This window comes from Bubalus kerabau, chromosome 22 (assembly GCF_029407905.1).
Source record: "Bubalus kerabau isolate K-KA32 ecotype Philippines breed swamp buffalo chromosome 22, PCC_UOA_SB_1v2, whole genome shotgun sequence".
Taxonomy (NCBI): Eukaryota; Metazoa; Chordata; class Mammalia; order Artiodactyla; family Bovidae; genus Bubalus; species Bubalus kerabau.
This window is the reverse complement of record NC_073645.1, coordinates 53113720-53221191: the sequence shown is the minus strand read 5'-3', so window position 1 is coordinate 53221191 and position 107472 is coordinate 53113720. Positions and strand designations below refer to the sequence as shown.

Genomic DNA, 107472 nt, shown 5'->3' with positions numbered 1-107472 from the left:
CCTACCGTCACTGAGGTCTCATCTCCGTGCCTGGCAGGCGCCTCTGTCCTGGGCGGGACCTGCCCAGCACCCACAGTGAGCCACTCTCCGCTCCTGGCCCCGGCCCTCCCCCCAGTGCTGGGCACCCAGCTGAGGGGTGGCCAAGGCCCTCAGAAGCACATGCTGACTGGTGCCTGCAGAGACCTACCCTAGCCCGGAACTTGGAAGGCAAACACCCAGCTGCCCAGCGGAGATAAACCTCTCGTGTGTGCGCCTGCAGGTGCTCCCTGTCCAGGGCAGGTGGCCTCCCCGCCAAAGACAATACTTTCCAGGGGCCTGAAAATGGCCAGGCTTGGGCTGCAAGGCTTGCCTTAGCATCAGAGCTCCAAAAGGAGACAGAGATGGGAAGATTCACTTTGAAGAGAGGATGGGGGACAAGTACAGAAACCTAGATGGTGCAGAAAATTGGCTTGGCCATTTTAAAGATTTCAGGAGAAATTGTATAGAACCACCTCAGAAGCGAGGGTTCTCCCCCAGAATCCTTCCTCCCGACGTGGTCCTCACCCTTGACAAGCCAGCTGCGAGTACACATTCCTGTTCAAGGGGAGGGAAGTGTGGCCGTGAAGGGGGTGCTGAGGGCAGAGCATCAGGCAGTGGAGACCCTCTCAGGCCCTGACACTGGGTGGACTCTTCCCTGCTGAACTCTGGACTTCCTTGGAACAGAGAGCTCTTGATTTCTTCCAGTGTCTCCCTTTAGGAATGGAAACGTCTGTCCCATGCTGGTCCCACCACTGCATTTTGGAAGCAGATAACTTGCTTCTAGAGTCACAGGTCCACTAACGGAGAACTTTGTGTTAGGCTGGGTCAAGCCTTGAGTCTCACCCAGACCCGAGGTACACGATGGGTCTTGCACTTCTGAGCTGATGACATTTAGACGAGATTTTTGGACTCAGAGTTGAAGCTCTAATGGTGAGACTTCGTGGATGCTGGGATGTAGTGAATGTATTCTGCACGTGGGGTGGGCTTAGATTTGGGGACCAGGCAGTGGCCTGTATGACCTTATTTGGAAAGAGAGTAATTAAGTTAAAGATCCTGCATTAATGTGTTCATATGCTCAGTTGTGTCGGACTTTGTGACCCCATGGACTGTGGCCTGCCAGGCTCCTCTGTCCATGGGGTTTCCCAGGCAAGAATACTGGAGTGGGTTGCCATTTCCTTCTCCAGCGGATCTTTCCAACGCAGGGATCGTATCAGTGTCTCTTGCGTTGGCGGGTGGATTCTTTACCACTAATACCACACAATTATCCTACATTAAGGTGAGTCCTAAGTCCTATAACAAATGTCCTTTTTTTTTTTAACAAAAAAAAAACTTATTTATTTGGCTGTGCTGGGTCTCTTCGGAGAAGGCAATGGCACCCCACTCCAGTACTCTTGCCTGGAAAATCCATGGACGGAGGAGCCTGGTAGGCTGCGGTCCATGGAGTCGCTAAGAGTTGGATACGACTGAGCTACTTCACTTTCACTTTTTACTTTCATGCATTGGAGAAGGAAATGGCAACCCACTCCAGTGTTCTTGCCTGAATCCCAGGGACAGGGGAGCCTGGTGGGCTGCCGTCTATGGGGTCGCAAAGAGTCAGACACGACTGAAGCAACTTAGCAGCAGAAACAGCAGCTGGGTCTCTTCGCTGCGGCATGTGGGATCTAGTTTCCTGACTAGGGATCGAACCTGGGCCCTCTGCACTGAGATTGCAGAGACTTAGCCACTGGACCACCAGGGAGTCCCACAAATGTCCTTGTAAGGGAAGAAAAGGGGAGAAGACACAGGTGAAAAGGTGACGTGACGATGGAGGTAGAGCTTGGAATGATGCCTCTGCGGACGGTGAGATGCCAGCAGCCGCCAGGAGCTAGAAGAGACGTCTCAGGGCCTCCAGAGGGGACCGCCCTGCTGACACCTTGATTTCTGGCTTCTGGGCTCCAGAACCAGAGAAAACACCTTTGTGCTGTTTTCGCCCACGAGTCTGTAGTCCTTTGTCCCAGCAGCTGGTACACTGGGTGTCTGACGAGGTTAAGCGCTGACTGTGCTGATGCCTGGTACCATGACAACAGCGGGGAAGGATTCCTCCCAGAGGCTGTGGGGCCTGTTCTCCGCGGTGCGTTTTCCTCTCCTGGTTCTTGCTCTCTGGAGTCACAGAAGCCGGGCAGCCCTATGACCTCGAGAGTCAGTACGGTCACCAGGCAACCCAGTCACCCAGCACTCGGTCCCCACATCCTTGCTTCCACATGGCCTTTGTCCCGTGTCCCACCAGGGCTCAGTCTGATGGCCCTGTGGTCAGGGATGACCTGGTTTTCTACTTCCTGCTGCGAAGGGGACTCATGGATTCCCCACATGTGTGAGCAACTCTGACTGGAACCCTATTTGGGCTTGCTTCCTGTTTCCTGGGGTCCGTTCTGGTATGTCCCCAGCAGGAAACTGTGCATTCAAACTGAACCATCTGAGGGGAGCTTAATAACAGGGACTATTTACAAAGGTGCAGGCAGCGTGTTAATTTCAGAATGAGGCTGTAAGACAAGGTACACATGAGAACGGGAGACTGCTAACAACCACATCCTCTCAGGAAGCACAGCTTTCTGGATGAATTATAGGCTGATGCACATTTATGCTAGGGTTTCAGGAGCTGAGCTGTGAGTATAAATCAGACTCCTGCTGCTCTGCACAGGCCCTGTCTAAGCGGGCCCCAGCTGTCCCCCAGAGGCACTGGCCACTTCCTGTCCTCGCACACTAGCTCATTTCAATCTCAGGGGCAGTGTCCTCACAGCTCCTGGGCTCCAGGCCTTCACCAGGTCACCAGCTGGGACCCCTGCGGGCCATCCCAGCTGCGGTGGTCCCGTGACCACGTGCTGCCCAGGATCCGGTGCGGGAGCTCCACGGGCAGGCTGACAGGGACACGTTTCTCTGGTGACTGTGCCACCCATAATCTCCTCTCACTGGCACAGCGTGGAGAGGACCCTGTCCTCACCTCGCCCACCTTCCTGTTCAGCGTGGGGAACTCGCCTCCCTGGGGTTGAACTCAAGGTAGGATGCACCGCCACCTTATGCTGTGGCAAGTGCACCCCCAAACCTCAGTGACTTCCCACAGGGGCCGAGTTCTCCCTTGTTCTGCTCATCCACTGCTGGTTGGAAGGTGGTCCCCCAGTGATCCTGACTCCTTCTGAGCCAAGGGGCGTGTGCGGCCAATCTGGACACTGGCCCTAAAGTGTGGCTCAGAAATGACCCAGATCACCTCTGCTCACCTTGCGTTGTTGGTCAGTCAGCCCACACTGGTCAAGGGGCTCCACGGAATTTCAAAGGTGGAGTCGGTGACAGGCCTAGTCCTACCGCAGAGGAACAGCCAAGACTGGGAGACACAACCTGCGGGGGTAGGGGGGGCGGCGCGGGGCGGCTCCAGGGCCAGTGTGGCTGAAGGGTGTCCACGGAGGAACGGGGGGCCCTGGGCGGGGGGCGGGGGCAGAGATTCGCAGGTCCCCGCGTCCTGGCTTGCAGGTCGGGTGGCTGGTCTGCCCTCATCCAGGGGCAGCAGAGACCCTTTCGGGACTTCCTGGGGAAGGAACCTAAGGAGGCGAAGGCTTCCAAAAGTCAGTCAGAGAACTCAACAAAAGCAAGCCCTCAGTGACCAAGTGTCAAGCATGCAGGGCTGGGTGGTACCGGGAGCCATCTCCGTAGGCCGTCTGCTGTGCTTTACCGGCGAGGTCTCTCCTGGCCCTGCGATGGGGGTGCGGGGAGGTCAAACCGAGCCCCGACACCCCCACTCCTCGCGCAATATGCCGCACACGGCTCCCGGGCCGGCCCGAGGCGCAGATATGCTCGGGGAGCTTCTCGTCCCGACCCGTGCCCGGCCGGCCACACTGAGAGCCCGACCGGAGGGAGACCCAACCACAGCGACCCAACCAGGGGATCCGAGGGCGCGGGCGCAGGTGCTCAGCGTCGCCTCGACCTCGAGCGCGCCCGTGCGTGCGTGTGCGCGCGAGCTCGCCGCGGGGTCTGGGCCGGCCGCGCGGGGAGGGGCTCCCGCCCCGGACCCGCTCCCGCCGCACCCCTCTTTCCCTGCGGCCCTGGTGCAGCCGCAGCGTTGAATCGGCCCCGGACGTGGGGCCGCAAGGCGGTGATCTGGCCTTGACCTCCGTACAGCCGTTTCCCGCTGCCCCTTCGCGGGTCCCGAGCGCGGCCTCGCCAAACTCAGAACCTCAGGATGAGGTTTAAGGCGCCCCGGGTCGGGCGGCAGCAGCTCGCGGGCCGCCTTTATCCACCAAGGCCAGAGGGACCCCTTTCTTGTCTCCAGTCTGTGCCGCCGCGGCGCTGTGCGCGGCACCCGCCCCTGCGTGGTGGGCCGCGGGTACCCTCTCGCTCAGGCCCCGCCCCGCCCCCGACCCCGCCCCCGCCCCGCCCCGCCCCGACCCCGACCCGCTCTAGCTCCGCCCCTAACTGGCCCCGCCCCCGGCTCCTGCCTGTCGGCCCCGTCCCCTCACTAGCTCCGCCTCCGGCCCCGCCTTCCGGCCCCGCCCTCCCCACTCCTGCCTGACGGCCCCGCCCCTGGCCCTCGCCCCGCCCCGGCTCCTACCTCCCGGCTCCGCCCCCGCGCTAGCTCCGCCCCGCGCTAGCTCCGCCCCGGCTCCTGCCTGCCGGCCCCGCCCCGGCCCCGCCCCCGGCCCTCGCAGTCGGCTGAGCTGACCGGGCTGCCGGGACCCGGGAGCGCCGAGCTCGGGGCGCAAGGCGGGCGCTGCCTGTCGTTCCCGCTCCCGCTCCCCGCCCGCCGGGCGGGCCATGCCCCGGACTCCGGCCGCGGTGCGCACTTCGGTCCGGCCATGAGGAGCGGCGCCGAGCGCAGGGGCAGCAGCGCCGCGGCGCCCCCCGGCTCGCCGCCCCTCGGCCGCGGGCGCCTCGCCGGCCCCGACGCGCCCCCGGCCCCGCCGCCGCCCACCTCCGGCCAGCCCCGAGCCCGGGACTCCAGCGATGCCCGCGCGCAGCCGCGCCCCCTGTTTCAGTGGAGCAAGTGGAAGAAGAGGATGGGGTCCTCCATGTCGGCGGCCGCAGCGCGGAGGCCGGTGTTTGACGACAAGGAGGACGGTGAGAAGGGCCGCGCGGCTGGGACCTGGGGAGCGCACTGGGGCCCGCGCCGCCGGGGAGCCCGCGCGCTCTCGCAGGGGGGCTGCTGCGGGAGGGTTTCCGTGCGTCGGGGCACCAAGGTTCCCGGGGCGGGAAGACGTTCCGGGGCGTCTCGGTTTCCGAGGAAACTCGCGGACGGTGCCTGCGGTGCCCACGCGCGTCCCGCGTGTCCGGCCGCGGCGCGGCGGGCGGAGCAGGCCCTCCAGCCGCGGGGAGTGAGGGTCGGTGGACCCCACTGCAGCCAGGGCGCCGTGTCTGCGTTTTCCTTTACCGTGCAGTGCGCGCGCTCGGTTGCCCCTCTGCACCTGAGGGGTGCCCAGTTCGCCAAGGGAGACACCCGACCACAGGTGGCGCGGGGGCCCGGCCCTCGGAGTTCTCAGGGCCGGCGACCGCGCCGCGTGGCTCCGGGCGTGCCCACCTTTGCACTCAGATGTGTGGTGGAGGCTTGCCTCTGTGCGAAAAGCTTCCCTTCTGGGAACTAGTTTGCCCTGAGTTCCCCCTGCAGGTAAGGCTGGTGACCTGGAGGTGGGCGCCAGTGGGAAGCAGGAGACCGAGGCAGGCCTGTGGGCACGCCTCCCTGAGCCCTGCTGGGCACAGGGCTTTTCCCTTAGCACCCCCGGGGGAGGTGGCAGTGCCCGCCCCTGAGCACCGTGACACTTCCGTAGGCAAGCATGCAGCTCTTCTCTCAGATGTCATGCAGATAAGTTCAATGCTATAAGATGACACATTTGATTCTTTTTGACATTTTCTTAAAATAGTAGAAATATGCATTTTTCATTTGTAGGCAGCCTGCAGCGGGTAGGATGGATCTTTTATAATTTTAGAGCACAGCTTAGCCAAGGAGCCCAAGCTATTTATTTCTGATAAATAATTTAAGCATTATAGGAAATTACAATACTGTGACCTAAGGCAAGTGTTGGAGAATGTGCAGCCTGGCGGCAGTCCTCACAGAGGGAAGGGGAGCCTGCTGCCTGGCAGGGTGGGGGAGGTCTGGAGGAAGCTGGGTTCCAATGAGCCCGGTCATGGTCAGCGGGCAGGGGGCCTGGGTGTCTGGACATGATCAAGGGGGGAGGCCTTCAGGACCGACCACGCCCGCACAGTGTATTCTGGGGAGACCTGTCTTTGTGTTCTGAACTTTAGGGCACAACTTACCGCTGGGGATGTTTCATATGTTGCATGTTTTTGAGTGTAAATATTCTAAGTGTAGAAAGCCCAGGGTGAATTAGGAAGGAATCAGGAAGCACACTGCATCTAGCTCTGGCTGTAGGGGCAGGATCAGAAGACATCTGATTTCAGGACCCGCCGGTGTCGGCCCAGAGCCGGCCCTCTCTCATGTCTTTGCATTTTGCTGTCCAAGGCAGAAAATGCAGGCAGAGAGGCATTGATGTAGCCCAGTGGCTGCCTTCAGCTTCGAACAGTAGAATTTTACTACCTATTCAGAGGGTTAGGTTTCAGAATCCAAGGAACATTAGAGGCAAAAAGAGCACAGAATGCATCTGTGGTTCTTGAATCTGATGTGGGAATTATTTCACACCTTCTCCCCCCTCCGCCGTCCCCATTCGCCTGAAGCAGGACAGCAGAGGTGCCGGCTATTCCGGGCTTGTGCAGGTGGGAGCTGGCTTCGGCAACAGGTGCACGCTCTTCAGCACATGTGCCTGTCAGTCACTCGCCCACCCCTGGGCTCAGTGGCCAGGTCTCCAAACTGAACACCTCAGGATGAGACCCAGCTGGGCTTTGGTGAGATTAGAGGGCCAGGACTGACCCTGGGTCTGATCGCCGTGGATGTGATCCTGGGGGCGGCCACTTTATTCCAGTTTTATTCTGTCTTTGTGCCATCGTCAGGGTGCACACGGCTCGGGGATCATAGTACGTGTTTGCAAAGAAAATGTGTGCAGCTCTTGGCCTGAAGGCTGTGGGTTTGTTTACATGCAAAGAGCAGGCTTTGGAAAGGAGGAGGGCCGGTCTTCCAGGAGGGCAAGGCTGCACCCCACCTTTCTCTGAGGGCGGGCAGCTGTCCTCCCCGGACAAGGTCCCACACTTCTCGGCCCTGTGCCGGTGAGCCGAAAGAGGAAACGGTGCTATGCTGAGGGCTTGCGTTTACTGGGACTGCCCGGTTGCCATGGTGATATGAGACCTTCTGATGAATTTTTTAGATTAAAACACCCAATTAGTGTATCAAATTTGGTATGCAGAGAAAAAGAAAAAAGAAAATAAGAGTGCAGTTTAACGGTGTGCCAGGTAGATGCCAACTGAAAAGCAGAATTGTGACTCGTTGGGCCTTGAAGGTCCCGCGTCCCCAAGGTGTCTGAGCCCGTGATCAGCCTGTGCTGGGCCGTGTTCAGAGTCCTCTGGGCCTCCTCCTCGCACCGGGCCCTTTCCCTCTGCCCGCAGCCCCGCGCCTCCGCTCGTCCCACCCTCATGGCTTCGGGAGCACTTGATTCAGGGGTGGACCTTGCGGGGCCTGCAGTCTGCTGCTCTGCCCAGCCTGCCGTGTGCTGGTCAGACACCCTCATCCCTCTTGTCTGGATGTCTTCCAGCACCTTCCCCAAGCAGCTGGGTGACAAGTAACCTGGGGTGGTGGGCACCTGCCCTTCTTGGCAGTCTGGCTGTTCTAAAGCCTAACATGGAATTAGGTTGCAAGTGGGGAACAACCGGCCGTCCGGGAGGCTTGCCTTCACCTGGAGACCTGGAACTAAAGCTCCATGGGGTGGCAGAGGGCCAGTCCTCGGCGTGTAGGGTGGGGTGGGCGGTAAGGTGGGACTTGGGGCTCCCGGAGTCTCATAACCTTTTATGAAACTTATAGAACCTTTTTTAAATTATAGAGGGATTAAAGTGTATAAATTTCTGAAAAGTTTAGACTTCCCTAAAATTGTCCTAAATAGGAAAAGCGAGGCTTTGGTAACTTTAGCCCAGAAAGGCCTCTGAGCGTACGCCTGCCCCAGCCCCTGCCTAGAATGCACTCACACACCAGTCGTGTAGAGACACACTTTATGGCTTTGGTGCAGAAATGGGATTGTGCTCCATTCAGGGTTTTGTCTAAACCTGCTGTTTTTACTTAGCGAGGTGTTGTGACGTCTCGTTGATCTAAAGGATCCCTTGTTGGCTAAATTTCCAAGGGCTGTTCTTAGTCCTGTGAACTAGACACAAAGGATGCTCTTAAAAACTGTGGGTGCCTCCCTGCCCCCAAATCCAGGTTGGATTTGTTGGGGGTGGGGCTGGGGGATGCTGGAGCTCAGGGATCAATATGTAAACAACTCAGCAGCGAGTGTTCTTGTGTGTTCATCGTGGTACACTCGACATTGTTTCCTTAGGGCACATTCCTGGGGATGACATTGCTGAGTCAGGAGTGCACATAGAAGGCAGCTTGCTGCATCCACCAGCTCCCTGGGGACGAGCCGTCCTGGGACGCGCTGCTGTCCCGGGTGCTTGTTACATGGTGGTGACCCAGTGGGCGTGGCTGCGGCAGGTGCAGGGTGCCTGGAGAAATGAGGAGGTGGGGAGTCTGGTGTTGGACAAGGAAGCATGACTGTGGTGAACACGGAGGGCGGGAGGAGAGGGGAGGAGGGAGGAGAGGGGAGGAGGACGCCCTCCTGTCCCCCCTCCCTGCCTCTGGGTGCTGGTGACAGCCTTGCTGTTTGACCACCTGAGAGCCTGCATCACTGCTTTGCTCGCTGCTGAGGTTGGCCATCTTTGTCTTTCCATGTTTGCATTCTGCTTTCCTGAGTCGCCAGCTCCTAGCCCTGCCCTGATGAGAGACGCTTGTTCAATCCCTGGGTCGGGAAGCAGCCCACTCCAGTGTTCTTGCCTGGAGAATCCCACGCACAGAGGAGGTGGCGGGCAGCAGTCCATGGGGTCGCTGTGGACACGACTGAAGCGACGTTGCCCGCCGCACGCACCCCTGCGCCTAGCCTCCCGCTCGGCTGTTGGCTGCCCTGTGCTTTCCACGGTTCGCAGGATGGAAGAGCCGAGGGGTGGTCGTTCATCTTTCTATGCTGCTAGTTTTTTTTTCCCCCCACGTGCATCCACTTAATTTTTGTGCGGTCAGATTCATCAAGACCCTCCTTCCTGGCGGTTTTCTGCCTCCATGTCCGGTTACACCAGTATGTGATGCTCATTCAGTCTTAAAACCCTGCACTTTCTTCTAGTGCTTCTGTGGTTTCACTTTTTACGTTGCAACTTTTGGTCATTTTGGACTCACACTGGACATGGTGAGAAGGGCTTTTCCTCCCGTGGGCCCTGTTCGTGCTTAGACCGGGCACATTCATTGCCTGTTTTTGTTGAATTGTGAACAAGATCTTTGCACCCATCACGTTCCACACTGGTTGGTGCTGGTATGAAGGAAAACTTAACTTTCAAAGATGTCTGTCCTGAGTGTGGTTTTCTGCGGAGGCTCCTCATGGCTCTTGAGTTGATTTTCCCAGACTTCTTGTTTGGTTGGTCGAGTCACCTGCCAAGAACGACTCGGTGACTTCAAGGTGTGTGTGCCAACCCTTCCTTGCTGTATGCCCAGAGCTGGGGGCAGCGGAGTGCACAGTGCTGAGAGCGTGGGGGCTGGCCCGGTGGTTCTGAAGCATCAGTCCGGCCCTGTCACTGAGTCCTCGTCCAGCGGTGAGTGGACCTGACTTAGAATAGGTGCCTCTCCCTTCCTTCCCGACCCTGGGGAGCGGGGCTGGCCGGGGCGGGGGCAGCTCTCTGTGAGGCCCAGGCTGATGGCAGTTCACCCCCTCCCCCACAACGCGGGGGCCTTGGTGGCAGAAACGCAGTGGCTGCAGAGCCTGGGGTCCTCTACCAGCCAGCGAGGGTCCCTGGCTCCCCGGTGCAGGGCCGGGTGTCCCGGGGGCCGTGGGGCAGCCCTGAGCTTGACGTGTTTGCGAGGCTGACGAGGCTGGTCCGGGATGGACCAGGGACTCGCTGTCGTGCTTTTTATGTAACAAATGTCAGCTCTGAGTGTCTATCCATCTGGCTGTGTGTTTTAAAATGCTAAAAATAAGTTGATTTTCTTTTAAACATTTAACCACCCGTCTTTCCAGTTGAGGAGGGATACAAGGATGCACGGGAGGTGAGCCTTGTCTGGGGCTGCTCTCTGAGGATGAGCCCTCCCGAGGCCCCAGGTCGGTCAGAGGGAGGCAAGGCGTTTATTCGGAGCAGGGTCGGGGCGGCTCGGAGGAGCTTCCCAAACTGCCAGGGCCCCCAGTCCCTGGGACCCTGTGAAAGTGCAGATGCTGGTTTGTCGGGCCTCAGGTGAGGCCTCGGGTTCTGTATTTCCATCCAACATCCCACCCACCCCGGGGAGGGCAGCGGCGCTAGACGCAGAGGGGACCCGCTCTGGGTGGGGGGCTTGGTAAGGATAGTGTGGGGGGCGGGGACCGGGGGCGTGGTCCCTGGGCAGCAGCCCCGAGGCACAGGGGCACCAGGGTGCTGCTCGCCCTGTGCTCCGTGGGGTGATGCCGTTGGCCACGGGTGGTACCTCGTCTGCATGCAGGCTGGCTCTCCCTGCCGAGGGAGCTCTTTAGTTTTGCTCTTATTTCTGTGTTGCTCTTTTTCTCTGTTGACCACGTGGACACACGCACTTGGAACAGCAGTGGCGCTTTGGGTCCTGCATTTGCAGCCGATGCCACAGCCTGAACTTCTTCCTTCCCTGATGAGCACTCAGCCTCCGCCCACTCCCACCCAGCCTGGGGGAGGCGTGTTGCCAGAAGCAGGTGGCTCAGGGCTGCGCCCACCCCCGGCCACTGTGTCCTCTCGTCCTGGCTGCTCTGACGGCCCAGCCCTGCCCGCCTGCCACCCCCGGCCCAGTGGTTCCCCGCTCAGGGCCTGTGCCCCGTGGCCTTGGGCCAGATTCCCCTTTGGGTGGGATGCTCAGAACCAGATTTGGTGTTTGTTCTTCTGACGTCGCGTTTCCTGTCCAATCAGAGTTTTCCTCCTTGTGTGCTTCTCAGTCCCTGCCTCGCTCTGACATCTCTGGATAAATCTATGGAGAGGGAAGACTTTGGTGACCAGCATCTCTACTAGCTGGCGAGAGTCCAGTGGACACTGGACCTTGCTGCTCCTGACAGCTGTTGGCATGCTTCCTCTAGCCCTGTCCCTGCTTCCCCGGGGCGGGGGGAGGTGGTCACCCGTCACCCTCTCTAGACCTCTGTCCCGCCCCAGGGGGTGGACGCATGCTGACCGGCGCCCTGGAGGCCACAGTGGGCTCCTCTCTCTTCCCTAAACGCTGGCTGTGGCCAGCATGCAGAATTACTTTAATGCTCAGAATTTGAGACAATTGGGGAGAAGCTACAATTAATAAAATCATTGTTATTTTTAAAAACCAGGATGCTTGCTTCATCAAAAGCTATTTTCTCATTGACCTGAAATCTCTTATTTAGAAACCAGGGCGCTGGGCAAGATCAGCGTGCCCCACCCAGCCCCTAGGTCACTCCCCCCACCCCCCGCCCTCCACACCCCCGGGTGTGACTGAGTGTGTGGTGGGCTCCAGCACTTGGCCGGCGCAGGCCCCGCAGAGTCGATGCCGTGCAAACCCGGCTTGGTGTTATTTACGTCCTGAAGCCAAGGAGATGGTGTGGGTGGGCGTCCGTGTCGCCCCCAATTTATTGAAAATAGCCAAGCGCTTCCGGTTTCTGGGGTGTAGACGCGCTCTGCATCTCTGTCTCCACTCGCCAGGCAGGACCTGTCACTGACACCAGGGACGTGCAGTGCCGTGTGCTCGGGTCTGGAGTCTGTTGGGCTTCTCAGACATGAGTCTCCACTTCCTGCTCCCGCCCTGAGGGGTCCGTGGTGCTGGGTGCTGCTTCCCAGCCTCCTGCCTCAGACTCGGGCCCGGGAAGCCGGGAGTGGGATCTTGGCCCCGGTCGCTCACCCCAGGACAGTCTGTTATCCGCGTGTGTGCGTGCTCAGTCGCTTCAGTCGTGTCCCACTCCGTGCGACCCACTCACTGTAGCCCACCAGGCTCCTCCGTCCTTGGGATTCTCCAGGCACAGATACTGGAGTGAGTTGCCATGCTCTCCTCCAGGGGCTCTTCCCAGCTGAGGGATCAAACCCGCCTCTCTTACGTCTCCTGCATTGGCAGGAGGGTTCTTTACCACGAGCGCCCCCAGGCAGCCTGTTTACTCTTTGTGTCTGGTAGTAAACAACCCCCAGACTCAGTGACTTAGCAACAATATTTATACTGTGTTTCCTGATTCTGCGGCTGGGAATCTGGGCGGGTCACCTGCTCCATGTGACATCCGTGGAGCTGGGAAAACCTGCTGGCCTCCCCATCACAGCCCCCTGGTCAGCTCAGCCACCCGGGGCTGGTGGCAGGCTCAGCGGGAGTCATGTCGCTGGTGGGGGGTGGTCCCTGGGGTCTCAGCTCCTGTGGGGCGGCTGCCCCATCAGTTATCTGTGACCACGTACCACTTTGCCCCCAGACAGAAACGGAGCGGCTGGACGCAGCGACATCAGCGCCTCTTTTTGGGAGCTGGCCGCTCGGGGTGGCCCGGATTGGGGCTGTGCTGGGCTGCGGGGGCCACGCGTGTTTGCATCGTCCTCGAGTCCCCTGTTTTCTTTTTATTCTTTGTGTCAAGGTCATCTTGTGTCTATGAAGTCCTCTTTTAGCTCCTTAGGCAGACAGCACGGGGCTGAGAGGAGGGCAGAGGGAGAGGGGCACACAGGAGGCAGATGGGAGGGGTGAAGAGTCACGAGCTGAAGGAAGGGTGGACCCAGCACCCACGTCGGTGCCCGGCTTGTGCCCATGTCATGGCCCTGCCTGGCGTTGGCCCAGAGGGGCAGGTGGGCAGCCTTGGGGGTGGTGGCCACCCTCCGGGACAGGACGCTGAGCAGGGGGCCTGGGCACTCTTTCTGGTGGAACTCGAGTCAGATGGGGGTCCTGGGCCGTGTGGGGCCCGCAGCACTCAGAGCTGCAGACAGGAAGCGGCTTGGTCCCTGCAGAGCCCCAAAGCTGGACCTGGTACAGACCCTGGGGGTGGGTGGGGCGAGGAGGAAGGGAGCGAGAGTTTGGGGCCAACGCCTGCTGTCCCCCGTCAAGCATCAGCGACCTCACCGCGTCCACTCAGCCACGGAGCGCCACGGACCCGCTCCAGCCTGGAGACGCGCCCCAGTTTGGGTGATGGATGATGCAGCTGGCCGTCCAGCCGCAGACGCTGCTGCTGGGTGATCTTTTATTCCTTTTAGCTTTTTATTATATAACAAAAGGTGACAAGAAAAGTATTAAGAAATTCGGTGTCTTATGTAATCTCAGCGCTAAGATAACCATTTGTGCCTTTTCACACCCCCTTCCAGTCCATACTTGAACACTCACGGAATATATATGACTTTTAAAGTAAACTTTATTTAGAACATTTTTAGCTTCACAGAAAATTTACAGAAAAGTCGTGAAGGTGGCGCAGAGGGTTCTTATATATCCCGCACCTCATTTCCCCTGATGTTAACGTTAACATAGGGCATTTGTCATGACTAGGGAGCCAGGGGGGAGACAATATTGTACTAGTCAGGGTTCTCTAGACAAACACCAGACAAATAGAATAATAACGTGTGTGTGTGTGTGTGTAAACGAACATTTTTGTTGTTCTGTCCCTCAGTCGTGTTGGATTCTTTGTGACCCTGTGGACTGCACCATGCCAGGCTTCCCTGTCCTTCACTATCTCCCGGAGGTTGCTCAAACTCATGTCCATCAAGTCGGTGATGCCATCCAACCATCTCATCCTCTGTCGTCCCTTTTTCCTCCTGCCTTCAATCTTTCCCAGCATCAGGGTCTTTTCCAATGAGTCAGCTCTTCGCATCAGATGGCCAAAGTATTGGAGCTCCAGCTTCAGCATCCATTCTTCCAATGACTATTCAGGACTGATTTCCTTTAGAATGGACTGGTTGGATCTCCTTGCAGTCCAAGGGGACTCTCAAGAGTCTTCTCCAACACCAGAGTTCAAAAACATCAATTCTTCGGTGCTCAGGCTTCTTTATGGTCCAATTCTCACATCCGTACATGACTACTGGAAAAACCATAGCTTTGATTATACAGACCTTTGTTGGCAAAGTGATGTGTCTACTTTTAAATACGCTTCCCAGGTTTGTCATAGCTCTTCTTCCAAAGACCGTCTTCAAGTGCCCACCCACATCAGGGAGGGCCGCCTCCTCTGCTGAGTCCGTGGTTCAACTGCTAATCTTGCCCAGAAGCTCCCTCCAGAACAGGCGCAGAGCACTTTAACCTAGGTGCTCCGGGCCAGTCAGCGTGACATGTGAAATGAACCACCGTAACTCTGAGAAATACTGAAGTCATGGTTTATTCAGTTTTGCTGTTTTTTTTTAACTGAACATTCTTTTTCTGTTCCGCGGTCCCATCCAGGATCCACATGACATCTCACTGTCCGTCTTTAGGCCCCTGTGAGCTGAGTCAGTTTCTTAGACTGTGCTTGTTTTGATGACCTTGACAGTTTTGGGTCTTTGGAAGAAAGACTACGGGAAAAATGCTCTTCTCGTCACGTCCTGTTGGGGGTGCAGATGCTCAGCTGGGCTTACTGCTGCTGACGTTGGTCTTGACCACCTGGCCAAGGTTGTGTCTGTCAGGCGTCTTCACCGTCGGGGTCTCCGTCCCCCGTCCACGCTGTGCCATCCCTGTGGGACAGGAGGCTGGGGTCCGCCTCCTCTAGGGGCAGGTATCTACATGAAATTGCTTGGGATTCTTTGCACAGAAGCCTTGTGTGTTCTTCTGCTTGCTTTGTGGTTCAGTCATTCACTCGAGCCCTTGCAGACTCATGGATCTCTGTTCTATGCTTTGCGTTGCGATCCGAGCCCTCGTGTTTGACTTACTTTCTGCTCGGGCTGGCCAGCTCCGGCCATCAGAAGCTTCCCTGGCGCCTTGGGCCTGCTGCCCTTACTGTTTGCTGTCTTTGCTTCTTTCTGAGCACTTCCTTACTTTTTGTAACTAGAACATGCTCCAGACTCATTGTGTATTTCCCAACCCAACCCTAGAATCAGCCAGTTCTCCCAGGAGCCCAGGTCCTTCTTCTGGGTAGGGTGTCAGAAACCAAGATCTGGGCGCTGGGGGTACTCACCCTTCCTGGGAGATAATGACCTTTTAAAGCACAGAGCTGTACCCAGCGCACCGCTCAGCCTCAGGCCCAGACTCTTGACCTTCAGGAAGTCTGCACAGGCCCAGCGCAGGTCCCTGCCCGTCCCCTCCTAACCCAGGGCCCCTCCACCCACACTGGGGCATGCCCGTCTGTCTCCAGGCCTGCAGGCAGGCCTGTCCATGATCCCAGCTCTGGGTGGGGGGCAGCGGCCTGCAGGTCTGGCTCTGGGGAATCCAGAGCTGTGCCTCCAGGGTCCCAGCTCTGGGTGGGGGCAGCGGCCTGCAGGTCTGGCTCTGGGGAACCCAGAGCTGTGCCTGAGCTGCGCCCTGTGCCCCGTTCACGTTTCATAACTGTTGGCACGCGATGGCACAGGCTCCAGGGGGTGGCTGGGCATGAACCAGGCTTTTTTGTGTCCCCAGGGTGGAGATTGATGCCAGGCATCCAGAAGACACTCTCTGTGCGTCTGGGGGAGAGTAAACAGCCCCTTCCTGCTCCCGTGTGGAGAGCTTCCCTTGGTGCCCTGTCCCCCATCGTTTGTTCCCCGTTATCAGCAGAACTCCTGAGGGCGCTGGTCCGCGTGGGCGCCTGTCCCCTCACCTGCAGGCCGGGATTTGTCCCTCGGCCTCCAAGCCCTCGTGAAGCCCCCCTGCACGGGGGGAGGGCTGACGCCCAGTTCTCGTGTCTCCGTCTGGACCCCCCAGCTTCCCTCTCTCCCAGGACGCCGCTGCGTGTCTCAGCCTCTCCTCCTGCCGCCCTGGTGACTCCGGAGTGCTGGGCTCCTGCCCCCTCCTTTCCTTTCCTGCTTTGCTCACGCGGATGGTCTCACAGATTCAAATACCATCCACATGCCATGCCTCCCAAGTATCCCTCCAGCCAGGACCTTGCCTCCCACACTCCAGGCTTCTCTGCCCAGGCTCCGGCTCGTGTGTCACACGTGTGTCCTGTAACACGTTCACACCGCACCCCTGCAGTCTCCCTCCTCACTGACTGCATCCTTCCAAGTGCCCTGTGGCCCCCCTGCACTTGATGCGCCCCCTTCCAGCCCAGACCTCACGTGGCACCTTGGTTCTGCCTTCCAGAGACTGACTGCCCGCGTCCCCGCCGCCCCACGCGCCCCGAGCTCCCCTCCCCGCCCTCCATCCCGAGGTAGCAGCCAGGCTCACCAATATCAGCACCTGCTTCGGGGCCCCAGGGCTGAGAACTTGCAGGGTACCCGGGCGCAGCCTGGGGTTCTGGGGTTAACCTGTGTGTGCATGTGAACGTCAGCGTGTGTGGGAATGTGTGCGCCTGGGGTGTGCACGCTGTAGCCGGGCTCACAGGCACTGTCCTGGCTGTCCCCTCTTGAGGACCCCTTTCCCCCCCATGGACCCCGGCCCCCTTGTGGACCCCCTGCCCCCACTTGTGGACCCCGTCCCCTCTTGTGGACCCCAGCCCCCCTTGTGGACCCCTGTCCCCCCTTGGACCCTGGCCCCCCTTGTGGACCCCCATCCTCCATGTGGACTCCCTGGCCCCCCTTGTGGACCCCCATCCTCCATGTGGACTCCCTGGCCCCCCTTGTGGACCCCGGCCCCCCTGTGGACCCCTGTCCCGCTTGTGGACTCCCTGTCCCTCTTGTGGACCCCTGTCCGCCCTGTGAACCCCGGCCCCCCTGTGGACCCCGGCCCCCCTGTGGACCCCTGTCCGCCCTGTGGACCCCGGCCCCCCTGTGGACCCCGGCCCCCCTGTGGACCCCTGTCCCTGTAGAGGTGCAGGTGCCACGGGGCTGGCTCCCTGGGGTGGGCAGCTCTCCTGGCAGCTATCTCCCTGCTCGTTGAAGACGCTGCGATGTGGTTGCGGCCCGCGAGGTTCTCCCTCGGAAGGACCCCATGGTCTGCTGCAGGGGAGCCTGGGCTGTTGAGCGAGGCCCGGGGTTTGGGGGGGAGGCAAGGCCCATGCCTGACACGTGTGCAGTGCCTCTCTTCTCTGCTGGGACGGCAGGGGCCAGGGACCCGTGATCCCACCACTGCTGGCATCCAGCTAACGGGGGCTGCAGCCGATGAATGGCCATCTCGGGCACACAGGTGGACCTGGGGCCCACGCGGGCCGTGCCCGCCAGCTCCAAGGCTGGGGGCTCCGTGCGGAGTGGCAGGTGAGGTCAGAGCCGTGGGGCGCTGTGCCGCAGGCTGAGGGGGCTGGGTTTGCTCAGCACAGCTTACCTGGGGGTCGATCACTTCCCAGGGCAGGGGCGTGTCCTACCTGCCCTCTCCCTGGGCTGACCCTCGTCTTCAGGCCCTGGGGGTGCAGCCTTGGACTGAGCATCATGAGCTGAGACGGTGAGGGGACGGTGGTCACCTGGGGCCAGGGGTGGGCCTGGCCTTGGACCCATGCGGGTGTGTCCAGTGGAATCTCAAGAAACCTTTACAGAACAAACTTAAGTTAGTTTTAATTAAAAAAAAAAGAAGCAATGCTCTGGAGAGCGCAGGTTCGCTTGTGTGCGGATCCTGTTAATTGAAAGGTTCAGGAGGTTGTTAATTACTCTTTTAGCAGCAGCATCTTTTCTCCCAAAGGCACTCACGTTCCGTCTTGTCAGTGCACAAGCGACGTGCCCCTGCCCAGGGCACCAACCTCAGAGTGGGTGGCTGCCTCTGCCCTGGGCCTTGGGTGCGGCGTGCATGCGTCCCAGCTGGTATCCCCGCGTCCTTGGCGGCCAGTCTGGTCCTGTGCTGGGAGGGGGATCCAGTCTGAGTTTCAGGTCATTCCCTTCTGTCCTTAGTGGTCATTCTGGGAAAGGAGACACTTTTAATCTGGGGGAGTCCAGCTTCTCACTCATTCCTCCCTTTAGGGTTTGTTCCCTTTGTGTCCTGTCTAGAACATAGTTACCTAACTCGTGGTCATAAAGACTGTTTTTCCTTTCTACTAGAGCTTTTATGGTTTTACTGTTATTTTTTTCTTTTGTACAAAAAGCACATATCATTCCCCCATCACAAAATCGGGTGGCTGAATTACAGGAACGAAACCAGATCAAAGACATAAAAAGAGAAACTCACCAGTCATACTGAAACCTACCAGACTCTTGGAGTGGAAATGAGCTTGTCTCTACTAGAGCTTAATTCCATTGCCTTTGACTCCAGTGCTTTTCGACAATGGCCAGGGTTTTCCATATTTTCCCACCAGTCTTTCCCAAAGGAAACTCATTCCAGATTCTCACCTTTTCCACTGAGGTCTTAAAAGGGAAACGGAGTTCCACTTCATACTGTGGTCTCTTGTAACCTCAGTTCTTTAATGTGATCACTTTCAAATTTGCAGGATGGACGTGGAAATACTTTTACTCCGCTGTAGTGATTCCATTGTTCACGCTCCACTTCAGGTTGGTGTTTATGTTGCTCAGACGCCAGGGCCAGGGCTCGGCCTCTCTGCTCTTCTCCTGCCTTCCTCCCTCCCCCTTCCTCTCCTTCCTTCTCTCCCCTCCTCCTCCTCCTCTGCGGTCTGATGTCTGTGTGATCCAGCACCGCTTGCTGAGATGATCATCCTTTCCCCAGGAACGTTCCCTGGCATCTTTCTGGAACTTGTACTCATGGGCCTCTTCCTGGCTCTGTTCTGCTCCTTTGATCTCTTTGTCTGTCTTTACGCCGATGCCACAGCATGCTGATTATTGTAGCTTTACAATGCGGCTGAAAGCAGATGTGTTTGGCCTCCAACTTTGTTCTTTTTCCAGATTGTTTTGACTATGCTAGATTCTTTGCCTTCCTCTGTAAATTTTAGAATCAGTTTATCAGTTCCTAAAGTAAGCTAAGATTTTGATTGGGATTCCATGAAACTTGATCACTTAAAAAAGGACAGACTTCTTAACATTTTGCGTTTTCCAGTCCAGGAACGTGGCACTTCATGCATTTATTCTGGTCTTTAATTTCTGTCAGCATGGCTTCATAGTTTTCACTGTGCAGGGGTTGCAGGCATATTTTGTGTTTTTTAAAAATAAATTGTGCATCTTGACTGTATCCCATTGCCCTGTGGAACACACCTACTCTGATATCTTGTCTATAGATTTCATAGGGTTTTCTATGTTGCTTGTGAACGAAGACAGATTTACCAACTTTATGCTTTTTCGCACTATCTAGACATCCATCACGATGTCGATTAGAGGAGCGGGGAGCTGGCTTCCTTGTCTTTTTCGTGATCTTAGAGGGAGAGCATCCAGTATTTCACCATTAAGTACAATGTCAGCTGAGCTTTTTCAAAGATTCCCTTATCAGACTGAGGAAGTTTCCTTCTCTTCGTAGTCTGATGAGTTTTTGTTTTAAAGTCATTAATGGTTGTTGGATTTTGCCAAATGCCTTTTGTATCTGTGGAGATAACTCCTTTATTTTGCCAACGCGGTAAATTGCACTGAGTGACTTTTGAACAAAAATCAGTCTCACGTTATTAGGTTCGTGTTTAGATATTGCTGGATTCAATTTGCTGATATTTTGAGGCGAGCCGAGCGGCTCAGTGGTAAAAAAATAAATCCGCCTGCCAATACAGGGCAGGAGCTGCAGGAGACTCAGGTTCAATTTGTGGGTCGAGAAGATCCCCTGGAGTTGGAAATGTCAACCCCTTCCAGTATTCTTGCCTGGAGAATCCTATGGACAGAGGAGCCTGGGGGCTACAGTCCGTGGGGTCGCAGAGAGTCGGACGCGACTGATGGACCGAGCGCCCGTGCGGCACACGATTTTTATTATACTCACGGGGAATATTGGCCTGGAGTCTCCTTCCTTGTGGTGTCTTTGGCAGGTTCACGCCAGCCTCATAAGATGGGTTGGAGGTATTCCCTCCTCCTCCGTTTCTTGTAAAGTCTGTGCGAGGTTGGTGTCACTTCTCCGTTAAACCTTTGCTAAAGGTCACCTGTGAAGCCGCTGAGCCTGGAGCTTTCTTTGTGGGGAAGCTTTAAGGACAAATTCGATTTCTTTGATAGTTTGGGGGTATTCAGACTTCCCGCTCCTCCTCCTGTTCGCTTTCAAGGGGTGGAATTCGCCCCTTGCGTCAAGTGCTTGTTTTCCTTCAGAGGCTGTCGTGACGCCTCTCCTTTACCCCTCATGTCAGCGTTTTACGGTTTCTCCCCCTTTCTGTCTGTCAGTCACAACGAGGAACGAGAAGCCTCCAGTGCTGCTGGCTGGTCTGTGCCTTCCGTTCCTCCTGCTGGTTTTGCTCTGTGTGTGTGTCTGGCTTAGGCTGCGTACGCGTTTGGTGCTGCTGTGTCTCTTTGGATGACTTGAGCCTTTGTCCTATGACACATCTGATGATGCTCCTTGGCTCCAGGTCTGCCTTGGTGTCGATGTGGCCGCCTGGTTTCTTTGGTTGGTTCGTGTGTGAGCAGCCGTTTCCTCCCTTAACCTCTTGCCTCTGTACCTTTAAGGAGGAAGCAGTTTCTTTATAAATAGCACTTGGTTGACTCTGGCTTTTTAAATCCAGTCTGGAGATGCCTGCTTTTTAGAAGGAATGTTCATCCATTTACTTGAATGTAATTGTCGATATATTTAAGTCTAAAATCTTGCTATTTTCACTACTTTTCTATTTGCTATCCCCATCAATTAATTGTTTATCATCAATCTCCTGGGTTATGGGCTTCTCTGGTGGTGCTCCTGCCGATGAAGGAGATGTGGGTTTGATGCCTGGGTCGGAAAGATCCCCTGGAGGAGGGCATGACAACCCACTCCAGTCTTCTTGCCTGGAGAATCCCATGGACAGAGGAGCCTGGCGGGAGCCAGTCCATAGGGTCGCACAGAGTTGGACGCGTCTGAGCGACTTCGCACAGCTCGCCATCTCCTGTTAGAACAGAAGCCGCTTGAGGGGAGGGGCTCTGTTCCCTGAGAACGTTCCCCTGGTCTTGGGGAGGGACGGCCCAGGGCTGCAGCCCTTGCTTGGGCTGTTGGCCTGCATGGGAGAGGCCTGGGTGGTCTCAGGGCCTGCACGGGTGGCGGGCCCAGTGCCTGCCCCTCCAGCCCCGTCCAGGTCTGTCTGTCCCCCTCCTGGTGCGGCGAGTGAGGGGCCCCCGCGGCCGGGCTCAGTGGTCCCGGGCCTCGTTTGGTCCAGGTCGCCTCTTCAACACTGTATCGCTGGGTTTGTGAGGTGCCTCCCCTCCGTGGGCAGCGGGGGCTGGAGGCTGCAGGTGCCCAAAAGTCCTCAACAGCAAGTCTCCGAATTTGGAGAATCTGAGACAGGGAAGGGCCTGCTTGCAGCCTACCGGCCGCTGGCTCTGCGTGGGGAGGGGCCTGCACCCTCGGCTCCTGTGGGGGGCGGGGTGGGGTGGGGCCTGCTGGAGAATCCCTGTCCAGGCTTCTCCGGCTGGGTGAGTAGAGCTGTGCCCCCGGCCAGGTTGCAGACTGCTCCCTCTGGACCTGAGCAGTATGGGCAGCCCCTTCTGGCAGCTGGACCCTGCCCAGCACGTGCCAGGCGCTCCCGCCGCCCTGCCCCTGCGCGATGGCCCCCTGCCCTTCAGTGGACATCGCTGCCCATTTCAGGCCGTGGGGAAGGGCGTCCGGGCTGCGGGGTCACCAGCCAGGAAGGCCCTCCAGGATCCCGGAAGCTAGCCACCAGTGACACGTCCTGCTCCGGCGACCTCGTCACCCACGGCCTGCACTGCTGGGGTCTGGAGCTGCGCGGTCAGCGGAGAAGGGCGGGCCCTGCAGGTGGCCGGCAGATGCTGAGCCCAGCGGGTGCTGGCCTGGGCCCCAGGCCTGGTGGCCCCATGGGCTCCTGGTCCAGCCCAGCCCTCCCCCCGCGTGGCTCACCCTCCTCTCCCCTGGGCGCCAGCACCCGGTTTGCCGCTCGGCGAGGTGTCTGCATGGGCAGTGGCCCCGGTAGGGGCAGAGGATGTGGGCACCTGGACCTGGAGGACCCAGGGCAGGGCCAGCGCCTCAGCCTCAGCCTCGCGGGCAGCTCCGGGCCTGAAAGGGGACCCGCCACGTGGTCCCTTACTGGTCCCCCGCCCTCTACAGGGATGCTGCGCCTTCCCCAGGGACAGGCAGGGGCAGCCATGCCCCTCCCGCCAGCTCAGCTCCATCCAGACTGGCAGCCGGTGGTCCAAGTGTCTCACTGGTGGCCCCTGGTCTCATCACAGGTCGCTAGCGATCACGGCACCCTTGGCTGCCTCTGCCTGATGGTCTCTGACTTTGTTTCTCTCGAGGAGGGGCTTCAGAGCACCCCCAGGACAGGAGCTGTTCTCCCCACCGCGAGCCTGTGGCCCTCCGCTAAATAAGCAGCTCGGGTTCTCAGGCGCCTTCGCCGCGGAGCTGGCTCACACGCGTGGACTCTGCTTGGGGGCGGCGTATCCTGACGCCTGCAGAAGGTGACACGGGGGCTTTGCGGTCCCAGCTGGTGCTGGGGCTCCGCCGGGCGGGGGCCGCGTGGCGGGCGGGGGTGGCGCAGGTCTGCTTTTCTCGGCAGCGGGGCGGGTGGTTCTGCGGGGCCCTCCCGGTGCAGCAGCTGCAGGCGCCCCCCAGGCCGGGTTGCGGGGTGCCGTGTGTGCCTGGCGGGCGGCACAGCCTCAGGGCACGGCCCCTCCGCGGCTCGGGGGACGGTGCCCTCCCTTCCTGCACCCCCTCCCCGGCTGGGCCGGGAGGGCCACGTGCGGGGGAGCCCCAGCTGACGCTCCGCTCCTCCCGCTGGGGCCTGGGGATCCCGTGGCTCCCGAGCCCAGCCCGCAGGGCCCCCACCTGTGAGGACTGCTTTCCTCGCCAGTGGCCCGTGGGAGCCGTGTGACCGGGTGTGGGGTGGAGGCACACCCGTCGGAGAGGTCATGCTGTCCTGGGAGTCATCTTCTCAGAGGAAGATTTTAATTTCCTAAGATGGTGTTTCCAGTGCTTTCCAGACCGGTGCCCAGGAGCATATTCCTGGGCTGCGTGAGACCATTTTATTCTTAAAAAAAAAAAAAAAAAGCCATTCACCTTGAGCATCAAGATCACGGGTCCAGGCCCCTGAAGATGTGAGCTGGCAGATGGTAGGGTGTCTGGTGAGATGAGTAGGGACAGTGGGGTGACTTTTATATCTCATTTAAAAGGCACTTAAAAAATAAACAGAGAAGCGTAAGCAGAAAATAGCCCAGACTTTCATGTCCAGGTCATCCCTATTGACATAAAAAAATAATTCACGTGGGAGGGTCAGACGTTAAAATTGCTTGAGGACAGAAGGTGGAGCGTGAGGGCCTGCATCAGACTTGCGTGCGGGGCTCTACACGTGGGCTGCCGGCGTGGAGGTTCTGGTTCACGTGAACCGATCAGCACGTGCAGGGCACTCATTCCGTGCTTCTCCTGAAGCTTGATGGTGTCCGTCTGGTTTTACCGTGTCCACCACACCCTGCCTTCCCGCGGTGTCCGAGGGGTGTCCCAGCGCCCCTCCTGGCCAGCTGGGTGCTCTGGGGTTGCCCAGCTTTGCAGGTGGGGATGCGTTTCGCGAGCTCGTCCGTGTGCACGTCACAGCAGCAGCGAGCGCTCCTGACCCTGGAAGGGCTGGGTGCTCACAGGCCCCCCGCAAGGCTCAGGGTCCACCAGCCTCCCCACAGTCCCAGCCTTTGGTGCAGGTCCAACGTGTCCCTGTGGAACGTGGGGGGCATTGTGATGATGGGCACTAGGGGTGCATCCCGTGTGTCCGGGTGGTGCCTTCCCATCGGGGCCTCTACGTTCTCTGGTTGACTTAATCATTTGCACCAGTTTGTTTAAGGAAATTAACCCTGGTTTGGTCATATTGATCACAAATACCTTTCCTGATTTTGTAGTATTTTGATTTTTTAAAAATTTGTGTTTTTTCTGTATACACAAGTTTCCTGATTTTTATATGATTAAATTTGTCCATCTGACAAGTCTTTGCTCTGTGGCTTCTGGGGTTTGCTTCCTTTTCGGAAAGACCTCTGTTGCTCCAGAATTATGAACAAATTCACCCACTTTGCCCTAGAACCCTTCCATGGGTTTACTGTGTGTGTGTGTGTGTGTGTGCACGCGCGTGTGCGCGCGCGCGCGCACCATGTGTGTGCACGTGTCAGAGTCCGAGGGCCGCAGGCCAGCAGGTAACCCAGGCTCTCAGCCCTCCATCCAGCGGAGGCCACTCTGCAGGCCCGCGGTCTCCTCACACGATGACACCCACAGGGTTGCAGGAGAGGCAGGCTGCCCGCCTTCCTGCAGGTTAGAGGCCCGGGAGCTGCCCAGCACCCCCAGCCTGCCACCTCCCTGCCTGGGCATGGCGTGGAGCTGGCCTCCAGCTCTGTGGCAGTCGCCGTGCCTGCCTCTGGGAGCGAGGTGGGTTCTCGTCCTGGAAACCACAGACCTGAGCGCCCCCGAGGATGTGGACTCCCAGCTCAGCTCCCTTCTCTGACTCTTATTTTTGGAGCATAAAAGAGAACAGAAGTCTCATGTTCCATCTCAAAATAATATCTTTCCTTAATTCTATCCAGTTTGGCCAAAAATAGACCCACCCCTTTTCCAGGATGATAATCCAGCCTCTTGAGCTGGGAAGGTGGGAGGGGGCTGGCGTGGTGGGCGTTCGGGGCGTGGCTGTGGCCCCGGGACCCGGGGGCAGCTGCTCTGTGCCGTGGGGGCTCCTGAACCACGCCGGTCACCCGGGAAGCCAGCCCTGGAGCAGACCTGTGCGTCCTTGTATGTGCGGCGTGTGTCTTCCTACGATTCTTAGATGGCGCACCGGATCCCATTTCAACTCCTGGGCAGCAGCTCAGGGGAGGGCGCTGACCCCACCCCAGGCATGGCGGGCGGGGGAGGCGCACGTCTGCAGGACCCTGGGCACCGAAGCCAATCCCAACCCCCTCAGCTCTGGGTGTCTCATGACTATAAAAATCACCTTACTGCATCTTTCCTGAACATGTTTTGCTGCTGAATTTATGCTGTTCTCTAATTGCACATCCACCTTCTAATTTTATGTGGACTGGAGAAGTTGGTGACCGAAAACCTGGTTTGCAGAACCTGGGGTGAAGGTCTGGGTGAGATGGGATGAGGCCTGGGGCGGGCTGCTACGTCCGCTCCGGTCGGCTCCTCATGAGTCCCTGCTGCGCCCTTGGCTCTGTCTTCACTGACGCCCATCCGCAGAGAGGCCGCAGCCCCGGGGGGAACGGGGCCTGGAGTTCCCTGTCGGCTCCCCTCTCCCCACCAGAGTTAGAGCATCTTTGCTCCTCGCAGAGCTGCGGAGCAGGAAGGCAGGGACCAAACAGGACCCAGGAGATTCTGGTTGGGGGCTGACGTGTCTGTACGGGGAGGGGTGGTCGGAGGGTGTCCTGACCCCGGAGAAGGCACAGGAGGTCCATCTGACCTAGAGTCCTGGGTGTGGTGAGGCGCGTGTGGCCACATGGGCACCGAGTGTGCAGTGGCCAGGACGTAACGTTGTTGGGGACATGGGCCCAGGAGCCGGGAGTGCAAGGAGTCCAGACTTGGCTGCTTCTAGGGGCGCCCAGGCCGTCGGCGCCCCTGTGCTCAGGTCCCGACCAAGCGGCTGCTTTGCATTGCTTTCTCCTGGCACGCAGTCTAGACGCTCCAAGACCAGGGCAGGCGGTGACCAGCCCCTGGGGGTGGACTGCTCATGGCCCAACACTCACCCCCTTCCCCGTGGGCTCCGTGGGGGCTGGCCCCTCATGGCGGGCATGCAGGCCTGAATCTCCCTGCCCCCCGAAGGCTGCTGGGCAGGCATGGGGCCGCACCCAGGACAGCATCCACTGGGCTGGGCTCCCCTCGGTGCCCCCGGAAGGCTTCAAGATTTGAACGGTCGTGCCGTCCTTGGTCCCAGGAGCCGTGACCCACCCGTCAGGACTCTGCATGTGTCCTCAGGGCTGGGGCCCGGGACTGACTGACCTCCAGGGTCCCCTCTGGTTTGCCTCCCCCCGCTGCAGCTGCCGCTCCTCAGCTGGGATGCCCTCGGAGGAGGGCAGGGCAGGAGACTCAGCCCCGGGCCTGGCCAGCAGTGGCCCTGGAGCTGGAGGACCCGTGTGCCCACCAGGCTCTGCCCCGTGGTGTCTGCCAGCCTTCCTGCCTGGCCCAGCACTTGGGCTGTATTTGCCAGGTTTATTTTGCAGACAGGCCCGTGCTGGCGGGCCGGGGACCGGGGTCCGAGGCCTGGGGAGGCTCATTTGGGCGAGGGGCAGGGGACACTTCATAGCCAGGCCCCATAAGGTCCCCTGCCTCGGGTGAGTGTCCCTCGGGTGGCCCCACAGGCTGGTAAATGCTTTGTCACCTTTCGTCTGTAAAATAAGCAGCCGTGCAGATTATTCATCTTAAATATCCGCTTCCATCCAGAGCATATGCAAATCTCTTTTTAAGAAAAGGACTGAAATAAAATCGTGCACTTACTGTGAGGTGGAATTTAAAATAGCAACTTTCCCGAACAATGCTGCGTGGCTTCTATTTATCCAAAAGCAGCATGGGACCAGCGCTTGACTGAGACGCCAGCTGCCCTGTGAGGCAAGCCTGCCCCGGGCTATCAGCTGGCCCCAGGCATGCAGGGCCCCCGCCTGGCGCACCAGGCCCCCTGCCCCTAGGGGCATCCTGCCATTGAGTCCCAGCCTGGTCAGCGTCACATCCCCAGGTGACCACACCCAGCCATGGACCAGCTGTCCTGGGGGACCCAGCTCTGGGCCTGCGGGGTCTTAGCCCACAGGCAGAAGCTGCCTCCTGCATCTGCCCTGCTCCGGCGGCCTGGGGAGCTCTGCTCTGCCCGAGTGCCCTGACCGCTCCTGCCCCATCCTATGCGAAGGCCCCTCGGGGTTGCAGACCCGTGCAGCCTGCTCCTGGACTCCAGCCTAAATGCTTCATCTTATAAACGGTGGGATCCCCTTTGTGGCCTCAGAATCCCACAGATCTTAAATAAGTCCCTGAAGCCCAGTGGCTGGTCAGGGAATCCACCTGGGAGGGAAGAGCCCTGCTGGCCGGGGTTGGGGGGCAGCAGCTTGAGGTTCGTGTTTCACTCCCTCACTTGTCACTCGCTCTCTCACTCACTGCCTCTCTCGTTCACTCTCTCGCACTCTCGCTCGCTCACTCACTCACAAGCCTCCCTTCGGGGCAGAGGGCCCGGCCTGGTGCTGCAGAGGAGGCTTCTCGCTGAGTCCCATCAGGGGACCGCTGTCACCCCAACCTGGACCCACCAGAGCTTGGGGGCAAACCGCTTCCTCTGCTGATGGGAGGCTGCCATCTGGGTGAGGCCCTTTAATGAACGCAGAAAGTGAAAGTGGAAGTGGCTCAGTCGTGTCCAACTCTTTGGGACCCCATGGACTGTACAGTCCCTGGAATTCTGCAGGCCAGGATACTGGAGTGGGCAGCCATTCCCTTCTCTAGGGGATCTTCCCGACCCAGGGATCGAACCCAGAAAAGCACCACCAGACCACACCAGTGTGTTTGAGAGCTGTTCGAACTGATTCTCGGTGAGGTTCAGGTGACCTGTGGGATACTAATAACTGATGATGAGTGCCCCTCCCCCCGTTTGGCGAGGCCAGGCGCTTCCAGGTGGATGGGCAGCCCCGAGGCTGGCAGCTCTGATCTGTGAGCTGACACTCGGGAGCCGGAGCCAGACGCACGGCTGTCAGCTCCAGGAGTGGCCTCTGAGCCTCTGGGGATGAGCCAGTCCGTCAGCCAGCCGGGGGCCCGGCAGGCGGGCAGGAGGCGAGGGCGGGTGCGGCTCTCAGCGGGGCAGGCGGTGATAAACGGCTGTGATGCCCCATGCTCACCTCCACAGGCTTCTCCCCACACCCCCGCCCCGGGGCTCAGCGGGGTCTTCCCACAGCTCAGCCCCTGCGGGATCCCAGTGAAGCAGTTCCAGGCAGGACGTGGCTGTCAGCCCTGGGGCTGGCGCTTCATCCAGCCACTGTGCATGTACACTCACCAGACACACGCAGGCACACATGTGCACACAGGTGCACACGTGCTCACACACACACACACACGGGCACACACACACGTGTGCTCATGCACACTCACCACACGGGCACACGGGTGCACACGTGCTCATGCACACTCACCACACACAGGCACGTGGGTGCACACGAGCTCACGCACACACACACACGGGCACACATGCAAGCGCGTGCTCATGCACACTCACCACACACACATGGGCACACACATGCTCATTCACATTCATCACACAGAGGCACACGGGCACACACATGCTCGTGCACACTCACCACACACGGGCACACACATGCTCATGCACACTCACTACACGGGCACGCGGGCACACACATGCTCGTGCACACTCACCACACACACTCGGGCTCATGCACCCACTGACACATACACACAGGCACACACCTGAGTGCATGTCTTCACACAGGGATACACATGTGGGGAACTGCAGCCACGGGTACGCACACACAGGTGTGATCTGAGTGCATCACGGGGCTCCAGAATAAAAGTGAGTTCTGCGTGTGCCAAGTTCTCCCATTTTGTTCAGGTTTCGAGGGACCCCCAAAAGGACACCAGTCCCTGCCCCCAGCACGCTGCTCCTAAAGCGGGGTTGAGCCCCTGGTCCAGCTGGCTCACTCTGTCCAAACGGAGCCCAGACACGCGTGTCACTAGCTAGAGAAGCCTCAGTGGGGGAAGGGCGTCAGGAAGCCTGGGGCTGGGCTGGAAGGTCCCAACTGTGTGACCTTCTGGGGCACAGGCTCCGGGATGGCGTGGGTGGGGAGGGCGGAGGGTCTGCCCTGGGGGGCGGGGCAGGTGTAGAGGCTGAGCGCTGCGCTGTGGGGTCACCCTGGTCGCCTTGACGGAACGGTCTCAGAATGAACCCACCCCCACATGGGCCAGACGTCCAGCTGAGATGATCCCAAGGCAGCAGGCGTGGGGGGCATTTGCCACCCCCTGCCCTGGCTGCCCTCTGCCAGGGCGCATCGGTGAGGGGCAGGCATAGCAACTGCAGCTGCTCTTGGCCTGTGCCCCCGGCTCCCCTCCCCACCCCCAGGGACCCGGGCTGGCTGCTCACGTGACGTGATGCTCCCGTGGTGTCTGTGCTCCGGGAGCCCCTTCCTGCCGGCTGAGCTCCCCCCAATACCCCTGTCCCCCAAGGCCACCCCCCAGCCCCACGGTGGACTAGCCCCTCGTCCTGAGGCTTGGGCTCTGACCCGGACTGCTTGGCGCCCTGTGACAGTGGGCGGGTCACTCAGCCTCTCTGATCCCGTCTCCTGCTCTCTGACTGTGAAGGACTCTTTCCTACAATATAGTAGGTTGGGTACCTAAAACTCCCCTCTACAAAATATTCATAATATGTATTCGTACGTTTTCACTGAGCTCTAATTACAGGAAAATGCACAGAGACGAAGGGCACAGCCGATGGGTTTTGACAAGTGTGTCCAAGCCTTGTGTCCGAGTCACCGAGACCGACCACCCCCCGTCCGGATTCAGCCTTTACACTGTTCGGAGGCCTTTCCCCCCAACCCCCACTCTGCTCCAGGCGGCCCCCGCCACACCCGAGGCACACGCGGGTGCTCTTTCTGTCACGACAGATTAGTTTTGCCTGCCCTTGAACTTACATAATCAGAGTCATACCCGACGTGCGCTTCTGAATCTGGCTCCTTCCATTCAGCGCGGGATTTGAGGGACTCATCCATCTTGTTCTGTATGGGTAGTTTGTTCTTTTTTTAAAAGAAAATTGCTGAGTGCTGTTCTATATTGTACGGATATAGCTCGATTTCCTTATCCAGTCTTCTGCACGTGGGCTCTTGGATCTTTTCCAGGATGCGGCTGTTAGGAATGAGGTTGCAGAGAGTGTCCCCGTGCAGACATCTGCTTGGTTTCTTTTGGGCAGATATCGAGGAACGGGATCGCGTGGTGGCTCAGCCAGCACACGTTTTACCTGGTGAGGACGCGTGAGGAGTTTTCCACAGCGACCTACGGGGCTCCATTCCCAGCAGAGCGTGTGGGGTTGGCTGTCCACGTCCGGGTGGCCCCTGCCGTGTCAGTCCATCCGGGCTGTTCCGGTGGGAGGCGGTGGTACCCTGTTGGGGGTAGTTTATGTCGCCTGGTGTCTAACAACGGTGCATGTCCTTTCCTAGCTCGTTGAACTTTTGTATGTCCCCCTCTGTGAGGAGGACGTGGACGCAGACATCTGTCCACGTCTTTGCCTCCTTTTAAGTTGCGTGTTTGCCACTTTATTACTGATCTCCTAGTGTTCTTTATATAATCTGGTTACACATCCTTGGCTGGAAATGTGTTGCAAATACATCTCCTAGGTTTGACTTTTCATTTGCCTCGTGGTGACTTTTAAAGAGCACACATTTTAAATCTCAACAAAGCCAAAGTTATCCTTTTTTTTTTCTTTCATGGTTGGTGTTTTGGGCATTACATCTAAGAAATCTTTGCCTGTCTTTAGGTTGCAAAAATATTATCCTATATTTTTTCCTAGACGTTTTGTACTTGGAACATTTGTATCTATGTCTGGAGTCCATCTAGAATTATTTGGGGGCATTTCACAAGGCGCATTAAAGCCCATGTTTTTCCTGATGGCGGTTTGGCGGCTCTGGGTCCCTTTGCTGAAAGGCAGATGTTGCGTCTAGGCCTGCATTAGCGCTTTGGTCAAAGGCCGGTTGGCATGGGTGGTCCCAGCTGTTTCTGAGCAGCCTGTCCGTCTGTCCTCACACGAGCTCCACAGTCTTCAAACCAGATCCAGCGAGTCCTCTAAACGTGCTGTGTTTTTAACGAACTATATTGGCTTTGCTAGATTATTTATATTTCCAGATAAATCTCAGTACTTGCCTACTAGTTTCTATTTTAAAAGCCTGCTAGGGTTTGGACTGAAATTGCACTGATTCTACGGGTAAACCTGGGGAGCAGGGATCCCTTCACACGGTTCACCGCTCCCACCCTGGGGCAAAGGGCCCCCGTCCACTGATTTAGCTCCTGTACTTCCTCTCAACAGGGATTCATTGCGTTGTATGTGTGAGTGCCTCGCATTTTCTTCAGATATATTTCTGTGTATTTGATGCTTTTGCTGCTATTGTTAGTGGAATTTAAAAAGATCTCAGTGGTTCGTTACTATGTGTTAGGGATCTAATACATTTTTGTAGACCTCACACCTGTGGCCTCTCTTAATTCACTTACTGTTATAGCCCTAGAAGGGGTTTGTAGATGCCCTAAGACTTGTTCGGTAGACAGCTATGTCACCTGTGAACCAACACACCTTGACTTCTTCCTTTCCAATTTCCCTTAAACTCCTCATGTTGCTGGCTGGGGCAGGGCTGTGTTGAGAGAAGTGGGGAGTGACCAGCCTTGCCTTGCTCCCCAGCTGGGGGAAGGTGTTCCCTTTGTTGCCATTCTGTGCGGTTCAGCTGCTGACCTTTTGCAGGTGTCCTCTCAGTGGAGAAGTTCTGCTCTGTTCTAGCTTGCTGAGTGTCTTCATCAGGACTGGCTGTAGACTGTGTCAAACGCTGTTGTATGAGGCATGTTAACAGCTTTACTGAGCCATGACTGACTCACAGGAAACTGCATTTTCTGCATCTGTGGAGGTGATCGTATGTTTCCTTCTCTATTCTCTTAGTGCAGTGTGACTCAAAGCAATGGATTTTCAAAGTCAAACCAACCTTGCATTCCTGGCATAAACCTCAGTCGTGATAGGTTCTGTTTTTCTATATTGCTGCTAACTTGCCACTGTTTTATTAAGGAATTTTATATCTATGCTCATGAAGAATATTGGTCTTTAATTTTCTTTTCTTGTAATGTCTTTATCAGGTGTTGATATCAGAAAAATACTGGTCTCGTGGAAAGAGTTAAGAAGTGCTCATTTTCTCTGTTTTTTGAATTAGGTTGTGTAAGATTGTGGTATGTTATTTCTTTCCTAAAAATTTGGTGGACTTCACTGCTAAAGTCACTGGGCTGGAGTTCTTCTTTTCATATGATGATTTTCAACTGTGAATGTATTATTTTAAAAAACAGATATAAGGCTGTTCAGATTGTATTTATTTTTGTGTTAGTTTGGTAAATTATGTATTTCAAGAAATTTTCTCATTTCATCTACATAGTGTAATTTGATGACATGAAGTTGTTCATGATCTTTGTATACTATCTTTTAAATGCCTGTAGGATCTATAATGACGTCCTCTTTCTAAAATCTTTAATATTTGTGTTTTCTCTCTTTTTAAAAGACTTACTCTTGCAGAGGTTTCCTGGCTTTATGAACCTTATAAAAGCAGGTCTTGGCTTTGTTGAAGGTCCTGAATTGTTTGTCTCTATTTAACTCATCTCCATTCTTTACTAGTTTTTTCCTTTTATTTTATATCCTTTCTTCTTTTGTTGTCTGCTTTTGTTTTAAATTTATTTATTTTTGATTGAAGGATAATTGCTTTTCAGTATTGCATTGGTTTCTGCCATACATCAACATGAATCAGTCATAGATGCCCTTTTTCTGATTTAAGAACTTAGAGCTTCTCCTGGAGGAGTAAATGGCAACCCACTGCAGTGTTCTTGCGTGGAGAATCCCATGGACAGAGGATCCTGGTGGGGGGCCGTCCAATGGGATTGCAGAGTTGGACACGACTAAGTGACTTTTCACACACGCACTTAGAGCTATGAATTTCCCTCTTGCTCCCGTCGGCTGCCTCCTAAACATCTGATATATTTTGCTTTTAAACTTGTGTGCCCCTGACAAAGTAGCCCCCAAATATATGAAGGACCTGCTGAGAAGAATCAATAAGCCCAACGTTGCAGTGGGAGATGTCAGGATATTTCTATCATTTTTAGGTCAAGGAGACACAAGTTGGCAAGGGAATCAAAGATCACAATTACGGTGAACACAATAGACATTTGTAGATTCTGCATCTAGTAACTGGAACATACGTATTTTTCTAAAACAGAAAAGGTGGGAGGGAGGTTCAGGAGGGAGGGGACATATGTGTACCTACGGCTGATTCACGCTTATGTACGGCAGGAGCCAACACAATATTGTAAAACAATTATCCTACGACTAAAAATAGATAAATTAAAAGACAAATGAGGAGCGCCTGTAAAGCTCATGCTCACCCGTGTCAGGCTGCTTTCTCTCAGCAGGCAGGCGCTCCTGTGAGGCCCGGCCGAGGTGCTGGCTGCTGCCGCAGTCCTTCTTTCCCTTCTGTCTGGAATTCTTTGTGCGAAAAGATCAGCATCATTGATCTGTTCTGCTGATGTTGGGCATCTGGGTACTCTCCAGTCTGTGACTCTTCCACATTCCTCGTGCGTGTCTATTGGTGAACAGAGGTGTGCGTTTCTGGGTGACAATTGGCTGGGCCGTAGGATCTTTTTATTTAATTTTTAAAGTTTTTAATTGGTGGGTAATTGCTTTACAGTGTTGTGTTGGTTTCTTTTTTAAAAAACTCAATTGATTTTGGTTTGGGGGCTGTAGAATCTTATCCGCTCAACTTTGCCAGCTACTGACCAGCGGTTTTGGAGTGCTGTGCAGCGGCTCCGCCGCCAGCCTCCGTTTTGGCGGCCTCTTGTAGCTTCAGGCTCTGGTGGGTGGGTGGAGCCCCACCGCGGTCTGTTTCTGCAGCCCTGCTGGCTAAGGCACGGAGCTGCGGTTCCTGTTGGCTGGGCTGGGCATTAGGACGTCGTCTTTCACGAGGTGCCTATTCAAGACTTTCGTGCGTTTTCTGTTGTTGTCGTCTGTTTCTTGTTGATCTGTGGGAGCTCTTCACATGTTCTGAATGCTGGGGATAAATGTATGGCAAGCGCACTCCCCCTCGGAGGTGGACCTTGCTGCCCTGACGGGGACCTGTGACCAGCTGCCCCTGCCTGTGGTGCAGTTCCTGGGTGTGTGCACGTGTGCGTTCACACCGATCAGTCTTGCATCTCAGGGTTTCATCTGCTGTGTGTCACTTATGCCTCAGAAAAGCTTGTAAGTGCGTCGTCTGACAGCTGTGCAGCGTCTGTGGGGAAGTGTGGCCCTAAACAGGGGAGGGCATGCATGCGGGAAGGGTGCCAGCTTTCTCCAAGCTGGCATCAGACTCAGCGAACCCAAAGAGCTCGGCACACGGATTGAAAGCGTCTGAGGACGAGCGCGGCCCTGGAGGAGACGGGCTCAGCGAGGTGGACGTTAGCGGTCACCTTCCTGGAGGAGACGGGCTCAGCGAGCTGGCCGTTAGCGGTCACCACCGAGTGGACACCGAGGCTGTGAGCTGTCAGCACGGGACGGCCAGCAGGCCTGCGGAGGACACAGGGCCAGCCAGGACCCCAGGCCCACGGGGCCCTGGCTCAGTTGGCGGCAGGCTGGACAGGGGGCTCTGACCTCAAAGGCCTTCGGTGAGGAGTGGATGGCCTGAGAGATGGGCAGGCCAGGCGTGGGGCACATTGCATTGACCAGCTCGTCCCCATCTCGGTTCCAACGTCCTGGCTGCAGCCTAGGGCTCCAGCGTGTGGGGACTGTCCACTCCCCAGCCTTCTGTCCCACCCCTGCTCTGTGCCCAGAAGCCCCACTTCTGTCCAGTGGGCCAGGCCCAGCACCTGTGATGGGAGCTGAGTCCCCAGACAGCTGGACCGAGGAGGGGCCGGCCTGGGCTGCTGGAGGGTCGGCTCCCACGTCTGCCCAGCGGCAGTGCCAGGCCAAGGAAATGGGTCACTGCCTCCAATCCTTTTCTGAAACGAGGCTGGATATAAATAAAATGCAGACTTGATGGATGAGGCTGGGGTTTTTATGAATTTTGTATTGTCTAATGTCAGGACAAGCTGCTCTAGCTCTACACGTGACTTACTTACCCTTCCATCAAGAAAGAATGGGGTTGAGGACTGTCCTGCCCCGACCCCCCCAGGGCGATTGCCCTGAATAGGCAACGTGGGCCTGTCCCGCACAGATCCTGTGCCGTCGCGAGTCTCGTGTTCAATGACGCCGAGGTGTTAACCGAGATGAACTCCACATAAACTCCACTGTGTTAAACTGAATGACTCGCAGTTCTTGGTGCGTTTCTGCCCGCCCGGAATCTGCCCTGTCCCCTGCATTGTCCTGAGCCCGGCTGGCCGTTCCCTCTCAGGTGGGCCTTCGGGGTGTCTCTCTCCAGCTCAGTGCGTGGGGGCCCGCTGGTGTGTGGGCTGGGGGGCCTCTTCATCAGGGGCCCCCGCTGCGACCTGCAACCTTCTCCTCCCGGTACCAGGGCCTGCCCACACTTCCTCCCTGAATCGTACTCGGACGTGTGGTGATGTGCCTGGCTCTGCACCTTGTCACCCGTGTGCCCGACCTCGTCCAGAAGTGGAACCATGGCAACTTCCGCGGCCTCCGTGGGTGGGGACGATGGTTAACCGGCCGCCCGGTGCTGAGGGATCTGGTCAGGCAGGTCAACCGACACCCCCACTGAGGGGCGGCCCGTGTGTGTCCTCCGGGAGGCCGGTTACCTCCCTGCCCCGACGGGGAGTGTGTGCAGGACTGCGCTCCCAGCTGGCCTGACCCCCCCCCTCACTGAGGGGCAGCCTGTGTGCATCCCCCGGGAGACCGGTTACATCCCAGCCCCGATGGGGAACACGTGTGCTACCAGCTGGCCCAGGCATCTGGGGAGCTGCAGGGGAGGCGCCAGGTGGGGTAAGGGTGGGCTCCCACCCGCAAAGAAGTTTAGTGCGATATGAGCGGCACAGCCTGAGGTCCTGGGATGGGGGCCTTGGGGACCTGGACTCGAGTGGCTGAGGGCACAGGTGGGTTTCTGCACACATAACCACACATGCATGTGTGTATAAGCATGCAAACACAATGCAGACACACACATGTGCACATACACACCTTCCTGGGCAGGCAGCCTGTGGTACCCCCACCCTGGCACCCTGGGCACTCGATTGCTCATGGATCCCCTGGAGCGCCCCGGCTCTGAAAATCCAGAAAAGAGAAAGTGCTGGTGAGGGTGTGGGGGACGGTGTGTGTGTGTGTGTGCGCAAGCACATGCGCACGCGCACGCACTCAGTCGCTAAGTCGTGTCTGACTCTTTGCAACCCCTTGGACTGTAGCCAAGGACAGGCTCCTCTGTCCATGGCATTCTCCAGGCAAGAACACTGCAGTGGGTCGCCATGCCCTCCTCCAGGGGATCTTCCTGATCCAGGGATCAATCCTGTGGCATCTTCTGTGCCTTCTGCATCGCAGGCAGATTCTTCACCGCTGAGCCACCCGGGAAGCCCAGGGGACAGTGTAACGGTTCCTAAAAAAGACTGAATCGCCATTCAGTCCAGTGGTTCCACTTTCAAGTGTTCATCCAAAGGGCTGAGAGCAGGCCTCAGAGAGGACCCCGGAGCCCTCGTCCATGTCGAGGAGACGTGGAGGCAGCCTGGTGTCCCCTGGGTGCAGAGATAGGCCGTGGGCTCTCCATGCCCTGGAGTATCCCTCGGCCCCGAGAAGGAAGCCCATTCTGGCACGTGGACCTGGAGGACAGAGGCTGGGCGGTGAGCCCCGCGGCAGAGCCATAGGCCTGCGTCCGTGTTCCCGGCAATGCTGCTCGGAGGCACCTGGGGCCTCGCTGCCCCTCGCTTCAGCTCCAGCCCTCGGTCCACCCATCCTCCGTGGGGAAGGCGGCAGGGCCTCGGCCGAGAGCCCAAGGCTGCAGATGGAAAGATGTGGGCAGACGAGCGTTTTCCAGTCCCTGAGCCGAGACTGGCATCTCGCCGCGTGCGGGCCTCGACCTCTAGCCAGGCCCTCCCCGTGTCCCCAGCCGTCAGGACCGTCTCCTTTTCCCTCCAGGGGCCGGCTCCCTGCACGCAGCCCAGGGCCTGCCGCTGCCGCCCGGGATGCAGGTCCTGCTCTGATCACGTGTCCCACCAGGCCCGCTTTCAGGGGTCGGGGCTGGGCTGGTGCGGATGCAGGCCTGGGGGGCTGCCCGCTCCCATGGTGCCTGGCTCTGACTCTCTCCTAGCGGTCTGCGCCCTGGCCCAGATTCTCTTCCTAGAGGACCCAATGCTGTACTGCCAGAATTGGCCCTCAGCATACAGGAGGCACACTCCCCAGAATCCATTCACGTGTGCTGGGATCTCCCACCGTGCTGAGGAGGGCGGGGTGCCCAGAAGGCGGGGCGGGGTCGTGTCAGGACAGGGGTTGGCGTTCTTTGCTGGGCAGACCTGCCTTGGGGCTCGGGATTCTGTTTGGGCTCCTCCTCCCCTCCCCTGCCCCCACCCACCAGCTAAGCCAGGGCGCCCCTCCCAGCACCCGGGGCCTTGGTGCCCTCCCGTCTGTCTGCACGTCTGGTCTGCGGGCCCTGGGCAGCTTTCATGGCTGGTGAGGGGGCCCGGAGGCCTGTCCTGCTGGTTGTACTGGCACCGGGTGAACCCAGCTGATGGAGGCAGCCAGAGATGGGCCTTGGGCTGCAGGACCCCCTGGGTGGCCTGGGGGTGGCACGGCTGCCCAGTCTGGACAAGTGGAGAGCCTGTCCACCTCAGGTGACCTCCCTGCGGCGCCGAGGAGCTGGGCCCAGCGGTGGAGACACTGTATCGATCCGACGGTTGGCTTAATCACTAATTCATGACAGTGCCGGGGCTCTGGAGACGCTGCTGTCAGGCGCCGGAACACGCGTCAAACTCGAGTGGGATGGGAGCCAGAATAAAGAGGGGGGCCTCTGCAAGGGTCCCCGAGGCCCTGGGTGGGCAGTGTGGCCTCGGCCACCTGCTGGTCCCCAGCCAGCCATGCGGGCCCCTGCCCCCGCACCCCAGGCGCAGACTATTCCAGAACCCGGGCCCCCAGAGGCCTGCACTCTGCCTCCTGGCAGCTGCCACATCCTGGCGTGTCTGTCTCTCAGAGGGACGGGCTGAGGGCATGCCCCTGCCTTCCGGCTGGGCGCCAGGCTGGCGGGAGAGGCGCAGTGGGGGAAGGCACAGGGCTCTGGGTGCCCCACCCCCACCAGATGGGCTGGGGGGCACGGGTGGACATTGAGGCCCAGAGCGGGCAATGAGTGCTCCGAGGGGCCTGCAGGGGCTTCCAGGACAAGGGCCTGAGGGTGCAGGTGGGCAGGGCCCCTTGGGTGCAGGAGTGTCTCAGATGGACGGACGCGCTGGCCTTGGTGTGGGGGTTGCCGGGAAGACGGCCCCCACCCCGACAAGGGGCAGAGCCAGGGCCCGGGGGCTGCGGGAAGGGTGCTCGGGCTACCAGAGGAGGCCTGTCTCCTGTCCAGGGGCCTGCCCGTGCCGCCCGGGGCAGGAGGTGGAGGGGGTGGGGCTGCCTGACGGGTCCTCCCCTGTGGTGGGCGGTGCACGCGCTGCTTGGCGGTTGCCCGGTGCCCAGGAGCGGCCTGAGGGTGCCCTCCCCGCTTCTCGGGAACCTGGCGTGCCGGCCACAGAGCACACGATTCCGTTTTCCGCCTTTCACCCTGGATGAGAGTCCAGGGGTCTCCGGACATCCTTGGGGCCCAAGGAAGCCCCTGGTCACAGGGCCTCCCGCGAGGTGGGGCGGGCAGTGGAGAACCGAATCCTTCTCGTCCTGGGTCCCTCAGAGACGCTCAGGGATGCCCGCCCCGCACCCTGTTGCTCTGAGAAGTAAACACGATGTTGACCGTGGGGCCCTGCGGACGGCCTGCTCCTGGCCCCTGTGTCTCGGTCCCCGCAGACCTTCAGTGGGGTGGACGAGCGGTGATGAGCAGGTCAGGGCCTCGGCATGTCCATGAGGCGCCCGTCTGCTGACCAGGCCCCTGCGTGTGCCCATGTCCATCACAGGAGGGCTGGCTGGGCGCCCCAGGAGGCGGGGTGGGCGCCCTGGGAGCCTGGCCAGGTGCCCCGGGAGGCAGGGTGGGCGCCCCGGTAGGCAAGGTGGGCGCCCCAGGAGGCAGGGTGTGTGTCCCGGGAGGCTGGCCGGGCGTCCCAGTAGGCGGGGTGGGTGACCCGGGAGGCTGGTCGGGTGCCCCAGGAGGCAGGGTGGGCGCCCCGGGCGGTGGGGTAGGCCTGGGCCTGGGTGTGTGGCCAGACGGGAACCACTCTGTGGCCACACAGGTCTGCGGGCCTCGGAAGCGTTGGGTGATTTTCTCTGACAAGTTTTCTGGGTCAGTTCAGTCACCTTGGGCATGAATGTCCACAACGCGTGACATGGGGTTTGTGACCACCCTTTCCACGTGATCCCCGCTTTCGGGTGGGTTCTCTCAAGGCCAAGAATACTCTGAGGGCCTAGGTACCCAGGGGAGGTGGGCTGGCCTGGATTCCGGCTCCAGCCCAGGGCCGGGCCTGCCCCCCGGATGCAGCTGCCACGCTGTCTTGGACCACGGGAGGCCGGACGTGGGGGCGGGGGTCGTGAGCCGGGCTGCCCCTCCAGGCCTTTGGGGAGCGTCCACCCCCGGGCTCCCGCATCCTTGCTGGTAGCCATGGTGGTGACTCACGACTCAGCCGTCTATTTTTACTCTGCCTTGCTTTCCTCACTGGAGGCAGCTTTGTCTGTTTTAAGAAAAGCCCCAGCCTGTGGGAGCAGTGCCGTCTGCACCTGGAATCTGAGGGGACCCTGCATGCTCCATCCATGGCTTGTCGGGAGGGGCCTCGGCCCCATGGGGGTGGGCGCTGACCCGGGTGCTGAACCCTGACAGCGGTCGGTGCCAGGGCGTCCTGTTCTCGTGTGGAAAAGAAAGCTGGGCCAGGTGTGCACGAAGTGCTGATGGCTTTATTGTGGGGGAAAAGTGTTCAGACATTACTGGCCTTCTTGCTTCGGGTCTGGTGGTTCCTGCCCAAGAGGCAGCTTTCGACTTTCTCTGCTGCTTCGCTGGGTACTCGGGGGGCCGCTTCCCCTCTCCTCCCTACTCTCCTCTGCCCGTGGCCTTCCCCTGCTGGCCACCAGCGGGATCGACGGTGCAGGCTGAGGGTGACAGGGCCACCACGCCACCTGTGTCCGGGTGGTACAGGGACAGTAAGTCTCCCTGGACACAGGGCTGTCGGAGCGTCAACCCCGCTTCCAGAAAGGAGCTCCTTGCATTTTCCTGGGGGTGGTGGTCTCCTGGGGAAGCCCGTAGATCAGACGAGAAACACCCCATCTGGGAACATGGCTGAGGACCCCGTGGGGAACAGAGCTCTGTCTGGGCCCCTGGGCTTTAGTGCTGAGATGGTAATAAGGAAAGTGGCCCATGGCCCCGGGGCTCAGGCCGGTGATTATGGCCCAAGCAGGGCCCGCGGAGAGGATGCTGTGGGTTCCTGCGAGGCCGTGGGTGCTGCTGGGAGCTGGTGTGGGCACCATGACCCTTGTGAAATAGAATTAAAACCTCCTTCCACTCATGCTTAGTTGGCTGGGTCAAAATGACCTATTTTCATAGCAACCGCTGTGCTTCCAATGGCCAGCTCAGCACATGAAAGCCCTCCTCGAAGAATAAGTGTTCTCAAAACCCTTGTTTTAAAATATTTATCCACCTCAAGAGGAGTCTGTGCCCGTGTGGCCGCAGGGCCCCCTGGTGTCCTTGCGGGCCCGAGCAGACACGTGCAGGACTCAGGTTCCCAACAGAGATGGGTCAAGATCAGACAGGACTGCCGGGGCCTCTTAACGGCGCTGTGAGCTGGGAGGTGTCGGATGCAGGGACAAGTGTGCTGAGCGTCCCGGCGACTCCCCTCCCCCTGGAGCCTTGTTCCTCTGCTCCTTGGCACCGGCGCCCCCAGCGCCTCCCTGGGCCGCAGGGCCCTGCCCAGCAGTGGCCGGAAACTTGGGAGGAAAGTGGACACGGCGTGCCCCACCTCCTCTCTGCCCTGGGACCCCCGCCTCTGTGCACACACATGTTCCTCTGTTCACCTCGGGGGTCCGTCAGCCCCAGCCCCCTCCTCTGGTTGGTTCAGCGCAGGGGGACTTGACCTGCGTTTTCAGGGTGCCCTCCGTGACCTGGTGTGAGCGGTGCGGCTCTCACTGCATCCTCCGGATTGCAGCCTCGCTGTCGCAGACCCACCCCCTCTGTTGTGACAGGTCCCTGGCAGGGGTCTCCTTTGTTCCGCTGTCATCGAAGGCCCAAAGGAGAGCCAGAGGTAGGCTGAAAGCCTCACCCTGGCACCGGGCGAGGGTGGGGGGCTCACAGGGTGTGCCGTCCTGCCCAGAGTGGGTCCAGAGGCTGCTGTGTTGCCAAAGCCAGCCTGGGTGCGGGAGGGGCCCAAAGCGGCCTCTGGGGCTCAGGTTCTCGGGGGGCTGTGAGGCAGGGTCTGGAGACGGGTGGGAGCCAGCCTGTGTGGTGGCCCTGCGGGTGGGCAGGGGTAGACTGGGTATGGGCGTCAGGGCGGAGCCGTGGCCCATGGGCCCCCGGGGCCCCAGTCACTGGAGCTCAGAGTGACCCTGGTCAGTGGGTGGGCTCGAGGCTCACCTGGAGGGGTCCAGGCCAGCCCCACCTTGGACCACCCTCAGGGACGATCCCTGCTCGTGGCTTCTGGTCTGACGCCGTGTGCACCTGCCAGGCGCTGGGCCTGCCCCGGAACTCAGACCCAGCGCTCCTGAGACGCCTGGCAGACGCATCCGGGCTCCCTTCCCCCACTTCTAATGGGCAGCTCCCCTCATCGTCCACCACGCGGTCTGCGGTCTGGGATCTGCAGCCATCTTACTGGTGTCTCAGGAAGCAGGGAGAGTTGTGTCAAAACCACAGGCTGGCACTACGGACTGCCCGGTGCAGACCACAGGCCGGGGGCGCCAGGCCAGCTCCCGGAGCGCTCGGCCTGCCCCACGGCCTGGCTCGGTGCTCGGGGCCTCTGACGTCTCTGCCGACCCGCCCACTCAGCCCCGCGAGGAGCCCCCTTACGGGCAGGCACAGGGCTGCCCTGTGTTTCTGGCCTCTTCTTTAATGCAGCTTCATTCCCATTTTCTTCTGCTGGAAACACGAAAGTCCAGGATTCGTGGTTTTCTCTAAAAGCAACGATTTGTTTGCTGAGCACCTTGCCAGCTCATGGCTCGGAGGCGCCCATGCTCGGGGCTCTGCTGGGGCCGTGGGCAGCAGGGCACGCAGCGCCCAGGGAGGGAGGCACCACTGTCTGCCCTGGGCCCCTGTCTGGGCGGCCTGGCCCGTGCACAGTGGACGCCTTCCACAGGCTCGGCGGTGGTTCCCACGGTGGACACGGACGCGGCCCCGTCCTCTGCTCTGCGCAGAAGCAGCCAAGCTGTGCTGACCGTGGGCACATGGGCGGGTGAGGAAGGAGCCGGGGGTCTTCAGGCAGCAACTGGCCAGATCCAGGAGCGGACTGGGCAGGCGGGTGGGGGGCTGGGCCCTGAGCCCTGCAGACCCATTCCCCAGCTGCTCGGTGCCCCACCCCTCTCCCCCGCTGCCCACTGGGACCTCCTTAGATCCTGAGGTCCCGCGGGCACCCGGGGCAGAGGGCAGTCCTGAGATGGCTGAGGGACACTGTCCCTGCAAGGACCAGGTCGCCCGCACCTGCCTCGCGGGGCGTGAGAGCTGTGCAGCGTTCCCGGGTCTGTCCGGCGCCGGCCTGCAGGCACTGGCCTGCAGGCTTGGAAAGGCTTCTCACGGACGGGCCTGTGCGTGGGGGAGCGCGTCTCAGGAGTCCGTGACACGTACAAACACTGGACTCTCCCCGGGGCTCGGGGGCTCTGTGTCAGACTCCATGGAGAAAGTCCAGGAAGTGAGGTCTTGAGGGGTCTCTCTTAGACATGGGCGGCTCTGTTACCATCCCGGGGCCCTTACAAGCCCCCCTTGAGCTGGTCCGGAGACACCTGCGGGGCACAGCCCCCGAGGCTGCGGGAGGGGTGACCGAGGGTCTTTGTGGGTTTGCGGTGCCTCTCGCTGGGGGCTGCTCTGGACGCCGTGTGCTCTGATCATGTCCCGTCTGTGGGCAGCGTGGCCTGGCCTCCCCCTACAGTGCGCCCAGGAGCAGGTGCTGCCTGGCCCCGGGGCCCCCTCTTTGCCTTGGCTCAGGCCCCCCCTGCAGCACCATGGCTGACCTGACCCCTCTTAGGGTGAGGTGGACTGCTGGGTGCCTGCAGGGGCGCCCTGCAGTGTTGGGGGGCTCCCTGAATTGTGGGGGGAATCCCCAGAGTGTCAGGGGCTCCCTGCAGTGTTGGGGGCTCCCTGTAGTGTTGGGGGGCTCCCTGCAGCACTAGGGGCTGCCTACATTGTGGGGGCTCCCCATAGTGTCTATCGGGGCTCCCTGAAGTATTGGGGGGCTCCCTGCAGTGTTGGGGACTCTCTGCATTGTAGGGGGCCCCCTGGAGTGTCAGGGGCTCTCTGCAGTGTCAGGTCTTTCTGCAGTGTTGTGGTCTCCCTGCAGTGTTGGGGGCTCCCTGCAGTGTTGGGGGCTCCCTGCAGTGTTGAGGTCTCCCTTCAGTGTTGGGGTCTCCCTGCAGTGTTGGGGGCTCCCTGCAGTGTTGAGGTCTCCCTGCAGTGTTGGCGTCTCCCTGCAGTGTTGGGGGTCTCCCTGCAGTGTCGGGGTCTCCCTGCAATGTTGTAGTCTCCCTGCAGTGTTGGGGTTTCCCTGCAGTGTTGGGGGTCTCCCTGCAGTGTTGGGGTCTCTCTGCAGTGTTGGGGGTCTCCTTGCAGTGTGGGGGCTCCCTGCAGCGTGGGGGCCTGGCGGGCACCAGTCTTGCTGCCCCCTCACCTGGTGCCCCTCTGCTCTCTCTGCAGTGAGCCTGGACCACTTCCAGATCCTGCGTGCCATCGGGAAGGGCAGCTTCGGCAAGGTAAGGCTGAGGGCAGGGCCGGGCTGGACGCGTGTGGGTGAGGCCAGCTGCCTGGGTCTGGTGGAGCGTGTGGGTATGCTTCCCACAGGGCAGGCCAGTGATGCTAGGGGCCTCGGGTGGGCTGCCCCTGAGCCCGCCACCACTAGGCTCTCCTGGCCCAGGTCTCTGGGTTCCTGTAGCTCGGCCGGGAGCTGGGGGTGCAGATGGCACATCCCTGGGCTCTTCTGGGGCCGAGACCCTGAGGCCACTTGCCCTTCACACGAGCCCCGTTCTACAGCAGCAGCAGAGTGGCTTGAGCCCGGGAGGGACGTGCTTGAGAAGCTGCTCCGTGGGGGCCGGCCCCCTGTGTCTGGAGCCCAGAGGCCAGGCCTGTGCTGGCCGTCCCTCCAGGCAGGCAGGGGCAGGACCCAGGTGGCGGCCACGCGGCCCTGCCCCACACTGGCCCCTCAAGCCCGTTCTCCACTTTCTCGTGGCCGAATCCAAGCTCCTGATTGCAGCCTTATCCTGCCCGGAGATCGGGGGTAATTATAACTCCAAGAGGCTGAACAAGCCTCTGCAAAGGTTAGAATTAGCTCCCGGGACTCTGCCTGATGGGCCTGTTGTAAATGAGTCACTTTTGAAAGGACAGTTGCTTTTCGGCTCCGAGGCTGGGGCTCCGTGTCTCAGCCCAGGAGGCTCGTGCCGGCACCGCAACGCCCTTGCCCAGCCCCCGGCCCCGCGTCACACCCAGTGCTGCCTCGGGTTACGGGCCGGGGGGATTGTAAGCCAGAGAAATGAGCCCCTTGGCACAGAGGCCCTGGAGTGCTCCGTGCGTTAGGGGGCGAGGACTGCTACCGTCTCTGGGGCCAGGACCCAACTGGTGGACCCCGGCCTTCTGTCGGTTGTGCAGAGACGGTTGATCCAAAAGATGAGGTTCTTGGTTGGTGAGTGTGTCAGACTTTGATGGCACCTGGGATAGTCTCTGCCACCTGGCCTCTCCCAATGGAGAATGGGGGTGTGGGAGGTGGGTGGGCAGGTGGAGCCTAGAGGAAGCTGCCTCCCCCACTAGGGGGAAGGCAAGACGTCAGCCAAGACCAGGTTTGGGAGGGATGGCTTCGGGGTCAACCAGGTGTTCCCAAAGTGGGCCTGGGAAGGAGATTGGGGACCCTCAGGGCAAAGACTGACCGGGGAGGTGAGGCCGGTGAGGCTGGTGGCCTGGCGCTGAGCCGTCCTCACCCCCCACCCCCAGGCTGGGCCCTCTGCACCCCTGCCCGGCGATGGTCCTCCCGCCTCACGAGCACAGCGGGCCGCCCTTCTGCCCACAGTCTCCGCCGACCCCAGGATTCTGGCTCCTCCAGCCAGGTCTTGGCTTTGAAAAGCCGGGTCCCAGAGATGGGTCTGTGTGCAGTGGAGAGACAGGAGGGCCCAGAGACAGGGCTGGTGTGGGGTGACAGGAAGGCCCAGAGACAGGGCTGGTGGAGTGGAGAGACAGGAGGGCCCAGAGACGGGGCTGGCGTGGGGTGACAGGAAGGCTCAGAGACAGGGCTGGTGGAGTGGAGAGACAGGAGAGCCCAGAGACAGGGCTGGCGTGGGGTGACAGGAGGGCCCAGAGACGGGGCTGGCGTTGGGTAACTAGAGGAAGCGTGGGGTCCTGCCAGGCTTTTATCTCAGATGCAAGTCACTGTGTAATTGTAGGGGAGCTTCCTGCTTCCTAATTGGGCCCCCAGTCAGGCCTCCAGGGGTCCCTGGGCCGTGGAACCGGGTGCCAGGGCGTGTCTGGCCCCTCCGCTTCTTCCCGTGGCCGGGGCGGCGACCCCGCCAGGAGAGGGGCGAGGCCTTGGAGTCTGCTTCCATACACAGGCAGGGCCGCGTGTGCAGCTGTCTGCGCGTGCCCTTGTTTCAAAGGGTGTGCGAGGGCTCAGGCATGCCCAGACACCCAGTGAAGACTGGCCTTAGAGACCACTGGGAGCCACCTTCAGCCCAGCGGGTGTGAAGGGCAGCCGCCCGGATGCGCCCCCACACCCCCGATGGATGCAGGCACAGGGGCTGGCGTGTCGAATGACCTGTCTGTCCCCGGCGAGGTGGCCGTTCACCTCATGGCGGCTCCAGCTTTAGGGGAGAGTGCCTGGAGACGGATTATCCAAACTCGCTGTATCCGGTCCTGAGGGCAAGACTGGACGTTGTGTCTGGTTTTGTTTCCAGTCTTTTACGACGGTAAGTTACCCGTCACATGAAAGGTGCCGCCGAGCCGTGTTTAAGTGCCAGCTCAGTGGCATTAAGCGCCTCCCTTCTGTCGTGTGGCCGTCAGCCCGTCACCCCTGGGCTCTCTGCATCCGGTCCAACTGAACCTCCGCACCCTGTGAACAAACCTCGTCCTCCCCCAAGCTCCAAGTTCTCGGAGATATCGTCTCCCAGGATAGAGGGCCTTGTTTTCCGAGGCAGAACGGAAGCCGTGAGTGGTGAGAGCCCAGCCCGCGCTGGCATGGGGGTGGATGGGGCTCTGTTGCCTGGTCTTCCGGGTCATCTTGGCCACCCGGCTACACGAGGAAGCTGGCCTTCCTCAGAGCAGAGAGGCTGGGTGGGAGCGGAGCTGCCCACTGGCCACTTCCCGTTCAGCTCCAGGCCCCCATGCGGCGCTGGGTGCTGGGGCTCCCCTGGCCGTGCCAGCAGTGGGCCCCGGGGGCTCAGGTGAGCACCGCAGTGCAGCTGGGCTGTGGGCCTGCGTGGGCCACCTTGGTGTCCGTACATGAAATCTCAGACTGCAAGGGACACCTCGGTCCAGAGAGCTGAGGGGGTGAGCAGACAAGCAAGTGTCCTCAGTGCGGACGGGTGGGGCTGGCAGGCCCCCAGGGAGGCTGGGCCTGCTCATGGTCTCTGCCCTCCCGGGCCCGCTCTCCCCGGCTCAGCTCAAGGTGACCTCTGGGCAGTTGTGGGGGGCCCTGGGGGTCAAACCTCTGCCTCTGGGGGCCCCAGGGAGTCCGAGTGTGGCTGGGCTTAGCCAGCTGCCACCTCGAGCAGGTGTTTGGGAAACCACCATTGTAAAGAAATGGTTGTTACGAATGGTAAATTATCAGCATATTAATTTTTTGTCTACAAAGATTGGTCCCCCCAAAAGCAGAGATGTCCGTTGGGCTGGCCTGAGTGTGGACACCCCAGCCTTACCTCCCCTCCTGCTCCCCGCCCCTCCTCCTGTGCCAGCCTGGCCTGGCCTGCGGCTGCCGTGGGGAACCTCAGACCACCCCTGGCTCAGGGGTGGGAACACCAGCCCCATGGACCAAGCTGCAGACTCCAGACTGCCGCCTCTGCCCACCCCCCCACTGGGGCTGGCGTGTGGGGTCTTCTCCACCTCTGCCCCAGCTTCCAGGTCTGGCTCATTAAACACCAAACTCCCAGAGGCCTGTTTCTGTGGCATTGGCTGTGGCTTCGTCTCTGCTGAGTTCACAAACCCCAGGGTAGCTCCAGCCTCAGGACTGGGGGGTCCTATGGGTGAGGGAGGAAGGGCCCCCTCATCCTGTGCTGGGGAGCCCCCTGCCCCCCACCAAGGTGAACTCTCCTCAGTACCCTGGATACATCCTTGTAAGGACCCCACCCTCAGGCTAAAGCAAGGCCACCCTCAGATTTCTTTCTTCCAAACATGCCCCTCCTCCCACTTCCAGCTGGGGGGTCCACTGGGATTCAGTCCTTGGCTCTGAGAAGCCCCCAGCCCCTACCTGTCACCGGATCGAGAACCCCCCACCCCACCCCGGGGCCCTAAACTGGCGTGGGCACAGCTTTCAGGAAGCTTCGCTGCTCTGCCCATCTCGGCATATGGACGGTGCCCAGCGGAGCCTGAAGGAGAGCCCTGGGCTTTCCAGGATGCCCGCTGACCCCCGGGGCCCCATGGCAGCTCTGCTTCCCTGGAGGATGGACCGCTTCCCCTCCTTGACCCCTCCAGCTGCCCTGGGGCCCAACTTGAGGGCTGTGGCCTCCGTGCTCTGGTCTCCTGGAGTCCCCGCTGGTCTGTGCATCCCCCGCCTGGACACCTGTCTCCCTATCTCGGCCCAGGCGAGCCTGACATGTGGCCGGACTCCAGGCCTCTCTGTTCCCGGCTGCCCTGTTTTCCACACATGTAGCCCCGGGCCCCTGACCCAGGACTTATGGGGCTCCCATGGGGAGGGGCCTGGGAGGAAGGGTCTGCCTGTCCAAGGCCAGGCCCTGCCTCCTTCTGGGGCCGTCGGGGAACCTGGAAGGGCCCAGTCCAGCCTTCAGGCTGCATCCAGGCTCCAGCTGCCCAGAGCAGGGCCCGTACTCAGCAGCTGCCAGGAAGTAGGGTTCTTTTCAAGTGTGACAGGCGTAAGCTACCCCCACAAGCCTGGGCCTCCCCAGTTCTGTCCAATTGAACGACCTGGCTGCTGTTTCCTCCAAGGCAGATCATTTAAGGTGGAATAATTAAGACTTGGAAAAAATCGGTCTATTTTTCTGTGGGTGTAGGCGATGGCCCAGCTTTCAAATGTGCCCCTGCCCGTGTTGTGTGTCTGTGTGTGTGTGCGCCTCTGTGTGTGTTTGTGTGTGCATGTGTGTCTGTGTGTGTCTCTGTATGTCTGTCTGTGTCTCTCTGTGTGTGCCTGTGTGTGTACATGTGTGTACGTTTCTGTGTGTGTCTCTATTTGTGTCTGTGTGTGTCTATGTGTCTGTGTGTGTCTATGTGTCTGTGTTTATGTGTGTGTGCCTGTGTGTGTCTGTGTGTGTTCCTCTGTGTGTGTACATGTGTATCTCTGTGTGTATGTGTGCGTCTCTGCCTGTGTGTGTATGAGTGTGTGCCTGTGTGTACATGTGTGTACGTGTCTGAGTGTGTGTCTGTGTGTGTACCTGTGTGTGATATGTGTGCCTGTGTGTGTGCATGTATGTCTCTGTGTGTGTGCATGTGTGTCTGTGTGTGTCTCTGTATGTGTGTGTCTCTCTGTGTGTGCCTGTGTGTGTACCTGTGTGTGTACATGTGTGTGCCTGTGTACATGTGTGTACGTGTCTGTGTATGTCTCTATTTGTGTCTGTGTGTGTCTATGTATCTGTGTTTATGTGTGTGTGCCTGTGTGTGTCTGTGTGTGTGTCTGTGTGTGTGCCTCTGTGTGTGTACATGTGTGTCTCTGTGTGTATGTGTGCCTGTGTGTATGGGTGTGTCCCTGTGTGTACATGTGTGTACGTGTCTAAGTGTATCTCTGTGTGTGTCTCTGTGTGTGCCTGTGTGTGACGTGTGCCTGTGTGTGTCTGCATGTGTGTCTGTGTGTACATGTGTGTCTGTGTCTCTCTCTGTGTGTACATGTGTGCTTGTGTGCGCATGTGTGTACATGTGTACGTGTCTGTCTCTGTGTGTACATGTATGTATGTGTGTCTCTCTGTGTGTGTATGCGTGTGTGTACATGTGTGTGTGTGTCTGTGTGTCTCTCTGTGTGTGTACCTGCTTGTGTGTACGTGTGTGTGTCTCTGTGTGTGTGTACCTGTGTGTGTCTGTGTATCTCTGTGTGTGTGTACCTGCATGTGTGTACGTGTGTGTGTGTGTGTGTGTGTGTGTGTGTCTGTGTCTGTGCAGCGGGCCCTCCCCAGCACCGCAGGCAAGGTCTGTTCTGCATCCAGAAAACTGGTCTCCAGCTCCAGGCCACACTTGGCAGGGTTACCACAGGACCTGCTGATGGGCGCTCAGAGCCCCCGAGTGCGTGGATCAGGGAAGGCTCGGTTGAGGGGCACCCCCCGAGCACCTTCCAAGACCACGCTGACCCTCGGGCTGGGGCCACGGGCTGCTGTACAGGTGGGGGCGTCCTTGGCTCTTTTTGCTGCTCCTCCCAAAAGCCTGGACTCTCTCCCTGGGGTTCTGATTACCTGAGGACACGGAAGCTGTGTGTTTAGTTTTAGATCAAACGTCTGTCACTTCCCCACCTTCTTCCTGGTGGTGGGTGGTGGGCGGTGGAGGCAAGAATCAAATACCTGCCCGCCTTCCCAGATGCAACCTGCCCAGGAGCCGCTGCCTTCCTGCTCCCATCACTGCCGCCCCCTCGCCCTGCCTTCCTTTCCTGCCCGCCCGGCCTCCTCCTTGGGCCTCCAGGCAGCCTCCCTGCTCTCCGGAGGCCGTCCTCTCCGTCCGGCCCCCTCCCTGCTTCTCAGGAGGCCGTCCTCTCTGCCAGGCCCACCTGGGGCTGTGCCTCACTCTGGCCTTCCTCTCCTGCCCACCCGGCCCCCTCCCTGCGTCCTCAGGAGGCCGTCCTCTCCGCCCGGCCCCCTCCCTGCTTCTCAGAAGGCTGTCCTCTCCCCGGGGCCCACCTGGGGCTGTGCCTCACTCTGGCCTTTGTTTACAACCAGTGATACTACTTTGATACTCAGAACAAAGAAAGCGTTCAGTTTTGGAAAAGCACTTCATCCGGAATGGAGCATTTTTAATCGGCCAGCTCTGCTGCTCTGTCATCCGTCCGTCTGAGTCCTCGGGGCTCCACCCTGACTCGGGGGCTCCACCCTGACTCGGGGACTCCGTTTATTCTAACCCGGGGCCTTCAGCGCCTTTACAGCCCGGCTTGTGCCCCTCCACAGCGTCAGCTGCTCTCACGTACTCATATTTCACATTGAACTTTCAAATACATTTTGTCAAGCTCAGAAATAACCTCACTGAAATTTGGGCAGGACTTGCACTTTGAGAGTAAACAGGAGGAAAGCTGGCGTTGTGCGCAGCTGGGGCCCCTCACGTTTCTGTCGTGTTGGTTATATGTTGCTCGCATGGTTGTTTCATGTCGAGCTGTTATGTATCATCTTCTTTGTCGCTGCGGATGGTTCTCTTTTCCAGCCTTCCTTCCGGTTTATTGGAGATGGTGGCTTCTGTGTCCCCGCCCACCGTCCTGCCCTCTGTCCCCGCTGCCCTCTGCCTCCCCGCAGCTGCTGAGGGCAGGGCGTGCCGGGCGGGGGGCGGGGGTGGCCCCGGTCGTGGCTCATGCACCCTCCCCAGGTGTGGGCAGGTGGGCCCTTGCTTTGTCACCTGTGGATGACCCATCCTGGGAACAGCAAGGCCCCATCCTGGCTTAGCCAGGGGCGTTTGGGACCAGATATTCTCTGCACTGAAGTGTTACATTCCTGCTGATGCAGTCCGGGGGGCAGGGGTGGGTCTGCAGAGCCCCCAGAAGTGGGCAGCCGGCCAGCCGGGCTGTATCAGGAAGCAGATGTCGAGGCTTCTGGTGGGCACAGCCCTGTGGGAGGAGACCACCTCCTGGGGGCCGGGCTGGGGCGTCCCTCTGCAAGTCCCAGGGGGCCCGGGCCTGGACACGGCGCTCCGCACAGTGGGCAGGACGTGCTGTTTGACCAGGAGCACCCCAGCTCTCTCCTGCACCCCGGCCCCTGTGCCCCCCAGGCCTGGTCCTGACTGTAGGTGGTTCCTGCCCCCACTGCCCAGGCCTCCTCTTACCCACTGCCCTGCGTGCCCTGCACCTCATGGCACCCTTTTCCTTTGCATTTGCACGAGGGCTGGGCTGGGCTGCCATGGGGCCTCTGGGGTGCCTGCACCGTTGGTGTTTGGGTGGGTGGGCCTGGCCACCCTCTGCCCTCCTGCAGCCCGGGCCCATCGGGAGGCTGTGGGGTCCGAGGCAGGACACTAGATATGAAACGGGGCAGGGATGGGGGCGCTTCTCCGGCGGGAGACCCGGGGACCCTTCTCTGGCCACCTGGGCCCCGCCCGTGTGAGATGGGCGCCCTGCCCTCTCGCTCCTGCAGGGCTGATGGGAAATTATCTGGGGCTGAAAGGGAAGCGCTTGCCTCAGGGGACAGAGTGGCCGGCACCCGGGCCATGCCAGTTTACGGGGAGAGGACTGAGATGGTCCCAGCCACCTGAGGACTCCCCTGACCCGATCCTCAGGCGGACCTTGCAGGTGTGGCCAGGGGGGCGGGAGACGGGTTGCAGGCGGGCAGCCTCCCGGCCACGTCCCGGCCACGCCTCTCTCCCTGTTTTCAAGGCCCCCTGGGGAGGCCACCCCGCCCAGCCTCGCCCCTGCTGCCCTCTGAGGGAGAAGCCTGTGCTCACGGTTGCTATGGCAACGCCTGGGAGGATGGTGAATGCTCAGCGCTCCGAAGCGCGGCTGGGACATCTCGCCGAGTTAGCACCGCAGGAGCCGCTCTGGGTTCAGTGCCTCCCTCGTTGCGGAGATGCTCTGGGGGAGAGGGCGGCTGTGGCTGAGGCTCAGACGTGCCGGGTTCTGGAATGGAATGCGAGCCTGGCCGTCTGCAGCCGCCGGGGCGGGGGTGCTGCTGGAGACGGCTTTGCCTGCAGCCCGTGCTCGGCTCTGGCCCTTGCCATCAGCTTCCAGCTTCCTGAGCAGGCTCTTCACTCCTTCTCCTGAGATGTCCAGGTGCCAGATCTGGACACTGGCTCTTAGAGGTCGGTGCCTATGTGCCATGCCATGGACCTTCAGCCCAGGCTCCACCTTCCCACCACACCTCAGCTGCTGCCGCTCGGGTGGTCTCGGGAGCCGTGGGCAGCGTCTCAGAAGGAAAGGCAGTGGTGGGCGTCAACAGCATCCTCAGGGCCCTGCAGCCCCCATCCTGGGCCTGGGTGCTCACCGCACGCACCCAGACCTGGTTTTCCCATTAGGGCCCGCCCTCATGGGTCCCAGCCCTGGCTCCTCGGCCACCTGCTCCCACCGCTCTGCCCGCCCCAGCTCGCTACCCACACAGGGCAGGGCTGACCCATGGCTGCAGCCCGAGAGATGTCATGGAGCGGTCCCCACAGTCATGGACCCGTGCCTCTGGCCTTTGAGCAGGGTCTTGACTGGATTAGTTGGGATATAAGTTGGCTTGGTATTAATTTAAAAAAAAAAATTAGTAAAATGCACATAAGCTAAGGTTTGCCATCTTTATCGCTTTTAAGCACACAGTTCAGTGGCTTTGGGTCTACACACGTCATTGTACAGCCATTACCGCTTCATCGCCAGAGCTTTCTCATTTTCCCAAACTGAAACTCTGTTCCCCGTTAACACTAACTCACAGCACCCTTCCCTAGCCCTTGTCCAGTCGCTCAGTCCTGTCCAACTCTTTGCAAACCCATGGACTGCAGCATGCCAAGCCTCCCTGTCCGTCACCATCTCCTGGAGTTTACCCAAACTCATGTCCATCAAGTCGGTGATGCCATCCAGCCATCTCATCCTCTATGGTCCCCTTCTCTTCCCGCCTTCAGTCTTTCCCAGCACCAGGATCTTTTCCAGTGACTCAGCTCTTCGTATCAGGTGGCCAAAGTACTGGAGCTTCAGCTTCAGCATCAGTCCTTCCAGTCAACGTTCAGGGTTGATTTCCTTTGGGAGCGACCCAGCGCTGGTAACGTCTACTCTACTCTCTGTCTCTAGAGTCAGGCTTGTCCACGCAGCTTGTGAGGTGGGATCACACAGGGTCCCCGGTGGAGTGCATGTAGCCTGAGGTCCTCAGAGTTCACCCGGGCTGCAGCTCGTGTCAGAACCTCCTTCCCTCAGAGGCTGGATGGCGTCCTGTCCAGGATGTCGATGGTCCAGGTCCTGGATGGACCTCACTCCCTTCTCTGCTTGTCCCCTGATGGGCGCTGAGATTCTTTCCGCCTTTTCCTGGGTGTGAATCAGGCTTCCGTGAATGCGGGACTGCGAACCTCTGTTTGGGTCCCTGCTGTCAGTTCTCCTGGGCACACACCCAGTGATGGGATTGCTGGGTCACACGGTGCCCTGTGATATTTTAATGGTAGAGCTTTGATTTCTATCTAGGGCTCGTTTATTGGTGGCTCAGTGGTAAAGAATCTGCTTGCAGTGCGGGAGACCCGGGTTCAATCCCTGGTCGGGAAGATCCCCTGGAAGAGGAAATGGCAACCCACTCCAGTATTCTTGCCTGGGAAATTCCATGGACAGAGGGGCCTGGTGGGCTACAGCCCATGGGGTCACAAAGAGTCAGACATGACCGAGTGGCTCCCACACTGGCCTGTTCAGGATTTCAGGTTCTTTCATGCCCAGTTTGGATCGTTTTCTTCACTGCTCCGTTTTGTTCCGCTTTTTGTGCAGTCGTGTGTGTTGGTTGTGAGACGAGGGTGCCTGGGTTGGGACAGGCCCTTCACCGCCGAGCTCGCATGCGGACGCCAGGTCTGGAGAGCGTTTCCCGAGCTGAGCCGACGGCGCGTCTCCCAGGAACCCCAGGCCAAGATCCGCCTGGGAGCCCAGGGGGCTGGAGGCCTGGGGTGCAGCCAGCTTCACGTCTTGCTTTACTCTCGGTGTTCAGAGAGCCTCCTCTGCCGCATGTAGCTTCTGTGCGAGCCTCGCGTGGTGCCAGGCTCAGGTCTGTTCAGGCGAGTCTGGCCTCGCCCCTGCTCCTTCTGCCCTGTTTCTGCCTTCCTCCCCCAAGTCCTCCTCTGAGGAAGCTGGGTTTCTATCCCCACTGGCTCCTCTCTCCCGTGTCCACGGGACCTGCTTCTCAGATGCCGGGCAGCCTGGTGCTCACACTCTCCACACCCTGCTTTTGACTTGATGGTGTTTCTGGCTGTCCTGCTCATCCGCGAGACCACCCGCATCCCTGCACAATCGGCCCTGAGGCGGGCGAGCAGACAAGCTTCCGAGGCTGCAGCGGCACAAACGCGTCCCCCGGCAGTCGCGGTGCCGGACGTCCAAGCTGGGTCGGCCCTGGGCTGTGGTCGCCGTGGGGCAGGGCTGGGCCTTCTGCAGCTCCGGGGAGAGCCTGCGTCTGCCTCCTCCAGCTTCCAGAGGCCTCTGCTCCCCGATGAGGACACTGGGGCCCCCTGGATCACCCAGGACAATCCCTGCTCTCAGCATCCTTCACGTCACCCCAGCAGCAGGGGGCTTTTTGCCACGTGGGGCGGCACATTCGCAGGGGCCCGTCGGGATGCAGGGCCCGTTGACCTGCAGCCACACGTGTTCTCGGTGAGCGTTAGGCTGCACCCCAGCTTTGAGGCCGCTGGCAGGGCCGTGGGTACCACGCCGCACATGGGGGAGCCGGCCTGTCTTCAGCTGGGCTCCTAGAGGCGGGCGGTGCGGGTGGCGGCTGGATGCGCGTGGGATGCTGCCAGACGCGCTAGGCCTCCCTGGGCCCGTGCTCCCCAGGGCCCCGCCCAGGGCGGCTGCCAAGGCTGGGCCTCTGCCAGCCCGACAGGCGAAGGGGGAGCATCGCGGAGCTTTATGCTGCATTTCTTCATGAAAAGCCGGGTTGAGCGTTTGTTTTTTCCTCCGTCACGTCTGTTTCCTTATTCACGTTAAGCCTGTTATACATGGAATTGATTCTGACTTATAGTGCTGTGAATGGGCCATATTTTACCTCTTGTTATTCCACCACCATATTTTAATCAAAAGTCTAGTCTCCCCATAAATTTGAGAGGCCGCCTGTATAACATAGTGAACGTCCTTACGCAGGTGGGTCTATTTCTGGGTTTGCACTCCATCCCGTGGCCCACCCTTCTGTTCCACGGTCGGACCACACGTTATCACAGAAGGTTTATATAACATGCTGATACCTGACAGGGCTCACGTCCCTGCCTCCTTCTGCTTTTAAAGTTTTTTTCTTGGCTATTTTTGCTTGACTGTCTTTCCTTATGAATGCTGTGACCAACTTGTCAGCTCCAGGAACAAAAAAAAAATCTGCAAAACGTGAACAGCATTCAATTAAAATGGCAATGACCCTGCCATCAGTCACCGACTCTTCTGGGTCATCAGTCATTGGGGTTTCGCAGGGAAAGCCCGGGGCTGCCCAGGGGTCCCAGGATCCCCAGACTTTATTCCTTTTCACACCTTATATCTAATTCCATTTCCTCTTTGTCTGCCTTAAGTCGATTATGGGAGGAAGAAGCTCAGAAGCGAGAACAGTCCCATCTGAGGAAGTGGGTTCACAGGACCCACACTCGCAGCCTTGGGGGCTGCTCACGAAGGCAGAGGCTTCTGGCCCTTCCATCGGTGCCGCTCCGTGTGACATGGGGCCGGGCTGCCTCTGCTCAGGGAGGCACCGGACCCCAGGCTCTGACCTGCCACCACTGGGGCCACTCCCCCGTGGGGGGCTCCGCAGAGCCGCAGGGGCCAGGCCCATTCAGCCTCTTCCGGCCAGGTTGCCGCCCACCTAAAGCCCTTGTCAGCAGCCCCGCTGGAGTGCGTTGGGCTGCGCCTGACTCTGCAGGAAACCCTCAGCACGGGGCTCAGACAGCCACGCCTGTGCCCGACGGCCGCGGGCCTCCAAGGGCCGGTCTTCGGCTGGCGGGGGCCGTGCTGCCTGCCCCCTGGCCCTGGCTGGCCGATGTGCAGGAGGTCAGGGTGCTGGCTGGACTCTGCCCACTTGGAAGAAGGGAGGGGGCAGTGACCGGGGGAGGGCAGTGAGAGGTGGGCACTGTCCTTGCCCGCAGGCCTGGTCAGGAGCACTGAAGGAAGCAGGGTGTTCTCACGGCCTGGCCAGCTGGGGAGACATGTCCCGCGGTGGTTGTGACAAAGCACACGCCCGGGTGGCCTCGGACAGCAGAGGTGTGCCCTCCCGCGGGCTGGAGGCCGAGGCCGCAGGGGAGGGGGCGCAGGGCTGGAGGCCGGAGCGGGGCAGGCTCTCACCCCTCCTCTTGCGGGGTTTTCAGCTGCACATGGGAATTAAAGTGACTTAAGTCAAAGGACATTACTTTGCCAACAAAGGTCCATCTAGTCAAAGCTGTGGGTTTTCCAGTAGTCATGTATGGATGTGAGAGTTGGACTATAAAGAAAGCTGAGCGCGGAAGAACTGATGCTTTTGAACTGTGGTGTTGGAGGCGACTCTTGGGAGTCCCTTGCACTGCAAGGAGGTCAAACCAGTCCATCCTAAAGGAGATCAGTCCTGAATATACATTGGAAGGACTGATGCTGAAGCTGTAACTCCAATACTTTGGCCACCTGATGCGAAGAACTGACTCATTGGAAAAGACCCTGATGCTAGGTGGGAAAGATTGAAGGCGGGAGAAGGGGACGACAGAGGATGAGATGGTTGGATGGCATTACTGACTCAATGGACTTGAGTTTGAGCAAGCTCCGAGAGTTGGTGATGGACAGGGAGGCCTGACGTGCTGCAGTCCATGGGGTCGCAAAGAGTTGGACACGACTGAGCGACTGAACTCAAGTCGAAGGAACAGAGGCGTGCACACACGTTTGTTTAATGTGAGTCTGGGGACACGGGAGCCCTCGTAAGAAATGAGGACCCACAGACCAAGCAAACCCTGAACGTTTTGTGCCGGCTTAGACAAGGTGGCCACGTGCTAAGGTAGCTGGAGTCCGTGGGAGGCTGAAGGGGAGGAGAGATGTTCTAACAAGGTCCACTGCACCGAGTCCTCCCAGCCTCGATTTCCCGTCCTGAGGATGAGCCTGTCCGCCTGGGGTGATTCCCCAGATTCAGGAGGGAAGGGGAGGGCAGGTGCCTTCCTGACCCTGCTGTCCTGTGAGCGTGGTTGGCTGGAGGTGATCGTGACCAGAGAGCATATTTCAGGGTGCATCCCAGCTCCGTTCACACACACACATACCCAGGAAGAGTCGCCACTGTGAACCGTCTCCACGAGCTGACTTCTCAGTCCTGAGAGTAGGTCAGGGTAGTTAAACAGTCACGTCTCATTTTAGGAGGTGGTGCTGGGAGGCTGGGCCCCAGATGGGGGGTGGGCCCCCACCAAAGTGAGGCTTCTGCACGGTCTGAGTCATCAGTGCTTAATGAGAGGTGGCAACAAGTGAAGAGTGAGGACTGCAGGGTCAGCCGCTGTGCACCGGGTCAGACCAGAGGGCGGTGGCTGGGGCGGCGTCCAGGAGGGAGCCCTCCGGGCCATGCTGGCTGGGGGGCTGGGGGCAGGCCCCGGTGGGTGCAGTGTGTTTTCTGGGCTGTGGTTGGAACGTCTCTGGTGACGGCGTCGGGTGAGCTCTGAGGGTGCTGCCCCCACACAAGCATCCACACACGACCTGAGAGGGTTCTCTGAGGTTCATATGGAGCTGTTCCGCTTCAGCTAGTGGGGAAGCTTTCGCTTCTTGTGATTCCACATCAGAAGGGTGGGAGACGAACTGGAAACGTGAATTACTGACAGGGACGTGCCCATTTGACACCCCACGAGGTGTGTGGTTCTCTCCCTGCAGACACGCCCTTTCTTATTGAAGATAATCCAAGATTAATTTGTTTGCAAAACCAGTCTGGTCTCATTAAACACGACCTGATTACTGCGGTCAGTACAACAAGAGCAGGTTGAACACGTAGGTCCTTTTAAGGTTCCTGCTTTGCTGGAACTTCTGTGAGGAATTCCTGATCAGACTTTGAACAGCCTCTTGAGGCTAGAAGCTAACTGAGCATCTCATCAGCAGACTGTGCCTTTAATACTCACATATTTGGGTGAGTTCCTCGCTTCTCAATGTCCCCAAGGTATCCTGCGATTCCCGGGACCTGCCAAGAAGTGACTGTAGTCCTCTGTAACGTTGCAGCCCGTAAGGCAGGCACCAGGCTGGAACTTCACAGGGTTTTACAAGCATTGCTCCATAAGGTCAGCCTTAGTTTCTGGTCAAGCCCGATTTGAGTTGTCTGGAATTGTCGCTATAAACATCTTTGTCCTGAGCAGTTTCCCTGCACATCTACTTGGCCATCAAGGATAAGATAATTGGTTGACGGTTTGGTTTGACAGTTGGGTTTCAATGCCGTAAACGCCAGATTGCAAACTACACTGGAAAATGATAACATGTCAGTCAGCAAATCCTTTGTGGGCACAGCCATCCCTCCCACCCGTCAAAGCCCAAAGTTTCCAAACTGCAGCTAATATCAAAAAGGTGGTGAGTCGTTCAGCACAGTCTTGGAGACACTGATGACCGACTCTCTGGCTTGATACAGTCTCATGTGCTCTTTCCGCAACGTATTGTGCAATGCTAGAAGTTGGCAGAAAAATAAGACAGGCTCCTCCTAGTCCCCTCAAGGAAGTGGTTATCTGATTCTTGATGAGCATATATTTTTTGAAGCACTTTTGCTGTTCGATGGTGGAGAACGTGACATAGACAGAATTTTGGTACTTGGCACAGAATCCAGCCAAGTAATACAAGGGCTGAGCTTGTGATGAATCATTTCCACGCAACCCAGATGGGAGCCACAAGTTATGTACGCTCCTTATATTGATAAGAAACAGCAGCATCCTTTGTCTGATCATTTGAATTCTAAGACACCCAAATACACTGTAATCATGAATCTACACACGTTAAATGAGTTCAGTTTTTTTGGCCATGCCACAGGCATATAGGATCTTAGTTCCCCAACTAGAGATCAAACCTGTTCCCCCTGCCCTGGAAGCAAGGAGTCCCAACCACTGGACCACCAGGGAAGTCCCTATTTTTTGGTATTTTTATTTTCACATTAAAATTCTTAAAAATTTTTGCTGTTAATTTTCATGTTTCATTAAGTCCCTTTAAATGTCCCTCTTGTTATTATTTTATCTTTTATGGAAAAATTATATTATGGTCAATTGTCTCTGCTTGCAGCAAAAATTCTCATGGTGAAAAAACCCAGAGAACCACTACATCATTTTAAAATACGACATTCGAGCCAAAGTCTGGTAACATAACCAATGTTTTAAATTAAATAGGAGAACATATTCTACTGACCTCATATAAATAACTGTATTTTCATGAAAACAGGATATTTAATAAGAGTCTCAATTTTAGAGGGAACAGATTGGGAGAGAAGATAAATGTCTCGGTTCTGTTTACAAAGGTGTAATTTTCCAGATTGCTGAAAGCTAATAGCTTAAGAGAAAGAAAAAAATAATAAGCCTGGAAAGCACAATGAAAGGACCAGCAGTGCTTCAAACAAAAAGCCATAAAGATGATAATCATCCTCACGAGCTCGCGTAGTCCGTGTAATTAATTCTTGCTTTCCTTAATCTCAGATCAGCAGTTTTCAGAGCCCATCAGGGGACTTCCCTGGTGGCCACCTTCCAGTGCAGGGACGCCGGTTCCCTCCCTGGGCGGGGACTGAGGCCCCACAGGGTGCCGGGCAGCTGAGCCCACACCCCGTGGCTCGAGAGCCTCGCGCGGCAGCTGCTGAAGCCTGCTTGCCCGGAGCCCGGCGTCCACAGCAGGAGAGGCCCCTGTGACAGGAAGCCTGGACGCCGCGGCGAAGATCCCGCCGGCCGCGGCTGAAGACCCGACGCAGCCAAAAATAAATCTAAAAAATAAAAAAGGGCCCATCAGTTTTCCCACGAGTTTAGACAGGCTCACCAAGTCCAATGGTGCGGTCTTAGTTACCAGATACCTGTATTCTAGGGTCTTTATCAAAGTCCTTTCCATGAACTTTTTAAAGATGAAAGATTTTTGTCTGCAGTTGATTATAAAAGCTTTCAGGAAAGATCAGTAAAACAGTAACCATCTGTAAATGGCTAAAGACTGAAAAATAACCGTGGTCAAAGATCTGATGAGTTTATTGTAAAAATTATGCAGTTATGGAAATTTGTTTTTTTCTGTTGCATATAACAATTTGAGATGATAATTGGAATTATGACATACAGTCATTGTGAGGACATTGAAAAATTTCTAGGCATTTTATATAACTTTGGAAGCTTACATATAAGTAATATCAGTTCAGTTCAGTCAGTCATGTCCGACTCTGCAACCCCATGGACTGCAGCACGCCAGGCCTCCCTGTCCATCAGCAACTCCCAGAGTTCACTCAAACTCATGTCCATCGAGTCAGTGATGCCATCCAACCATCTCATCCTCTGTCGTCCCCTTCTCCTCCTGCCCCCAATCCCTCCCAGCATCAGGGTCTTTTCCAATGAGTCAGTTCTTCACATCAGGTAGCCAAAGTATTGGAGTTTCAACTTCAACATCAGTCCTTCCAATGAATATTCAGGACTGATTTCCTTTAGGATGGACTGGTTGGATCTCCTTGAGGTCCAAGGGACTCTCAAGAGTCTTCTCCAACACCACAGTTCAAAAGCATCCATTCTTCGGTGCTCAACCAGGGAAGCCCAATAAAAGCGAAATCTTTAAATGGATACCTCCTCTAATGTGACTCTAAACCAGTGAGCTTAAAACCCACCAGCCTTTTGTGACTTCACCATCCCCAGAGATAGCACGAGAGATACAGGCCTCCCCGAGATCTAGGGCTTCTCCCGGTTAGTCCAAGAGAGCAGCGACCGCTGGGTGACAGAGAGTCAAATGCAACCCAGTCTGTCCTGAATCTGTGCTGCTGGACGGGCCATGCTGGAGGCTTCCCAGCTCAAGCAAGGGGGTGGGGGGACAACCGGCACAAGCCGTGTGGCTCCAGGTGACTCGTGTCACACAGAGACGGGATAGCACGAGCGTTCCGGGCTGGTGTGCGTCAATGGATGGCCAGCGGGCTCCGACACCCACCCCCAGGGAGAATCACGTTCACAGACCAGCTCTAACTCGTGTCTTCTCCCACTAGGCTGTGCCTGGACGGGAAGAGCCAGGGAACAGCTCTGCCCTCCCCTCCCAAGGGCCCCCCATGGAGACCACGCTGCTCCGGGCAGCTCCCGGACCCCTTCTGCAGGCTTCTCTGCTGTCACGGTCCTTCTGTGTGCTCCAGAAACCCCCGGGGAGGCAAGGTCTGACCTCTGCACTCTTGGGGTTTGGCTAGAATTCAAGATGAGCTGAGAACATTCCAGAACACAGAGCCCAAAGATTCAGGAGGCCTGGGTCCCGCTCACGCTCCATCTGTCCCGGCCTCCCTCTGGCTCGGAGGAGTCCTGACCTGCGGTGCTGGGGCCCTCGGAGCGGACGGTGTTTGGCCCAGCCCCTGCATCCCTCCTCGGGAGAAGGCGGCATGTCGCAGCCCCGGGCAAGAAGAACCTCCCCAGAGCTGAGCGTCCAGGCCCTGCCGTGGCGGCCTCGGGTGTGCGCAGGGCTGCCAGGTGGGAGGAGAGGACTCCTGGCCGAGCGCTGGACTCTGCTCAGTGCACTCTGTGCACTGACGGGGTCGCTGAGGTCCCCTCCGCAGGCACTGGTTTCTCCTCCCCACGCTGAGAGCACGGGCTGCTCTGGGGACTCCTGCCTGCACCTCCCGGGGACCACGGACGGTAGCTCTTCCTGAACTGAACGGAGCCTCAGCCTGAGAAGGGCTCCGGAGCTGAAACCGGGGCGGGGGTCAGCTGCTATTCACGCCTTTTACCCTTATTTTCATTTCGAACATTCCAACTGTCTTTCAAAGCAACAGTGTTAAAAGCGATCTGGAAAATGCAGCAAGTTAAGGGGAAAAAATCTCCATCCTGAGACAGCGCCCTTTCTGGGCTTCTTCCTGCCCCTCCCACGTGGCAGCCCCACGTGCCCTCCACCGCCTCCTGCTCTTGGGGCAGGCTTGGTACTCAGCACACGGGCCCTTCTGGCCCCGTGGGGTGCAGGGCCCCTCACCAGGCAGGGCGGAAGATGCTGAGGCCAAGAGCAGCCCAGAAGCGCCCTCTAGGTCCACAGAGGCCCCCTGAGGTCCACAGACCTCAGTCCCCAGAGGCCCCCTTCAGTCCCCAGGCCACCAGTGGGCAGCTGGGGGATCTCTGGTTCAAGAATCTCACTGCACCCAAACGATCAGGCTGAGCGGCGGGTCCGGGGGCGTGAGCCCCGCTCGATGATGGAGGTGCCGCCTGGCCGCACCCACAGCCCTTGGGCATGGTGTCCACCGAGTGGTGGCATGGCGTGGCTGGCCTGTGTGATCAGGAGCTGGCCGGTGGCCAGAGCAGGGTCTGATGTTATTCTAGGATGTGGTGTTTCTGCCTCAGTCCGACAAGGAGCCGGGGCCCGGCCTCTAAGCAGTGTCAGGGTTTCACTTGTGTTTCTGGCTCACGTCTGCACCGCAGGGCCAGACTCGTGCCCTGGTTGGCGGCCTGTGAAGGCACTGCCAGTCCCCCAGGGCCCCCAGCTCCAGGCCGAGGGTGGGACGGGCTGGTGTTTCACACTTGAAAGGGCCCAGGGGCCTTCCCTGCAGCTGGGGTGGGGCAGCTCTTTTGGCTGCCCGGGAGAATCCTCAGGAGCATGGACACCAGCCCCAGGGGTGGGGCTCTGGTCTTCAGAGCTCCCGGGGGCTCGGCCAGGCTGACGGTCACGGAATGGGCCTTTGTCCACTGAAGCTCTGGGGTCCCTCTCCCGTGACCTCGGTCAGAAGCCCCCGTTAGCAGCCCACCTGCCCCTCTGGTGATCTGGCTTCCAGTTGGCGTGGCTGCACTCTATCCAACACAGTCATGGAACCACACAGGGCCAGGTCCCTGTCTGCTGCCTGTCAGTCTGTGTTCCTGGGTGACATTCTCAGGCTGGGCTGGGAACACAGAGGCCCAGAGAGGAAAGCACTTGAAGTTAGGTCTGTGCTGTCCCCAGGCAGATCCAGGTGGGTGTCACCACGCCAGGGCAGCTGCCAGGGAGAGCGCCCCAGCTTTCCCAAGGGACCACTTTGCTGAAATGAGAGGAAAGATTCAGAAAGACTCATTGTCCTCAGATGGGTGTTCTCCTGGGTAGGAAGGACCTCTAGGAGCCTTGGGGTGTGGCCACCTGCCCAGGCTTCTCTCCCGGCCTGGCTTCCAGCAGGGCCCGGAAGGCTCGGTGACAGACGGCCCTGGCCCTTGGAAGGCGGTGTTTCGTGGCAGAGTGGACGGCGCTGTCTGGTAACCCGCCCCTGTCTGGGTCCCTCAGGGCGCCTGGAGCACTGGGTGGCCACGTTCACTTCTAGTGGCTGCTGTAACAAGTGAGCACACGCTGAGTGCTTGAGACGGCACACGTTTATTCTTGCACTGCTGAGGGCCAGAGCCCCAGCCTCAGTTTATCTGGGCTGAAATCAAGGGCCCTGCAGGGCTGTGCTCCCTTGGAGACTGGAGGGGCGAGTCTCCCTCTCGCCCCCGCCCGTGCGTCCTGAGCTGCAGCCCCTCCCGGCGTCATGTTCCCTTCTGCGTGGACCGGACCGTGTCCCCAGATCCACGTGCTGCAGCCCGGCCCCCAGGGTGAGGGGCTTTGTGATGGGCCGGGTGCTCAGCTGCGGTCTGAGGAGATGCGTCCCTCCAGAGGCAGAGAGTCCGGCGGTTTCCGTCGCGCCTGCTGAGCTGCCGGGCCGGCGGCGGGGTGATGCGCCCTCTGCCCCCAGGTGTGCATCGTGCAGAAGCGGGACACAGAGAAGATGTACGCCATGAAGTACATGAACAAGCAGCAATGCATCGAGCGGGACGAGGTCCGCAACGTGTTCCGGGAGCTGGAGATCCTGCAGGAGATAGAGCATGTCTTCCTGGTGAACCTCTGGTGAGCGGCCGGGGGGGCCTCTCCTGCCCCAGGCGTCTGCCCCCCACCCTGCCCCCTCACAGCGCCCCCAGGGCCAGCAGCCGTCCAGGTGACACCACGCACACACGCACGCACGCACGGACCACCGCCAACCCCACCACCACCACCATCATCACCGCCACCACCACCACTCTCGTCTCTGTCACCGTCACTGGGAGTGTCCAGTGGGCACAGCCTTGGGTTCAGGGCCCTCGTGCGGGGGGCTGGTCAGATGTGGCGGCGGGGCCGTGGCTCTGGTCGTCCCGCCGAGCGAGTGCAGGCGCCCCGCGCCCTCAGGTACTCCTTCCAGGACGAGGAGGACATGTTCATGGTGGTGGACCTGCTGCTGGGGGGGGATCTGCGCTACCACCTGCAGCAGAACGTGCAGTTCTCGGAGGACACGGTGCGGCTGTACATCTGCGAGATGGCGCTGGCCCTCGACTACCTGCGCGGTCAGCACATCATCCACAGGTGCGTGCACGCCTGTCGGGGGGCAGCCGTCCCACAGGACCCCCTGGGCGCCTCGTGCTCTGCCCTGCCCTTGCCCGCACGCCTGCCCCACGTGTGGCACCCGGGCCCACAAGCGCTGGCTCCCGGCCAGCCCCTCAGCTGCACGTATGAGGCCCCCCTGGGGCGGGTCATGTCTGAGCAGGTGAGGCCGGGCACGGGGCGCCGGTGCCTTCCTTGGCGAGAGGCCGCCTTCACCTGCTCTGATAAGTGCAGGATTCCTGCCCCCGCCCCGCTGGTGCCCTGGTTCCCATCTGTCATGTCCCTGGCAGATTCAAATTAGTTTCAGCATCTGAAGGCTGATAAACGAGGAAGGTAGAGCTGCGTCCACAGGACAAAACACAAAATCCCATGAGGTATAAAGTGCGGCACACATGATTTCTGCAGCTCTTCCTGGGGACGCTGATCTGGTCATGGTTCGGGCACGAACGCTTCCCGACTGAGTGTCAAGAGGTCGGGAGGCCAAGCTCAGCCACGGGCAGACCCGGGGCTCTGCAAGGCCCTCACCAGGGGTCCAGGCGAGCGGGCTCTGCTTCTGTGTTCTGGGCTCCGGCACCCTCCCCGACCAGTGCTGGGTGCTCTCCCACTGTGGCCCCGGCAGAGGAGGGGCTGGGTTCCTGGGGTCCCGCTCGTGGGAACCCCCTGCCCCGCCGGGATTTCTGGCCTCACCTCCCCGCTCCCTGCTCCTTCCACAGAGATGTGAAGCCCGACAACATTCTCCTGGATGAGCGAGGTGAGCCATGGCTGTGAGTGGCCAAAGCCTCAGGAGGGGTGCCCCACCTGCAGGACACGTCCCCCTCTGATACTCACGCTGTCTTCTTTCCTCACAGGACACGCACACCTGACCGACTTCAACATCGCCACCATCATAAAGGACGGCGAGAGGGCGACCGCACTGGCCGGGACCAAGCCGTACATGGGTGAGCTTATCCCGCCCGGCCCGCACACCCCCGCCAGCCTGCCAGCTGGCCTCCCACCCCGACCTGTGACTGGGGGGGTCGGGTCCCTTCCCTAAAGCTGCAGCAGCAGGTGATGGGTCAGGCTGCTTGACCTGTGCAGGGGACTCTAAGTGATGGACGTGCGCTGTGGGTCTGATAACGAGAGAGCGCTCTGCCAGGGGCTTCCCAGGTGGTGCTAGTGGTAAAGAACCTGCCTCCCAATGCAGGAGACATAAGAGACACGGGTTCGATCCCTGGGTCAGGAAGATCCCCTGGGGGAGGGTACAGCAACCCACTCCAGTATTCTTGCCTGGAGAATCCCAAGGACAGAGGAGCCTGGCGGGCTGCAGTCCATGGGGTCGTGGAGAGTCAGACACGACTGAAGTGACTTAGCATGCACACTCACCTCCCTCGTCAGGCTACGGACCTGGAATTGAACCAAGCAGCCTGTTGAAAAGGACAGGTTGACCACTGAGGGCTGCTTCTCAGTCCAGCTGTGGCCACAGCCTGGTCTCTGGTCCTGGCCAAGGTTCCAGCCCTGGACCTGTGGTCCTTGGGGGCTGGGTTACCAGGGCCTGGGGTCATAAGGCCTCCAGTCGCCGGGGGCTGGGGTCATGGGCCCTGTGGTCACTGGGCCTGTGGTCCTCAGGAGCTGGGGTCACGGGGGTCGGGGTCACGGGGGTTGGGATCATGGGGACTGCCGTTTGGGGATGCTCAGCTGCTCTTGCCTTCCTGGAAAGCTCCGGAGATCTTCCAGTCTTTCGTCAACGGTGGGACTGGCTACTCCTTTGAGGTGGACTGGTGGTCGGTGGGGGTGATGGCCTACGAGCTGCTGCGAGGATGGGTATGGAGCTCCTGTGACCTGAAGGCCAGGACCCCAGACCTCCCAGGGTGGCCCAGAGCTGAGGCTGCCCCCATCCCCAGGGCTCAGGGATGTCCACGTTCCCTGTTAGCGAGGCAGCATGCTGGAGGGGGTTGGGTGGGCAGAGGACCGTCCCGCAGGGCTGCACCCCACCCCCGAGCTTCCCTTGAGGTTTCTAGGCGGTGGGTCCCCCTGCCCTCCCTGCAGTGGCCACATCTCAGCGAGTCCTGGAGCCCAGGAGGCTAGAGCCTCGTCAGGCCCCCAGCTGCCCTTCCCATTCCCTCGTGGGGACCCCCAAGGCACAGCACCCTCAGATGGCCGCCCCCTCTGCCCGCTGCAGCTGGTGCCCTGGGGCCAAGTCCTCTGTTAGGGGAGGTACCGGGCGCTGTGCTCCCCCAGCCTGCGGGCAGCCTCTCTGGTCGCTTCCCTGGCTGAGGTGCAGGCTTCCCGGGCTCTTCCCTGGGGCCGCCCTGGGATGAGGTTAGGGGTGGGGTGGGGTGCCCTCGAGTTGGGGGAGGTGCCTGCTGCAGCCCCGCCTCCCCTGCCCAGAGGCCCTACGACGTCCACTCGAGCAGCGCCGTCGAGTCGCTGGTGCAGTTGTTCAGCACCGTGAGTGTCCAGTATGTGTCCGCCTGGTCCAAGGAGACGGTAGCCCTGCTACGCAAGGTGAGTGCCCGGCCTGCCCAGAGTGCGGGCCGGCCGGACATGGAGGGGGTGTGGGGGGGGACGGGCAGCCCGGAGCATGAGTGGGCCGGACTCGGGGGGCTGGGCGGGCCGGCTGGACTTGTGGGGTGGGCTGGACATGGAGGGTGGGGGTGCAGACACGGAGGTTGGGGCAGGCAGCCTGGAGTGTGAGTGGGCCGGACTCGGGGGATGGGGCGGGCAGCCTGGCGAGGCTGGCTGGACACAGGGGGCCAATTCCTGCATCCTGGGCCGCGTGTCCATCTCTGCCCTGGCTGCCCGCCTGGCCTGGCCCCGGGCTCCTCATCTTGTAGCAGCTCGGCCTGTGTGAGCGCTGGCGCGGCTGTCAGTCCTTATTACCTAATCGAAGCCTCGCGTTTCTTCTGTCACTGACGCCCCAGCTCAGGGCAGGTCACCCCAGCGTGTGTCGGGGAGGCGGCCAGGGCCTGGTCCCGCTCAGGCCCGGCTTGTCCTGTTGGAGGTAGGCAGCCACTGTCCACTGCCAATGGCCTGGCCAGCCCCCTTACCAGAAGCAAGCAGAGAAGACCCCAGACCCCCCTGCCTGTCCCGGGCTGCGAGCACATGTCTGCAGCAGTCCCGGGGACGCAGCCCGTAGAGACCTGAGGCGGTGGTGCTGCCTCTGGCGTTCGGCTCCCGGGGTCCAGGGCTGGGCCGGGTCGCCCCCCGGCCGGCCAGCCAGCTCCGTCCTCAGAGCGGTGTGCCTCAAACGCACTGTGCCCAGAGGCCTCAGGACAAGCGAGGAGGGGCGTGCTGGACACGCGTGGCCCAGGGGGCAGGTCCTGGCCGGTGCCCGGAGACCCTGGTCCTGGCAGTGTGGCCAAGCACCTGGAGGCCTCCCACCCCCGAGAGGGGCTCTTAACCAGCCTTCACCACATGCCGCTGTGTCCACACCGGCCCAGGTGGCTCCAAGGGGCACCGTTCCCCCACAGGCCCAGGTGGGGGTGGGGAGGATCCACACGCCTTGCTGGGGAAACCTCGGCCAGGTCTCTGGTACTCCCCCTGGAAGGGGCGGCTGTGATGGTCGCCAGTCCTGCAGGGCCGCCCTGGGCCCGTGAGCGTTAGTCCCATCCTGTTGCAACGCTGGGCCGGTGACCGAGAGCAGTGAGCCGGGCTGCAGCCGCTGCCTGCTGGTGGGTCTGGGGAGACGAGACCTGTGCCGGGGCTGCTGACCAGAGCCTTGTTCCAGCTGCTCACTGTGAACCCCAAGCACCGAGTGTCCAGCCTGCAGGACATGCGGGCGGCCCCTGCTCTGGCTGGCGTGCTGTGGGCCGAGCTGAGCGAGAAGAAGGTGGAGCCTGGCTTCGTGCCCAACGTAAGCCCACGGGCCTCGGGTGGCCAGGGCGGGCGAGGGCGGCTGGGCACCAGCTCAGTGCCATCTTCCACAGAAAGGCCGCCTGCACTGCGACCCCACCTTCGAGCTGGAGGAGATGATCCTGGAGTCGCGGCCGCTGCACAAGAAGAAGAAGCGTCTGGCCAAGAGCAGGTCCCGGGACAGCAGCAGGGACAGCTGCCCGTCGGTGAGTGCAGCCCGGCCCCCAGCCGCCTCTGCTCTGGCCCCTCAACCCCTCCTCCGTGGTGGGGGACAGAGGCCCTCCTGCCTGCCCAGCTCTGGAGGGTCATATGGGGCCAGGCTCTGCCTCCGTGGTCTCGGGGTCATTTCCCTGCGTGTGTGTGCACTTGTGTGTGTGCATATGTGTGTGCGCACTCGTGTGTGTATGTGTTTGTGTGCATGTGTTTGAGTGTATCTGTGTGTTTGCATGTGTACACACCCATGTGTATGTGCATGCATGCCAGTGCACCTCTGTGTGTGTTTGCGTGTGAGTACACTCATGTGTTTGTATGCATCCGTGCACATGTGTGTGTCCATGTGTGTCCATGTGTCTGTGCACTCCTGTGTATGTGTTTGTGTGTGACTGCACTTGTGTGTGTGCACATGCGTGTGCATATGTGTGAGTGTACTCGTGTGTGTGTGTTCGTGTGTGTGAATGCATGTGTTTGTGTGGGAGTACACTCGTGTGCATGTCTGTATGTGCACATATGTGTGTGTACATCTGTGTGGGCATGTCTGTGTGCTTCTGTATGTGTATGCGTGTGCATACGTGTGCACGCACATGTGCGTGTGTCTGCTTGCAGGCGTGTGAGTGCATGTGTGTGTGTGTGTGTGCGTGCACACGTGTACATCTGTCTGCCTCTTCTCATGAGGACATCGCTCACACTGGGTGGGACCCCGAGTCCAGGGTGAGCACCCCATGCACTTGATCGGTGGCATCTGGAGACTTCGTCTCACATTCCCAGGAATGGGGTCAGGACCCCACCGTGGGGCCGTGGTGTAACGTGCCGCAGCCCCCGCAGTCCTGCCCTTGGAAGTAGGGGTTCCCCCCGGGAGCAGAGGATCCAGCTTGGGCCTGTTCCCAGGATCCGGCTGGTGTTCCCAAGACAGCTAGGGCTGCAGGAGTGGATGGCGGGGTCACAGCGGCGACACTGTAAGCCCGCCACCGTCCCCCTGCCCCTGGGCCCAGCGGAGCCTATGAGGACACCCTGGGGAGCGGCTCTCATGCCTGGGGGACCCTGTGCGGCCCCATGCCCGGGTCCTGGGCAGAGATGGGCGCCAGCTCCTCCTCGGTGCAGGGGCCTCCCTGGAAGCCTTGGCTCCTCAGGGAACAGGTAGGTGGGCTCCCATCCCCTCCCCTTTCCGTGGGCTGCTGACGGCGGCCCCTGGTGTCCGGCGAGGGCACTGCAAGCTGGTCCAGCTTTGTTTATTTATTATGGCTCTAGGAATTGACCTGAAGTCGCTCAGTTGTGTAACTCTTTGAAACCCCATGGACTGTAGCCCACCAGGCTCCTCTGTTCATGGGATTCTCCAGGTCAGAATACTGGAGTGGGCTGCCATTTCCTTCCCCAGGGGATCTTCCCGACCCAGGGATCAAACCCAGGTCTCCCACACTGTAGGCAGACTCTACCATCTGAGCCACCAGGGAATTCCTATTGGGTCTTAAACTTACCTGGTGCCTCAATGGTACAGAATCTGCCTGCAATGCAGAATACTAGGGTTTCATGCCTGGGTTGGGATGATCCCCTGGAGGAAGGCATGGCAACCCATTCCGGTCTTCTTACCTGGGAATTCCATGGACAGAGGAGCCTGGCGGACTAGTCCGTGGGGCCGCGCAGAGTCGGATGATTAACACTTTGTCACCGTGGGGTCTTAGCTACAACACTGATTTGTTGCAGCATGTGGCATGTGGGATCTTAGTTCCCGACCAGGATTCTGACCTGCATTCCCTCATCAGAAGGTGGATTCTTAACCACTGGACCATCACAGAAGTCCTGGCTCTTCTTTTCTTCTTGCTGTCAGACTGGGAGTGATGGCTTACAGTTCTTTATGTGAAGGAGTTGAAATCAACACTCCTTTTTTCCACTTTTTATTGTTGACTGATAAGTGTGATTTATTTACATTTCTGCACACAAGTGCCTTAGGAAGATGATCTTAAACATCTTCTTCCGGCCTGAGGGCTTTCTCCGCTCGGGTCGGCACCGTCTGCAGCAGCGTCTCCGGTTCTGATGAAGCCCCGTCTGCGTTTCTTTCCTTGCGTGCTTTTGGCGTCATTGCTAGGGCGCCACTGCACCACCTGAGCTCACAGAGACGTCCCCTTGTGCTTTGCTCTAAGTGTTCTGTAGTCTTCTCCCTTATGCTTGAGGCTCGGGTCCATTTACAGTTAGTTTGATGCACAGTGTCAGGTAGGGCCCAGCCTGACTGTTTTGCATGTGGACATGCGTCGTCCAACTGCTGTTTGGGCTCATCTTTCCCCCATTGAATTGCTTGGCATCATTTTCAAAGATGAATTGACCATGAATGGAGGGGCCAGTTTGTGGACTTGCACGTCTAGCCCACGGATCCGTGTGTCTGTCCTGCCGGGTCCCCCCTGCCTTGACGACTGGGGCTCTGGTGAGGTCTTGGGTCAGCAAGTGTGGGTCCTCCAGACTGTTCTAATTTTGCAAGATATTTCAGCTCCTATGGGTCCCTTGCATCCCCAGGGCATTCTGAAGGGCTTAAGAATTCTGTCTGAGTTGCTCAGCAGGTCATTTGCGACAAAGTTAAGCATTGGCACCTGGTCTGCATGCCCGGGCCCTGTCTCTGCCCACCTTGGGTGACATCTGCGGTCAGGTGCTGTGGGCACTGGCATTGGTAGGGCCCGCGGGTGTCTGCCCCGAGGACTGTGTGCAGGGAGCAACCACTGGCACAGTGGTTAGGGGGTGGGGTGTTGGGGGGAAGCAAGGCTGGGTTTCAACGGAGTCCAGGGAGAGCGGCCTGACCTGCAGGGACCTGAGTGTGGGTTATGCCCTGTGCCTGGCAGTCATCAGCAAGGAGCCCCAGAGGGTCATGCGTTTCTGTAGCCTCCTGAGTCTGCATGGCAAAGGCTCCAAACGCCCTAGCAGGCCATGGGACCACCCACGTGTGCCGCTAGGAGGAGAGGGGCTCCAGAGCTGGACGGGCCACGCCCCAGAGCCCCGGCTGACAGCACATGCGCACAGCACGCACCTCGGGAAGGCGGGGCCCTGGGGCGCGTCGCTGCCCACACAGTCCGTCCGCCTCTGATGCCGCTCCGCCCTCCGAGCGGCTCCTTGGGCCGATTCTCCTCTCGTCCTGGGAGAGCCTGGGCGAGGGAGGGTGCGAGACGGAGCCCAGCTCCTCCCCGCCCACCGACCCCCGGACGGCGGCCAGTCCCTCTGCGCCCGTCGCCCGCCCCAGCCTCGCTCCCCTTCACCCGCATCCTGCGCCTCCCTTGGTCTCCGGGCATCTGGGGTCACCTCCTGCCTTGACCTCGCCCCCGCCTCTGAGTAGCCCTTGTCTTCAGTCCAGCGCTGACTCAGGCCGGAGTCTGTGCCCCTGTCCAGTCATCATCAGCTCTGTCAGGGTTGATGACCTCGTTCAAGTTGAAAAGTCCTAAGTCACTTTGCGTTTACTCCCCCTCACCTCCTGAACATCACCGCTCAGCCTGTCTTGCCCTATACGGGCTCAGAGCACTCAGGTCAGTGCCCAGTCGGCAGTCGTCCGGCACAGAGCCTCTCTTATAACTCAGTGTTGACTTACAAATACTGAAAGTGAAAAAGGGCGCGTCTGGGCCCAGGGTGGGCGTCAGCGCCTCAGTTGCTCACCCTCGGGGTCGCGGGGCTGACCAGCAGCCACGAATGCCGCCCAGCATCGCATCGGAGGATCGGATCCCGTGTCGTCAGCCCGGAAAAGGTCCAGGTCAAAATTGGAAAGGCCCTCTCTGCTGTGTGTCGCTTTCACACCCCTCTCAAGTCAAGAGACTCCAGACGTGGTAGCTGGGGGCCGGCTCGATACTCAGTCCTCCTCGGTGAGTGCAGAATAGCGCCCGCCCTCTGTGCTACGGGCGTCGGGAGGAAAGCCCTGAGGTCAGGGCCGTATGCCGCAGCCGGCAGCCCTGTCGATCAGCTCTGGGAGGGCCCGAATCACGCTCCATAGCGGCACCTGGCCCACCACTGGGTTGAGATCTGTCCCTTCTCCCCCTCCTGCCACAAGCCAGCTGATCTCCGCAGGCCAGGCTCATGAATTAAATGGAAAAACAACAGGAGTATCATCCTCGGATCCACGTTGTGCTGTGCTTAGTCCCTCAGTCATGTCCGACTCTTTGACCCCATGGATGTAGCCCACCAGGTTCCTCTGTCCATGGGATTCTGAGGGAAGAAGACTGGCGTGGGTTGATATCGCCTCCTCTGGGGACTCTTCCTGACCCAGGGATCGAACCCATATCTCTTGTGTCTCCTACATTGGCAGGCAGCTTCTTGAACACTGCTTGAAGCCCCCAGATCCCCACAGATAAACACAAAGACTCCAAAGTCCTTGACGGTGGTGCTTCGCACTGCCATTGCGCTCTGGATGTGGGTTTGTTTGTTATTTCCTATCTAAGCTGCTTTTGGGAGACGCTAGTTTCAGGAGCTTTCACTGGGCTTTTCCATGATAATGTTATTAGCTGCTACTCCACAGGTCAAGGAACTAAGAGAATTCAGCCAGATGCCAAATATTAATACATCCTTCTTAGTTATGCATACAGCTGCCAGGGGGAGAAGCAGCCCCTGGTGGGCTGTGGGCCCCTTAGGGGGTCCACTGTAAGACGGACGTGGGCCAGGTATCAGCTCACACCGTATTCGGCAGCCCTCTAAACAGCCGGGCGTTTGCCCTCTCCCATGTGCAGATGCGCAGGGAGGTGGTCGCGGGTGCCTTTGGGAAGGACTGGAGCGTTGTGGCATGTACACTTGCTCGGGCCTTCCTGACCAAGAGCCTGCCCCTCCTCAGCCCACAGGTCCAGGTCTGAGATCTGGAAATGAGGGAAAGAATTGCAACTCTCCATCCAGGTGGCCGTCAGCCTGGTGCTCACGCACGCACAATCTGAGTGTGTGCGTGCACACAGGCACGTGTGTGTGAGCACTGGCCATCCACCTCTGACCCTGAAAGCACCGTGATCGGTTGGATACTCTCAGCATCCCAGGGGTCAGGGTGGCCTGCTTGCCTCTCCAGCCTGGAGGCCTGTTTCCATGGTTACACCCCCTTAAGGGTGGCTGAGTTAGGTGAGGTCAAGGCTGCCGCTGTCCAGGATCCCATCATGGCCTTTGGGGGACACTGTCCTGGAGCAGATCCTCCTGAACTACACGGGAACCACAGGGCTTCCCCAGGGCACCGTGTCCCCACCAGCTCGCTCGTCTCCTGGCTGGAAGGTGCGTCCCTCGGGCCCTCCAGAAGAATGCGGTTATCTGGGGGGTCCGTGGGTCTTTACTCTTGAGTGTGCTGGCCGCTCCAGCTGCCCACATTTCTAAGCCTTTGATCCCATCCCAGCATTCTTCTAAGGCCATTCTGAACCTTCTGACCGCTTCACTTGGGCTGCCCTTTCTTTCAGGTTTCCAAATTGCAGTGTATTAGGACGCACTCATGCCAGGGCTCCTGCAGGGAGTTACCCCCAAGTTGTGCAGGGCAGACTCCCCCTGTCCAGCCCCTCCCAGGCCTGTCCTGCCCTCTGGGCAACCAGTGCCTCCCTCCCCAGCAGGTCCAGTGCCTGCCTGCTGGGGCTACGCGTGGCTGCAGAGCCGGTGGGGCAGGGTGTGGGGGCGAGTGCTGTTTCATCTGCAGAAGTGGGAGGGGTCCCTCTTCTGTGGCTGGGGTGAGGCCCTCCCTCAGGCTCAGGAGTGTGGGGCATCAGGCTAACCCGCCCACTAGCATCCTCTCGGGCCCCTCCCACGTCCGAGGCCTACTCCTCCCCTATCAGAGCCTCAGCTGGATGCAGGAAACTTCATGGCTGAGTCCAGCCCTCTTAAGTTCTGTGGCTTGGACATCTCGGCCTGGTCTCCCGTGAGCTGTCCGGGCTGCCAGGCAGGGCGTCTCCACGCTGCGCCTTGGGCTACCATCTGGCAGCCCTGAGTCTGAGGCTTGGACACCCAGGGGCCAACCTCGACCCCCAGACCCACGGTCCCAGGGGCCAACCTCCACCCCCCAGACCCACAGTCCCAGGGGCCAACCTCAACCACCCAGACCCACGGTCCCAGGGCAAACCCACCACCCGCACCCTCTCCCGACACTCCTGAGGCAAGGGTCTCAGTAACCAGGGTTTCGCATGCCAGGGACCTATGACACGCCTTGGATCTGGCCATTGTGGGACTTACTCCAGTCCCCAGCCTGAGGCTCTGCTTCTTGAGACCACCCCTGCCGCCCACCTTCTTAAGCAGGTCCTGGAAGCAGAGCCTCAGCTGGGTTTGTGACCAGGGTCCAGTGACCAGGAGAACCCAGTGTGTGTGTGTGTGTGGGGGGGTGTGGAGGAGTGGCCCAGTGTGGCTTCTGGACGAGTCTGGCTCTGCAGACCCTGCGGCCGCCCCGAGACGGGGGTCGGGCGTCCCTCTGTCAGTGGCTAAATGGGGGTCACCGGGAGACCCCCGCCCCTGTGCGCTCTGGTTGCCTGGGGCAGGGTGGGCTCCTCAGAGAGCCAGGGCTGGAGAAGGCAGGCACACGGGAGTAGCAGACCGGGGATGCCCAGGAACCTCCCTGCGGGACGTGAGGGACGCTGACAGGCGCCCACTCGTGTGTCTTTCTGACTAACAGGAGAATGACTACCTTCAGGACTGCCTCGATGCCATCCAGCAGGACTTTGTGATTTTTAACAGAGAGAAGTGAGTGTGCATGTTGGGGGCCGGTCACGGGGGCAGAGAGGAGTTTGGGGAGTGGAGCCAAGGCTTTCTGGCCGCAGTGGGCACATGGCCTCAGTGGGACTCGGAAGCCTGACCCCTGCCCTCCTCAGGAAGTCCAAGCAGCAGCCCTGGGGGGTGGGTGGGGGGAGGGCCCCGTGCAGGCTTGTGGGGGAGGGGCTCCTCGGCACTTTAAGGGCTAAGTTTGGGCATTTTCCACCAACGGGCAGAGTCTCCGGGGCAGACCCTGGGCGCACCACCCAGGTGAGGGGCCCCAGCTGTTACATCAACCTGAAACCCTCACTCAGCCACTCAGGGGCCAGGCAGGAGGGACGGGGCTCGCGGGCAGGGAGATACGGCAGGCCTCAAAGCGCTGGGCCACCTGCTGTGGTGGAGCAGGGAGGCCCAGTGCTGTGGGGCCCAGGGGAGGAGGGGCCGGATGAGATGCAGAGGACTTCCTGGAGGCGGCAGCCTTGATCTAAAAGCCGAACAGGGTTCACTGCTGCTCTGTCCTGCCCTAGGGTCCAGGATGACATAGGGACCCTGGTTTAGGACACTGGCCACCACCCTGGAGGTCAAGGCCTGGGTGGTAACAGGACTTGGCCAAGACTTTGTTCCAGAATTCCTGACCTGCCTCCTTTTAGCTTCTGGCTGGAAACCAGCTGAGACCCACCAGCCTACTGCCCCGAGCCCAAGGGCCATGAAGAGCCCGCAGAGGGGCCGGCTGGATGCCCCATGTGCCTGCAAGCCCCGCTGAGCCAGTGTGGCCAGAGGGGCTTCTGCCCAGGTGGACATGCCCAGGAGTGGTCTGTGTGGAGCCCCAGGCTACGCTCCTGAGGGGGTGCACCCTGGGAGTCCCTGGACAGGCCCTGGGCCAGCGAGCCACGTCCTGGGCTGCTGGCGAGGCTGCATAAAGCCCCCATGTGTCTCCGCAGGCTGAAACGGAGCCAGGACCCCACGCCCGAGCCCAGGGATGCGGTGGAGGCCTCGGTGGACAGCGAGGGCGTGCGCCCAGCCCTGCCCGCCTGCAGTGCCATCTGCCCCTCAGCCGGGAGCAGCTAGGCCGCCCCTGCGCACTGGCCGCGGTGTCAGCTCAGGCCCCGTCGGAGACCCGGAACTCCCAGAGGGACGGGGTGGCGGGAGGCCCAGCGTCAACTTTCCCAGGGAGCTGCGCAGCGCATCCAGGCCCAGGCCCCAGCCCAGGCCGGCGGCTCCAGGCACCCAGCTGGACGGCACCGGATGGTCTGACTGCCGGGTCTGCCCTCTGGCCCTCAGGGGCATGTGGTGTCAAGAGGCTGCCAATGTGGCTAAGAACAGGGGGCACAGAGGGTGGGTGCCTCCCGTGTGACGGTGGAGGGGGCCACAGCCCCTGCCCAGGCTCTCCCGGGGGCCTCTGGGGTCCTGCCCCACCCGCTGTACATAGCCCGCCCCCGCTGACCCTGCCGCTGGTGCCCGGGGTCCTCCCGGTTCTTATCCATCATGGGGGAGGGGCATGGGCCTGAAGAGTGTGTTATAGACGCGCATTCTGGTCGTTTCTGCCGTGTTTCTGTACAGTTTCCACCTCTGAGAAAAACAACATGAGAACCGCTTGGTGTCAGCTGGTTTGCGTGTTCCATGCCTGCTGCGGGCAGAGAACGCTCGTCCGTGACCCGGGGCGTTCCTACCGGGCTGGAGTCTCCTGGAGCTCTGGTCCTTGGCCTGGGGAGGATGCCCATCTCCTGTCCCAGAAACCCCAAGGCTGCTGTCGGGTTGGGGTGGAGGTGCGGCCTGCTGGGGGGCAGGGGCAGCACCCTGAAAACAGCCGGGACCAGAACGCTCCAGGCTGGAGCAGCTCACGGGCCCCCCTCGCCCAGAGTGGGGAGCCCACCTGGGGCCCCGGGGCACTGGGGAGCCCAGGTCTGGAGGCAGGCAGCGCCACAGGACGCCCGGTGGTGGTGCCAACCCCCAGAGGTTCTGGGCGGAGACCTGGTGATGTCAGAGGCGGGAACTGGGCGGGGGAGGCCGGGAGTTGTGTGGAAAGACGTATTTTGTGTGAGTGAGTGTGCACATCTCAGGTGCATTTTGAGGCCCTAAGGGACAGCGTGCCTGTTTCCTCAGTCAGTGGCCGGCCTGCGGGTGTGGCCTGGCCCCCTGACTGCCTTGTCTGTCCTTGGGGAAGGGGACGCTGGTGCAGTGAATGCTGGTCTCAGTGCAGCCCAAGGAGTCCAGCGCTGAGGCCTCAGTGACCAAACCAACTTGAGCAGGGGGACCACTGGGTGGACCTTCCCGGGGCTGCCCAGTCCAGCACGGTGCCCGAGAGGCCCAGGTTCAAAGTGGGGCTGAGGCTGGGCATGGAGGCCAGGGCACCCCAGAGGGGCTGGCCGCTTGAGGGGGGGCTGCCTGCCCTTCCTGGTGCTCTTAGGGTGGAGAGTGTCCCACACCTGGGGGACAGACCTGGCAGGATTTTTATGAGCAAGGCTGAGGCCAGGAGGCCAGCCCAGCAGCTCCATCTTCTGGAAGGTTCTGGGGGCAGCGCCATCCGTGGGTCTGGATCAGAACCCCAGCCTGCTCCGCCTTAAGTGGGCAGCACAAGCTCCCCACACGCCATACTGCCCCAAGCCCTGCTGGGCAGCTTGAGCCCACCAACTAGAACATGGGTAGGGGTCCTCCCAGCACCCCTCTCCTTCTGGGTGTCTGGCTCTCTGTGACCTACAGGCCTGTGGGAGGCAGAGCCCCTGCCCACAGCTCAGACCCAGCCAGCCCTGCAGTTGTCTGGTGGTCCGGCCTCCCAGCTGTCTAGAGGCAGGACCAGAGTGCTGCAGGATGTTCTCGAGGGTGCCGCACACGAACCCCTGGGGGATGGTGTAGGGGCAGAGAAGTCAGGGCTCTCCACACGCCAGTGGCTTCCAGTCCAGATGCCTTTAATCAACCTGGTTCCACGGGACTGGGGCCGCTGGGCAGCGGGTGGCATGCAGGTTCCTGACTACAGTGCCCTCGGCACACAGGACGGCGTCTCTAATCAACTACTGGGGACACAGGTCGTAGGAGAAGGAAGCACTCAGCTCGGGGCCCCTGGCCCTGGAGCAGGAAGGGCTCTAGGGACGGCGCCGGGGTCTGGTCCCGGGAAGCCTGAGACGTGCAGCTGCCCGCGCAGCAGCCCCGTGGGCCCCTGAAGTCACAGCAGCTCGGGCGGGGCCGGGACGGCAGCAGAGTCGGGGACGAGGGCACCATGCCCTCCGCCTTCCGTCCTGGGCGTCTCCAGAGGTCCCCGCCTTCCGAGGCCCCAGAGCTCGGGGCCCCTGAGCTGCCCCCACCAGCATGCCCAGCCCCTCTGCCCGCCCTGGCAGTGAAACCTCACCCGTTCAGCCTCTCCTGCGGGGGCTCCCTGTAACGGGCCGTGGGACCCCAAGGGGAGAGGTGCTGGGGAGGAGAAGGGAAGGCCAAGCACCTTTCAGAGTGGGCTCAAGGAAGGGAGGGAACAAGGAGGGGGCCGGCCGCCCGCGGCAGCTCCTAGGACAGCGACGTGATGTGGGAGCGGCCGCCAGGGGGCGCCATGATCTTCTGGGCCGTGCGCCGCGCGATGTGGTCGTCCGCCTGTGAGCCTGCGGGAGGGCGGGGCGGAGGCCGCGCTGGGGGGCAGGCAGACCCGCCCGCCACACCCCAGGGGCCAGGGCTGCAGACCCTACGCTCCCCGACGGCCTGGCGCCTCCCCAGAGCAGGTGCTCCCCCACCGAGGCCTCAGACGAGCAGGCTGGTGAGGCCAGGTGTGCCGGTGGCCGGAGCCCACAGGTCAAGGCCGGCCGTCCGGGAAGCCTGTGCGGAGGGGCACAGGCGAGGCCAACACCAGCGTCCCTCCTCCGGGTCTCGCCCTGCACGGGCCCGGGATGAGAGAGGGCTGGCCCCAGCCTTCAGGACGAGGCTGGATCCCGGAGGCCGGCAGGAACTGGACGTCAGGGGCTAGGTCGGCCCCCAGTCGGGCAGGGAGGGCTGGCTCTCTCTCTAGGGAGAGCCTGGCTCAGCGCCTCCCTGCAAATCCACACCCCACAGCCCAGACCCTCAAAGCAGAGGCTCGAGCTGGCGGCTACAGGTGAACCCCTGAGACCCCCAGCCCCCTTCCTTGTGCACCTCATGTGAGATGCCAGGGCTGGGGGCTGGGCACGGTCCTCGGGGCCCAGGCACCAAGGACACCGAGCACCCCAAGCTCCACTCACCGGACAGGCTGAACCCCGACTGGTGCAGGTTGCGGAAGGGGGGCATGGAGATCTTCCCGGGGCAGGACGCACGGGCCTGGGACCCAGTCCCTGGCTTGGTGGGTGCCATCACCTCATGGACCGGCCCATCGTAGAGGCCTCGGGGCACACCATGGATCTCTGCCAGCTGGGGGCCGAAGGGCTGGGTGTGAGGGGCACTGAGCCGACCCCAAGCTCGAGGGCAGGGCCCCCCACCCCCAGGGGTGTCCACCCGTGCGTGTGGACGCACACCCCCCTCCCCCGAGGCAGGCGGCATGCCCAGGGCAGGTCTGGGGGAGTGGGGGTGCAGGCAGCCTGAGACAGGAGCGCCGGCAGGTCAGGGTGGCCTCCGCTCCTGCCCTGGGGAGGAGCCAGTGCCGGTCCCAGCCCTGCCCGGGGGCTGTCCCTCCAAATACAGGTTCAGACGATGTCATCCTACACAAGTGGGAACGGGGCTGCGATAAAGCCAACCCGCGTGTGTGGTGACCACGCATGTGTGTGCAGCTGGGCCTGTGAGCACACGTGTGCACGCGTGAACCGCCTGTAGCGTGTGCAGGGCCTGGACAAACACCTGCACACCTGCCGGATGCAGCAGGCCGCTGGCCAAGCCCCGGCGAGGGACGGGGACTTATGGACGCTGTCTGAGCATCCCGCTCTCCTTCCCGAATTTACTAAATGCTGGGTGACCTCTGCTAGGCTTGGTGGCTGTGTCCCCGGGGGCGGTCACTCAGGGTTTCCTTGGCCTCACGCCCGCAGTCTCTGCAGTGACGTGGGCGGCCTGGTCACGAACGCAGGCGAGGAACCGCCCAGATCGGTGAGGCCACCGTGCCTTTCCGACAGCAGGGCGGCCAAGGGCAGGCTGACCATGAGCAGGCCTGAGAGCTCCGCCTGCCCACCCGCCTAGCTCAGGCTCACCCGGTTTCGGGCCTTTATCCTCTTGTAGACGAAGTCAGGGAAGGTCTTGCGTGGGATGAAGCGGCCGGTCCCGGGGGTGACGCACAGGGCCCCGTCCTCCAGCACAACCCGGCCCTGACTGATGACCACGCTGGGGGCTCCTCGGCACTCCAAGCCCTCAAAGATGTTGTACTCCACGTTCTGGGGGGACAGCAGCCCTCTGAGCCCTCAGGAGGCCTTAGCACTGCTCAGAGTCTGGAGCCAGGGCCCCGGAGGGAAGCATCCACTCAGCCTGGGTTGGGGTTTCGGGGGGGCAGCTGTGCCTGCACCCCTGGCCCCTCAGGCACGTCTCCCGGGCACACAGAGCGGGTGAGCTCTCCCCCAAGACAGGGTCCCCCACCCCCGCTGGCCCTGCCCATCCCAGGATGTCCAGGATGGCCGCAGGTACCCCCCAGACCCCAAGCTGGCCCCCATGTGGGACCGGCTTCTCTCACCAGGCTGTGGCTCTTGGCAGAGATGATTCTCGTGGCCCGGGGGTTCCATATGACCAGGTCGGCATCAGAGCCCACGGCCACCCGCCCCTTCCTCGGGTAAAAGTTGAAGATTTTGGCCGCGTTCGTACTGGTCACGGCAACGAATTCATTCTCATCCATCTGCCCCGAGGCCTGAGAAGCCAGAAGGCGGGGTCAGGGGCAACCCTCCCCAGCAGCACGCAGGGTCTGGTCTCCAGGCTCCCGTGTGCACGCGCCGCCCTCCAGGCTGAGGGCAGCGTGCCTCAGTGAGGCCTGCAGGTCTGGTCCTCCCTTGGCACTGAGCCCATCTCCACGCTCACTTTGTGGGCAAGTGAATGCTGATGTTTCCACAATGACATCTGTCCCCAGAGGATGTGACTGGCCCCCGGTGATGGCCAGGAGCCTGGGGTCAGGGCCTCAGCCCGGGGGAGGGCTCAGGGCCAGGGCTGGTGGCACGGGGGCAGAGGCCCCAGGTGAGACAGACGTCTGGGGGAACCTCGGCCCTCCTGGGGAGATGCTGCAGAGTGTAGGGACCCCCTGTGCTCAGGGCCGGTGTATCAGGACCAGGGCGGGGCCTGGCTACGTGGAGTCTCCTCTGGGGGACTAGAGCAGAATGTCTGGGGACCCCAGGGTGACCGGGCTGGGGGGGACAGCCTGGAGCCCGCCCGCCCTGAGCTCCTCTCCACGCAGAGACTTTGCTCATCCAGGGGCTTCCCTTTGTGGTCCCGCCAGCTCCTCCATGGGGAGGGGTCCCACGGCCCTTCATCTCACCCACCACACACTTCTCCCAGACCACGGACATGCGCTCCTCCACGCCGTTGGTACCCTCGGGGATGAGCGTGAAGTTGTCCCTACCGACGGCCTTCTGAGCAGTGGTGAAGGTGCAGTGGGCGCTGCCAGTCACCTGGAGGTCCCCGCTGCAGAGAGCCGGGGTCACAGGGGCCCAGGGGGCCCGTCCTCCCTGAGCACCCCCACCCCACGCCCGGCCACAGGGTGGAGTGTGCCCACAGGGCGCGGCCAGGAGGGGGGCGCAGGCTCCCTGGATGGGGGGCCCAGGGACTCCTGCCTGGACAGCAGGGTGGGGGAGAGCCCCACAGCTGGGGGGCGCAGGGCCAGGGGCTCCCTACCTGGACAGCAGGGCGGTGAGGTGGTCCGCGGTGCTGGGGTCCGGGCTGATGGGGGGCGACGTGACGAAGGCGGCGGCCTTGGCCCAGTTCTTGCTCCAGTACTGCGAGCCGTCCGCACCCAGGCCGGCGGTGATGGGCTCCCCGAACACCACCACCCCTGTGGCAAGGCGTGAGCGGCACCGCGGCCGCAGGACCATCCCCCACCCCCGCCACGGGCTGGGCCAGGCCTCCCACCATGCTGCCCTTCAATTTCCTGACTGCGAGGACTGCTCCCTGACCCGGGGCACCTGGCCTGCCCGGGGCTCCTGCGGGGCCGCTCTGCCCCCGCCTCACTCTGCCGGGGCACAGACACACCGGCTGCCCCGCCTGCCATGGACCTGCCTCCTCCACGGCCCGGCGTCCAGCCAGACGGCACCTGGCTCCAGACCCACGCCCGCGCCAACCCGGGAGGTGTCCAGGGAGCAGCAGCTTGGCCCGAGGGTCAGCTGGGCGAGGCTCTTCACACAACCCAAGGGTGCAGGCTTACACACCACACCGCACACACCGTACACACCATACACACACACACATCACATCAGCACCACACACACACACAGACACACATCACATAAGCACACACACACACCACACACACACACATATCACATCAGCACCACACACACACACACACCATACACACACACAGACACACATCACGTAAGTGCCCACACACACACACACCACACACACACACAGACACACATCATGTAACACACACACACACCCCCCACACTCACACACACACAGTACGGCTCTGACACGCACTTCTATGCACACAGGGCCCTTAGCCCCATGTGTGATTCAAGGCCCCTGTCAGGTCCCACTGCTGTCTGGACAAGAGGGAGTCTCAGGCCACCCCCATAGGCCACACCCGCAACCCTCACAGGAGAGGCCCCTGAGGAGGCCGGCAGGCCCGCTGCATCCCCATGGGGCCACCCTGTGCCGCTCCGGGGGGCTGTGGACAGGAGCGACCCCCAAGCCCCTCCCTGCTCCAGCCAGCACCCACCTCGCCGCTTGGCCCGGGCGATCACATCGGCCGCGGCCTTGCTCATGACCTTGGTGACGTACAGGGGGCAGCTGGCCTGCCTGGCGATGGTGACGGCGCGGTACACGGCCTCGGCCTCCACCTGCAGACGGGCTGCTCAGGCCGCGCAAGAGCTGGGGCTCCTGACCATAGTGAGCCCGCAACGCCCCGGCCACCCACAGATGCTGGGCCCAGAGGGGCACCCGGGGGTCGAGACCCCAGCCTGGGGCTCCTGACTGCAGTGAGCCCATGACACCCTGGCCACCCACAGATGCTAGGCTCAGAGGGGCACCGGGGGCCAGGACCCCAGCCTAGGGCTCGAGCCCTGAATCTGCGCTGGCCCGTGCCACCCCGGAGTAGACCACCCGCCCTCTCAGTCTTGCGTGCAGGCCTCAGCGCAGCCCACAGGCAGGGGGCCGGGAGCCCTGACTCACCCCCAGGCGAGGACAGTGGGGTCACAGTCCCACCTGGATGGGGCCCAGCCCGCCCCCGATGAAGGCCCATTGGGGTGCCCCACAGGCTCACACCTACCTCCTCGGGGTGGCTGAGCACGTGGCCCTCGGGGCCGGTGACACCGAGTTCCAGCAGCCGCTTCTGCTCCTAAACACACACCACATTTCAGCCTGTGAGTAAGTAGCGCGGGCCCCGGAGGGCCTTGCAGGGTGCGGTCCACAGCCCAGGACGCCTGACCCTGAGACCACCGAATCACCCACCCCGAGAACTTGGGGGGAGTAGAGGGGTCGCGCTCTGAAGGGGGTGACTCCGGCTCCCCGAATCACGGATGAGGGAGCCCCAGGGCTGCAGAAGGCCGAATGCGCCTGGGGTCGCAAGCCTCCTCAGTGAGAAGGTCAAGGCCCCCCAGCCTCACCTACTGCTGCTTCCCCAGCGGGTGTGTGCACGGGGTGTGTGGGCACGGGGGCGTTCACGGCCGGGGTGTGCACGCATGGGGCGGGGTTGGGGGCTCTGCACAGCCAGGAGTGGGGCTGTCTCAGGCTGGTTCACCCCAAGGTGAACAGCACCTCTGCACAGCACCCGCTGTGTGGACGAACTCGGGGTGGAGAACCGGGGAGGAGCCGACCAGAACAAGCCCCTCCCCCAGCACACACCTCCCACCCTCCTCCCGGCCCAGCCGCCCCGCCCTAGAGACACACGCAGCACGCACTGCCCGGAACCCCACATGCCCCTCCCGAGTGTCCCTGGCTCCTGGTGAGCTTGGGAACCGGAGAGGCCAGTGGGTCCCAGAAAGCTTCTCTGCGGGTCTGGAACGTCACGGGGCGGGGGTGTGCTGTGTGTGTGTGTGACTCCCCCGACCCCACAGACCCCCGGGCGGCTGGGAAGCTCCTCCGTGCCCCCTGCCACTGCCTGGACCCTGTGGGCACTGAGGCTGGTGGGCAAACAGTGGGGGCAGAGGCCTGGGCTTGTGGGGAAGGTGGGGCATGGGCAGAAGGGCCAGGGCCTCCCCAGGAAGCAGCCTCGACGGAGGACTGGGCCACAAACCCCACAGGTGCGCCCGTGGGCAGAAGGAACAGCTCTGTAGGGCCCAGTCCTGGGCCAGAGGGCACGGGAACCCGCCTCTGCGTTCCCTCCCACCCCAGGAAGCAACACCTCTGTTTTGGAGAATTTAAGGTCAGATGTGTGAGGATGAGGAAAGACCTGCTGTGGCCAAGAGCCCGCAGGCTCCCAGCAACCCCCCTGCCTGACCTTCGCCCTGAGCTAGCTATCACCCGGGCCAGGTTCCAGGTCCCCTCCCCGGGGTTTGTGGCTCTGCGTTCGCACGGCCAAGGGCAGGGTCACCCCACCAGCCCCACCTCGTCCACGATGTCCCCATTCTCCGCGTGCACTTGGGCCACGGCCCCCAGGTCCCGGATGACACTGAAGATCTCATAAATCTGGGGAGACGCAGGCGGACCACGTGGGGGTGAGGCCCCGCCCCCCCAGCACCCGCAGAGCCTGCCCCCAAACTCAGGACCACGTGGAGCTGAGGCCCCGCCCCCCAGCGCCCGCCCTGCCTGCCCCACCCCCTCAGGACCACGTGGGGGTGAGGCCCCGCCCCCAGCGCCCGCGGCCTCCCACCCCCGCCCCTACCTGGCCGTCTGTGCACTGGTGCCTGTCTTTGTACGCCATGAAAACCAGGAAGGAGTTCACACCTGGGGGGAAGCAGGAGAGGTCAGGTGCCAGGTGAGGGTAGCCTCTCCCAAGGGCCTCACCAGCTGGCCTGGCGGACCTTGGGCATCAGCCCCACATACTCCAGACCAGCCCAGACTGCGGCAGAGACATCCAAGTCCATCCAGCTCCTCGACTCTGAGGTGAGGAACCAACTGTTCCCTAGCAGCAAAGCAGGTGAGAACCCACACACCCTTCACTAATGCACTCCACACCCACTATCACTACCCCCCACGGCCCCTAACAACCCACCCCATCACTAACCCCCCACGGCCCCTCACACCCACCCTCAGCCATCACCAACCCCCCAGTGCCCCTAACATCCCACCCCACCCCATCACTCACCTCCCACCGGCCCTAACACCCCTCCACCCCATCACTAACCCGCACTGCCCCTAACACCTCACCCTCATCCATCACTCAGCCCCCATTGCCCCTAACACCCCCCACCCCATCACTAACCCCCACTGCCCCTAACCCCCTGCCCCATCACTCCCCCTCACTAACGGCCCCCCATCACTGCCCCCTGCCCCAGCAGCTCGGGGGTGGGGTGATGGCTGCAGGTTCCGGGTTTGCACCTCTGCTTTGAGCCGCCAGGCTGCAGGCCCCCAGGCCAGGTAGGGAAGGACCCAGGAGGCAGAGCTGCTGCCTGGTTGAGGCCCCCGCCTGCCCCAGGGTGAGGGCTCCTAAGTGCCAAAGGTCACGGGCCTGAGGTCCATCACTCTGGACGGAACCTCCCTGCCTCCGTCAGGTGTGCGGTGGAGCAGGCGCACCGCTTCCTGGGCTGAGAGACCAGTAGCCTCCCGGCCTGGCCTGGATTCTGATGCCAGCACCCCCGTCCCAGGTCCCATCCCTGCTGGCCCCTCTGACCCTGCCCTTCCACTCCCGGCTGTGAGCTGAGACCACACTCAACGCTGATCACCAGAGGTCAGTTACAACATCCACCTGACTTTCCTTCAAATCCACTATAAACTTTGATGTGGTTTTAGCTTCAGGGCTTTTGATTTAAAAAAATATTTAAGCCTGTTTATAAACCGTCCTGTTTCTGTTGAGGCAGCAGTAGAGGACTGTGGGTTTTAAGGCATCTCCTTCTAGAGGATCTTCAGGGCTAAGAAGGCTTATCATGCTTTTCCTTCGCCCAGGCCCAAGACACAAGGGGCACAAGCTGTGCCTGTCTTCCTGTGAAGAGAGCAGCCCCGGATGCGACCCCCAGGTGCGGGCACAGCTGACCTCTCAGCCCAGCACACCTTCAAATGGCTCTTGTCCAACTTGCCCCACACCCAGCCGCCTGCCCTGGAGTCAGATGGATGCAGCGTCCACCTGACCCCAGAAGCACAGGCCCCGCAGCTGCCCCTCCTCCTGGCTAGCCTCCTGCTCACCCTTGTCCCTGACCAGGGCCTCCAGCTCCTCTCTGGTGCTCTCGTGCCAGCGGGGGATGTCCACGTGCAGGGAGTAGTCACAGCAGGCCCCGCCGTCCGCTCGCTCTCGCCACTGCTCGTAGGCTGCCAGCAGGCTCACCCCCGCCTCGGGGAACACGTGGTCCACTGCGGAGACAGCGTGCTCAGCTAAGTCCCCCACTCTGGCCACCAGAACCGCCTGGGTCTCCAAGGGAGAATGGCTTCACGCTCCCAGGAGACCAGGAGGCATGTTTGAGAAAAGCAGAGGAGAGACTTAGAGCCTTATGTGGGGCTGGGGCTGCTGGGAACTGTCCATCTGTCCTGCCCCTTGTCCCCAGCCTCTTCCTGAGCAGAGAGAAGGACCTCCCTCCCCAGCAGACTCACCCTAAAGAGCCTGGCTGAATGAGGTGCGCCTGGCGGGCGGGGGTGGGGTGGGGTGCTGTCCACAGTGCTGAACCTGCGAGCCGGCCCACAGTGGCACGCGGGGCTGGCTTCCCTTGTGCCTCCCCGACCACACACACCATGGAGGGTCCCCTCCCACCCTGGAGAACCAGGGTGAGCACATGGACACTGCACTGTCCCCCTGGCCCCGCCAGCAACCCTGCGGCCATGGCCCACACCCCACTCACAACCTCTGCCGGGAGCAGGGAGAGAGCTGGGCGGGGTGGCCGGTGGGAAGGCATGCCCACCCAAGGTTACAGGTAGACATTGTGCCTCCCCGCACACCCCTCACGTGGGCCCCTCAGCCTCCCATGGCTCCATTGCACACCCAGGATGCTGTCCTGCGGGCGCTCATGGCTGCAGTCCCGCAGAGGCCAGCCCATGCCTACAGCACCTCCATCCTCACAGCCCATCGGACACCTCAGCACCAGCGGGAGACACAGCCAGGAGGGCGTCCCACTGGGCCCGGGCCCCCCGTGACCAGCAGGACCAAGGGCCTGAAAGAAGAGCGCTCCCTCATCAGACCGGGGGGGCGGGCCACTGCTGGGTTTGGCCACTTTATAGCTCAGTAAGCCACACCAGGCTGGGGCCTGTGAAGTCGGTCTGAGTACCTGGAGCAGCCCTTCCCGGGAGGCAGTGGCAGCGCCCACCATGTGCCCACGTGCACCTGGCAACCACGGGCCCCCTCTCACTCCACCCTCCCACCCCCTGCCTCCTGCCCAAATGTGCAGGGAAGCATGATGTTTAACCACGGGCTGCCTGAGGTCACCGCCAGGCCGCGGTGCAGCCAGGGTTGGACCAGGTCCAGCCCGAGCAGAGGCGCCTTCCTTTGGCGCTGTGGAGCTGATGGGTCTCAGGGAAGGAGAGGGGCTAAATGCTGGCTTCCTGTCCGGGCTCCTGAACTGACCACGAGCAAGTTCACGGTGGGAAGTGAACCCCTCACAAGCTGTGAACTGGGCTTCTCTGCCACGCATGGAGCTCAGGCACATCAGAACAGTGCTTGTGCCTGGTACAGGGACTCTGGGGGTTGTTGATCGGATAACAGTATTTTTATCATCCTTTCTCTAAAACACTGCCTCCACCATCTTTAGCTCTTCTGGACATGAGTTTCTGCAAACCAAGCCTCAGAGGAGGTGAGGCTCAGGAGCAAATGTGTCTGACATTTCAGGCAACGCAACCCCTGAACTTGTCCAAGGCACTTGAGTTTTCCAAACCAGGACCTTGGCCAGCTGCTGGCTTCCCGGGAAATAATCAACTATGGGCACATTCCATGGAAACCCCAGGAGCGCTCCAGCGCTGGCCAAGGCAGCACACGCAGGCTGAGGAACTGGGCTGGGCCATTCAGCACTTCAGGCACTCAGCACTTCAGGCACTCAGCACTTCTCAGAGTGAGTGCAGTAAAGAGGAACCATGGCTGATTCATGTTGAGGTTGGACAAAAAACAGCAAAATTCTGTAAAGCAATTATCCTTCAAAAAAAAATTATATTAAAAAAAAAGAGAGAAACAGCCCGAGAAAACTCCACCAGGGAAAGTGCTTGCTGCGATATGCAAGCCCGCCAGAGGCCCAGAGTTAGGACGGACCCCCCCGCCCCCACGGACGACACTCACATATCATGGTTGTGCCCCCCGCCAGGGCGGCCTTGGTCCCCTGGCAGAAGTCGTCAGCGGGGGTCATGCCCAGAACAGGCATCAGCAGCCGCGTGTGGACGTCAACTCCGCCTGGCAGGACCAGCAGGCCGTGGGCATCGATGGTTCTGATGCCCCCAGGGACAATGAGGTTTTCTCCAATTTGCCTGAAAGCAACAGAAATCCCACTGGTTAGGAAGAGCCCTGAGCAAATGTGAATGGGGCCCCTGGCAAGGCTGCGGAGCTGGGATGCCTGCCCTTGGGCTCCTGTCTTGGAGGCGAAGGGCAATACAGCCAAGGCCTAACTGGACCCGCCCCTGACATCGCAGGGGCTCAGGACAGCCAGCATGGAGGATCCCACCCTGAGCTGGTCACTGAGGTGTCCACTCGCAGCCTTGCTGACCAGAGGTTGGAGCTGCCTGACAGACACGAGCAGAGAAACGAAAAGGTGTGGTCAATAAGCATTTTTAAGCACCTACTGTGAGCCCACAGGTACTGAAGCTGTGATAACAGAGAAATAGGAAGCCTCGTCCTGCTTTCCAAGGCCTCGCTGAAGGTGCGGGAGGGGCTGGAGTTATTTCCAGGGAACGAGGTTGTGGGAAAAACCCTCACATGGATCTCGCCCAGAAGCAAGCTTCCGGGCAGCATGTGAGCAAGGTGTACACGGGTGACTGCGAAGAGGCAGCAACTCACTTTATCAGGCCATCCTCCACATACAGGTCAGCGTGAAAGGACTGGTCATCATTCACGATCTTCCCCCCTCTGATCAGGAGGCGGTCACTCTGTCCGAAACAAATAAACGGGGGCACATTGGCTCCAAACCGAGTGACCCAGCGGTACACTGAGCACCAGCTTCCCTCTGAAGTCACGATGGAACACACGTCTGCATGTGTCCTTTGAACACGGTCTGTGTGTGTGGGACCAGCACAGAGCCCGCAGGGTTGGCCACCCTACCCTGCGGCGGTGGCCCTCGGAGGCGGCTGCCCACAGGCCCTGCACGTGACCCACACCCACAGTCAGGCAGTCTGGCCTCACCGAAGACACGGGTGAACGGCCAGCCACCTTCCCGCGTCACCATGGCAAAGCCATGTCAGTGCGCGTAGCCGCGCGTTTGACCACTGGCACACCGTCACGTGTGTTGCCCAATTTCTAAAGCCCATGCCGAGGGGGAGGTGGGCCACGTCTCGCTTGGCCCTGTGGGCCTGGAAGGCCGGCCCTCCCTGTCCACCTGCAGAGGCGGCTCCAGCTGACAGCTGGGCCAAGCTCCTTCCAGAATCTCTGTGGCCTGCGACGGTGCCGGGAGGCGGGGGTTAGAGCAGGCCCCGGCAGGCAGGGCCCCCCGCAGGATGGCCACATCCCAGTGGGGGGAGACAGATGTCACACACACAGCCTTCACAGGCGGTGATGCTCATAAGCGCACAGAGGGACGTTTCGGGGCTGCCACAGGGACCAAGAAGGGCCTCTATGAGGAGCTGACATGGCTGTGACTCAGGCCCAGGCCAGGGAGCAGCCCGCGCAAAGGCCCGGGGCAGAGAAGAGCCTGGCTGATACAGGATGGGGGTGGCAGGCTGGGGTGGGACGTGCGGGGTCTGGGGGGTCAGTGGGCCACCGGTGGTGCCTCAAGCTGTGTCTAAGTGCCTGCGGAGAGATCACAGTGGCCTGGGTAGAAAGTGGCTCTCATGTTCAAGGACAGACACAGGTCATGGTTGCAGTGGTGTCCGTGTGTCTGGATGAGATGCGGGGGCCCCCTGGCTGGGATTATGGGGTGGATGAGAGATGGACTCCAGAGAGGCTGAGAGTCAGGGCGCAGGAGCTGATGACAGAGAGGCTATGGGGGTGCAAGCCAGGAAGGCACTGGGGTGCTCGTGGCTCTGGTGCCGCCTGGAGGTCGCCCCAAGGAGGTGAACAGTGTCAGGGAGTGTGGCTGTTAGGGGCATGCCGCGGCACGGAGCTGGGCCGCGATCGGTCCACTTCTGACGGTTGGGATGGAGGGGAGATGGGGGGCCGGTCACAGGCTGTGCAGGGTGCGGGGTGACGGCCGGGCCTCAGTGGAGCAAAATGGCGAGAAACACAGAAAGGGTGGTGGCTGAGAGCAGGTTCACGGGTGAGAACCCAGCCCTGTGGCACGTTCCCCCACAACCTTGAGCCTCACACTTCCTGGGGCTCAGATAGCCAGAACCACAGCTCTTTCACGGGGCTCTGGCCCTGGCCTGGGGCTCCTGGGTGCCCACCCAGGAGGCTGGGCTGGGACTCCAGCTGGGAGCTCTGGTTCTAAACCCAGCGTCAGCCTGAAGCCAGAACGGAAGTGTGCAGGGCACTTAGCAGCTCTCTCAGAGGCTGCTGAGGGGATAAATAATTCATGGCTTATGAGCCAGAGCACATCACTCTATTCTTATTAACATCTAACAGTTTGGGATGAATTCTCAGATTTCTATTGACTCAAAGTAGAACCTCCACCCCACAGTCTACAGGAGGGTGGCTAACAAGCCACAGGCCAGACGGGATCCCCAGCTTGTACAGTCTGCCCAACCCTGCACCAAGGATGGTTTGCATCTCATGTTGGCTGAAAGACATCATAAGAAGACTATATTGAGACTCATAAAAATTATATGAAATTCACATTTCAACGCCCATAGCTCAACTTTACTGGAACTGCCGCACCCATTCATTCCCGAGTCACCTAGATGGCTCTCCTACTGGGCTGGGTGGCTGCGCCAGAGACAGTGTGGGCCTCGAAGCTGAGAATACCTACTGGGTGCCCTGCCGCCAGCTCCAGTCTACGCCATGGACTGGCCCCAGCTGCCGGGGCCTCTCCCTGCTGGGTCCTCAGGGACTCACTGCCCAGCCCCCTGAGGACCAGGCCTGGCCCTGACCGGTCATATCACAAGGATTCACCTCACCCAGCTCCCAAGCCAGTGTCAGAGCCTGGCTGCCTCCTCCTGCAGGGTCCCCACTCCACTCAAACACGCCCAAGAAGAGGAAGGGGAAGGCTTTGGGCAGGAAGACGGTGGTTTGAGTCCCCACTCAACCCCCAGTTTTCAGACTTGGGCACTTTCCCAGGTTTGGAGCCAAGAGGGGAATGCAGCAGCCCTCAGGACCGGGGTGACAGTCTCCTGACCTGGCCATCTGGCCTCTGACCCACCCAGAGGTGGGGCCACCCTCCCCACCCTGTCCGGCCCTGGTGGGCTTCCTGCATTAGGTCAGAATCTGGGCCAGTCCTGAGGCAGGACCCCCTCCTTCTTCCCTGAGTGTCTCAGGATGTGAACTGGCAACCCCACGGCCCTCCCCTGAAGCCAAGTGCAGAGCTGGGGCTCAATCCGCGGGCTCCCAGGGGCAGGCCACCCCCGGGCCTCCAGGCACCTCCCTCCGTCTCGCCCTCCCCCTCTCCCTCTCCCCGCTGGGCTCCCGCCGCCTGGAGGGGGCGGCTTTGTTTCCTGGCAGCCCTGGGTGGACAGTCGGACTTCCCCCACCTGGGGCGTGTGGTGTTAGAGGGTCTTCTCCAGGGAGCCGAGCTGCCTGGGTGCCCGCTCAGTGACGAGGGAGCACTCTCCCCACCACCCTCGGGGCCGGGGGCCTCCAAACTCCAGCTCCAAGGAGGGCTCCGGGCGGCCAGGGGCTCCGGGGGCTCCCGGGGCTGGGGCTGAGCGCCGGCCTCAGGTGCTTTGTCTGGGACAAAGAGCTCCCGGTGCGGCGGGGGGGCACAGGGGCGGCCGAGGGGCGGGCTGCGCGGGAATGGCATCTCTGCACCCGAGGCCGGTGGCTGGACCAGCCTTGTCAACAAAGGGCCGCGCTGCCCGCCAACTCCGAGCCGGAGCTTAGAGAGAGGCCCCGCGGGGTAGGGGGGAGGCGCATCTGCGCTTTAGGAAGCGGGTCTCCCCGCCCCCACCCACCCCCAGGCCCGAGCCCTCCTCGACGCAGAGGGGGTCTCAGGGGAGCCGGCTCCCTGAGGGTGTCTAGCGCGGCGCTCGCGGGCCCCGCCGGCTGCGCGGGAAGGAGCTGGGCAGGAGGGGGCAGCGCCGGGACAGGGCGCAAGGTGAGGTGGGGGACGGGAGGGCCTGGACGCCGAGGGAAGGGGACCCGGCGCGCGGCCGGGAAGGTCCTCCCGGGGGCCCAGAGGCCAGGCCCCGCCCGGCGCAAGGGGCGGCAGGCGCGGGGCTGGCGGGAGCGGGGAGCGGGCAGCGGGGCTCACCGTGATCCGGGGGATGCTTTTCTTGCCCTGGAAGGACATTCTGCTCTTCCCGCCGGCGCCAACGTCTCGGTTGGCTCGGGCGGGGCGGGGCGGGCCTGGGGTCCCCGGCGGGGGATGCACCAGCTAGGCCTCGCGGGGGAGCCCACTGAGCCCGGGTGTGTACGTGTGGGCGGCCGGCTTCCAAGTGCGAGCGCGCCGGGCCGCTCAGCTCGGTTGCCGGCCCCGCCCCCGGCCCCGCCCCCGGCCCCACCCCCGGCCCACAGCTGCTCCCGGGTTCTCAAGCCCCGCCCCGGCCCGGCTCCGAGAGGCTGCGGTCAACTCCGGCTAGGCCCGCGCTGAGGCCGCTGACCAGCCCCGGCGGAGTCCGCAAGCGAACTCTTGCAGGCGGAGTGGGATGGGGGTGGGGGTGGAAAGACGGTTGCCACTGGTCCTGGCCAGTGTGTGGGCAAAGTTCCCCGCCAGCCCCCCGCCCAGGATGGACAGGGAGAGGGGTCCGGTAATGACCTGCCAGGCCCCGCTTCGCCCCTGGCCAGCCGGAGGCCCGCCACCAGCTCCCTGATGACCCAGGGCACCCAAGGCCACGGGGACCGAGTCTAGTCTAAAGTCCAGGCTGAGGATCTCAGGGAGCTGGACTCCGTCCTGAAAGATGTTTCAGGCCAAAGCTCGGCTCCTTCGAGGATTTGCCAGGGCAGGGCTGGCAGCGCCAGACCCTGGGGCCGGACAGTGGAGACACCTGCCTGTGAGACTGTCCAGGGCCAGCCCCGCGAGCCTTGAGGACAGGAGAGGGGCTGCAGGGACACACAGAGGACAGAAAGAGACCAGGAGACACAGAGAAAGATCTGGGCGAGCCCAGGACAAACAGAGCAGGAAAGCCCAGGCCTCGGGGGGTGCGGGCTGGGGAGGGGGCGGAGGATGGGGAGGTCCAGGCTTAGGCTCGGCCTGTCGTGGGGAAGAGGCCCTGCGGCCAGCGGTCGCGTCCCCGGGGAGGGGCTGGAGGCTCTCCGAAGAGGACGGGCCCCTGGATGGCTCCCGGGGTGGCCTCTGGGGTGGATGTGCTGGGCCTTAGGGACAGAGCCCGCGTCCCCCGTTCACCAGCCCCGCCGCCCGCAGCCACCGCACCGCGGCCACTACCTGCTGTGGGCCGTGGGCCTGGGCCGCGTTGGGCCCCTCTGGGAGACTCGCCGCGGTCCCCAGGCCGTCTCCACCTGGCTCGCTGGGACTCCCCGGGTAGCCGCTTGTGCCGCTGTAGGGCCCTCCGCCTCTCGGACCCCGGTGGCCGCCTCCCAGCGCATCCAGAGACAGGGTCTTGTTCTCAAAGGCGTCCTCCACGCAGCGGAAGACTCCGCCGAGCTTGGGGCGGGCCTGGGGGCTGCCCGTGCCCCGCGCCCCCAGGCAGGCGGGCAGAGCCCCTGCGGGCTCCTGCGGCCGCCTCGTTGCCATTGCGGGAGTGGGAGAGGGGCGGCCGGTCCCGGAGCCTCCAGTGGAGGAACTGAGCGCTGCGCGTAGACGGGGCGGACCCGGGCCCGGCGCTCCCCCCGCCCCTTTCCCTTTGCCTGCCCTCCACCCCCCACCCCCACCCCCACCCCCAACTCCCAAGCCTTGCTGGGCGCTCGCGCGGAGCCGGCGCTGTCCACGCGGCGGGTGCTGAAAGCTCCGGGTCTGGGCTGAGGGCGCGCTTTCTGCCCAAGCAAAGCCGCTTCGCAACGGGGTTCTGACCTCCCTTTCAACCTGCAGAAGGACCTGAGGAGAGGAGGCACGGAAAACAAAACAAAACAAAACAATTTTTCGAAACTTCAGCCACATTTCCAGGCCCCGTGGGCGATCCCAAGTCAGGCAAGGAGGCTCTGACTCAAACGTTTGGCGAGTTGGAAGGGCAGAGCAGGGGTGGTGGTGGTGGTGGTGGGGATGATGCGATCACGGAAGCTGATTCTGACTGCCTGGAAAAACAGACTTCGGGTATTTCCCTGGTGCTCCGGTGGTTGCGAATCTGCCTTGCAAGGCGGGGGACACAGTTCCGTCCCTGGTAGGGGAACTGAGACCCCATGTGCTGCAGAGCAACCAGGCCCCTGTGACGCAACTAAGACACAACGTAGCCAAATAGATGAACACTTATTTTTTAAAAAGCAAGTTCCGAGTTTGGGTGGGACACGGCAGGAGGACTCTCAGCCCGCCCAGCCTCCCAGGACAGTGCTGTTACTAAGTCAAGCCCCGTGGGGATTGGTTTGTAAGGAAAACACATCCCAGTCTTTGCTTCTGTTAAAACAGCCGCAGCTGGAATTTCAAAGCATAAGCTGGGACAGCAAGAGGCATAAGAACCCTGCAGAGCCCAATCAACACTTTCTGCCCCTCATCTTAGCCCCACCTCGGGTTCCCACTTTCCCAAAGAGATCCAACAGCCTGTGCTCACCTCTGTGGGGTCACTGACACTGAAACAGGTTCTTATTCATTCACAGAAATTCACCATTCTCAGGGACTTGACTTCTCCCTAGGTTCTCATTTGACAAACAGCCCAGGAGCAGGCCTCCCTGTGGCTGACCCCAGGTGACCTCAGAGCCTGTCCTCCGGATGAGCCCCCCCCCCCATAACTTAGGACGAGGCTGTATGTGAGATGCCCGGGTCCCCCTTCCCAACGCGCAGAAGGCCCAGCTCTCCTTTCTGGTGTGGGAAGATGCACTATCATTCAGAGAGTGGACACAGAATACAGAAGTGGCTACTGTACCCGATAAGTCCAGACTTTAATACTTTGTGAGGTGGAGAACTTTGATATTCTAAGATTTAAAACAATCTTTATTAAAAAACTGTACAATAATTTACAAATGAGTAAAAATTCTCTGGTATATATCATAGGAATCACAATACAAAAATATGTGTAAAATTCTGTAGTTGATCACCATACAAACCTATTTTAGGGCTCTGAATACTGTTTAGCACTGAACAGAGCATCACGTGTTTAGAGTGTGGTTATTAAGGAACTGCTTCAGGGAGCACAAACACTGTTTGGCACATTGCCATGAGAAAACAAGTCCTCACTCGTGTTTGCATAAATTTACAATAAAGCTTTTAAAAAATACACAGTAAACAAATATATGATTTGATACCTATATGTACAGCTTGATTTTCCTGAGCCTAAACGTAAATCCATCACTGTGCTAAAACATACAGTCCATCTTAAGGTCAATGATGCAGTGATGGTCAGTGTAGATTAACGTCCAACACCTCCAAACCCACTCCCAGCACGCCCTCCTTCCTGACTGCCGGCACTGGTGTTCACAGCCGCGTAAGGCACTCAGGGTGTCCTGAAGGCTACAGGTTCCTCGAGGGCTGAGCACTTTAGGGAAAAGCCACGGTCCTTCAGCAACTGGAGCTTGAGACCACGGGAACGAGGTACACACACCGTGTCAACAAGGAAGCTGCAGTTTACATGGATTCTGGTTTGCACAAACGAAAGCACATGTGTTTTCTGGATATTGTGCACATGAATTCTGGCTTGGACAAATGAAAACACGTATGTTTTTCTGGATATTGTGCACGTGAATTCTGGCTTGGACAAATGAAAACACGTGTGTGTGTTCCTGGATGCTGTGCGTGCTGCGTATGGTGACAAGTCTTAGGCTGCACACATCTCAGTGACACAGCAAACATGTCTGTGTTTCAGCCTCTTTGTGCCACTTCCTCTATCTGAAGAGCTAAATAGTGAGCCCAACATTCGATTCAATCCAGTCCACTGGTTTTGAATAAAAGGTACATTCTAGTATTTAGAAAATGCATATTATTTTAAAATACTTGACTTCTTCAGGTGCTCAGTGGATTGGCAGGAATTAGTGACAAATACCCATATTTTTCTCTTTCTTTTCTCTCTCTCTTTTTTTTTCAAAAGCCCAACCCTAAAATGCTGGATTTTGTAGGCAGATGAACAGAAGGTGCCTATGATACATGAACAAAAACAATGGTATCTGAAGAGAAGACTTCGCATTTCAACTCAATGTGTGCTTTGGGGAACATGCAGTTTCAAAATGCAGTTTGGTACATGGATTACTTAAAACATTCATTGAGCCATTTTCCCTTTCCAATGCACATCCTTTTTACATACAGATAATAATGACTTCATAAGCATTGGTACATATTTACATGCTTCTCTTTCCTGTAGAGTTTGCCTCCTTTCAAAAACTACAAAGCTGTGATTGAGAGTTTGGGATGTGTGGGCATGTGAAGTGCTCCAGACATATGTACGACATGAAAATCATGATGACCCAAATAAACACGAGGGGTGTGAATTTGGGTTTCAAATGCACACTTTGGGATCCCAAATGGCCAGCCTCCATAACTGCTGTTCCTGGGCAGGTACACACGGGGCTGGGCAGGCCCTCAGGGAGTGGAACTTGGGAGCGTTTCTCAATGCCTGCATCGTACACTGCACCACACTTCACTCTGGGAGTTCCTCCACAGCTCCACGGTGGCTTTTATTCACTCAAGTCTACTGTTTGCCTTTTGATTCTGACTACAACAAATGCGCCAAGACGATGCAGTCATTAGAACAAGACAGAAGAATGCAGGGAGGGTTAAACCAGACTTTGGACTTGAGATACAAACCCTGACATCAAGCTCAGATGGAAAAGCAGTGAAGTGGCCCCATTTCTTGCCCAAGTGAATAAGTAACTGTGGCTTTAATGATAACAGAAAGGATGCATCCTTCTTGGACAAGTGTTGATTGCTCGTGCATTGCCCAGCGGAAAACCTGCACCCGCCAGAGAAAAGCATGTCTGTCTGATCCTATAATCTTTCTCTCGATTCATCCTAGCAAATCAAGCCTGGTCTCGCTGCCTCTGTCGTCCATACCCGAGTTGAACGTTTCCTCCGACACAAATATAAAGTGACCCTAACCCTTGCAGACACACAGGCGGACCTCCCTCCGCTCCAGGCAATGCGGCTTGTGTTTCTCTTATACAGTGTTGTCTTACGGTCTCACCTGGCTGCCCGGCTCATCACCTGGTACGTCAATCTACAAGCGCCTCAAAAGAGCTCAACCCTGTGCGTCCTCTTCTGACAGAGCACGTGTGTGTGCATATAGACTCATGCACACACACACACACACACTGCATTACTGACAGCACCATCTTAGATCTCAAGGCTGCGAGGTCAATAGAAGGACCACCTCCAAGCCACAAGTCGGGCTGTGTCCAAGCGCAGGAAGGCTCTCCCAGTCTGTGGACCATGACGCTCACAAAGAGTGGAACTCACGCTTTAAACTGGCTTCATCGATGTGCTGCTTCTCCTCTGAAAGAGAGTGAAGACAGACGCTTTCTGTTAGTGTGAGATATCTGAGCCACTGGCGGGGACTCCAGGCGGGGAAAAGGTCTGGAGAAATGATGGATGCTGGCTCCACAGGTGGACAGTCTGGCCCAAACACCGTGCCATGCTGAGCCTCTGCCTGGAGATGCTGAGGGCTCTTCCAGGAGCTGGGAGGCCACAGAGGTCAAGTGCCTCATGAGGTCGCATGCAGACGTGGCCTCAGAGCTCCCTCCCACACGTGGGAGAATGCCATTTGTGCCGAGTTTTTGTTTTTTCTCAGTACTTAGAAAGTGGGCCTCTGTTATGCGCCAATTCTTTCTTTTCACCTTTTACATCTTTAATATTCGGAAGAAGTTAAGAAGGTGCTTCCCAGGATCCGCATCTAACAAGAAGGGTGGGCCCTGGAGCAGCAGACTGGTTGGGGGGAGAGGTGAGGGAGGAGGGGAGGGAGGAGGGAGGGAGGAGGGGGAGGGGAAGGAGAGAGGGAGGAGGGAAAGGGAGAGGGGAGGAGAGAGAGGAGGGAAAGGGAGAGGGGAGGAGAGAGAGGAGGGAAAGGGAGAGGGGAGGGAGGAGGGAGAGGGGAGGGGAAGGAGGGAGGAGGGGGAAGGGAAGGAGGGAGGAGGGGGGAATGGGAGGAGGAGGGGGAGGGGACGGGATGGGGGTGGGTGGGGCATCCAGAGGTGGAACCTGGGGTCACAGACATTAGAAACTCCACAGAGTATTTCTGATTTTTAATTGTTAAACTAACTTCTCAGTAAGAGGATATTCCACCAAGAAGAATGACCACCAAATGCAGTGGAATTGCAGTGAGCTCATCTCACTGAGTGTCACACCTCTCCACTGACATCTCTGCTGCATTCAAGTGACACTGCTTCTTAGGCCCTCCATCTGATCCATTCCTAAATAGGTTCCATCAGTCCATCCACTTTGAGCTGTTAGAAAGGACCCTCTCATTTTGCAGATGGAAAGACCGAAGCCCCAAGACACCAAGGGATCTCCTGAGGTTGCACCGGGCTGACCAGAGCCAGGGCCCCGGCCACCTGCTCACGGGCCTCCACCACGTCACTGCCCCCTTGAGTTAGGATGATGACTGTCTGGGGTGTGAGTTGCACACAAATAAATACAGAACAACCATCTTGTGGAAAATAAAGTCACCCTCCAGCTTGAAGGGACAAAGTGACGGCATCCTGTTCCCTCAGGTCATGGGCCCCTTCTCCTGAGCCTGCCTGCCCTGCTGCCCTTACATCCACAGCACTGCGTCCAGGACAGGCATTCCTCTGCTCTCACCCAGGACTGTGGCACTGCATGTGCACACACACACATGTGCACACACGCACACATGTGCACACACACACAGAGGCGTGGTTTGCTTCCAGGCTTCTAGACCTCCACTCTCTCCTGACCCCCAGTCCCATGTCCTCTTGGGGACATGGTGTCCTCCACTCCTCCTTTCTCTAGCCACTGGCCCAACTTCCTGACTGTCCCCGTCAGCCCAAGATCTCACCAACACTGACGCTGCGCCAGCCCAGGACAGGCGAGTGTGGGTCCTCCCCGGGGTCTGCCCTGGGTCTCCTGACCGGGGCCTCCTCGGTCAGCAGCACCTCTGTGGGCAGGAACTGGGCCACTGTCAGCACAGGGGCTGCCCGCCACGTTCGCCCTGGACTGGCCGCTGGGAACCCACCTTTTGAAACTCTCCCAGAGTGAAAAGGTCCTGCTCGTGGGGTGGCTGAGACTGTTTGTACAAATGGTGTGATTTGCGGCAAGCATCTGCTTCTTTCTGAGGCTAGCATTTTACAGGCAGGGGGTGCCCACTTGAGTAGCCCCAATAAAAGCTCTGAGCTCTGAGCCTTAGATGAACCCCCCTCCAGCTCCCCAGCAGAGATACCACACACACAGCCGAGTTCCCACGGCCAGGGGAGCGCACTCCACGTGGCCTGCACAGAAGAGAGAACATGTAGGGAGCCTCCTCCTGGGTCTCCTGGCCCTGCAGAGCCAGCCACATCCCTGCAGGACATCACTGCACAGTCTGAGCTTGAGCTCCACTCTGGGCTGTGTCCTAAGACTCCTGGTGGGTCCCTGGGCCTGCGGGGGTCTCTTGGGGACCCAGGAGCCCTCCCTTCCACTGTTTTCCAGAAGCCTGGAGGTGCTTTTCCAGAAGCTGTGAGGTGCAGAGCAGAGAGGCATGGTCTTTGCCTCCGTGAGCACACCTGTCCACTTGCTGGGTCATCATTTATTTGACTGTGTGTTAGGGGCCAGGGCAGTCTAAGTGTGTCTTGAGGTCCACACGAAAGGTTTGTCCACAGCGTGAGCGAGCCAGGTACATCCCCATGTGCAGCGCTTCACAGAGAGGGGACAGGGCAGTGCGTGGGCACAGATGAGAATGAACATCGTGGGGGAGCGGGGACACAGGATGTATCGCTCCCAGCCCAGCGGGGCAGTGATGTCTCGATCAGGGTGGGCACCCAGAACCGCAGCCTCACCCTTCCTTCTGGAGGGAGGGCTTGCGATGTATATTTCTATACGGGGCTGCACTGGAGGACGGGTGATACGGATTCAAGTGGTCATTCGAGTTACCATTCAGGAAGAATGATAACCAACGTCATTAAGTGGGTTTATGTCACCGTCACCAAGATGGACGAAGGAGGGACAAGGGGACGGGAGGGCATGGGCTGGACACGACCCAGCTGGCAGCAGGGCTGTCTCTATGTTGGCACCCAGCCCAGTGGGCACAGAGACGTCAGAACCCTGCTCAAAGCTGCAAAAGCAGAACTCTCATCAGTAACACCCATCGGCAACACACGCAAGTGCCTTCATACACACGGGTTAGGAAACAGCACGCGGATTTATGTCAAAATACAGCCCGAGCCATCGGCCCCTCAACTGATGGGAAATATGAAGTTGTTGGCAGGGCGACCAACCTTCCTGGGGTTGGAACCAACTGCAGGTGGGGGGCCTCATGTTGCCCAGAAATACGCGCAAGGCACGTGAACCCGGGTCCAAACACGGGGTGGGCCAGGCAGAGGCCCAGAGCCCACGTGGCAGGGGCAACGCCCTGCAGCCCAGATCTTTGCTCTCTGCCCCCAAACATCACCCCTACTCACGGTCCCAGGCCCTCAGAAGTAAGCCACGCAAATACAAGTTCAATCAGCTTATGGGACAGAAGAGGACAGGTTAAAGCCAGAAACCCTCCGCGTGAGCGCTACTACTCTGGGAAACCGTAGCCTAGCATTTCCAACAGAAACCAGCAGCAACAGAACACGTGTTTGGGGCCAAGGGCTTCCCTCCCCAAAGCTCCGACTTGGGGGAAATAGGAAGAAACAGATGCTCTCGCCCAGACCTGGCTGAGTGTCCCCCCTGCCGCCCGGTCAGCTCTCTGCAGGGCCTTTCCATCAACCACACAGAGGGGGACAGGGCTTCTGTCAGTGCCCCCAGGCCATCGACCAGGCCGTTCTCCCCGTGCCCCACAGGTAAGAGCCCGCTGCAGGCGGGCCGATCCATTCCGGCCCGTGACGGTCTGTGCTCACACCATGCCTAGCTCATCAACTTGACTGGGACAGGCCTCCCGTCTCTAACCCCCAGACTACCGGGCAGAAGACCTGGCAACAGGCCTGACCCCCACTCCCACCCCCACTTGCTCTGACTGGGCAGGCTGCCTGTCCAGATCCCACATGGCTGCCCCATGCACGTGCCCGGCACACACACAGACCCGCACACACCACCACAAACAGACCCACACACACACAACCACACACAGAGCCGCACACACACAACCACACACAGACCTGCACACACAACCACACACAGACCCGCACACACAACCACACAGACCCGCACACACAACCACACAGACCCGCACACACACAACCACACACAGACCCGCACACACAACCACACACAGACCCGCACACACACCACACTCACAGACCTGTACACGCAACCACATGCACAGACTCGTACACACAACCACACTCACAGATCCGCACACACACAACCACACACAGACCCATACACACACAACCTCACTCACAGACCCACACACACACAATCACACACAGACTGATATACACACAACCTCACACACAGACCCACACACATACCACATTCAGACCACACACACAAGACCACACACAGACCCAAACACACAACCGCACACAGACCCGCACACACAACCACACACAAAGAACTGCACACACAACCACACAGAGACTTGAACACACAAAACCACAGGCACAGACCTGCACATACACAACCACACACAGACCTACACACACAACCACACGCACAGACCCGCACATATACAACCCTTGGTTCCTGTTTTGTTTTCCGTCTGGGTGACCAGGAGCTGCTCTGGCAGTCGGAGAAGGGGCGTCCGGCTCTCCCCTGGCGCCGCCTGCTCTAACGGCCGCCTCTCTCAATAATGGCCTCGTGCTCACGCTCTGAGAGGGCCCACACTGCTTAAAGCGGGATGGCGGCATGACAAGCGCTGGACGGCTGGCCGCGGGCCAAGCGCTGCCACTGCACAGCGCAGATCAGGCAGCAGGGCACAGAACAGGGCGGGGAGCCATCGGCCTCCAGTCAGCTCTCCCACTTCTCCCTGAGACCGCGTGCAGACGTCCCAGCAGCATGAGAGAATGGCTTTTGCCGTCAGGTAAACACAAAATTCTAAACAGGGAGGGAAAAGCTGCTCCAAAGCCAACAGGAACTGGAGGAGTTTGTCAGTATCCCCTGATATCAAGGCTATATATTTTGGATGGCCGCTAATGAGCACAGGGGGACACCCAGAAGACACTCCTGCACCAGGACACCCACAAACTTCACGCGAAGTTCACAGCGGCGAAACCCAGATGCCCGTCACCAGGGCGGTGGAGGCCCACGAGGGCCTCCCGGAGCGAGACACGGAGACACACGGCTCACCGGACAGGTGAGCCTAGGCACCGCGAAATGAACTGCGCTGTGTCCAAAAGCATGACGCCTCGTACAAGGACTTCAGAAGCAGTAACAGTTACACCTGAGAAACCTACGTGTCTGCCACAAAGCTCTGCCCAGGGCGCGGCCCCAGGGGTCAGAAGGCAGTTACCTCCGAAGGGAGAGGCAGGTATGGGAGGGGGTCGGAGGTTAGACGTCAGTGAAGCCAGAGATGTTACAGAAACACCCACCAGGGCCATTCCGAGACCAGTGGCAGGAGAAAGCCAGTGTCAGGACACATGCAAGTCTGTGCAGCAAAGAGGAAGAAAACTCCATGACAAGGGCTGCAGTGTGCGTGCGTGTGTGCGTGTGTGCGTGTGTGTGTGTGTGCAGGCCTGTGAGTCAGCACACAGGATAGCGGTGCCCTATACTTCTTGGCCACCATACTCCGTGCAGGGCTTGTCAGCTGCCATCAGACAAGCACATGTCTGGCCGCAGCCCCGAGCCTGCTTCCCTCTCCACCCCTACCCCCGCCTTGGGGCTGAAGCCCAGGCTGACGAAGCCACCCAGACACGGCCCCTCTGTGCCGGGTCTGGGGGCTCCATCACCCGCGGGCTGTACCCGAGTTCAGCTCCCCCGCCCCCAGGACGAACGGCCTGGGAGCTGCTGTTCACGCTTGGGTGAACCTTCTGGGAGGCACATAAACAGCTCGGCTTGTACGTCTTTCCTTAAATATGAAACAATATACAGAAATTAAAAAGACAATTTCATCAGGTTATGATGGAGACTATGACAGACATGGCTTGAATGAAGGCTTCCTCTCACATGTGTCCACAATGCCTGTTAACTGTGGATGTTTGCTGAGCAAGACTGACTCCTCCCTGAATTTCAACAATGACAACAGCCATCACTTCTGGTCACTGGGTCTCAGGGCAGCGTGAGCAGGCTCACAGGAGCGGGGCTCATCAGTATGCAGTGCCTGCTCCGGGAGAGCTGTAAATCTGCCCTGCTGACAGTTGAGTCTCACATCTCGGGCTTCCAGACCCTGAGCTGGGCAGACGAGGCACCTGGAGCCCCAGCCCCACCCCCAGGACCCAGAGGGGACTAGGCATGCCAGCACGGAGGACGCCAGCAGATAGCAGCTCTGACCCCCTGCCTCCCCAAGTTTGATGACTCAGAGGTGGGGAGAACACTCCAGCCAGGACCAGGCTGACTGCAGAGCGGGCTTGGACCAGCCAAGCAGAAGGCATTTTACTCAAAGACAGAAGAGTTCCTTACAGTGGGGGTGGGAGGAGACAAGAGATGGACAACCACTTGCAAAAAAATGTGCTTTGACCAAAACCATGCACCAAATGCAAACATAAACTCAAAAAGCGTCATGAATATGAACGTGAGACACAAAGCCACACAATTCCAGAAGGAAACACTGGAGAAAATATTGGTGACCTTGAATCTGGCAAGGTTTTCTTAGGCCCAATACCACATAACCTATTTCTCCTGAAGCAAAAAACGCTTGTCTGGACAGAGTGGGTGGACCAGCTGAGCTTGGAGAGTGCGCTGTGATGACATGAGATAGGGACCTCTGGGGAAGCTAGGTGAAGGGTATCTGTGCAACTTTTAAATCTGAAACTATTTTAAAATAGAAGACTTTTTAAAAAGCTGATGGGAGAAGGGGGACGCTTGCTTAGGAATCTGGTAACTTGTGATGCATGTACTGCACCAAATGTGCATGGAACCAGCCCCTCCCAGCGACGTCTCCAGTGCAGAAAGCCCCGGGCCCTGTCTGCTCCCCGGCTGAGAGGGGCCCTCACTGTCTAGTGGGAGCATGTCAGTGGTCGGGGCCGGGATGGGCGATAACAACACAGAACATCCTGGATTTAGACGTCAGCACTCTGCTGACAGCCTCAGACTCACCCTGGAGACTGGAGAGCCAGAAGGTGATGGGGGAACCCCCGCGGGGGTCGACGTTTCCCGCGAGCTGCCGTCAGTAGCTGCAGATCCGCAGCCCCCAGCTCTGCACCCACAAAGCGGTCCCCTTCCCCCTCGACTGAGAAAATGCAAAGCATCATCGTTGCGGTGTGGCTGCCCCCACCGCCCCCCTGAAGGGAAGCGTGGGCTGTGGGACCCCTCTCACTGAACATCCGCTACTTCTACCCAGGGTGAGGATGCTTTGGTGCCAACTGCTTCATACAATATCCTCCTACTTTGGCTGGCGACCCAGACCTCTCCCCGGTCTCCGGGCAGCGGTGCTGGCGGAGGAAAAACGTGCTTGTTCGTGGGTCCTTGAGAGTGAGACCCTGGCCCCCACTGCGTGCTACCACCCCACAGCCCCATGTGAGACGTGCAGCCCACTTCCATCCCCACATGGTGATGCCCACCGCCCTGCACCAAGGCCACCCCAACACGAGCATGCTGGGAGCAGGAGTTGTTCAAATCCCATCTGGGTCTCTCTCCAGACGTCCAAGGGAGCCTCCATCAACATTCAGGTCCTGGAGGCTGCCTGGGCCCCAGGGAGGCCGTGCCTGCCCAGCGCCCCGACGTCCGACCCTCACCTCAGGCACCCAGTCATCTGTACCTGGCCCTGGCCTCCTCCACAGGTGAGACCTGCTCACGGTTCTGGGGCACCAAGTGGGCTTCCAAGCCCTGGCAGGTCCCCCGTGCCACGCACACAGCAAGACAGACTGCAGAGCTGGGCTGGCTTTCCAGGGGAAGGCTGCGAGGAAGATCCTGAAGGGGCAGAGGCGACCCTGCCACCCGTGGGGTCCTTCCAGGGACTCTGCACCATCCATTTTGACACAGCATTGCTGCGGCCGTGTATTCATGGTCCTTCACTGGCTACAGGTGACCTCTGAAGCCAGGACGTGACAGCGGGCTGTGCTCGCCCAGCACTTGCCTTCACGTAACATGGGGCAGCCCATGTATCTCAAGGGACCCCAAGATCCAGGAATCCTGAGCTCCAGGGACCCCAAGATCCAGGAATCCTGAGCTCCAGGGACCCTGAGCTCCAGGGACCCCAAGGTCAGGGACCCTGAGTTCCAGGGACCATGAGACCCAGGAATCCTGAGCTCCAGGAACCCAAAGATCCAGGGACCCTGAGCTCCAGGGACCCCAAGAACCAGGAATCCTGAGCTCCAGGGACCCCAAGATCCAGGGACCCCGAGTTCCAGGGACCCCAAGATCCAGGAACCACGAGATCCAGGAATCCTGAGCTCCAGGAACCCAAAGATCCAGGGACCCTGAGCTCCAGGGACCCCAAGGCCAGGGACCTCAAGCTCCAGGGACCCCGAGCTCCAGGGACCATGAGATCCAGGAATCCTGAGCTCCAGGGACCCCAAGGTCAGGGACCCCAAGCTCCAGGGACCACGAGATCCAGGAATCCTGAGCTCCAGGGACCCCAAGGTCAGGGACCGTGAGCTCCAGGGACCACGAGCTCCAGGGACCCCAAGTTCCAGGGACTGGGCCTTGAAGGGGTGCTCAGGTTGGAGGGCCCATGTGTGGACAAGGATGGGGGACCAGGCTCCACTCCAGAACCAGCTCCCAAGTGGCCTTTTCCAGCCAGAGGCTGTGCTCGTGCGTCCCCAGCCGGGCCCAGGCCCCGCACCAGGCTGACTGCACGTGGCTTCAAGAGACGGGCTTCCTTAGAGGAACTGAGTGAAAGAGCCGAATGTCTTAAAGCCCCGTCTAGGGAGCGGGCAGTGGTCTCACTCTGGCCTCTGCTCTGTCTGACTCCCTTCTCTACATGGGGCTGCGTCTCGAGGGCCCTGCAGCCCCACTGCCAGAGGTTCAGCTGGCTCTGTGATGGGAAGGGGTGGGGGAGACGGGGCCCCTTATCACTCCTACAGACCCAGAAAACAGAACTGCACCCCCAAGCCGCCCCACATCACCCAGAAACATGTAGAGAGAAAAGCTCCCCAGGAGCGCCCACCCACCCAGATCCTGACCCCGCCATGGGGTTGACCTGCCGGCTGCCCCAGGGCACCTCCAAGCCCTGGGGTGGGAGGAGGTGATGCCCTGGGGACACAGGGAGGCCTGCTGAGCTGGGAGTCATGGCAGAGAGAGGGGCTGTGCCACAAGAAAATGTTTCGGAGTTTCTGGGCCCAGCCAGATGGGGTGGGAAGGCAGGTCGAAAGGCCTGGGGTGCGGGGTGGGGCTGGGTGGGCAGGAGGGGCCGGGGGCCTCTTCTGCTGGGAGCTGAGCTGAGGCCGCCCCTGTGGCTCAGGGACATGCCCTGTGACCACGCGTAGGCCCCTTGGCTGGCCTTCTTGGGGGGTGCCCTGGGCCTGGGCAGAGGACACCCACAATACAGTCAGCACCTCTGGGACCACCCCATGCCCACCTTGCCCTCACCCGCCTGCATAGACACCAGGGCTCCCGCTGCAGGGCCAGCGTCCCGGCAAGCTGAACCTCAGAGGGGGCCGACCGCCCCCACCCCAGGAGGCGGGATCCCACAGACCCAAAGGTGAGTGGGCACCCCGCAGGGTGGGAGGGAAGGTGTCATGTCCCAGGGATGACAGCTGAGCCTCACCTGCTGCCAGCTGGGCGTCGGGCCCCCTTCTCAACCGCAGACCTATG

At 60.0% G+C, this 107472-nt stretch overlaps 2 protein-coding genes across 2 annotated transcripts; one reads left to right on the top strand and one right to left on the bottom strand.

Annotated features, from left to right (window-relative positions):
• Positions 1–4838: 4838 nt before the first annotated feature.
• On the top strand, positions 4839–76668 carry STK32C (serine/threonine kinase 32C). Its single transcript, XM_055560024.1, has 12 exons — positions 4839–5100; positions 43630–43685; positions 63717–63868; positions 64184–64357; positions 65089–65126; positions 65224–65313; positions 66072–66175; positions 66743–66859; positions 68082–68207; positions 68281–68412; positions 75003–75070; positions 76021–76668. The coding sequence occupies exons 1-12, from the start codon at positions 4839–4841 to the stop codon at positions 76145–76147; spliced, it is 1446 nt and encodes a 481-aa protein (XP_055415999.1). The 3' UTR covers positions 76148–76668.
• A 1306-nt stretch (positions 76669–77974) lies between these two features.
• Positions 77975–92852, bottom strand: DPYSL4 (dihydropyrimidinase like 4). The gene is made up of 14 exons (XM_055560167.1): positions 92707–92852; positions 89211–89299; positions 88500–88684; positions 86432–86596; positions 84975–85036; positions 84698–84778; positions 83421–83489; positions 82872–82992; positions 81827–81983; positions 81475–81616; positions 80682–80852; positions 80209–80388; positions 79276–79441; positions 77975–78666 (listed from the first exon to the last, which is right to left on the bottom strand). The coding sequence occupies exons 1-14, from the start codon at positions 92743–92745 to the stop codon at positions 78575–78577; spliced, it is 1719 nt and encodes a 572-aa protein (XP_055416142.1). The 5' UTR covers positions 92746–92852; the 3' UTR covers positions 77975–78574.
• Between the last annotated feature and the right edge of the window lie 14620 nt (positions 92853–107472).

What these genes read in the sequence shown, in the direction of transcription:
- STK32C (XM_055560024.1), top strand. Translation starts at nt 4,839, where the DNA reads ATGAGGAGCGGCGCCGAGCGCAGGGGCAGCAGCGCCGCGGCGCCCCCC. An exon ending in GGTCAGCACATCATCCACAG is followed by an intron (nt 64,358 to 65,088) that starts GTGCGTGCACGC and finishes CTCCTTCCACAG; the next exon opens with AGATGTGAAGCCCGACAACA. An exon ending in CGGGACCAAGCCGTACATGG is followed by an intron (nt 65,314 to 66,071) that starts GTGAGCTTATCC and finishes CTTCCTGGAAAG; the next exon opens with CTCCGGAGATCTTCCAGTCT.
- DPYSL4 (XM_055560167.1), bottom strand. Translation starts at nt 92,745, where the DNA reads ATGTCCTTCCAGGGCAAGAAAAGCATCCCCCGGATCACG. An exon ending in CTGCCAAGAGCCACAGCCTG is followed by an intron (nt 80,389 to 80,681) that starts GTGAGAGAAGCC and finishes CTGTCCCCCCAG; the next exon opens with AACGTGGAGTACAACATCTT. An exon ending in GTCGGGGTTCAGCCTGTCCG is followed by an intron (nt 78,667 to 79,275) that starts GTGAGTGGAGCT and finishes GCCCTCCCGCAG; the next exon opens with GCTCACAGGCGGACGACCAC.